Source organism: Myiozetetes cayanensis, unplaced genomic scaffold (genome assembly GCF_022539395.1).
Source record: "Myiozetetes cayanensis isolate MyiCay16 unplaced genomic scaffold, myiCay2020 scf1, whole genome shotgun sequence".
NCBI lineage: Eukaryota > Metazoa > Chordata > Aves > Passeriformes > Tyrannidae > Myiozetetes > Myiozetetes cayanensis.
This window is the reverse complement of record NW_026086604.1, coordinates 30833895-30955790: the sequence shown is the minus strand read 5'-3', so window position 1 is coordinate 30955790 and position 121896 is coordinate 30833895. Positions and strand designations below refer to the sequence as shown.

Sequence of the window (121896 nt, the reverse complement as noted above, 5' to 3'; positions counted from 1 at the left end):
ATGTCTGGAAGCTTTGTGACAAAATCAGTAGACAGAATCAATACCCTCTAGAAAAAATTCATGCTGTTTTCATGGAAAGAAAACACTGTTGTCCTGAAACGGGTTCTTTTACCCAATGTGCAAGAAGACGATTCACGATCAGAGTTGAGATTATGTCTGGTTTCAGTTAAGTACTGAAAGAAGTTTCTTTCTTCTGTTCTTTTTTCTATAGCTGCCTCAATTACTGAGATGTTATATATAATTTAACTATTTGGGAGCCATACACCAGCTTCAGAATATGTCAAGTAAAGTGCACTGAAGTCAAGTATCAGAGAGAACTTAAGGCGGCAATTTCTTTCTTCATTGCCTATTAAGAAAAAAAGACAAATTAGGAGTCAGCGTGAATGCAAGCTTGAGAACCCTCTATGCCTCTTCATCAAAATAATTAAGAATCTGTTCATACATACAATTGTTAGCAATATTTAGCCAATACATGTGCTACTGCCACCACAACATCTTTCTAGACCCACTAGCTTCAAACGCATCCTTAGGAACACAAAACAGAAGTAGGCTAGAGAGGCTGCAGGGCTTTGTATCATGGGACTATGGATCTTCATCAGTGGTGGCTTTAACAATGAGAAAAGGGGCAGTTCCTGAAGAATCACAAATAAAAGCTGGAACTGTTCTGTTCTGCACTCTGACTAAGGACTTGTTAAAGTCTCTCTTTTCATACAGTAGAGGTTGCTCCCAGCCACCTCATGCAGACACTCTGAACAGAGGATATTTTTTCATTAAAGCTAAATGTAGAAGTAGAAAACAAACAAAAAAATGAAGTCCAGTTACAAAAGTTCACATGCCCTGAGATAACATAAACAGGTTCCTTCTCATGATAAAACACATCACTATGCTCTGTGAGAGAAGGGTGCATATTTTAGGAGTGGTCTCCTTGAATCCCCAAAATCCTCAGTGATGCACAATCAGGACAGAGCATCTCTTCTAACTCTTTATCAGTTGTGGAAGAAAAGATCGAGATGACTAAGGCCAAAGAGAAGAGGCTTCCTCTTTTTTTTAAGGCAGAATGAGAGGCATAAAGATTTTTATCTATTCTCAGGCACAAGCATCTGAAAGACAAATGGATTCAATGATCTTGAAGCTAGACTGAATATCCAGCCTATCTGAATCAACTCAATACTGGAAATACCCAACTGGAACCACAGGTGTCTGTGGAAGATTTCTGCTCAGTTCTGACAATTCAGAAATCTTCTCTTAGAGGAAGAGATTAGAGAATTTGACCCATTAACATCAAACTGTCATAGGCAGAAAGCTCCCTAATTGTCAATTAAAGACACTTGGGCCATGCTGGTTAAAACCAAAGTCTGGTGAGACTAGAGAAAAGTCTCAAATTCTTGCTATGTTTCATACTTAATTTCTTTTCAAGAATGGACTGACTACTATACGATCATTACCACATGCTACTGCCTGCAAGGGAAGAAAGAGGAAGTGACAGATTGAGAAGAGTGCCCTCCTTTCGCAGCCCCCACCCCTGAAAATGTTCTGGAGAAAGGCTATTGACAGACTGAGGTTAACTGGTTTGAGAGGCCTGTGTGGGGGGACCCATTGTCTTCAAGCCTTTTCCTGCTGAATTGCCAAATACAACAACGGCTTTGCAATATGGATAAATGTCTTCCAGATTGAAATGAAAAAGCCTTGTGAAACAGGCAACTAGGCATCAAAGAATAGTGCTAAATAAGTGTAATGTTCACAGTGCGCACATACCTATATGTAACACATACACAAACACACACACAATAGTGTGTGACAGAAAGTGCTATAAGACAGAAAAACTTACCTTCACTAATTCAGTTTTGTCATTATCTTCCCTGTGTTGGTAAATGCACTGGCTGAGAACAGCATAAAGTCTTTCCATGCAAGACATACTGACATTCTCAGTTGCCACAATAAGAGAATCCAATACTTGCTGAAAAAAAATTGGAAACTCCAGTTCAGAATAGTGCAGGATACATCCTTCTTTATTTTAAATAAAAGTGGCACTTCAGAGAAGTCTGATTAAATATCTGACAAGATTTAACTAGAGAAAACAAAGTAATTTTTTATACTTCAGAGAAAAGGAAGGCTTACATTTCAGGCAATATTTTCTTACTTATCAGTGTATGACATCAATGATCATAATTGCCAACCAACTGCTTCTAGAACACCAGGGAATGACACAACCCATTCTGTCGTAGAGTAGCTGCCACAGTAAAGCCACAATTGCATTTCATTCGAAATGCAATACAAGGTTCTGGAAAATGCGTATTTGGAAACCAGCCTACAGATTTTTCAGATACAGCTGTAACAGCTGGAAGCAGAACCATCCTTTGTTGCTCCACTTTATCCATGAGCTGAATGTGTACTGTGCTAACATCAGTTAGCTCCTACCTTGCCACTCAAGAGTGTGACTGCCTGTAGCAAATTACCAACCTCTCATACAGTCCCTTCTTTTACCGAAGATGTGAACATGGTAATCTCTGGAAAAGCAACGCTAACACTCTAGTGGCAGCACTGCTGTGGCTGTTCAGTAGCTGTGCATTGTGTGAGGCTGTGAAGATGTAGCTTAAGAGAGCAGCCACACCAAACAGAAATATTACTGCCTGACAACTGGTTGCTATTGAACTCTGCCTCCCTCAGATCAGCTAGCACAAGATTTAAGCATCCCCCTCAGCTTCATCCTTTACAACGTCCAACGAAGATGCACAAAAATCGCACAGCGTGATTTCAGCTGCTGCAAACACAATAAGTAGGACACGACAGAGGTTCATGGCCAATATCCCATATGAAACTATTTCTAATTGCTGCCACATAGGTAACTGTACGCTCTTCTGTATGTTCATCAAGTTCTACACCTATTACCAAGCAAAAAAGCAAACACACACACACAGAAAACACCCAAAAAACAAACAAACAAACCAGAAAACAAAAGCACAAAAAACCCAAACAAAACCAACCAAACGAAAACCCCGTACAAAACCAAGTAGCCACAGTTTGGAGTGGCTCTCTGGTACAAGCAGCAAGTTCCAATGACACCAATGTTAGGGAAACAAGCTTTCTATAAGGCGTGCTTCAGGACTGTAGCTCTCTGTTTACAGCTCAAACATATATATGGGCTCTATTCTACCATTTCTTCAGTCAGTAGGCAATAACTTTGGATTACGTGCTGTTAGCACCCTGAATCTAGAAAAACCTTTGTGGCTTCTTGAATTACACAGGCACACATAAACAACAGAACTCCCTGAAATTTGCTTCCTTAGGAAGCCAGCTTGGAAAGTTAGTTTCACCTCTACAAATCAGCCCAACTCTTAAAAACATGACAGAAATTGTGTTGAAAAGCTATTTTACCAATGGAGATTTCTCTCTGGTCACATTCTCCCCACACAGGGGAAACATCCAGGTAAATACTCCTTTTCTCATCGTGGCAAGTAAAGAGCATCCTCTGCTCCTTTGGACAACCTCCAGGACTTCAACCTAGCAATTTCTCAAATTCTTCTCAAGGTTATATTCCCTGAGGGTCAGGTCCTTCTTCTACCCTCTCATGCAGAGGAATCTCTCATCCCAGTTCATGCAGAGGACTCTTTTGCTCTCTGCAGCTAGGCCAATTTTTTTATTTTTCCCCAGCTGTAGCTTAGGATAGCAACTTCTTTCCTACAGGGGACTGGACTTGTAACACTATAACTGTATGAAGGTAGAATTTTAACACTGGATTTTGAAAGCATTTGAGAAATAAAAAAAAAAAAAGCAGGTATTAGTATTTTATCCAGGTTGAGCTTCAGGTCAACCTGCTAATTTCAGGTTTCAAGTAATCACTGCTAAAAACCAAGGTCCTTTCCCAGTTCCTAATAAATGAAAACATGTGAATAGCAAACCCAAACAACACCTGCATCCCCAATTCATCATAAAAACTGCTAAGACATTAATAACCAACAGTAGTAGCAGGTTGTCAGTGGACTATTTTAAAATTTAACAAGCCCTTTTACATTGAAAATGAGGAAGAGAATCCAGTTTCCTAAAATTTAGTTCATAAAAGCAAGAGTAGCAGTCCACACCAGCTGAGGAAACACCACTCATAGTCCATCACAGGCTGAATTATTTCACAAGCTCTATATCCCTCTCATAAGTTGTTTGAATTGGCATTGGTTAACAACTGACTTAATTTACAACCATACAGGTACCAAGAAAATATCCTGCTTTGGTGTTAACAAAATTGAAGTTAGACTTACTTTGAGCTCAGAGTAATCCACAGACACTCCTTGTGTGTGAATTTTCATTGCTTTCCCATCACATACTTGCAGTTGCTCATCCACCTGAGAACATCCCACATAATTTGTATGATGTACTTGTGAATCTGGAATGACACAAATTTCTTAAGTCAGGATTGCTCTTTATCTGGACTACAGTATCAGTGAAGTATCCTGTACTTGGAAAAGAGTACCTCTCTGCAACAAAGACAGAACTGTTACCATGTTTTCACTGAGAAATGCTTGACTTCTCCTTTGTTTCTGGCACTGCTCCATAAAAATTAGAATTGGGCACACAAAAAAAAGGCACTAGAGAAAAAAGGCAGGGTAAAACTATGGAAAAAAATAGTCATGTTGCCACAAGAGCACTGCACAGTAAAACTCTGGTAAAAAAAAAAGAAAGGAACGGTAAAAAAAAAAAAAAAGTATTTTAGGTTAGGAAACACATCTTACATTTCAAACATTAGAACATAATTTTTCTATTCCACATGTGACTCTTCAATTCCTCACTGCTCAAAGTACAGGTTTTTAACTCAGGCTGCTTATTACTGAGAAGATACTTGTACAAAAGGTACGAATTTTTAAAATAGGTACCATTTGAAAAACAAACTGCAGAATCAGAAAAAAACAGCCCCTGCAGAAAACTGTGAGTTAGGCCAGCGTACCTAGAGGAGCAGCATCATTATGCAAGAAACACTGTGCTTATTTGAGAGACACACAATCGACATAACAGAATGGAATTAAAGAAGGCTAAAACTTAACAAATAGTTTCACCCTCTTCAAGAAGAGAAAGGAGATGAATGACCTCTTTGACCTTTCATTTACCATTTGAATGTCCATCTTCAGAAGTTCCAGCTTTTTGCGAATCTGGCATGCCACTCGCCTTTCTTACGTCTGAATGTTCAGAAAGTATGACACTCTTCCTTTCAGCAGAAGATTCAGCCACAAGGGTCACTTCCTCTCTTTCATTTTCTGTCCCAGTTTTCTGTTGTCCTTGAAGTACATTTTCATGTTCTTCCATAGGAGTATCCTGGGAAGGATTCTTCATCTGTGCTGCAATACTGGAAGAGTCTTCCTCCGTTTTGTGTTTTCTTTTAGACTTCTCTACAAAGACATATAAGAAAAAGTAATCCAAACCATTACCATTAGTTCTTTCTCCAAAATGCAGCAGTCATCTTACTTGCAAAGAAAACGACCACAGCTTAAGTACCATTGTCCATCTCCCTACATGTGTCTAGAGAAAAAAGCTGCAAGTTAATAAGACCAGTTTGCTATTAGATATATTATAGGCAGAGAAAGGGAAAACACTGCTCCATGTAACTAAGAACTAATTGAATATTCAGAAACAGCCGCATACAATGTTTTTGACTTCAAAATGTAGGTGCCATTAGATGTCAGTTGGGTTATCAAGGCCAGGCTCTTACAATGCCAAGCAGCCACTAGACTTGAACTTCATAACCACACTGAATGAATCACCTCAGGGTTTATCCCACATTGTGAAGCATAATAAAAAATATAATGCCTCAAGCGTGAAAAACCAGGCATCACAGGAACCTGCTGTTAGGCCACAGGAACAGCGAAGGTAGCAGTGACTTTAACAGCTTCTCCAAGGAAGACTGAATAAAACTCAACTTGCATTAGAGCAGGGGGTACTGGCATCCACAGGTGCTGCTGGCATCTTCATTTTTTCATTACACTTTGGGACTGTTTTCTTACACCCTGCAGAGCACTATGCAGAGTGTCTTGCATAGTTGGTTACAAAGAGTGAGACAAGTCTTAAAATCCTCAGCATCAAAAGACATACCTCTTTCCTTACGAGATTCTTTAATTTCTTGGCAGCGTTGTTCAAAATCTTTATCCAGTTCGTGCCTCACTATGGAATATACCGTATCACTCAAAGCATAAGCTTTGTGACTCAGGAGATCATCTGAAATTGTAGTTGGAACTGAGCATATTCTACTAGACAATTAAACCCTTTATTTTGTTTACTTAGAATGATTTTTCTCTTTTCATAGGTAGATTCTGAAATGTTATCTCAGATGGTATTTTCAGCATAACAACAGAAAAGTTAATTATTAAAGCAAAAGCACTAGTTACCAATCAACACATCTAGCACAATTTCATGAGCAAACAGTTTATTTACAACCTGGCAACTTTAAACAATCCCAGAGAGCATTTCTTATCTAATCCCACATCTACTGTCTGCAGATGACATTTATCAATTTACACCTTTAAAATTTTTACCAAACCAGGGATAAAAAGCACATCCCCACCTCCAAGACTTTTATAGGGGTTGTACTGTAAAGCATTGCTACAGATTAGATCGATGTCCTTCAGAAAATCTCCTGCAGTTAGATACTGGTGCATGTCAATCTTGAAGAGAACTGTTGAGAGGTCCATGGGCTGTTTAATAACAGCCTTGTAATTGGGTGCCTGCAAATGAAATATATGTGCTCAGAGATTTAACGTAGTAGCTACCAAAATTATTTATTATTATTATTAATTATATTTACACATTTATATAGTTATATTACTATAGATAATGACCAAAACAGCTACATATCTCCTTTCAATTTCAACCACATTGTTCTAAAATAAACCTTATACATATAAACACCAGTCATTCAGCGTTTTTTCACTCTAATCCACCCCAAGGGATTTATTAATAAGAACCTCAGTTACCCCACCTTCATGGGAGGGTTGTATCAGCATCTTTTTTCAAATGAGCTACCTGGACAATTTCTTTACTGAAACTATAAAAGGAGCCTACTGAATAGTTTAGATTAGGACATCTATGTTTGTTTAGATTATTCACATCTCAGAAAGTACAAGGAAAGGAAAAGACAAGTCAGTGGATGTATAGGGGAATGAGACTTCTCTGAAAGGCAAAGCTATCTTAAAACTAAAACTTACTTTGAAGTATGTGCCTCTGGCTTAGACTTATTCGATAAATAAAATGAGAGATGTATGGGAAAAAGGAAAAAACACACAGCCCTTATGTTTGATCTTATACTGAGGAAAGATACAGATAAAAGTGAGAATGGAGACTGAAAAGTTATTTGACAAACTGCTGCTTCTACTTTTGTTCTCACAGAAACTATTGACAGTCAATTAAAGAGCTTTTGGCTTTACTAAAACAACCCTATAGGTAATGTTTGTAATTGTAGAGAAAGAGATTTCTCTACTTTTCAGTACTGTAACATGCCTACATATCTAAGCCTTTTCACTGGCAAACTGTGTTGGCATTTGGTGTAACTGGCACTTAGATGATCCTTGTAGGTCCCTTCCAACTGAAATATTCTAATGTTTTAAAAACATTTTAGAAAGAACACAGGACTTTCAGTGAAGACTCAAATAACAGACTTTTGAGAGCCTCAAGGAGTCAACAAAAGTAAAATTCACTTCCTGCTCCTTGAAAAATCAGAATAGTATGGTCCTAAAAACAAAGATAAACTCCTAGAAACAGCAAACACTGAGAAACATACACACAAAGAAATCATGAATACATTATATAGAATTACAGATCAACACTAATTTACCTCCTCTGGGTCAACAGGCTTCATAAATGGTTTGAAACGTCTGTCAACAATAAGTCTACGAACCACATCCCTTAAGTAAATCCTAAGTTCACGCAACGTATCCTCTTCCTCCTCCTCCACCTGTCTTATTTCTTCCTCTGTCAGCTGTCGAGGCTTAGGTGGTGGTGCTATGGGCAAGACTTCCAGTGGCTGCCAAGCTTAAATTAATCAGGAAATTATAGTCAGTTGATGGTACTCAAATATCAGTGCATGAGAAATGATTGATAAAAAATTACCACCAAAGCAAATACTGTATTAGCCATTAACTTACAGTTAGCAAAGTTTTATACGTAGAATATCCTCCTCACCTGTGTTGTTTTTTGATGCAGGAGGTTGAGCAGCTTGCTTCATAATTAAGTCCTCAAAAAAATGTCTTCTTTCAGCAGAGGTAGGCCGCGGGATTTTGAAAACTTCTTCATATTCATTATTAAACAATGCTTTTACCTAATGTATGAGGAGAAAAGAAACTTTAAAGTAAGGTAAACAAGGCCACACAAATTTTTTATATTCTGTTCCAAAAGGATGAGTACCTCTCTAAATTAAACTGAATACTCATCTGGATAAGATAATCAATGAAAGGTTATCTTCTTGGCCTTAAAAGGCTAGATTTTTATAGCATGTCAAATTAAAACACCTTCTTTGAAGAATACCTTCTAGAGTTCAAGCTCCAGTAAGAAACTGCAAGATAAACCACTGAAAGAGGAGTGACATTCACCACCCCCCAGGCTGTTTATTTTGTATTTACCTGCCTTGCTGTCTTTTGGTTTGAATCTTTATGGCAGCCACAGAGGGAAACAGGCAAGGCTCAGCAGAAAAGTGAGGGCTTTTTAGTGAGATGTTTGGGGTTTCTTTAATTATATTTTAAATTAATTTAAATGAGGTGTCCCAAATTGCTTACTTCCAAGCTGTACTCCATTTTTTCCATCTCTAATATCAAAAGGTATGGAAGGAATTTCAATCCTTTAGAAGGCCTTTATTAACAGTATAAAAACTCCTGTTACTGAGACAAAATAATCAGAGCAGCATATTCAGATTTTGAACACCTTCATTTAATGAACACTCTCAGATATCTACAAAGCTCAGCATGTTCTCATAATGAATTTTGTTAAGGAACACAGCTAAAAATTTATTTCCAAGTTACTTAAACAGGAATTGGACCTTAGCTTTCTAATTTGTCAAGTTTTCACCCAGATGAAGACCGTAATTGAAATTTTTATAAAATAATTTAAATTTGAAATTATATTCCATCAGTTAACTGTGTGACCACCATATTTTTCCAGTATAAATATTTTCAGAAAAACAGTCTTTTTCATAGCTACCTTTCAAACACCATATATTCTTCACTAAGGACACACCTAACCATCTTGAAGCCACTGAAACAATTGTCTGAAGCAAGTCTATATATCTGTCTAATAAGCTTGAGTATGTGAGAAAGGAGAAGAAGTTGGGTCGAAGTCAATCCTTAGTGAGAAAACACTTTAGAGAAATGCTTTCAGCATTGTTTTGTCTAAGCAAGTTTTAAGAAACCTGGTTTGGGTGCCTGAGTATGAATTTGCTTAAGAGCAGCACAGCACTCCAGTGCTTCAGGGAGTTATAAATTAAGAAGAAATTGAATAACAAAGAAAGAAAAGTATCAACAGAAATACCTCTTCTGGGAGATCTCTGTGTTGCACATCAGATGTTGCAAGGAGCAAAACTGGAGTAAACCTTGGGATGTTCTGCAGTAGTGTTGTAAAAACAGATTTCAGTGTAGGTCCAACAGTTTCCCACCAGGAAGGGATTTGTGGGATATATATGATACTTGGTGCTGTTCTCTGAGCTTCTCGCATCAACTGGTAAAATGAATGCTTGGGTAAGAGAACTGAATCATGTAGAACAGGCTACTAAATAATTATGTATCGGTCAAACTATCTTATGAAACAGGAGTACCTGAAGCCAAAACATCAAGACAAACCAATAAATGAATGACTCCTAACAATAAGATAAAATTTTCACTTTTACTAAAATACAGACATTGATATGGAGACAGAAGCAGACCTGAATCTCTGTCAGATTTCAAAACTCACTTAGGTGTAACATAACTCCTTAAGAGCCTCAGAACTCAGCTGATGTGGTGGTGTGCCTGAAGAAACAAAGACTAACCCTTCAGCAAAATGTATTAGCCTGGAAAATTTGCTACACAGCTTCAACTATTCCATTTTCAGTTCCGAGTGGACACACACCCAAGTCAGACTGATGCACAGTCTGAACAAAGAAAGACCTATGTGAAAAGATGAGGACTAACACTGCACAAGAAGCCTGGTTATAGTTCATAACTTCAAGCACATTTTATAAGAGGTGACCAGTCCTTAGCCTGTCTGAAGAGCTAAATCACTCACAGCCTCTCATTACCAAAGGATCCACCAGACCAGATGATGTGCTTTGAAGACCACAAGCCACTGCCTCCAGATGGCACCTCAATCACAGAAGACAACGCGTACCTACTGCACGAGGGAAGCCTCAACAGTCCTTTCACACAACAAATTTCTCCATGCACTGTTTCAGATAAACAATCTGGAAAGGAGATGTTCCTCCTATGTGACAAATTAGTATCCAGTCACATAAGATGTCTGTCCTGACTTGTACAGCTCTCAAATGCTGCTACTAAAGATCCAGATGTTTTAATACAGTGATGCCAAGCAATGAAATGGATTTCCTGCTGAAAAGTAAAAAAGAAAAACAGCACTAATCTACTTATATTTCATTTTTCTAGTTAATGAAAACACACCACTGCACAAATCCAAGTGTTCCATGAATTTTAATGATTTTACTGCATGTACTGCAGCAGTATAAGCTGTATATCTATGTGTAAAAAAGGAAACTATTCTTTTCCTCAAAACCTTGACTGTCCAACAAATATAATTAAAAAACAAAACAAAACAAAAAACCAACCAAAAAAACCAAACAAACAAACAAAAAAAAAACCAGGCTACAAAATGTGCATACATGCCGTCAGGTTGATGCAGAGCCATCTACTGGTAGCACAGAATCTTAAGGAGCAACAAAAACAACTTTCTGGATCCCACTGAGACCAGCAGGATTTCCTGACACAAAGAGAGGTTTATCAGCAGCACCTCCCAGCTTCCCAGGCTGCTAGCAACATTATCCTTGCTTCATTTCAAATGAAAAACGTGACTACGTATAATGTCCTTACTTGGTATCATCCCATGTAGAAGAAAAGTGGATTTTAGGAGAGAAGTAAATGTAACAGAATGTTCAAATCAGGCCACCTCCATTATCAATCAATTTTGCCTACTTCACTAGTTTATATACAGTTCACCAATCCTATGAGATTAACAAGAAAAAAAAGCTACCTGTACACATGTTTCATCTGGTGATGTGCTAACAAACAAAGTTGGTAAGTCTAGTGTATAAATTGGAAAGGTTTCAAGGGTATGTATTACTGCAGCTGCCAAATCAGAAGCTTGCCCAGAATCTGGCTCTTCAACTAGTAAAAACCGTGGCCTGTAAGATGTTGGCTGGTCACAAGGATTTCTAAAGCAATAAGAAGAAAATAAGTTTAAAAATGAGTGATGAATAGGCACACAGATGTTAAACTTTTTCCTATGCACTTCTTTTTTTTTGTAAATACACTCCTTGTTCCACCAAATAATAAGTTGGTCTGTGACCAGGAAGACTGTTAAAGCCTACTTTCTCACAAACTGGTACTATACGTCCGCTAAGGAACCCTGCAAGTCCCCAGCATGGCTGCCATTCCTTTGGCTGGGTTAAGTAACAGCTCTTAAATCCAACATGGGGACTGTCCAGCCAAATCCACACACAACAACTGGTCAGTAACCTGATACAGGGCAGAATAACAACTCTTTCTCTCAGCATAAACCAATTTAGGTCTCTTTACTGCCCATACACAACCATTTTCATCATGTCTTGACTTTTGGTAAATGTGAGATGTCAAGTTTAGCTGAAATTTGGCCATAGTTCCTGGAGATGGTGGGAAGGAAGGAGCAAAACATATCCAGGAAAAAAATTAATGTGGGCACTGAAATACATCAGCAGTATCTGAAGAAACACATGACTGGACTGGTTAAATTACAGCAATACACTACACACATATAAAATTTATTTTATTCAGTCATTGTAATGGTTTCATCTTGAATAGTCTCCTAATCTTCTGGTAATCTTGCTTCACTTATGTGAAACATACTTGTGAAGAGGTCAGCAGAGCAATAGAAACAGAAAAATAACTGACCCAACAGTGACATGGATAATACATTTTTTTAACAGTTGGCTTACAGGACAACCACAATTAAAACGTCAAAAGATTAACATAAATTCAGTAGGTTAAAGATACAAAATACAGACATTGTTCAAGTTTTTCTCACAGTGTTTTAACAAACCATTTCTCAATTTTGTTTCTGCTGTGTAATTGGCTACAGGTTTAAAAATCTTGGAAAGTAAAAGGACAAAAGATGGCTACGCAGTCCATGGAGTTTTTTTAAGCTAAAAGGACAGAGAACACATTTTTTGAGGTCTTGAGTCTTCCAAGGAATACCATGGATTAAACCAAAATGTTCTAATAATCTGTGGTCCACTTTGACTTAGGAAAAGAGGGGTGGGACATTCAGTTTGATGGGTTAGGGCAGTGTACTCAGAACATTAATACACAGTTGTATCTTCACGCTTATTTCTTGCAAATACTGATCCCCCCACACACAACCCCTTAACTCCATCCTGCACCACTCACATCAAAACAGTTTACAGATCCAGCCATTTTAAAAATGTAACCTTTAAGAGGACAAACATACCTGCTAAAAGTGCAGAATTCTGCCTTTTTGTGATCAGACGTTTTATGAGTTGGCTTCTCTTCAGAGATTGATGGCGATTCCTCATCACTGTCAATCACATAATTTCCTACAATAGGATTTAAAGATAAGAGAAGTTTGTTAACTTTCCTGTATATTCCATATCTCTTGCACTAATACATCTTCAAAATCAGTGCTGGAAAACACTTCTCTTGTATTTCGTCATTTGAATGCGATTTTCTGAAGTGTTCATTCTACCACAGATCAAAGTAAATTGCAAAAAGCTGTCTTACATCCCACAATTTGCATTAGGCATTACCTCTCTATTGACAAAAACTTGGTTTTTTCCTTAGAATAATGATGACTAGGAACAACTTCAAAAGTTTCCAGACACCTGAAAAACCCTTCTCCCTCCATGTAAGCATTAATTTGGAAAGAGGTGCCTCATACTTTAAACCTTAGATCCATCTCTGAAATGATAAATGCAACTTTAGCTACTGTCAGAAAAAGGGTGCTCCAGCAAAGAATACATCGTTGTCTGCTGCATACTGTGAGCCACTCACAGCTCCATCCGGCACTGTGCACATGCAAAATATAAAATTGTGTTGTAATTACAGCTGACAGTTTTGTGTATGTTGACTGCACAAATCACAAGATTTTCTTTGTCAGATTTTTAAACAAGTGGATGTTATTATCATACCTTGCTGTTGGTCCTTCTTTAGTGCAAGCTCTGCATGGGGAAATACTCTCTGCAAGGTTTGTAAAATTCTTTCCAGTGTGTTTTTTAACAGTGGCTTTGAAATAGCTGATAGCGCTCGCCCAGGGGAAGGCACAGTCCTCTGTGAAGCTGGAACAGTCTTCTGCATGGCCGCAGAAAAATAATTTGCTTTTATTTTAATCAAATCCATGTTTATCTGCAGTCTTTCTCTACTTTTGTACAGCTGAGGATAGCGATCCCGCAAAGCACAGAGGCCAGTTTCGGCACATAAGGCTTTAATATCAGCACCACAGTATCCTAATAAACAAAACAAGAATCAAATGTTATCTCAGTCTCAGGCAAAACAGAATTCAAGGCCAAGATTTCTAAACTGCACCACTGAAAGACTTGGTACGCAGCTAGAAATCACCAGATTAAGAGACAATTGAAAGAGTTCCTGCAACGCAGAGAAGTTCTGTTACACGGCTCACAGCCTGCTTGTCAAAACTTTGCTCCTGGGAAAGATGTCCCAAACCCATTCAGTGTTCTGAGGGACAAAAAGAAAATTGAAAGCAGCATCTAACTTGGTTTGCTCCGAAGGCATGTCAGCTGCCTCACTGCCTTGCTCTGCAGCAAGGCACAAGAGCTTGAGTACTGCCTGGTACAAGCTGAGGTTCCCTAGGACTCAAGTTGAGTGCAGGAACCCACCCTGTTTTCAAACTCACCAACACATTCTTCAGCCAGCTCTTCAAGTAAATTGTCCGATGGCTTCGGGTTCCAGTCTCGTGTGTGAATTTTGAAAATCTCTTTTCTTGCCTGAAAACAAAACAGTTGCATTTTACTTTGCCCTAACTTTTAAAAAAACAACCACAATGCGAACCCACAAAATCTCTTACACTAATACAGATACTTTTCTTATCTGCTAAATTTTAAAGGTCAGTTATTAATATGCCCTTTGCATCTTCAAGAAGGAAATTTAATAATTCTCTGCTTGTTACAACATGGTTACTCTAAACTCTTGTTGGGGACTCCAGTGAAATAAAAGTCATTTATATCTTCCATAAAAAGTGAGTTTTCACCAGTGTGAGACCTAATGATCATGAAGTAAAAAAATGTAGTAAAAACCTTTCTCAAATGGAGATTTCTTTTGTCAAAGAAAATTCTCTCAAATTTAGCGAAATTTCACAGCGACAATCTCATTTCTTCATCAGATTTCCTTTTCTACCAGTTCATTCAAGTAAAACAGTCGTCATAACGGTATATATTCAGTACCAGGTTTGCCCTCCACAGTACAACACAGTCTCTCCAGACAGCCCTCTCTTGTCCGAGCTGTACACTACTGATGGAGACTTGCATAGCTCTGCAAAGCTGCCTTGTTACAGGGGTTTGTTATAAAGGTGGACTTTGCCACATAAGCATTAAGGTTGAGTTGAAGTTTTGACCTCTTTGTTTGGCAAGCTGAAGCGGAATTCTCGTTCAAAGCGTCCAGGTCTTCGTAAGGCAGGATCTATAGAATCCAGTCTGTTGGTAGCTCCAATTACCACAATCTCTCCTCTGCTGTCTAAGCCATCCATAAGTGTCAGAAGTGTCCCCACAATAGAGCTAACAGAAAAATACAATTTTTATACACTGGTTTAGGAAATTTTCTTCAGTTCCACATCACTCAAAAGGACAACTTTTTATTGATGAGATGCTGATTAGCAGAAGACTTGTTATAAGACATAACAAAATACAGATAAGGTATCACAGACCTTGTGCTGATATCAAGTTTAGGAATTGTTTTCAATTACTGTTTAAAAATCATCTGAAATTCATTGGCATCAAATTACTAGTTTTCAAGATAAATGAATATGTCACCTCAAGTTAAATAGGTTGTGGTCTTCTTTTCATAAAGATCAAACAGCTTCTATGTAGATACAAAACATGTCCTACCTATGAACTTGGTCTTGTTTACCAGACCGTACAGGAGCGAGAGCATCAATCTCATCAAAGAAAATAATTGAAGGTCGCATCTGGTAGGCCTACAATGAAAACATAGGAATACTGACATTAGTAAAACAGCATTATTTAAAAGATAAAATGGATGAAAAACATTATGGTTGGAAAGGCACAAACTAGATTTTTCAGACTAGTATCAGGGATCTCTACTAATCGAGCTAACAGAGAGAAGAGGCACAAATAACAAAAGACAGCAGCCTGTGTCAACCCACTGAGACTGGGTGACAAGAAACAAACCATACCAATAGTTTTTATGGCTATTTGGCAACCACCAAGAACAGAGACAGGACTTAACTCAGCTACAGGTTCTGGAAGCAGCCCTCTGTTACCAATTTAAATGACCACGCTTTCAGCCTCCATCTATTTCCCTCCGATGTAAAGTCACCACCTCCTGCTTCTTGAAACCTTTTTTTGTGACTGTTTGCGTGGCTGCTGGGTTTTTTGGGAGTTTTGCAGGAGTTTTTTTGGAGGGCAGGGGAGTGGAGGTGGTAGTGGTGGCACTTGGCAGGATTTTCTTGTCTGTTCTACTAGTCTTTCCCAATACATGTCAAGATTTCAAGCCCCTAAAACTCCACTGAAAAAGGAAACACTGACAGTCCCATTTCAATGGAAGGAGTTGACAAAACATGAAAAAGAATGATTTCTTCTCAACCATAGAAAACTAGTTAAAACTTGGTCAGAACGCAGTGCATGTTTCAACCTTACCTGCTCAAATAATAAACGAAGCTGTCGTTCAGATTCTCCTATCCATTTACTCAAGCATTCAGCACCTTTCCTCATAAAAAAGGTTACTCTCATGTCACCTTGACTACATTCATTAGCAAGTGCACGAGCAAGCAGTGTCTTTCCAGTCCCTGGTGGACCATAGAACAGACAGCCTCTACAATTTAAAAAAATTCATTTAAAAAAATGACATCAGAAAAGACATCGTGGAAAAGTACCTATTATAATCCTCTGTTCCTAAAACACACAACTCTGCTCTCCTAAACAAAACACTTCATGGATAAGATAGCGGTAACAGCTGAAGTGTCCGAAAAGTCAAAAGTGTTCCTACGCAATTCAGCAAGGCAGCAAACAAAGTTAATAAAGAGGATAATGCAGAAATACAAAACCTTGAGAAAAGATTGTAGTGTCTCAAAAAGACACTTTTAAAACTTCCGACAAACAGGGGTGATTGGAGCCAAACAAGAAAAAAATTCCAGTGCAGAATCTGAGACTGGGCTAGCTTTTCAATGATACACTATATATATATATTTCTGTTTTCACAAAAGGCAAGACTTTATAGTAAAACATTTAATTCTCCCTTGAAAAGTTGTAAGTTTTTGGAAGAGGAAGTAGTCTAAAGCTGGAAAGATATTCTGCATTTCTGCATTTCCATCAAGTAGAAAAGCCAACACACTGCTGCTTCAAAAAGAATTTCAATGAATAAAGAAACAAGACACATAAATATTTTCTTTTCATTGTTTGCAATACTTTTAAAGTTGCTGAAGGCAAAGGATTTAAAGTCCTAATATAACACAACTGGGTTTTGCTGGCCAAATATATAAAGCTTACAATTAAATCCCTAAGAATTTCATTTTGTAACACAGAAGTCACTTAGCTATGTAAAATGCAAACAGTTTCTTATTTTAGCTCCAGCACAACAAGCACTACAAGTTTTTAGTTGCATGTCCTATCAGTTGTAAAACTGATACTTTAGCATTTGAAAAAAAAAAAAATTGGTGGGAGAGACAACTGGACTTTCATAAAACAAACTACAGTTGACTATGAGTAGACAGTTCCTTCCTACTTACAAACTAGTCAAGTCCACTTGTATATGGGACTCTAAAGTAAACATTTCCAACTCCAGGTCTGACAGGTGAGACACTTCTAAATGATACTCTTACCACACAGTAATTCTTAGGACCTACATATATGATGGATTCTATCAATTTTTTTAAACATTACACTTTTCTACTGTTAAACAAACAAACAAAAAACAACACTGCTGCGAATTTTTAAGTATGGGAACATATTGATATCTCAGTTGAATATTCCCCTGAAAATAGGTGAATGAGAACTTATAGTTTTAAACAGTGTCTGTTACCTTGGAGGCTCAATTTTCAGTCTCTCAAAGATTTCTGGATAAAGCAAGGGAAAAATGACCATCTCCTTTAAAGATGAAATGTGGTCAGAAAGACCACCCACGCCATCAAATTGTACCTAAAGTTGAAGTCAACAGAACACATTTTATATGTTAAAGAAAAATGCAACCTCAATAAGGTTCCATCGGAACTCAGATGTCAGCACAAAGGAAATGTTCATGGCAATTTTCAGATTGCTTGAGAAAACTGTAAACTGAGGGAGCTGTAGGTGACAAACCTCTCACTGACACAATGAAGCAAAAATACTTACTGCATCTATTTGCATTTGCTCAACTCCAGCCAGACTGGTTCCAGGTTTTGTGGTATTCTTGTCAACTCCCTTTAAGTCACTTTTCTGAAAGCTGAGCAAAAGAGATCTGACTTGAATTAAGGAAGAAAAAAAGAGATGCTTTCTAACTTATGATGCAGATAGAAGATTTCTGGTTTTCTAATGATAGCAAGTGAATGCAGTATCAACTTCCTAAATAATCAAATATTCATTCCAACTTTTACACTTAATAGCCATGAGTAAATAAAGGAAAATGGTCACTCCAGACATTAAACCAAGTTAATTATTTTAACAACTCTTAGCACTTATTAATATCCATGCCAGTCAACACACCACATACAGGAATGCAAGCTTAGAACAAGTTATTCCATATGGGGAGACCATGGACTGACTTTGATTAGTATGATGGAAGAATCCCTCCCCTCCCCAAACACACTGATATCTTTCAAATAGTTTTACTTTCTACATTCAAAAAATTACAGCCCAAGAAAATACTTATTTCAGTGGGGATTAATATTATAAAGGCTGCCCACCACTCCTGGACCTTCCTGAGGATTTTGGAGCGTGTGTGCCAGAAGATCCGTCTGAAAGACGTCAGGCTGAAAACGTTTTTGTTAGATTGTTACTAAAATAGTTTTTCTAGAACATTTGCTAAGTAACAAAACCTATTTTCCCTATTTATAACATTTTCTGTTATGACGCTTTACTTTCTGAATAAACTTCAGTAAAGCACAGAAGCACTAAAATTTCACATTAAGAAATTATATCAAAGTGTGTGTCTCTACCCTTTTCCCCATTCCCACCTAGAAATCAAATTGCTTATTAAAAATCAATTCTAAAAATCCAGTTGGAGACAATTCAGTTACAGTTGTCAATACCAACAGATATGATTGAATATTGCCACAATTTAGAAGGGTACAAGATGGAGATGGCCACACTTCATGGTTAGGCATATGCAAAGTCCTCCCAAGTAGACTCCTCCCTCCCCTCTTCTGCAATTTCATTAACCTTCTTAAATTTCTCTTCTTCCTCTGTATCTCAAACTCCTTATCATCAGATGAGGAAGGGGAATCACTGTTTGGGACCACATGTCTCCGCCTGCAAACATTCAAACAAACACAAATTCAAACAATTAAAAGTAAAAAATTAAAATGCACACATACACAAATCAAATTTCACTTATGTAGCTACGGTCTGTGAACCACTGACCTTTTAAACTCATTTAAAATTTGGCTTCAAAAATCCTTCCTTCAATAACTGCCTGCTCTCAAGGTTGCTAAACAAAGTGTTCCTATCTAGCAAGGGATGGCACTCTCTCTGCTCTAACTGTTTACAGGATGTGATACCCCTTTGTCATTACTATTGCAATTTAAAATTTATAATTTCATTTAGTATTTTTCTTGTTTAAGGATACTTTCATCCAGAAACATGAACTAGTTCCAAAGAGACACCAGAATCAGTGTTTGAGAGATTAAAAAAAAATCCATTAGAACTGTCATACAGGTACTCCATCTAAATTTTCTTCAGTTTTAAGAAAATAATTTACATCCCTCAGTATTAAATAGTCTAAGATTTTCAGAGGGAGATTTTGCCTTCAGTTCCAGAACAAATGAATTTTAGTTACACAATCTCAGACACAACCCTCATCATCACCTTATCAATGACCACAAATACTGTAGTCTACATTTTCAAATAAAACCTAAAAGCTTGTAAAAAGGATGGCCTCCCCCAGCCAGTGTTTGTTTTCTTTATACCCTTAGACTACCATGGCAATAATCATACTACTGATCTATAATTGTCACCTGTCCAAAAACCCTTGAAAGCATTATTCAGTCATGTGACTGAAAAACTATCACCTAATCACACACAAACCTTTTACTCCCTTTGCATGAATCTCTCTCTCTGACAGGTGAAGATGGGGCTGAAGAATTTGTCTTATGTTTTCTTGGTTCTGTTGAAAGCAAAGAGCAAGTTTAAGAGAAAGCAGGATAGTCAAAGAGGCAGAAAACGAGACACGTATCACCCATCTCTAAGTTCATGGGAAGTTTCAAGTGGGGTGGGGGCTAATCAGTACACAGTGGAAGTGAAAAAACACACACCTGATTTTTAAGGAGAACTGAAAACCACATGAGTTAGATTATCAAGTCTCTTTAATTACTATTTTTTCAAGGATAGATAGGTCACTTTTTTTACTGAAAACAATAAGGATGCCAAATGGCAAAAAAATCAAATGTCCGCAGGTTACATGCATTTAATGAATGAAGGTAGGAAATTTGAAGTTGAATGTGGAGTGTGTGCACGCATTTCCACTAAAAAAAAAAAAAAATCTCTTCCATGCAAGAAATTATCTCTTAAGAGAAACTTATAACCCACTTTTCAATGGATCTTGATAACGCTTAATAAGGCAATGCTTTTCATTTGCCTCACCATCACTTTTGCTTCACTTCCTTCTGGTGAAATTACTGCACACAATGTTAAACTGCTTAAGTACTGCTGCAAAGGATGATATATTCAAAATGCATTACATGACGTGTTCCCACCTCTCCACAGCCTTTTATCACATAAGCATTTTGGAAAAACAGGGATTTGGAGTTTATTTCTCTGAATACCTGTGAGCTTACTACCAGAACAGCCCTAGAATCTGTGGCTGTGGCTTTTAATGTCAATAGCAACACAGATGTTTTTTAATAGATGAAAAATACTCAGTAGTTCAGTCCATTTCAATTGTTTAAGACGATTGGCTAGGTTTTTGGCTAGGGCATAGTCAAGGAAATGTAAAAGAGAACTAGCCTACAATGCTACCTGGATTGTCAGTTGTTTCTTCATCAGTCGTTTCCATATCTAGGCTTTCCTACTTTAAAGAAACAAGAAAGATCAGACATAAATATGCAGAAAACCCATGGGAATATCTGGTGCCTAAATAGTATCATTATCAAGGCATGCCATTACACAAAAGATTTAATTAAGGCATAGGAGGAGGGAACAGGAACATCACTCTGGCACCCAGGATTAGTAGCAAAGATTTCTACTCTAAAATAGGGTTTGGTAGATGTGAAAGTTATGCAAAACTGAGTGTATCAATTTAATGTTTTTCAATTATCAGGTTAATAATCCAAGAGTGGGGTAGAACCCAGGACAAAGCTATTCCAAGCAGATAAAAAAAATCACACTGGCATTTGAGAGATGATAAAGTACTATGGTCAGTTCTGGTTGAAACAAAACCACAAATTAATTCAGATCTAAACAAAAGCAACTATGAAAGCAACACCTGTCATTCAAGAGGACAATGGACTAACTTAATTTAATAGAGTGAAACCAAGAGAGAGGAAATGTGATTGACTGGAGTCTATCATTTTAACATGACTTCCTCTCAGGAGAGAGGACTGCTTAAGCTCACAGGCAAGACTAGCACAAGAGAAAATATAGTAAAAACTGAATTCACTGATACCTGCTTTATCTAAGATCTGAAGTGAAAATGCAAGACCTTAAACATCTGTTTGTAAACAGTGTCCATTCAAAAAGCATAAGACAATTCAGAAAGCATAGCATATCATTTCTTCTTGCTGAAGAAGATATTTCCTTCACCCTTACAATGTAGCTGTGGCATGACAGTAACCAAAAGATGTTAAACTGTAATTAGAAAGCAAGAATGAGATTTTCATTTAGACTACACTATGCTTTGGAAGAAGTCTTTTTCAGCTAAATTAAAATTATAACTAAATAATTTCTCTATGTGAAATGCCACTTACATAGAAAAACAGCAAATTAAATTAGTATCTACTTCTGTGTGGTGGAACACCCCATGATTTCCCATCCTTCACTGTCTAGACCTCTTCTTCATGTCATGCAGATAGGCAAATACAAAAAAAACCCCATTGAAAACAACACACATAATCAACATAATATTTTAATAAAAAAAATCTCAGGAGTAAAAAAATTATTCTGAAGATCATCAGGAGGATGACAGAAAGAAAATATGGCAGTTTTTCATAGTAATTAAGTTGTTCTGCATTATAGCATTAAGTAACTTTTAGTTTACAGCCTTCCTCAGACAACAGGTTACTTATTCTTCTCTTAACTAGAATTAAGGTCTCATGCAGATGTTGCAGCTTGAAAACAAAAAAGCTTCCCTGCTGTTACACTTTTCAAACCTTTCAGAAAACAATGTCAATTTGGCCTTCACAAAAAGAATTAAGTCATGGACACACAGATAGAAACACCAGGACTGCTTCACTTTACCTGTATCCAGCTTCTGCCATTTCGTAACTTAACATGACATTATAAAATTACTCATAAGCATGAAAGAAAAATTAATTAAACATGAAGGTGCTTCTGGTGCCAAGAAGACTGAATGAGAGGGCAAGTTAAATCTACTCAAAGTCACAACATAAAGTGATCGTTTCAGTTCACAAGAACCAGCCCACATATAAAAGATGCTCTGGTGTGAAGATCTCTCTGCAACTGGCAATCCCAAGATAAAGACAACAGTGGCCAATTTAAGCATTGGCCGTGCCCAAATTCTTTACAAATGAAGCACCTGCCAAATACATCCTCCCACACACACTCTCAGACCTGTAAGTTTTAAAACAAGCCACAAGCAGGAGACTATACCTGAGCAACTGCAATGGAACATTTATGGAATGTTTGTGAAGTTGCTTGGCAATGCCCCAAAAGTTCCAGACTTGACCATGCCCAACCCCCAGGTCCCTGGTGGGACTCTGCTATGGAGGGCACCTGCCACACAGCACTTAATGATCACAGAACCTTTGAATGGTTTGTGTTAGAAGGGACCTTTAAAGATCATCTAGTTCCAACACCCCTGCCATGGGTAGGGACACCTTCCACTAGACCAGATTGCTCCGAGCCTCATCCAGCCTGGCTCTTCCAGAGATGTGGCATCCACAGGTTCTCTGTACAGCCTGTTCCAGTACCTCATCACCCTCACAATAAAGATGTACCATATAAGTAGCAGCAGGTAGGGATTTCTCAGCCTAACCACTGAATACACTTACCTCTTGCTGCCAGGAACAACAGCACCTTTTTCTGTTGTCAAAAGAATGAGAAAGCCCCTAGCCAATACTATGCCATAGCACAAAGGTTTGCTAATAAGGCTCATTTTAGTAGCTTTGCAGGATTAAAAATCTACTTACTTTGTTCTAAGTTTGCCAAACAAAAAGATTGATTTGCAGTGGTGCAACAAGCTTGTCAAAGTCTTCAGCTTCATTGGATTTCCAAAGCCTCACTTTCTTCATCTTTTAATCAACCAATATTACAGAAAATATAACACAAAGATGGTTTGATAGGGTTATTTTCCATAAACACAAGTGAACTTGCATTAATTCTGCTACTCACTTTTATTTATTAATTCAGTTTTACATTTGCTTTTCCATTATTTTTACAAGGATTTACATGACACTGACAAGTCCATAACTACAGTGGTTATCTCTTTTATTCTTTTTATATATTGGCACGTTCACTTTCTTTTTCACTCTGGAAATTTTCCCTGTGTAGCAAGAATTACTGAAAATCAACATTAAGAGTCAAACTCCTCAACAGGATGATAGAAGCTACCCAAATCTGCTAATTTAAAATGGTTCCTTTCCTGTTTCAAAGCAGAACAGAAACAGCTTCAAAGTTCCTAAAGCGCATGTAGCTCATAGCCCTCCAACTCAAGCCAGTAAGAATTGGGAATGCTCAGGCTCCCCCATCATTTCAAATAAGGCATAAAAAGCAATAAATATAATAAACACAAAAATAATTTCTAACGGTGATCCAGAAGAGAAGGTCACAAATGAGTACTCTTTGACCTGTAAGTTGTTAAAACACAATTTTTCTGTTTCAGCAGATGTGGAGACTGAGATGTGGGGAACCTTAGCAAAACCCACAGTGTGGATCATCTATCAAAAGTAAAAGTCAGGAGGCCTAAGCCCATCCAAGCCTTACAGCTATAGGCAGTTCTGTTATGACCTGCCCCAGAAGGGGATGGTAACCCAGGTTCTTGTCAATAAATCCCTTGCAGTGGATTAGAGTGAAACAACACTGAATAATCGGTGTTTGTAAATATATATATGTAAGGTTTATTTTAGAACAGTGTTGTTGAAAAGGAAAACAGGTGTATAGCCATTTTGGTTATTATCATCTATAGTAATACAACAACATTAAAGCATAAAAATAACACTTATGGAAATGTATAAGGAAAGAAAGAAAGGATAAAAGTAGAAAGATATATATATATATAATCACCACCTACTGGATCCAGTGATGAAACTTGTTAGTTGCAGCTTCAATGTCTGTTGGTTGAAGTGATGGTCTTGATCTACTGGGGCTGGGGGAAGCCCAGCCCAGCCCCAAAACTCAAAGATTTTATGAGTTATATACACTTAACCTCAGGTGGAAATGCCTAGTACCTCCTCTAGGATGGGGAGTTTTAGAATGGATGATGTCCATCATCTGAGATGAATAGCCTAGGTGTGAAACGTCCCAGCATTTGCTTCTTATCAGCCTCTTCCCTTATCTCATTTGTAACCTTAAGAAATCTTAGTCTTGCCCAGAAAAAAATAAACTTCTCTTTCTCTATGAAATTCCGAGGCCATACTGGAATAATTTAAATAATTTTTTTAAAAAATATCATTAATTCTGTTTCCTTATTTTCTATGCACAATTTTAAATCCTCCCAGCTTGACTTGTGGAATTTTAAAATCTCATAGTTATAATTCAACATTTCATAGACTGCAGGTCTTAAAGGAATTGCAGCTACCCACAGTTCATCAGAAGTTGAGTTTTAGGATACCTGCTATTCATTTAACCAAAGTCACTGTGATAATTTGTGCTTTCCTCTTTTATTATTCTTGGAACTTAATTCCAGAGGGCTATAGGCAGTCTAAACTTATAAGTTACTATGAAAAATCAGGTCCACTTCATCTTAGGCATCCAAAGTCAGTGAACAATTTTGGCTATACTTTGATATTTTGGAGTTTTGATTTTTTTAATTTTTGTAGATCTTAGAAGTAGTTATGTAGTAAATGTAGATTTTAGAGTAGCAGCATATAATCCCTTTACCCTTTAACACACCAACCACACATAGCAAAACCTGTTACCCCTTCCCATATCATTCCCCTAAATTCCACTGGCCTGTTTAGTCTCATTTTCAAGGCAGAATTGTAGAGAACACCCTAAAATCTACGCAAGAAGATATAGCCATAGATGCAACAACCTTCAGGCCTAGGACTCTGGAAGGCCTCCAAGAACATTACATGCTCTGAGGAAGATGAAGATGAAGAAGAGGGGGTCCCAAAACACCCCCAGACCCAATTCCTGAGAGGCGTGGCGGGGACAGAACCTGGGTGGTGGCCAGATGGGGATTGGGTGAAAATCATTATAAAAACTGTGAACACCTGTATTGGAGAGCATGTGTTGAGGGTATTCCAGAAAGCCTGGGGGCTCATTAAAGCCTTTGTATCCTTATCTTATCTCCTACCTAATTTGGCTTGGAATCTTTTTTTCCCCACGGTCATTTAGGCAACACTTCATTTCCATCTAAAATATAGAATGAATGGAAACTGAAATCCACATATAGTGTCTGAATAGTCATAAAAAGGTGTATGTTGGCCAATATTCCAGTTCTTTGTCCCACTTCCTGAGATAATGAAACATCCATAGTTGAACCTGAATCTCCATCAGTAGTCCTCCATTCGAGGTGTTTGATGTGAATTGAAGAATTTCAAAGAACATCATAAAATGCACTTAATGTGCAACCTGAACATCAGTTTAACTCACTTCCAGCAATCAAAGGTGACACCACTGTCTCAGCTCATGAGGGTAAAGACAAAGTAGTGGTTGTTTCTGAAGTGCTCAGAGCAGAGTGTGATAAATAAAGTGCAAGGTTACATGTTGAAATGGGAAGAAAATAATAGTGAATTATTTGGGCACAATCTATTCTATCTAATAGATGAGGGAAGGGTATATTGAAAGAACAGTTTATGATCTGATATTGCAAGGCCATTAAAAGGTGTCTTCACAGAGGGGCATGTTAAGTTTGCATGGATATTTTTAATTCTGACCTGTTCTAAATGATGTCATCTTTGCTGATCCTTGGGCAATAACCATGTACATGTCTGTTTCTGTGCCATTTCATAGATTTTTATTAAAAGAAAAAGTATCTACTTCATATTACACAAAGATATATAGATGCCATTTATTTCTTATTACGTATCATTGTGACTTTCTAGTTCCCTAATTTGTTGAAAGTCTAAACATCTAAATTTGAATTATCCTTAACACATACATACTCCAATTAGCCAAACATACCTGACATATGTACTGCATACCCAACCCATTGTGGAATTAGTGCACAAACAAGCTCAAGTAGATATAAGAAATTAGGCATCCAACTGAGCAACTTCCCCTGATGCTTGCTTTTTCTAACCATCTGGTCTACAACACAATATTATTGTCACGTACGCTTTTTTTGCCTTATGACTTCCACTTTTATTTACAGATCAAAATATGGGTTTAAATAAATGACTTGATAAAGATCAGTTGAAAATCTGTGGCACTGCCAGGCACCACATCTGCATTTACAAATCCCTGGTCAGTGCTTTTGGTCACAGTAAAATCCTTCCTTCCATCTATTACTCAGTAGAATTCAGTTCTTACAATATTACTCCTATAAAATTTTGTTGAGTCTTGTGATTTTTTTTAAAATCTATATAGCAAGAGAAATGCTTATTTCCAATACCAATATTCAGTGAAATTAAACCTTGATTCCTGTCTTGCTTTCAGCAGGATCCAATCTCCAGCTCAGCTGTATTCACTTCAGTTATCACTTGCATGGACTTTACTTCCTACAGCATTTTAAATGGCCTAAATTTTACTTCAAATTTTCATTCTGTGTACATCACCACCTGTGAGAAAAGGAATGTTCTTTGTGTTCTTGTTTTTATTTGTGGGCTTGTTCCAGTGCAAAGCTAAGTCTTCTTAAACATTCAGTTGGGTAGCTATGAATAAAATCTTTATCCATCATTCTGATCACTAAATATTTCATATATCAGTTATAATATATATATATTATTCTAGCAAGAGTTTTTTCATTCTAAAAGTTGTTTCATTCATTCAAGAGTTTTTTCATTCATAGAATGCCCTCTAAAATTTTCACCAATACAACATCCAGCAAACCAGAGTATCACAGTGTAAGAGGTGTTAGGCTGGGGCCATCTACTGGCTGTGTGCTGAGCTTTTATTGACAGATTCGGGAATCCCTTTACACGTGTAATTCTACTGTAATTATAAAAATAACAGCATATATTAATACATGAATCACCTAAGTACATGATGTTTCTTGTGTAATATTTGTTTTTAAGTTTAAATATTCCAGGAATTTAATATGGCCAATTATAAAAAGAAAAAAGTAATTTACTTATTTTGCTTTCATAAACAAAATAAAAATAAAGGGGAGGGGGCCTAAAAAAGCTCTTACTTCCCAATATCAAAAAGAAAACAAGGAATAAATTAATATTAGTGCCAAGATTTAAACAGTTTAGTTTAGACAACTTTAGAATTATTGCTGTGATGAAGAGGGTAAATAATTCTTATTGCCTGATTTGATACTTTGTAAGATTTTACCCTGTATTTGTATATGTTGTTCTAAAATAGCTAAGATGAACTATCCAGTTTTCTTGGGATTAAAGAAGATCTGTCAATTTTATTATGTTCTTCATAGGTTTTTATTAAAAATAAATTCAGACAAAAAAAAGTAAGAGATTAACAGAAGGATAAAGCTTTTAAAACCACAAGTTCTATAAATAAGCTACTTGAAGTAAGAGTAATACAGACAAATTAGTTTGGAGACCAAAAGTATAGTTATATAATGATGCTGTTAAGTATGTATTTACTCATTTATTATATGATAATATTGATAATTATTTATGCTGTAATTTAGTCTTATTTCTTATTTTAACTGTCTTCAGGAACAGGAGAGAGCATTTTTTTAACACATTTTACAAGTTTAAGTGAGATCCTTTGTCATCATGGCTAGGCTTCGCGAACGAAGTTTTGAGAAGGGCTCTACCCACGCTTGCTACAAGCGCACTGAGAGATCCTTTGTACTTAATAAATTACTATACATATACATTTATGTATATGTATGTATACACACAAAGACACAAAAATATATACATATTATCTAATTATTCTAATGTATTCTAATTCTAATGTATTCTAATTCTAATGTATTCTTATTCTACACATATGCAATACATATATATATTCATCTATATCTGTATGTACATATGCACCCATGCATGCACATGCATGCACATCTATATATCACACCTAACATCAAATATGTACATTTTACACTCTTGGTTAAACAAAATCCTCTCCTGTATCATAGTAGTACTGGGATTAAACATTATTCACATTTGCTGTCAGCAGATCCATCAGCAGGAGAGACTTTCTAACAGGACCTGTAAGCGGCAAGTAATTTTTTCAAGAACTGCAAGTTGCAATTTAAAATGTTTAAAAGGCAGGCAAACAATAAGACTTCCCAGTATAAACAGGAAAGTGTTACATATTGCAGGTTTGGAGACCAAACTATGGGAGCTAAAACTAGGAAGACATTGCCATCACCACAAATGGAACTGCTAGAAACACCTGCATGAGAAAGAAAAAAACTGGTTTAGGAATTAATCCAACCAACTGTGATTTTACACCTCATTCATAAAAGTAATAATGTATTCTTTGCCACACTAGACTACCATTTGTTGCCCTGCTGCAAGTTCACCCAGGGCATCTGACTTCAAATTGCCTACAAGACAGGCATCTTTTCTAAAATGCTTATTCAGGTTTTTTCTGTCATCAAGTGGGGAGAGAGAGGTAGTGCATGAAAACCATTTGTCCACATATGACATTAAGGATTCCTAAAAGACACCCAGGGCTGGGTGCTGTGCTGGTTTTGGCTGGGGCAAAGTTAATTTTCTTCACAGTGGCTAGTATGGGGTTATATTTTGGATTTGTGCTGAACACAGTGATGATACTAGAGATGTTTGTGTAATTGCTGAGCAGTGCTTACACAAAGCCAGGGCCTCTTGCTTTTCATACTGCAACACTGGCAAGGAAGTTTGGGCTGCATGGGAGGTTGGGAGGAGACGCAGCTGGGAATGGTGACCCAAACTGACCAAAGCGATATTCCATTTCATATGATATCATGCTCAGTACATAAAGTTGGAGGAAGAAGAGATTATTATTTGTGACTATTTTTGTGACTATCCGCTTTTGATTCGCAGTTGTTCAGTTAACTTTTGCCTGCTACCCATGACTCAAAATAATCAGTAAAAATATTTTGTAACCTAGTTCCAGTGACTCCATATGGCTGATGTAGATGAGGTTCCCAGTACTGGAGTACAATCAGGCTTGCACAAGTCAATCATAAGCCAGCCAGGAAATTCAAAGTAATTTGTTAATGTAATAAGGTCAGAGGGGTGATAAAAATGGATGCAATGGTGGTTGGAAAAAATCATGACTGGTGCTGTGACACGATTTTGGTCGCTGGGAAAAGGAGCAGACCAGCTAGGGGTTCTTGGACAGCCTGTAGATGTACGTGATGGCTAGCTCTGAAGTAGCACGCTATGCTTGCCCAATAAAGGACACATGAGACAGCTATGTTAGCAAGAGAGCAGCCAGGAGCTAGTCCAAAGCTGATCTGCGTTTATTAAAGATGGAGGGCTATTTAAGGGGAAAGGTAGAGAGGGTACTGGAAGGTAGGTGGAGCATGCAAATCCACTAACACAGATTGGGTAGAGGTAAATACATACGCAACAAGGGGGTTGAACAGCCGATGACATAACTGGGGAATAACTGGATTGGTGGATACCTAACATCATATTAACCAATAAACAGTTGTCTCCATGCCATGAGGCATAGGTCTCAACTACAAGCAGGGTAAAACTGGAAGATAGAAAATCCTACAATCTTATCTCCTCATTTCAAACACAGTTCATTTCACATGTCAGTTGTTAGTTCAGGTAGCATCTCTTCTCCTGCCACAAAGCGCTCTTTCCAATCTTCATAAGATGTATCCTCTTCTTCCTGGCCATCCCCAACAGTGCTGGAGTGGACATTAAGGTGGATATTAGAACACGTAAATGTCCTGACTGACTTCCAGCATAGCTTAATTGACCTAGTGTGAACTTGCTGCTACTGAGAGCACCAAATATTGAGAGAGCAATGGAGGGATGATCCAGGCAACAGAGGGGATCAGCCCAAGTGACTGCCAAAGCAACTTGAAGCAAGCAAAGCATTAGTATAGTCCAGGTGCCATGTTATGAATCACTGATAGAAAAAGAAAAATTAAAATAGAAGAAACACTTATTATTTACCAGCAATGCCTGGGGTTTTTGTTTTTTTTTTTGTCACAGTAGTTAAACATTAATGTAATCCTAAGGGTGTTTCATTCAGGAGCCAAAAATTTCCCGGGGAGATGACAGCAAGAAGGAGTGCTGCCAGCCAGAGCAAGCCAGGTAAACCTGCTGGGGCCAATACCACAGTAGTGAACTGCCCAGCAGAAGAGAGCTGCATTTCACTGTCATGCATCACTAACACACATACATGGGCAAGGAAAGAAAATGAACACTTTAGTCTCCAGCGTGACCATGGTGGTGACACGTTCTACTGTCACAATGAAACTGCCAACACAGGTATGTGCAGAGATGGGGTCAGCAAATGTGCTCTTAACGAGATTTTGCTTTAGGTGGAACTGGGAGATGCAAAAGATTGTTTCTGAACAAGAGATACTTAATATTGCTTGTAAATTAGCTGTAGCCTATATTGTAGCTAGGACTAATATTTAGTGGTCTATAACCAAATGCTGTAAGGAACACAGGTCTTGCTGTGACCTGCTCAGCATAGGAAGTTATTAGAGATAGGGAAAACAGCCCTCCCCAAAAGGGTGGGAGGGGGCAGATAGGGTGTTTTTCCCTGGGAGTTTGCAGTCTGGGTTCCTGTCTGTAGTTGTGTCATGTACTCCTATGGGATTGTGGAGATGGACCTGTGATGGGCCCGGGAATATCCAGGGAATTTGGGGTCTCCCTCCCCCATCACTCGGTGCTCCCTTGTGGGTGTGCAAACAAGCTGTTAAACACAACTTAACACAGACCACCACAAAACAACAAAAGGGCACAGGCTGCAGGCAGAGGGCTGAAAATGACACTGAATTTGTACTTTCCTGTTAAAGTTAATCACATCAGAAGCATATTTACACATTGTTTTCAGACTGAGAGACAACTTAGTTTTTAAAACATTGTCCTCTGATGCTGCCCACAAGGCAGGCAGAAATGTTATAGTACTGCTGTAACATGCACAGATACCTCGGAGTTTCCAGGTCTTAGGGGTGAAGATAATCTAAATACATAAATTCACCCATAAATAAAGATGATAAAGGAAAATCAGACAACACTCAACTGTTTGTTATGGAATATAATGTAGTTATCGTGCATTGGTTGGGAGGTATTTGCTCAGGTCAGAGCCTACTTTGTCTTCCCAAAGCACATTTGCAAGAAAATATCTGTTCTCTATTTGAACCACTGAAGTCAGAATCCTCTGAAGGCGTTCAGAAGAAAACCAGAATATGACTGCTGCTGAAAAAGGTAACAGTTTGCAAGTTGGTGATACAATTATTTGATCAGGGTAATTTCAAGATTTGACATACCTTCCTGTCAGTTTCTACTACAAAACTCCCAAAATGCCTGCTCAGACAAACATTAATGCATAATGATCTCATTTTTATGTCTAAGTGGTTCATGTCAAACACTCTGAAAATTTTGATTTTCGAGATTATCAGCAGCCTAATGTAGCCTGTCACAGTTTCAGGCTTATCACTATCCTGAAGTACTACAAACAACATGCCAAGTAACAGGAATTTGTCCAGTTTGAAGAACTTATGTCCTTAAAGTTGTTACTGTAGGTACACATGTAAACACACATTTGAAAGCTCACTACAACATAAGCTTACAACTGTTGCCAAATATTGTCTCTTTCAAAGTGCAAATTTAAATCTTACATTCTATTAGTACAGCTGTCCAAACAGATTATTCTTTTTAGTTAAATTTTCTTGTCTCTTTGACCTCATTTTTTTATGCCACAGCAAGACTGCAGCAGGTGCATTTAATGCGACCACAGGAGTCAAAGCCAGCAAAGGCCTAAGCAGCTCATTTATTCTGCTCCTTGATACCACACTGTTCCTCCCTGGAGTGAAGTACAGCTCAGAAGGCCTTTCACCAGATCTACCAGAAGATTGTTCGACCCTCCATCAAGTCTCTGAAAGAAAAACCCTTCTTCCCCTTGGATTTTACATTTTAACACATACAGAGTGTTGCCTTTCCAGACAGATGCACTCCACACTCCAGCTAATTCTGTCTCTCTTCACAGTCCATCTGAGGCTTCATTGCCAAGTCCAGGCTTCCACTTTCCGGTCATTCCAGCCTCTGCAATGCTGGTCCTTCCTTCTTCCAGCAGCCTTATCTCTCCCGAATCCACATGAAGATGTGCTCAGAGAAGTCCTTCGTCTCACACATGCACAAAACGGCCACGTTCGCCTTTTATTCTTCCAGGAAGCGTAGGACGTGGCAACTCCCATTGAAAGACACTCACTCCTTCCACTCCCAGCCTCTGGCACCGGGAGGAGTTCGCCGGCCAAAGCGAGCGGCCGGGCCGCGCTGATTGGCTGTGACGGGCGAGTGGGGCGGAGCCGGGAGGGGCCACTGCGCTGATTGGCTGCAATGAGGCGAGCGGGGCGGAGCCGGGAGACGCCACGGCGCTGATTGGCTGCGGCGCGGCGGGCGGGTTGGGGTCGGCGGCCGTTGGCGCGCAGTTTGAAGATGGCGGCGGCGGCGGCGGCCGGCGATGGGTCCTGGGGTTGCTCGGCTCCGTTGGCTCCGCCGGAGGCCGTGGCCGCCGACTGGATGCTGGAGTTCGCCTGCTCCTGCCTGTGCCGGCACTTCGGGGACAGGATCGGGGCGGAGTTCTGGCGGTGGAGCGACGTGGCGCAGTGTGAGTGGCGGTAGGGGATCGGGGGGTTCCGCCGGCGCTCGGGGCTCTCGCAGCGCCGCCCCCGGGCCGCTGTGTCCTGCCTCCGGCAGCGCTGGGGACGGCGGTGTTCGGCTCTTTCGAGCGCTTCAGGAGATTCCCGCAGCACCGGGTAGCCTGCTGAGGCCGTTTGGTGGTGTGGGCAGCACTCGCACAGGCAGTGAAGCAGTGCAGGCAGAGTTTTTGTTTGCTTGTTTAATGCGCCGGTGTTCGAGCTCGATTGTTGGCGAGATAACCGCAGCTCCTGTGAGTTAATGTTTTGGTTGAATGAGACTGAACCTTTCCAAGGGGGGGAGTTTCAGACGTTGAGGTGAATAGTCATTGCTGTTAATCTGTAATGTAAACATTTAAAGGCTTCTTTTTCTTTGGAATAGCTCTAAAGGAATTAACTTTGTGTAATCAAGACTGTTCCATTGCACAAACCAAGTACAGGAGGTTTGCTTTGAAGTGACATCCCTGCTCTGAATTAAAGTGGTAATGTAGGTGCACCTTAAGAGAACAGAGAGAGCTGAAAATCTCAAGCTGCTTGCCAAGATGACCCTTTTGTTCTGTGGAATTGTTCACCTATGGTATTCTGCCTGCTTCCAAAATTTCAAAGTTCTGCCTTCATCTTCAGTGTATGGTGTCTATCATTAAGCTTGTCCAGACCCTTTCTGAAACTGGACTCTCTAGTCTGCTACGGAAGGTGCATAAGTGATCACAATGAGTGACGCTTTACTGCTGTTCTAAGTGATGTGCTCTTTTTACTTCATATTTTGGCTATAGGAATTAAAAGCTCCTATATAACCTGTCCTCACTGAAGCCAGTGGAAATGTTCTTCCTACTCCAAATGACAATATTCTGCTTGATGTTAGCTTAGGTAATCATTCAGGGCTGTTTACTTTGTAATTTCATGCTTATCTATTCTGTGTAGGAGATGATCATACTCTAATATTCAAGTAGGCTGAGTACTTCCAGGTGAAACAATGTGTTATGTGCTCTAGTTGTGTCATTGCAAAACTCAGGTGTTCTGTGCTCCAGGATCCTGGCTTTTTTGCTAGGATGACACTGAAGTGTGTACATAAACAATTCCTGGACTAGAGTGTTCAGTTTGCAACTTGGACAAGTAACATGACATGTTCTTCATAATTCTGTGATTTTGTTGGGCACAAATGGAAACACAGGAAGTTTCAGAGTACAAGGAAGAACTTTACTTTGAGGGTGACTGGAATAGGCTGCCTAGAGAGGTTGTGGAGTCTCCTTCTCTGGAGGTATTCAAAACCTGTATGGATGTGATCCTATGCAACCTGCTTCACCTGAACCTGCAGGGAGGTTGGACTACAAAATCACAGAATGGGTATGGTTAGAAGGGATCACAATGGGTATGGATGATATCCAGAGGCTCCTTCCAACCCCAACTATTCTGTGATTCACTTTTCATTTTGAATGTTACTGTATTTTGCTGTGAAGATGAATTACTATATCCAACCCAATAAAATAAGAAATTCACAGCAACCAGCATGATAGTTCCCATTCTAAAATATGTAAAAATTCTTGTGACCTTCCAACCTTGAAAGGAGGGTTTCCCTTGTAGATGTACATTTCTGACTGTGCTTTCCTTTTAGCTTTTACTGCTTTTTGTCTGTTAAATTGCTGTAGCAACATGTTAAGTGTTACCAGTCTGCCTGTGGCTCGTGGTTTGTGGGCATTCCATAGAAGTGTACTCTGGAGCAGACAGATGTCTTTTGTAGTAAGCTACTTGCCTAAACAAAATTTTATTTTGATGCCATGGTCTTTGAATCTGAATATAAGCCTGTGATACATTTTATTGCTTCTTTGGAGAAGGATATATTTTTCTGTTTAAGTTCTTAAATATTAAGTTTTTTTAACATGGGCAATTACTAATTAAATGTACTTCATTGGTTTCTTAATGAACAAAAAATTAGATTAGTAGATCATTTAAGTCTGATAACACAGTGTCTAGTATATGTCTAGCCACATTGTGGCAGTACGGAAGCAAGACTGACTTCTCACTTGTCTTATTTTCCAGCTCTTATCAACGGCTTTTTCAAAATACCAACACATCAGAAAAAAAGGGTTTATGTCTGTCAGCTTTTGATAAGAATTGCAAAAGGAAAAAACTTTGGTAAATACTCTGATTCTTTTTTTTTTTTTTTTTTGTCACTTGTCTAAAAATATTTGTGTGAACTTGCACAGAGGTGTGTTAGATATGCTTTCACAGAGCCTTTACTGTACATATTATAAATACGTATGTGGTTATATATTTACATGTAAATCGTACATCTCTGTAAACACATATACAGATAAGTATGTGTAAATAAATGCAATGAACTGCACATTTTAGACTATCTTTATTCCACATGTGACTGAGTTGTATGCAGGACCAGTGTTATTCTATGCTGACTGACTTAGCTGCTCTGAGTTAGAATTACTATATACTTCTTAAATTATCAGTCTATTTTTGTCAGGGTAGCATCAACAAAAGAAAAGACTGACTAGCTCTTAGTGAGAAGTACTTGCAAGTTTAAAGCTCGTGATGTACATTGCTTTCTGCACACATAACTAGAGGTTAAAGAAGGACTAACAGTAGGAATAAGAATATGGATGAAAAGGATGACTGCCCTTGTTTCCTACAGAAGGCTGTAAGACTTTCAGCTGGCAGCAGGTCCTTGGGGCTCTTTTTCACTACCATATCTCCTCTGGCTGTATTTACAACTAACTTGTTGATTCAGCCAAGATGATTTTGTTTCACAATGAAATTTTTGGAAGACTTAACTTTTTTTGCTGCAGATTTTTACTGTTTGATAAAATTCATTGTAAGACTTGAGAAGTAGACTTATTTTTATAAAATTAATTTCTTTATGTTTCTTGCCAGGTAATAACAGTTGTCTTGATTTATTTTAGCTTGAGAATCAAATTCTAATATTGAAAGTAGTTCGTTTTATACAAATCATGAAACTTTTCTGATAATGCTCTAAAACTATGTTATTGTATATAACACTTGGTAATACGACTTTGCTGTGCATTTTTTTTATCAGTATAGAGAATGACCTGTGTGGTCAGGAAGATTGCATATGCTCAGCAGGTATTACATCAAGTGTAGCTGCACAGTGTACATGGAAAGCTGCTCTATGGTAGCTTTCCTAATTTTTTTCTAATTATTAAACTATTTAATCTGTAATGAATCTTAAAACAGAGTAGGCTGTTTCAGATGCCAGCTCTTTTAAACACTTCGGTTTTACAGTATTAAAACAATCTTAATATGAAGTGTCATATTACTTGATTGAAACAATAATTAAAGAAACATAAAAGTGGGGTTTTTTAATTATGTGTATATATGCACATAACACTGAAGTTTTACTGACTGACTTATTGTAGCGAGTATAAAGTAATTTTTTTTTTTTTTAAGTATTGCTTAAATTGTTTACTCATTCCTTAATGAAAAAAAACACTTGTTCACCTGCCAGCTCCTCCTGCTTCTTTTACATTCGCTTGTGCAGGTGTGTAAGGACCAGAATGGGAAACTGTTTTGAGAGTGTTGAGAGGATGACTATTTGGCTAGGTCAGGTCTCTGTCAGAACTGAGCACTGATCCTTCTCACTGGGAGTTTACACAAACCTTGATGTTGGCAAAGCAGTACACTGACATGGGAAGTTGCTTCTGCTTATTCAGTGACACTCCTGTGAGTGTCAAGCAGTTTGAATTTCTCTCTTGGTTTAAGCACTTCAAATACAACAACTGAACAAGGACTTAAGAAATGGAAATATTGGGATAGATTCAGAAAAAAACCCCAACCTTAGGATGGTGGTTTACTACAAAAATTAACAGTATCAATACCAAATGTTTTGATATCTGATGCTAAACTTACTGTATTATTAATTCCAGCCCAAGTACCTAATGCTGAACTCAGCATTATTACAAGTGGCATTTTAAGTGAACAAGAATTAGCTGACATGTAATATCCCTTAAAAATCAACAGTAATGTCATTAGCAAGGGTAGGAAGAACTAGTCTGTCTGAAAAGAAGATAGTTACTTCAGGTTCTTAAACACACCTGGAGAGAAAGACTAAAAATTATTTCAGGAAGAAGGAATTCAACAGATTACTATTTTGCATTTAAGTACTGTAATATTTTTAGCTTTATCCTTTAAAGTACTTTTTTTTAAAAGTATTTTTTTTCCCTCTAAGAATTACAGTTTGAAAATGGTAAAAAAATTTCACCTTTGGAATCTGCTCTGTCTTTCTGGACTTTACTTGAAAAGGAAGAAACTAAACTGGAAAAGCTTCATGAAGATATTCGTCACTTGATTCAAATTCAGGTCTGTGTGACTTACTCAAAATGCTTCAGGATACTCCCTATTCATTGGGAATGAGTAGCTGGAAAGCTGCCCAGCAGAAAAGGAGCTGGGGTTGCTGGTCAATAGCCAGCTGACCACGAGCCAGCAGTTGCCCAGGTGGCCAAGATGGCCAATGGCATCCTGGCTTGGATCAGAAATAGTGTGGCCAGCAGGACCAGGGCAATCCTCATCTCCCTGTACTTGGGATACTTGGCACTGGTGAGGCTGCACCTCGAGTACTGTGTTCAGTTCTGGGCCCTCACTATAAGAAGGACACTGAGGTGCTGGAGCGTGTCCAGAGAAGGGCAACGAAGCTGTGAAGGAGTCTGGGGCACAAGTCTTATGAGAAGCAGCTGAGGGAGCTGGGGGTGTTCAGCCTGGAGAAAAGGAGGTTCAGGGCAGACCTTATCTCTCTCTACAACGTAAGGAGGCTGTAGCCAGGTGGGTGTGGGCCTTTTGTCCCAGGTAGTAAGCAACAGGATGAGAGATAATGGCATCAAGTTGCACCAGGGAAGGTTTAGATTGGATTTTATGAAAAACCTTTTCACACAAAGGGTTATAAAGCATTGAAACAGACTGTCCAGAGAAGTGGTAGAGTAACCATCCCTGGAAATGTTTAAAAAACCACGTGGATATGGTACTTGAGGATATACTCTAATGGTGAACATGGTAGTCCAAGACTGACTGTTGGACTTGATGGCCTCAACTCGAGTATTCTATGATTCTGTCTTAGTAAAACCGAGCCCCTTTTACAAAATGCCTGGGCTATTAGCAGACTGAACTGAATTTTCAAAGTTTTAATACAGAGTAAATAAATCTGTACAGGGGACCTTTTTCTATCCAAAGTGGTTCCTGTTCGTACCAGTTCAAATTTATATCAAAAGCTGCCAATCTGAAAAAAAAAAATATGTCACAATTGATATCAATTTCAAAACATTACTATCTTGAGTTATTCATATAATATGAACAACTTTTTTTTTTTACTTAAAAATATTTATTTGTATTAGAACACTTGATTTCAAAGAGGAACATATAAAAACACATTGTCAACTACTGGGAATGTGAAAGTCTTTCAGGAAGAGTCAGAAGCAATGCTTATTGGTAAATATGGGACACTGCCTCAGTGATGGTCCTTTTAAATGCCTGATGGAGAGGCTTTATACATGGTGTTTAATATTACTTCAGAACTAACTTTTATAACTAGGTAATTGTTGGTAACCCTTAAGAATTTTGGAAGTCTTAGAAAACTGTAGTATTGTGACTTTTCTTGGGTTTTTTTTTCTGATTCTCAGGTGAAAAGTGTTTCAGCATATCTTGTAATTATATTTGTTGCAGATTGTAGCAGGTCATATAGAGCATGGATATTTTAAGGAAGCTACCAATGTTCTTGAAAGGCTGTTTACAGACTCTGAATCAGATAAGGTAATAACTTTCTTAACTTGTATTAAACGCTTCTATTTTCAGTGGAGAAAGATGGGAGTGGGTTTCCAAAGCTAGCAAATGCTGCCTACATAGCTTTGACCTAATTGTTGTCTATGCGGTCACTTACACACCAGTGGCACGTTTAAATACAAAAGGAAATTTTTGGCTAGGGGATTGATGGAAATAACGGGTGATTTGGGGGAGTAAAATGCATCTAGCAGTTGTTTTTTTCCCATTTAATATAAGGAGTGAGGTGACACTGCAGATTCTGGGAATTTAATAGCACTGTTTTCTCAGAGCAAAGGCAGTATAAACATGCCAGTAGAGACATAACTCCCTAATAATAGTCTGATGACTTCTGTCGCAGTGGACTCTATTCGTCACCTCTGTTAATTAGTGTTCCATGTACAGAAGCATCACAGGGAAGGAATACTCATTAGCTTCTCTAGTGTGGACTGAATGTTGTTACGCCTCTACTTAGAAAAGAAAACATATGTGAGTCAGGACTCTTCCTGGTTTGAAGTTGACTGCATCATTCTGAAAGATGCAAGTTTGAGTGCGTATCTCTTTAAAATGATAACTGGTGCACACACCTGAATTTCCTGGGGTGGAGAAAAGAGCAAAAGAAAGACTGCAGGCAAAAAGAAAAAAAAGTTAAAAATACTGCCTGTATCTTCGTTTGGTATATTAGGACACGTGTTCTATGGAAGTAGTAGCATGTGCGTAACTTATTCTTCAGATATGCTCCTCATTCAGAGGATTCGGTCATTTGAAAAGTATAGACTGTGGTAATAGTATTCAAATTCATAATAAGAATGCAGCCTGTATACAGAAGTCAATTCTCTTGGCTGTACTGGTTTCTGTAAGATTCAGAGTGATTGGTAGACAAAATACAAATTTCTGATTATCAGTATTGATGTGTCCTTAAGGCTGATATACTAAGTAGTCCTTTTCCTGAACACTGTATACCCCTTTCAGTAGCAGTGTTTTTGAGGCAGCAAATGAGAAAAGAGAACTGAGTGGCTTTTACTGGGTGTTTTTTGCTCCATTGACAACCCTGCTTTCAATGTTATTCATAAAGAAAATGAGGATCTCTGAAAAGTTACACTTTACCATTTACGGAGCACATAAAGTAAATGCCTGTATTATGCGTATTTTACTTTAGAACCCTTTCAAACTATAGCGTGAAGTTATATAGACATATTCAGGAAGCTATATAATCATCATGTTTACTTTCTGTATGTCCTGTTTAGCATAGATACCAAGTTTACTGCAGAATTTATGTTTTTTAAAGCTGTGGTTTCCTTAGCCTTTAAGGGTGAAGCTGGCGACCGTAATTAAAAACAAGGATCCATATGTTCCTCTTCTCCAGAGCTTCAGTTACGGTCTTTTAATAAGTAAAATCAAGTCCTACATTGAACTTTTCAGGAAAGAAAATGAAACTAACTTCTTAATACAGGTATGTGACGAGCATTTTCAAAACTTTTCGAAAGAGTTACCTGATAAGATTAAATGAATTTATACTTTCAAGGGAGTTGTTTAGGCAATAGTCAGTTATTGTATTAGATGAAAAGGAAACTTTGTCTTCCTTTAGATTGTCTTATATTCAACCTTTTTGTTTTAATTAATAGGTCTTGGAGAACGTTATTAGGAATAAGTCTCCTCTAAAATATCTTCTATGAATGTTTTTTCCACTACTGTTTTGATTAGAAAAATAGGAAAAAAGCATAAGTAAAATAAGATCTGTCAGCAGTGTATGTTTAAGAGAAACAGTTCTGATCTGGAACTCCTTAAAAAATAAGGTAGCTATATATTTGCTACTTATTTTGTTTAGGTCTGTATGACTTATATGAAAAATAAAAGACCAAGACCTGTTAATTTCGCTAAAAGCTTTAGGAATGTCAGAGAAGTTAGGAGGTAGAAAACTATTATTGCTGTTTTCCTGTAAATAATAAAGGTCCTTACAAAGAATCTTGCTCAAAAGTGATTTAAAATGGACAAGAACAACATTCCTCTTGCAGTTCATCTTCAGGAGGATTGTAAAGAATTTCTCTTATGTTTACTTCCTATTAAAAAGTATTGAATTATTCAATTACAAAAGCACAGACATCTAAAGGTAATAAGAAGCAAATTTTAAATAAACAATCCTGAAGTTCCTCTGTGTTTTTCATTTTCTTACCTTAGAGACTAGACAACTTATTAAAGGCATTCAAAGTATAATACAAGGAATACCTTTTAATGGTTTCACTTGACTGTCAGTTTTCAAGTTTATTTTTCAAGGCTATTTCTTTGAGTCCAAGAGGAAATCAAGGTTTGGAGGTGTCAGAGAAGGCCCAGAACTCCACACTAGCATAGATAGGCCCTCTGTTGTTGCACCCGCACTACCCGCACGTCTGTCCTACTTTCTGCACCAACTCTGCAAATCTTATTTTGAACAGAGTTATTCTAGGACATGGAGGAGACATCTTTGTGATGAGTTCCCCCTTCTGTATAGTACATAATGGTTCCCCATCAGTGTTCTCTACAGAAGAGCACTCCAGCTTCAATTTTAATATCTCTTCCCTTTCTTCTAATGCCAAATGTAGAAGTATAACCATAGAATAGTTTGGATTGGAAGAAACCTTTAAGGATAATCTAGTCCAACCCCCTTGCAATAAGCACGGACATCTTCAATTAGATTAGATTGCTCAGAGCATATCCAACCTGGCCTCAGAAGTTTTCAGGCACAGGGCATCTTCCTCATCTCTGGGCAACCTGTTCCATGTTACGCCACTCTCATAATAAAAAAAACCCTGAACTTTCCTTACATCTAATCTAAATCTTCCCTCTTTTAGTTTAAAACCATTAACCCTTGTCCTGTTAAAACAGGCACTGTTAAAAAGTTTGTCCCATCTTTCTTTTAAGCACCCCTGAAAGTACTGGAAGGTGCTATAAGGTCTCCCCAGAGCCTTCTCTTCTCCAGGCTGAACAACTCCCGCTCTCTCAGCCTTTCCTCATAGGAGGAGATGCTCCAGCCCTGTGATCAACTTTGAATCATTTTGGTATTTCAATGCTACAAAGCAGATCACCTTTTGGGGTGTGTAGTGTTAGATGGAAGATGATTAGCTCTGCTTGCACAACTGGCAAGAATGAACTTGTGGACTAAGTTGGACTACGTGATTTTTTTTTTTTTTTTTTTTTTTTTTGAGAGTGTTTTTATTACATCAAGTAAGTGGGAAAAATACAGGGAAAAGTACAAACCTTGAGATTGTCTGGACATTCTATAAAGAGCAATGAACTACTACTTCCTTCTCTTGGCAATAGAGGAGAAGTAGTCTTAGTTTGTCACTAAAAGCTTGAGCATGATATTAGAAAAAAATTTTTTGCCAGTGTGAGAAAGGTTATATTATAAGCCTAAGGTCTGATTAGGAATGTCTTTTGAAAGTGTTATAGGCATTCTTGATCCTCACATGTGCTACAGAACTGGATAAACTTGTAAGACCTGTTAGTCTTCCATTTCTAACCTAGTTATAAAAAACAGACTTTGATGTAATTGGATAATATTTGCAGTCTTAGTTAATCTCCACGATATACTTCACACCTTCATAAGTTCACTCATTATGCAAGTATTAATTGTATTTCTTTGTGTCCATATAAGTGTCACTTGCAGCTATGACTAAAATTTCTCAAGTTATTGGTTGATAAAGATCTTTATGGGTTTCAATTTAGCAAGCTAGAGTTGTTTTGAAACTGCTTATTTTCATGGTAATACCTCCAAAGTGTCTGTGAAATAAGCACTGTGAGTCCTAATATGAAGTACACATATTAATCCTAGTGTGAACTACTATCTAGGTATTGGCTGGCTTTAATTTTAAGGTATCAATTCCATTTCTCACAGGAAGCCACAAAATATGCAGAGTCTAAAGGATTGGAAGCAACAGCATTGCAAAACCAATCTGTGAATGTCAGTGAAAATGACACAAGTAATTTGGACACAAAGCAAAGGTTTGTATTAAGGATTATATTACTGAGGGGTGTACTTGGACAGTAACTTGAAACTTGAAGAATTAAGAGTAGGGAGAAGGAAGAACGTTAAATTCCAAACTGCTGTCCAATAGAAAATTAGCTACAAGCATATTCCCTATTTTCTTAAAATTTGGGGTCTTCTATAGTTGTTATTTTCTGCATTTAGATCAAATAGCTTTGGTTAAGTTTAATTATTTGTAAATATACAAAATTTTCAGTTTAAACAGCTGTCAGTCTTGTATAACAATAAAAACATGAAAAGACTTTGCTTTTTTTAATGCTTGATTGCGCACTTTTTAGTCCAGCCCTCCTAATTTTAGGCTATAAGTCACCTCAAGAAAGAGAATAAGAAAATGGAATCAGTCTGTTACATTTTCCTTACACAAGATTCTGCTGTTGATGCTAATGTGAAGGGACGTAGTAATGTTACATCATGATTCTGGAAGTGTGAACCCTCAATACAATTACATGCTTATTTTAGAATATACTGATATTCTAGGTTTATTGCCTTGTTTTTCATGGAGAATATAACTGTAGTCTTTAGTTGGGATAGAGCTTCTATTTCTGCAGTGTTATACTTGGAATATTTGGCATCATTTCAGTTAAGGAAATTGACTCATGCAGACAGTATAGAGCAAGACATTTCGTAAGGTTTGGTTGGTTGGGTTGTTTGTTTGTTTTTGGTTTTTTTTAGAAAGACAGCTCATGAAACAATTACATCTGAGAGATACGATGAAAGACCTGTTAAAAAACCCTATGGAAGTAATTTGTGACGAAAAAATAGATGTGCAAAATGCCATCAACTTGAATGTGTGAGGCAAGATTAAGAGGGTTAATGGATTGATGGAGTTAAGTGTTTGTATGCCACTGTTTCTGTAGAGAGATCTTGGTATTTTTTTTTAATTTAAATATTGTTGAATAATATAAATGGCAAGTTGCTGCTTAGGAAATTTTTTTTTTTCTTTTTTTCAAGATCGGTGAAAGAGCAACAGTATATCACAAATCAGTCCCCTGGAAGGTAAAATTTGTTTTTGTTGCTTTTGGTCATAGACTTTTCATGAAACTCTGTGTATTTTTACTCCATTCTATGTTGCTTGCAGGCCTTATTCAGGGCAGAAACACACAGGGAGCAGAGTTCTTCAGAGTGAGTATTAGTTTATTTTTACACTTTCGAAACAGTCATGTCAAATACTTATTTCTAAATGTGATTGGATTAATAAAAAAATGGTTATGGGGGAAAAAACCCTCGTAATTTTTGTGTTTAGTTTCTATACAACTGCAGGTTTGGTGGTTGCTGTATTTAGGAAGCTGTGAAGTGGCTTCTCCGGCAACTCATTTTGTGAAATCATTCACTATTTTCTGGTTTGCTTGGGGTTTTTTTGTTTTACTGTGATTTACAGTATTCTGTGAAAAAGAAATTCTTTCTGAATTCTGTGCTAGATAACTTTGGTGGGAAGGAACTAAAGAGCTTGGCTGATTGTGCATTTTACACTACAACTTGTTTTTCCAAAGTTAGGATGTTTGTGCATTTTCCTGGTAACCCTAACTTAACAACATGGATAATGTAATATTTATTTATAAGTAGGTTCTGAAGACGATTAGCAACCTCTTACCACAGAGAGATGATGTTATAGTTTCTGCATGTGGCCACGTTGTACATGGAAGGACAAACTCTTAAGATGCCTTGAATGCTTGCCACAGTTAAAACCTGATACATGTACTCAGAAGTAATGGAATCTATACACAAAGAATCATAGCTCTGATTGCTTGTTACTTCCCATTCTCTCTGTGTAAAAAGAGAGCAGTATGTATAGTAAAACTGCTTTTACCAAAATGAAATGTTCCATTATTATGTACCAATTTTTACTTAATTTAACTAATTAATTTACTTAATTAAAATATAATTCTTCTGTGAACTCTATTGTATAGAAAATGTGGTGATTTTTTTTTTTTTAAGAGGCTATTTTTTGAGTCCTTGGACTATGGTCAATTAATGATTAATGTGTATTCATATAAAAAAGTGTATTTATATGTAATCAGACACTGAAATTTTCACAATCTGTCATAACATATCAAAATAGGGTACATTCTTGTCTCATGTACATGGTAGAACGCAAAACTGCTGCCTTAATGGTGACTCCTCATTGCACTGGATTTATATTAACTGTCTCCTAGGTCTGAACAACTTGCATAATGTGGAAAACCATGGAGTTTCAGCTGGTGGCCGAAGAAGACAGGTTTGTACCATTCTCTGTTCTAAACTGACATAAAATTAATCTGCACTGCACTGAATTTTTTCCCCAGCTTTATTTGACCTTCTCCAAAATTACTAGACTTAAGATTCTGTAGATTACTCAAGCTGTGTGTGTGCTACAGCTCCTGAAACTGTTAAATCAGGCTTTTTTTTAAAGACAGGCAATAAAACTTATTCTGTGCACTTTCAAATATTATTGTTGCTAATGCTTCTGAGCCTTTAATTTGTTGAAATACACTGTTTCTAAAGCTTAGTTGGATTCTTTTTTTTTAAATGTGAAAAAATAAAACATTTTGTTGGGATTACAGAATTCAGGATATCATTTGCCCATGAGAATTTTAGGCAAACATCAAAGACTACTTGTTTTCCAACTTAGAAGGCTAAATATTTAGCAATTTCATAATTCAATAATTTGCTTATGTTAGGTGAAAACATCTATTTACTTGGGAAAATATTTTAGTTTTTATAAACCAAATAATAGGGTCTTCCTACAATGCTACATTTCAAATCGTCCTTTGCATTCTCTTCATGGGTGAGCCTACTTCATTTAATTACTTAAAATAATGCTGTTATGTTCCCTAATGACAGAATTCCCTGTTGGTGGGAAGTACAGAAGTGTATGCCTTAATTTGATTTGGTGTTGGGGTAAACTGTTCCAAGCTAATTTTTGCACATAGCCAATTTTCATTCATAATTGTTCACCATCTTACCATGATAACTGGGGAAATTAATATTAAGTAAATGCATTGCCTTTGAATTCATTTTCATAATATCTCTTAGGAAGCAATTTAGAGTTTTTCTGTTTAGAGAACAGTACACGTTACCGTCATACATCCATTTTGGTGTGAGCTGTTCCATTTTTCTGGTGTTCATTTTGACATTTCGTTTTTTGTATAACAGGGAGGGCCAAACCTGCTCATGTTTTTTCTTTTCCATATTGTCATTAAGGAAAGTTGTACTTATTTCTAGTTCTTTAAACATTGTTACTGCAGTTGAAGTACTGGTTAAATCTTCAGTTACATGATGTCCTCAGATTGGTTGAGGTCTTAAATGAGAGCTCCTCTATCCTTGGAGGTTGAGTCCCTATAGACAGTTTTTCACTTTCCCACAAATCTCAGGAATAGTTAAATCACTGAGAGCCTCTTTAAAAGCTACAGATACAACCAGTGCCCTAAAAAGAAAAAAAATAGAAGCACTTACTGGATTTGTTCGTTGCCTTTAAAAATATAATTAGTTTACTCCAAAGTATACTTGGATAGGTACCTTGCTAGCTAATCGCTAGTAAGCATGAACGCTTCCATAAAGCTTGTTTTCAACATCACGATTTAAACTATTTGGACCACAATTGACAGCTAATTAAGAACTCTCTATTCACATATTTTCATGCTGAGGTAGTCTGTTACGAGGTCACCTCCAATCAGTGTATCTCGGTCTATGGCTTATACACACATTTTGTTAGAAAAAAATAGATGTTGTTTGCTTAGTTATGTTGTTGTATTTCAACCTTAATTGAAATGTAAAGACAAAATTTTTAGAAAAATGCATCTGATAGTAGCAAGGAACTCTTTGAAAATTTTGTAAAAACTTGAATGAAATTTAAGATTAAGAACTGTGTTTCTATAAACACTTAGAGAAGTTGTAGGCATTTGCTGCCTCTGTGACATTTATGCCATACTCACTGCTAATGAGACTGCTAAGAAATATTGTATAGAAAGCAATGATAATTGGCCTTTTACACAATAAATCTGCTCCTCTGCCTAATCATCTGGGTTATAAAATTGTCTGCATGCATGAAAGAATGCAATGAATGTCAGAGCTGTTGACTTCTAGAACTTCCTCTTCCATGTAGTCCCTCTTTCAATGTTGGCATTGTTTGCTCTTGTTTTGTAAATGGCATTTCATTGCAATGGTTCAGTGCCCATTTTCAGCCTTTCATTGCTGTGTTTTCAGTTAGCTGCAAATAACACTCTGCAGTGCCATTGAAAGCAAGCACACTTTATTTTCTCCTTCCTAAATTAGGGGATGCAAGTGTCACGGAATTTAGGGAACTGTTTGTACTCAATTTTATATCCTGTACTTGTATGGAAGTCCTTTGAGTTGTTTAAAATCTGACTGACAGTTTCTTTAAATTAAAAGATGTGTCTGAAAATCTGGATATTCAGAATTTAGTCAGACTTGAATGGGAAAAAAATCCATATATTTAAACCTGAAGGAAAAAAGTCAGAGCAGAGTCCCATAATGCATAAAGGAAGACAAAGTTACTAGAGGAGGACTGATTCTAAGGAGTAACAAGATTTTTAGATATGACAGGGTATGTCTCCACATTCTGCATGGCAAACTCAAGTTTGCTCTGCCTGCATTCTAAGCTGGCCAGATGTCACGTTGCTCTGGACTAGGTGCCGTGATGATGTGAGCTCAACTGTAGTGCTGCATTATGTCTAGGCTTTCAACCAGCCTTGGTAGCTTGTAACAGTGCAAAGCTGGAATCTCTAAAAGTGCTGTCCCAGAGGTGACAGGCAGTTTGTTGGTGAGCAGGGCGGGAGGCAAGTTACTGCTCTGTACAGCTCCTCAGTGAAGAGAAAAGATGGCAGTCCCTGATTTACCTGTAAGGCAGGCTCCTCATTTATATGTTAAACTGAAGAAAGTTATTTTATTAAAAAAAAGCTCTATATAAGCAATTTAAAATCAAAACCAGCTAAACCAGCCCTTTCAAGACCAAATGTAACTAATCATTGCAAGTAACAATGGTGGTGATTGTCTCTGATTGAAGTATTTGAATTATCTGGTGCTCTAGGTCAAGATTAACTCTGTTACTTGAATAAAGATTTTATTTAGGAAAGTTTTCTGGCATGCTCTGAAATGAGATGAACTACATGATTCCAATGGAATCTCTGGCCTTTTAATAAAGTAAAAAAAAAAACCAAAAGCCATTCACTGCTAATGTTGCAAAATATCTGTGGAACAGGAAGTATTGGGAAAAGGAAATATTCTTGATAAAGGGTAGACTATTTTAGAGAAGTTTTAGGTTCCTGTTTAGAAATACAGCTGAACTGCTATCACTTGTAATTCTTTCACTGCTTAGTGAGGTTTGTTAGTGATCACAGCTTACTGAAGAGGCACTGATAGTTGCATTAAGCTGGACTAAGTCCAATTTTGAGATGTGAGGTTTAGTCTTCACATACCTCAGCTTCTACTTTGTGTTAATAGCCACATTTTTCCTTGCTGTAGAATAACCAGGATACAGCTCTGATCAGGCTGAGTGTTATCTAAGCTTCTTCTCCCTCATACTCACACCCCTGCCTTTCATGTTTGAGTGCTTCTGACACTTCTAGCAACTTAAATTGAAGGGAAGTGGGGAACCATGCGGAATGACACTCAGTTGTCACCTGGCCCATTCCCAATGTCTGAATTGATTTTGCTTTTAAGAGCAGAATCTTTTAAGGATCCCAGAAGGGTTCCAGGCCTCTCATTCGGAGAGGAGGTGAATCCCATATCCATGGATGTGGGATTTAACACAAAAACCTCTTGTGCCATTGGCAATCATACCAGCTGATCCTGGGTTTTCCTGTCCATCCTCCCTTGTGCACCAGCAGGATGGTATGCATTTGCCTAATGACAGCAGCTATGAGATTTACATTTCCACTGGGTACGTTATGTGCAGAATTAAGTGATGTTTGTTCCCCTGTAATTCACGTATTTCCTCACACTTATCAGATCTACTAGTTGGCTTTATCAAGTTTAAATTTCTGTAAGTTGAGGCTGTTCCTTTGCACCCACATTTCCCTTTCTGCCCAGTTCTTTACAATTTTGAAAGTTTCAGTTGTCAAGGTGAGCCATAACATGATTTTCTAGTGTTCCCTTTTGCTTTACAGACAACACCATTTATCCATTTGATAGTTGGAAGTGCTCTGTTACTTATAGAAGGTTTTATACATACTCTGGTAAATCAACCTTTCTTTTAATCCACAAAGCTACAGATCTTAGGTCTTCAGATTCAGGCATTTACAATTCTTATGGCTCTTCTAATGTTCTACAAACATTTATTCCAATCAAGTTATTCCAATTAATCCAAGACTTTATTAGCACAGGCCCCCATCAGGCTCTACAGGCTCAGTTACAAATTTATCATTGTAGGTGCATTAGCAAAGGATTAGTCAGTCCCCTGACACATAAGGATTATATACATTTAATCTCAGGTATGCTCACAACTCAGCCAGGTTCTGCTGGCTACAAAGCTGTTAAGGCATGCTGGAAGAGGCCACCTCCTCCAGCAGGCCCAGCCCAGGACCCTCCTGTCTGGCTGCTGGAGCCCGGTGTGGAGCTCAGGGACCTGGGATCACTGCTCAGGCTGGGGGATGTGGCTCCTGCTTTCCCATCTGCAGGTTTGCCTAGAAACAAAGATGAACACAAATCCCAGACACACACACAGAAGACTGCCACAGAAAAGGTGCTGTCCTCAACACCCATGTGTGGTACCCGTGTAAGACATAAACACAGCTGAGTCCTCTTCCCTTGTCTGTCTGGTAGAGGTGTTAGTTCACTGGTGAAGGCACACACCCCCTTCTCTAGGTTCACAGGCATGTCAATGTTTGCACATGCCCAAGTATGGGAACAACCTTTCTGCCTGCCTGGTATCCTTGCCCACATCACAGCCGTCCCATTCCTTTCATAGGTCCTTAACCTCCTGACTGGTGCAGCTGGATGGACCAAATATGAGCACTCTTCTGGCTGTATTGCACTGTACTCTTGCAAATTGTATCCCTTTCAGGTAAAGGGAGAAATTGTCACTCATTCAAGGAGACAAAGAAAAGAGGGGACCTGTGCCTTCTGGGTGGCAGCTCGCAGTCACTGCTTCTGGGATGACCCTCCAACCCAGCAATAACCAGTAACTCAAAGGAAAACTGCAAGACACACAAGGGCTCCTCTTGGTCATAACATCTGTTGACACTCAGCTGAAGCCCTAGCAGAGATTTCAAAAGGTTCTGTACCTTCCAAGTAGTGGTAGGGATCAGCCCACGGTCTGCCTAAGTGAAGCAAGACATGTGAATCCCATTCACAGCAGCAGGTGCTGTTGTGGAAATAACCTGAATTGCAGTTTAGATCAGTTGGTGGCTGTGGGAACAGCAGTGACAGCCTTTGCTGATGAGAGTTCTGCCCAGCTGGGACAGCTACAGAGTTCTATAACTTTTACAAACAGCTTTTCACAAAAATTATGTCAGATAAGCAGATTATGGTACATAACAACAGCAAATTCAATTTCTCAGATGAGGAGGCTCGAGTTGGTACATTCTTTTACAAATAGTTCACTCCTTTGTCAATTTAAATCATTCTGACCAGCAAGACCATTAGCTGTAAATGCTTCTTAACTCCTTTGGCCCGCAAAGGCCTATTCAGAATTTTAATTTCACACACTGAACATAAGTAATTGCAGTGCTTTTGATCACTTGCCTGTATAAATTTCGTAGTAGTTTTATGAGCAAAAACACTGACTTTTTTGCGATTTCAGAGCAACTCCAAAATCAGTAAAGCACAGGTGATGGTTAAATGCAGAAATAAGGGAGTCTTTTGTTTGGATTTTCAGCAGTCATTTGCTCATGACATACACATAAACACATGCAGATTTTGTAAAAGTCTGGTAACTAATGGTTTTTAGATATGGAATCTGTTGGAGATCACAGAAATGCCAGCATGAGACCAGTGAAAATTGACCATTTGTCTCCTTTCATAACTTACTGTGGTCCATGAGACCATCAGGAGAAGCAGGGCCCCTCTTGTGCAAGAAGCAGAACTGAACACAAATACATTAAATGGAACAGCTGCACAATACAATTCTCTGTGCATCTCAATATCATAAACGTTTTTAAGTTTTTTAAGTTTAAGTTAAGTCTTTGCATTTCAGGTTTTGGGGGAATAAATTTAGAAAGAACATGTGGTCATATTGCAGTTTCAAGTAGAAATTGATACTTACTTTTTAGAAACAGTTTTTCTACGCAGTTTTTTCAACTGAGGATTCTGTCCTATGTTTGCATAGATAATGTGCAATTCAGTTTGCCTGAGGAGGTGTGCTGATCATACATCTGTATGATTAGTTGTGTATTAAGCAAGCAAGGATTTGAAGATATTTGTGGAGGATCAGATTCTAGCCAAATAAGTTGTTTTAAAATAATTTCATATTAAAGTTGTTAATTGCTATTTCAGAGTGAAAAAGCTGACTGCATCTAATACACCTTATACATAGACATATCAAAAAATGCAGTAAAAAAAAGACACAATAGGATATATAGAATTTGTAAAGTTTTGTTATATATATGTCTATTTTTATGAAGTTATGCTAAAGGAAAACTGATACTTGGTTCTCCCTCACACTTTTCTGTAAAGGTAAGATTTTTTAAATCAGGTATTTTGTTTTTAAAAATTCCGTTTTCTTTCACCCTACGTGTAGTCTTAAAATTGTTTGTATTGAGGTACTTGTACCAAGAAGCAACTAAGAAAGAACTGGAAGGGATTGCTTACAGATGTATAACTGCAAGTAATTTTCTCTTACTTTTATGAGAGAAAAGTCATCCCCTGAAGATTAAAAAGCTTGTAAGTCATGGCAGCCAGACTTAAGTACTGGGTTCAACAAATGGCCAAAAGCAAATGCATAACTGTTAGCTGAGAATATGGATGATGTCACTTTCAAATGCAATATATATAATTTTGCTTCTATGAGCATTTTAAATATAGACTTTTTTTTTTACTAAGCACATGGAAATTCTTTCGTTGTTGGTAAAAGGTGTCTTGATTCTCAGTCCCTAGCCTAATGTGTCACAGAATGCTTTCTCTTTTGCAGTGCATACTAGGATCAATCAAGGTTTGTCTTGGCTCAATTAGCTAATAAAGTACAATTTTGGAAAGCATGTTTTGAAGAAAGCAAAACTTTGCCCAATATCTTTTTTCTTTTCCTCCTGCAACTTGTGATCATAGAAGCATGCTGTTCTCATTCCAGGTGATATCTGCTACTGTGTTGTAAAACTTGACTTGATAACCTTTTTGTTGTATTTAGTTTCAAGATTTAGATTCAAGTTCAAAAAAAAAAACCTCTCTGACATCTGTACTCTGTAATAACTAGAGAGCAGTATGAAAACTTGCTTTTATGTTTGCAGTAAGGTTACATTTTACATTAATACCTTTCTCTGTTCATATATCCCATATTTTTCTCTGTTCTTCCTCTAGCGATGGACTTACAACGAAGACTTGGAACTGAAATCAGGAGTAAGGACATTTGGAGTGGGTAACTGGGCTAAAATTCTGGCCCATGGTGACTTCAACAACCGAACAAGTGTCATGTTAAAAGACCGGTGGAGAACATTGTGCAGGACTGACCTAGCCTAGCTTTCCAGAATAACAACTTATTTTAGTCTCACTGTCCAGCAGCGTTGCTGTCCAAAAACGTGTAACGTAAAGAACAGTAATAGGTATAAAACATTAATGTAAGCAAACTTGTTCAGGTGATGACCTTAATGTGAAGCCGAATACAGAGTGTGAACTTTGAGGCAACTGAACCTTGGCTAACATTAAAAAAGTTCCTTATTACTAGTTAAAAATCCTCATGTGTATTAGTGACATGACGTTCTGAGAAGTCTACTTCCTTAATACTGACTGTGGAGTCACCTATGAAGATGAGTGAACCTGAGAACTGCAGTGTACAGGAAGAATACTTATGCACTTGCAGTATAAACTATTGTCTAGATGATGCTGGGAAGGAATTGAGGATCTAAACTGAAATCTGGTTTTAACGCTCAAACTTTCATTTTTATTTACTCTTGCTATTTAATGATGACAGTAGTTATCCTCAGACTTGAGAATGTTTGGCTGGCTCACTACTGAGTAGGAGCAGTGATTGTAGACAGGGCTGTGGCCAGTAGAGAATGTGAACTTGAGGAAAAGCAACTACTATGATTAGAAACATTAGCTCTTATTTACCAAAAAGAAGCATGGAAAGATGCTTCTAGTGTTCTAATAGAAAATCAATCTTAGCGTTTTGTATTAAGGCAGGAAGTTTCCCGAAAGGCTTCTACTAAAGTTCTGAGTCCTTTAAAATTTGTTTAGGCTCCAGAAAATGCAGCATAAAAATGTAGATTTCTTGGCATTGTTGTTAATATTCTCGATCTTTTTGTTGTTGCTGTCTTAAAGGTCTTTTAAACTTTTATGTAAAAATAAAGCTATGCACCAGCGGACATGAACAGTGTTCCAGTTGTCGAATCTTCTTCCAGGTTCCTTGGCACTGAGAGTTGCCAATTGCTTCCCAGTGTAAGATTTTACCTCTGAAATGGGACAATAAATGAGGAATTAGAAGACTGAAAATTGTGTATTCATGTTAATGGGTTGTGTTGTATAACATGTCAGAAGAATAGATTTACCTTATTGTGTCGGACTCATCTAGCTCCTGAAATGGTTTATGAAGCAGGCACTATATTCTAAAGAATAGTATACAGGATGGTGGATTGAGTATGTGGTTGTCCAGGTATTGAGTTGTATGCATATGAATGAAATATGGATCAGGTAAAAATGTGTTATGAATAATAAATGTCTACTTTCACATTTAGTTTTCTATAAACCAGGTATATAGGTTTCAGGGGCATACTGATCCACCACTGTTAAACCTGGAATCAGATTTGTGTTATGGCAGGAAATACCATTTTTATGTAAAAGTGCCTGTAACTGTAAAATGTCTTCTTGCACTACAGAAGTTACATTATTCCTTTACAATTGTGAATAAAGCTTGCAAAGCATTGAACTCTTATATTGAAATTACTTCCCAATTCTGTGAGAACTGAAAGGGTAAACCTTCTGAGCTCTACATTTGGTATGAGCTGTTTCATTTTTTAGGTATAATAAATGCGACTTTTAATGAGACCTTGAGAAGTTTTAACTTCTGTGCTGGGTTTTGCTCCAGAAGAGAGAACAGAAGGAAATGCTTTCTTTACCCGTCCGCATTATGGCCATCCCCAGCACAGCGATGCGTGTCGGTGTTCATAGCTGGAGGCTGGCAGGCGACGCACACGGTGTGTCCTTCACGCAGGTACTGCATCCAGCGAGCATATGGACGATTCTCTAAAGCACAGTGGTGTGAAAGCGACTCTGTTCTAAACTCCACACAGTACCTGCTCAGCAGAAAAAGTACTAAATTAGTTATGACAGATAAAGCACAAGCTTTATCTTTACTTTGAATGTACTTACTCACCAAATGGGTGGTATTTGTGAAGTGCAAGTTAAGCATCATCATTGCTACCCAGTCTCTTTCTGACCTAACCTAATCAGTGGATTCTTAATTTCTGGAAACTCTTTCTCATTCTATGCTCCAATCCAGTGCTTTATGTATAATTCCACTTTCTGGTTGTGTTCTGTATTCTTAAATTATGTTGAAAAGCAGATCTTGGTAACCCATATTTTTGCTTCTATTCTGCTGAAGGAGAAAATGGAAAATAGACTAAGAATACCGATGGGATTTATTGTTTGGGGGGAAAACAGCACAAGACAAAGTGTTATGAGCCTACAGACCCAGTAATAGCCTAATTTAAACTTCATAGCCATCTCAACTGGTAACCAAACAAAATTTTTTACTGCTTGTGTCAATTAGTTAAAAAAAAAAAGGTCTCTTGAGACCAGTCACATTCAACCCACTTTGTGAGTTCAAAAGCCTAAGTCTAATTTCTTAGACTCACACTCAGGATACATTCAGCTTTGGTTTAGCATTATGTACTGTTGGCTTTCAAAAGCAGCTGTCATCACACTTGCCATGATCCCAGCAACTAATTCAGGACAATTAGCAAGTAATAAAGCACAACGTCTAGAACATGCAAATAAACTGCATGAAAGAAAACCAGTACAAGCTATAGCTTATTGTTTAATTGTTTCAAATTTCATTACACTTTTCCCTGTAGCCAGCTACTTTCTACCGAGCAAGATGACCCACATGCATATGATAAATAGATTACCCAGCTGCTTCTTTGTCTGAAGGCCAGAGAGAAGATACTGCTCGTTGTTTTCTTTCTTTACCGTATTCAGAGGTAGTTATGAAAGCAGGGACTGAGGAAGAAAACAGTTACGGTAAGGCAGCAAGACACGACTGAGCCATATTTCAATTACTGTAACAGAGGATGAATGAATCAGGAGCTTGCAGATGGTGATGTGATGTTGGCTGAATTTACTGAAAAAGTGGTAAAATGTTGGCAACATCAGATGTCAACCCCATTCTCTACAGATAAGCTCTCCTTATTCAGAAGAAAAATATCTAGAAATGCATGCCATCTAGCCTGAGGAAGTAGGATGTGCTGGAAGCTTGCAAGGAGTACTCTTTCCCGTTTCATGATGAATCATAGAATCATAGAATAGATTGGGTTGGAAAAGACCTCCAAGATCATCAAGTCCAACCCCTGATCCAACTCTAATTACTATATCATGGCACTAAGGGCCATGTCCAATCTCTTTTTAAAAACTTCCAGGGATGGTGAATCCACCACCTCTCTGGGCAGGCCGTTCCAATGCCTGATCACCCTCTCTGTAAAGAATTTCTTCCTAACATCTAACCTAAACTTCCCCTGGCAGAGCTTGAGCCCATGTCCCCTTGTCCTGTTGTTGGTTGCCTGGGAGAAGAGACCAACCCCCACCTGGCTATAACTTCCCTTCAGGTAGTTGAAGAGAGTGATGAGGTCACCTCTAAGCCTTCTCTTCTCTAGACTAAACAATCCCAGCACCCTCAGCCTCTCCTCATAGGACTTGTGCTCAAGTCCCTTCACCAGCCTGGTGAATTTGTGTTCTACCTTTGCACAGATATAATTTGATACTTACTGAGGGGCTTATGTCCAGAAACTGAAGGGAATGCATGCAGCTTAATTTAGTTGTTTACTTAACAGAAATTAGAAATGCCAGAGTGGGGAAAAAATAATAAAATTAAGAGAAATACGACAGTAAAAAGCAACATTTTCAATTGTATTTTTAACTACCTATCTTCAGATAGATGTTTGTTTGGTTTTTTCCTATTCATTAACAACAGTAAAATTTATGATGGCCTTGATGGACACAATGTACAGATAAATCAAAGAGAGAATACCATGTTCATGGCCGCATTCCTCTCCCTGGTAAGTCAGGTATTCCAGGCAGCCAGCCTTCTCCTCCAGAGCAGGACAAGGTTCCCCACCATTTTTAGGTTCCTGTTGTACATAGCGCCTACGTACTCTCAGACCGGGATGACACTGTTCTGCACAGCCGCTCCAATGACTCCACTCCCCCACAACACACGGAAGAGCTGCAAAGGAATTTTGAAACATTACTAGCAGTCAAGGTTTCTGCTTTATCCTAATTGCTCTCAAAACTTGAGGTATTAAGACTGTGTTGGGATTTTTTTGTTCTGTTGGGGGGGGGGGTGTTTTTTTTTTTTTTCCTTTTCTACCTTTATTTATACAGCTTTAAATGCTCTTCCAGGAGTTTGCATCCTCAGATTTAACATTCAAACCTGCCTGAAGTGCTTGGCTCCATATTCAATCCCTTGTGCATAAGCCAACAGCCCCTCACCAAAAGCTTTCACTACAGCTATGAGGTTCTTCTGCACCCTCTTCTGAAGCGTACAGCATTAGCCCCAAAGGAGACCAGTTTATGGGTTATCTAGACCAGAGTGGTCTGACCTTCCCTGGTAGTTCCTACACCACTAGATTTTGTTTAAAGGCTGGAACATTAAGAAGCAGAACTCAGGAAGCCTTTTAGCACTCTTGATTCCCCTCAGATTGATTTCTAACCCCTTTCTCCTCAACAATTAAGTAAGAAGCAGCGCCACAGCTTTGTTGCCCTGTTATACACAGGGTGTCGTACTCCATGGTCCTTGCTGCAAAGACAATTTTTGTGGAAAATTTTGCTTTTTTTTTTTTAGTCTCAGAACAATGCAGGCCCTGCTCATTCCCAACTATACAGCAGCCCACTGAACATTTGAATTTTAGTTCTTGTGGATAACAAACTTCCTCTGAACTTAACCAAAACATTATGGGGAAAGTGCTATTATTGTGAAAGTAAACTTTGAATCATAAGGAAATGCATTTCCCTCTAGCAGAACATCAACAGCACAGGTACCATATACTTATACCTTTAGTCTCTCCTAACCCAGTCTAATAGAGATACAAAGAAATTCTCTCTTTGCACATAACCTTTAACCCAGTTGATGGCCTTTGACACCTTTTTGATTAAATAACATCCAGGTTCTTTAGAAACAGACTAAATGACTGAGACTGAACACTTCTTTCACGTTTGTCACTTCTTTCTGTGAGAGCTGTACAGGGTAGACTTAGCATCTCTCATTTTCAGCACTGTCTTTAAACTCAAAAATTATCGGATCGGTTATCCAGTAGCCATTTCCTTCCTTATTTTATTCTCTGCAATGCATCTAATAATGATGGCATTCTCTGTGTAGTTCTCATTTATATTAAGTATGATATACACCTTTCTGAGCTGGAATGCTCCCTTCTCTTGCACTTCTCTTTTATATTCTGGCAAAATAGAAAGAATTCTCTGAGAACAAGCAATCATTCCCCTGCATGAGTTGTCCTCAACCTGTAGCCTACAAGGACATTTAATCTGACCAGCGGTCCATTTATAGTAGTTTCTTTTCCTGAAGGCCACCTGGTAGGTGCTTCAGGTTGGACAATGGTACAAAATACCCATTATCATCAATGGTCACGCTATCTTAAATTGGTTCTGAATTGTTTTGTGTCATGCTTCTCTAGTTATCTAGTTAAATAGAACTTTTTCCTTTCTCATGTATGCTGTTTCTCATTAGCTTATAATGGAACATATCACATGCTTTTGATTTTTTTTCCTTGTTTTCTGATTACAGTTTAAATCCCCAAGAAGCCTTACAGCTTAACCACTAATTACATACTTATATCAGTGTTGCAGAAAAGTGATGGGACCAAACTAGTCTTACAGGAAAATATTTTATGCCCTTTGGGATTCTACCAGTACAAGACATTGGGAAGAAAGAGTAGAATGTGATAATCTCCTTGGAGTTTGTGACTTTTCTCATAAAACATAGAAATGGCCATGTTTGCTCTGTCACTACATCTCTAATTTCTTGGAGCACTACCGATATCATAAAGCAGATAAAACCTCTCAAAGAGGCTACTTGGCAAATGTCCTTACCACACCACTATAATTCCCCTCCTCTGTTCTCACTGTGCACGGTTCTAACCAAACTTAGTGCCCTGACAGCACCAGGTGTATGAGTGGCTGAGGATGCTGCATCCCACACCCTAAGGAACTTTACTGAAACAAAACCACTGAGCTGCTCTGGAAACTGGGCTACCAGTTGTCCATTCTGCTCAACAACTAGCATTCTCTGGTGTTTTCTTCTACCTACTGATAAACCCCTTCCCAGACAGCCCTTAGGTATGATTTGTATAACAGCACTGAGAAATAATGGAAAAAAAGCTCCCTTTGCCACATGCAGATACCTGACACTGCACCACCAGGCGCTGCCCTCGGACACATCTGGGTACCCAAAGGTACATGACACAGTCTCTGTGGCTGTGAAGATATCAGGATGACATGTTGCAGCACAACCCTCAGACATTTGTTTCAACCATTGGGAACTAGAAAAGGAAACCAGTGATAGTAAAAATGCCTTAGACCCCACAATGGGATAGCCAGAACAAGTGCTAAATGTAGTATGGACCTGACAGTCTTCACCCATCTGCAGGGTCAGAAAACAGTCCTTAAGCCCATTTTTTTTAATAGTACAAGGATAGACTTCAATGCCTGATCACACATCTACAAATCATTACCACAGTACCCAAAGGACAGTAAGTGTCTCGCCTGTTTCCTTATCTGTTGACTCTCTTCCAAGCTGGTCTGCACACGTAAGAATTTCCACATAACTTTAATCCCATATTAGCACCTTGATATGCAGATAACATCTGCAGGTCTAACATAATCTTTTCCACACAGGAAACTCCCAAAAGAACTGAGTAACTGCATAACAAATAAAGCAATGACTTCATATCTTACTGGAATTAAACCAAACTGGTCATCTGTGGCAATACATGGCAATTTTATGGTCATCAAGATTTAGAACAAGAAGAATGAATTGCCTTAGTCATGTGGAAAAATATGAATATTGGGTTGCTAGAAAGGAATTCAGTCAGTGGGATAATAATGTCATTCTTGCAGTCAGTACCCAGCAACTATTAAGGGACAGTACATCAGTGTTGTGTCTCATTGGAAAGACGTCAAATTCCTCAGTATGACAGAGAATGGGTCCCTGAGATGATATACAAGGAATGGTGTCACCTTTTGAAATACAAAAAGAACTATCAGGGACCCATAGCTACATCTTTATGGTCTCTATATTGCTTTTGGTTCAGCTTAGTTAACACAACAATGGTAGATGATGACTTTTTGAAACAACAACGGAGATGCAAGTCAAAGGAACCTGAATTATAGGATTTGTGCTGAGAAACTTACTAAAATGTGGAAGCTAATGGAATTTCAAAAATACACAGAAAAATTACATTGCTACCTTATGAATCACAGATTGAGTAGTCAGAACCTTTTTCTTGTCTTCCATTTACAGCACTATGAATCATAGTTCTTTTTTTCTGAGTCAAATTCCATTTAATTTTGTCCCATGTCTGGAAAAAAAGGAGGATTACTGTATGTTCATTGCACAACACGCGTTGTAATGTATAAGGATCTGTGGATTTCCTCAGAGTAACCACTTCAGTTCAAGCGACAAGCTCATTCGTTTCTCAGCTTTCTCCTTGTACAGTAGTTCCTATTTAAAATGCCCTCTATGTACAAAAACATTCTTTCATCATTGTTAGAACTATAAGGGAATTTATTTAAAAACTCGTGGACTTAGGTTCAGAAGTCCATGGGCTTCTGCTGAGCTATCTACTTATAAAGTACCAGAGCTACTGCAATTTTTAGGCATGACAGAATTTAACTGTGCCATTGGCAGTTTTAGGAAGCCCCTCCTTTCAGAGGTTTCTATTATTTTGGAGCATTGTTTTTTATTATTCCTAACACATTTCTTGATTACCTATCCTTGAGGCACTTTACACTTTCCCTAAATACTTCATCCTGTTAAATATTTGCAAAAGGATGAAATGTCATTTCAGCAGGTGCTGAAATCAAGAGTGGTGAACAGGTTGACAAATGAGCGGTAGTACAAGAACCATTGATCACCTTTCTTCACATTTATGTTTTCAAGTTTTGAACTTTACATTCAAAACAGTGAACTATGCCAACAAACACTCTTGATGTCATTAAACACAGACAGAATTTAGAAAGACTCAATAGAGAGACCTCTACATCCAACAGGAACAAAAGCAACTTAAAAATTTCCAGCCATATTTGTGTCAGTTGATACCAACTCCCACTGGAACTATCTGGAATTTCTGTTTATATAAAATACAACCTAATGACTGCTTGCCATGGAAATTATATATAATCATTTGCCTTTAAAAGAATGACTTGTGAACTTTGTGAAACTTGGAAGTTTTGTAATTTTTGGATGCATGAGTTCTAGGATCACTTTCTCAGGCTGCCAAAATCCTGCCCTCCCAGGCTACATCCACCCCTGCCAAATGTGCTGTTAGCTCTGCTTGTGTTAGCATTGGAGCTCACAAAACCAGGCAGCAAGGCAGTGCAGGGAATCAAAGCAGTCAGAAATGGGCAACAGAGAAAACAGAAACAATTCCCTGTGGGTTTAGGTCCCTGAACTGGGTCATTGGAGACTGTCAAATTCTGACTCTGGTGTGGGAGAGGCAGAGAGACTTCAGAGAGACTCCATCTTCCCACTGCCCACACAGGGTACAAGAGAGAGGCAGCACAGACACATAATGCCTTCTGAGGAAACCACCACTGAGCATGAGACAAAAAATACTATCTTGATAACAGTGGGGCATCATCAGATGCCAGAAGTCATGGTAAGGAAAGTGTTTAAACTAGAACTTTTCAAGTACAAGTTTGAGCTTCTTCATGAAGAACACAGAAATTTTTATTGGATTAGAGTTCCATCTTAATGCTAATACTGAGCATGTTTATCAGCTCTCTCCTTTTATACTTGAATATTAAAAATCACATTATTTACTGAAAAGATGCGATATGCTCTGACTGTACGACAAGCAAGCATTTTGTCAGTTCTCTCCCTACTGATTTTCCTGAATTATAGAAAAATGCATTTTAAAAAATGCTAATTTTAAAAATGTTCCCTTCTGTTAAACCCTGTGGTGCATTTTTTTCCCCATGTTATTCTGATGAGATTAATTAGTGGTGAGAGAACTGACTGTTTTTCTTCCGGAGACCTGAGGTCAGAGTGCTGCTCTGCCGAGTTCTTCTGTGAAGCTTTATATCCCTTAGGATGTGTCTACAGCATCTGACAATCATACTCCCCCTTCCCAGTACAGGCAGACCTAAGCCAACTTGGGTCCCAAAGATATGTGGCTATGTCAGCACAGCACTGAGCCTGCTAAATACACCCTAATTAGCAGAACTGTGCAGCAGAGGCTCATGACTTTTCGGCTGTAGGCTGGCATCTGTCCAGCCAGCTGGGAGGAGACATTAGGCTGAGTGAGTACTAGTGCTGCACCTGCAAAGCAAGGGCTGTGACCTGCATCAAAGACAGAGGGAGGGAAGACAGATTGTGAAGACCCCAAAGAGTAGAAATACCACAGAAAGAGGCAGTGTGAGTATCTACAAGGTTGCAACTCAGTTTGGTAGAACTGGACCACTTTCCCTCCTTGCCACTGCTGCCCTCGGGGCCAGGCCTTTCCCCAGGGGCTGGCAGAGGACCCTTTTACAGAATCATAGAATATTCTGATTTGGAAGGGATCAGAAGAAGATCCACGAGGATCATCGAGTCCAACTCCTAAGTGAATGGCCCTTACAGACTCTGCCATTATTAGCACCACATTCTAACCCAATGAGCTTGCACTCATTCTCTTATGCTTATTTTAAAGCCCTTCCCTCTACAGTAAATCCTTGCTGATTCATACCCGTAGCAATTGGGCCAAAACCTCACGATGGGGATTTCCACAATCATTTCATTGATATTTGTTGGGCAGGATGTGAGGAATCAGCTGAAAGACACAGACTGGTGCTAAATGAACCTCCCTGCTGTCTCTGTAATTGGGCACACACCTCGCAATCAACGCGTGTTCGGGACTAGCAGGAGTGAAAAGTAAGTAACATAAAATTTTAGAGGTAAAATAACTTCAGACTGTCAGTGTACTACAGCTGATCTGGAAACCTTGCAAATGTCTAGTGCGAGAAAATTCTCTGTCCCCCTTCCTGTGCCTGCCGCTATCCTGGCGCTGCCCCAGCCTGGTCCCTCTTCATGCCCTCGCCCCGGGGCTGGGGACGGCGAGGAGGGAGGAATCTGCCCCTCCGCAGCCCTCAGCCCATGACCGCACGCCCCAGCTCCAAACCCCAGCGAAACCTCCATCCCGCGAAGCCCCGGCAGGCAGACGGCTCCCTGTCCCTGGAGAAAGGGCCGGGGATGGGGGGTCCCGCCCGGGCCGAGCCCCACCCGCGCCCCTGCCGCCGGACCCCCCAGGGCCTTGTGCGGACGCGCCTACCTGGACACGCCTGGCTGTGGTCGTGGCAGCAGTCCCCGGCTCGCCGGCAGCCCCCGTCGCAGTAGCAGGTCCCGTAGCCCCCTCCCTCCCTCCATCCCTCGCCGACGCAGGAGGCATCCCGGCCCTGGCAGCACTTTCCTGAGCAGCTGCCCCCGGCCCCGCTCCCGGCCCACAGCAGCCCCAGCCACAGCGCTCCCGACAGCGCCGCGCCGCCCATCACCGTGCTGCCCATCACCGTACAGCCCATCATCACCGTACAGCCCATCATCACCGTACAGCCCACCACCGAGCCGCCCCGACGTGAGGATCCCGCACCGCTGCGGCCGCCGCGGGCCCCCGGCGGAGCGGGGCGGGCTCGGCGGGCAGGCGGCGGGGGCGGGCGGGGGCGGCCGGCGCGGTCCTGCCCGGCCCTCCCTGTCCTGCCTGGCCGGGCAGCCGGGCCCGCTCACAGCCCCGAGGGGCACCGGGCAGCGGCAAAGCTTCGGGGTGCGGGGCGAGCGGGAGCCTGGGCAGGTACGGTGTCCTGCCAGGTGGTGGGTGTTTCCCGCGGGGTCCCCGTGGTAGAACCCACCTAGCGATGTCCCACACAGCGATGTTCTTTCTGTAACGGGATGTACTGGGACTTGCACAGCCATGTCCCACACAGTAGTATCCCGCTCTGCAGGGACTCACACAGATATGACCCTCGCGGTGATGTCCTGTGCAGGGATGTCCCGCCCAGCAGGACCCACACTGCCATGTCCCACACAGTGGTGACCTGCAACGCACCCCATGGCAGTCTCCCACATGGTGATAACCCTCACAGCAACATCCCACACAGCAACGTCCTAGGGCGTGGTGACTCTCACCAAGGTCCTACACAGCAGTATCCCACACTCCATTGACCCCCACAACAATGTTTGACACAGTGATGTCCCTTCCACAGAGAGATGTCCTGCACAGCAGGGTCCCATGTATTGGTGAGCCACAGAGCAATATCCTTCACAGCAGCGTCACACAGCCATGTCCTGCAAAGGACCGAACGTTCCACCTGGCAGTGTCCCACACAGCTGTGAACTGCCCAGCCATACCCTGTGCAGGGGTGATGCACATGACAGTGACCCACACAATGGTCCTGGAGCATTTCTATCCATCTCCACACAGCCCAGTGGGTGCAAACAGCCTGGGACCACAAGACAAGATTTATTGGTACAGGCACTTTCTCATTTCAGGGCACATCCCACACAGCCAAGAGCATTTGCTGTATTATGTTTTTCATTTTCTTTTTTTTTTTTTTTCCCTTTTTATTTTAAAGTGTTTCCAGAACAAACAAAAGAAGCTGTACTTGCAGGTGTATAAGAAAAGCAAGGTGGATTCCCAAGTAACTTCCTAAAATACAAAGATTTGGATTCTGGTTTTCAGCTCACTTCAGTGCTAAGAGGTTTTCAGGATTAATGGAACCTGACGATTTTAGCCAAAAGTCAAATCCCAAAAGTAAGTGGTGAGGTGACTGCAAAAATATGTTAGCTTTGCACACTTCAATTTGCAGATAGCTACTAAAGAAAGAGACATCTGGTCTCCCAAATCTGCCTACAGATGGGAGGTAACAGTCTATTATATTATCTACTACATGTGGGTACTTAAACCCCCAAGACAGCTTGGGCCAGGAAGAGTTCAATTTCTTATAGCCATCAAACATTGCTGTTAAAATGTTGTCTAAATCCCTGAGGATTGGGTCTGCACTGTTATCCAGCGTGCCATTAATGAACTCACTGGCATATTGCCAGCCTAAAACTTGAACCAGTGAATAGCAAATGTTGGGGGAGTTCCTGCAAGTGGGTGGGAGGAGAATAAGACTTGCAGCCTGCCTTGGTAAAGGCAGTGTCAGAGAAGGAATGACTCCATATTTTCCTTTCCTTTAATATATTCCTGTGCATCACCTGAAAGGCAAAATATTAGCAAATAGTAGTAGAAACTACCTTTGTAAGTAGATAAATCATGTGCAAACGACTTATGCTAAAAGGATAAGTCAGTAAAACTTGGACAAATTCAGAACAGATTAAAGAGGGGCTTTGACGTAGTGGATATGTTTACAGAAAAAACAAGAAAAATATGTCTGCAATGGTCCAGTAAAAAAAAAAAATACACACACACACACAAAAAAAAAAACCAAAAAAAACAAACAAAAAACCAGAATGCAAATGAAAAATGCTATAATTTCTACTAGATGTAGTAAAGCAGATGTTTCAGAGCAAACAAAAAAAAGAATCTTAATTAGGGGAGAGAACAAGCTCACCCAATTTGTTCCGGTAAATACTTTTTGTTTTTTTCTTTTAGTGTAGTTTCTCTATTAGCAGTAGCACTAGGTAACTAGGTAACTAGGACAAAGAAACACAGTGATGTGTTCTCAGGCAGTGAGGCAGCATTGAACCCTTCAGACAATTCCAACAAAATAGGTAGGGATTTCTTTCTAGTCTGACATGAGATGATCCTCAGAAAGTTGGTGATGCTCATGCCCTTCTGTTGTTTATCTTTTTGTCATGCAGAAAACTTTACAAGGAAAAGCAGTTTGGGACAAGGGTGATTTAAAATGCTTGTGTAGGTAAGCTTAGGGAATGTGCAGAGCCCTTGCTCTGTCTTCTTTGTAAGCCTCAGAGGAGCATTGCATGTAGCAGAGGTCATCAGGCATCTGTTCCACATGTGCACTTTGTGCCAAAATATTTCTTAATCCCAGAGGTGAGGAGAAATCTAAGGACTGTATTGTAGTCATCTCAAAAACAGGTGTTGCTGTTGGCTCTGAGATTTTGAAAACCATGGTCTAGATCAATTTGTCAGCCATTTTTGTACTTCTTTCCATTTCTGCCCTATTTTAGCTTTGGAAACTCTAAACTCAAATTTCCAAACTAAAACCTAACTGCAGTATTATATGGTAGGAGGGGAAAAGAAAACAAGGCTGTGAAAAAAATTTTCAACTAATTTTTCAAACATATATATGTTTTCAATGAGTCTTGTTCCATCATTTTATTTCCAACCAAACTATCCCCATTGCCTTACATGGAGTTCTCCTTGGCTTCAAATACCACAAAGATAAAATTGAGACAAATGCATCCCAACAGTAAATTAGAATGAGAACTAGTCTTTATTATTTAGCATAGTTGTTTATGCTTTCTATGTATACAGCATGTAAAGCAGGGCCAAACTCTTACTCTCTGTCCATTCCTGGGGTGCACAACTACCCATAATATTAGGCAGAAGGCTGAAAGCACCTGCAAGTGGGAACAAAATATATGTTTGATAGTAAAATACCTCTCTTATTTTTCAAGTTTAACTTACAGCCGCAGTGACTTTGAGTACCTGATGTAAGGACTATTCAACTCAACTTCAAAGTCTTTTTCAAATACATTATCTGTCAGGCAGCAGCATTCCACATGCCCACACCTCCTCATGAGCAAACTCTCTGGAAGGTCCTAACTTGCAAAAATAGAGCTAATTTTACTTTGCTTCTAGGAGGTTAATCCAATGGCATCAAAATGAGAAGACTTCAAAGATCCTGCAGGGCATTTCTTTTTCTTTCAGACTCATGTTTGCACACAACTCTATTTATTTGAGAGAAATACCCTTCCAAAAGCAAACCGCTTACATTTTATATTGAGGCAACAGGGTGACTGATGTGACTACAAAGGTTACAGGCTGCCTCTATCCTGCTATGCAGGGCCATGCTTCCTGAGAGCACCACAGTCAGCTGCAGCTTGAGTTTGTCATGAGGCCCTTGTTCCCATTGTTCTGATAAAGTAGACTTTCTCCTGATAAGAAATAATCCCTCCTAAGGTGAATAACCAAATCATGGTGTTTGCTAGTGCAGCTGACAGCTTAAAACAATAGCAACATTTTGTATGTAAGAAAAATGAGGAGTAATTTGTCTTTGCTGACAATCAGCCCATATAAAAGCACAGTAGATGGTACATAAAGGAAGGTTTCTATAGTTTTGTAGCCTGTGCAGTTATACAGAAGGCATGATGCTGTTTCAATGACTAGCTTGTCTACATCAAATCACTCATAAGAGAGCAGGCTGAATACCTGCCTATATTTGAGGGAGGTCATTTGCTGTGCAAAGAGACTTTCCCTTCCACCCTCTTAGCCTTGGCAGTCCTGTCAGGCACAACCCTGTCATGGGAGATATGTTGGCTCACTGCATCTCAGTTACAGCTATTGATTTTGGTCGGGGTTGGTAATGATGCATAAAATTGCTTGAATTTCAGAGTTTAATGGAATTATAGCAGAGCTATCTATCAGGGTATTTTTAGCTTATTTTTAAAGGCCTTCATCCTCCCTGTTAGCTATTGAAGAAATGTTCAAGTAGTGAGATGAATACAAAGCTGCTGTCAAGCTTCCACATAGAAAAAGTCAGGCAAACTTGTATGTCCAGTCTAAGCATATCAGGGCTGGAAAACATCCTTTTCCTGTCTTTTCCCCTGAATGTCTCTTTTTTTCAGTTCAGGGAGCTGAAATGAAATGGAGCAGCTGAGCCAGCATGAGAAAGGGGAGGTAACCCAGGGCAGAACGGACAGAGAGGGCAGCAGGACTGCCTCCACCAGCAGCAATTAATGATGAGACTGGCTCAGCTAGTGCACTCATAAGCCAATGTGCTGAGTACCTGGCTATATTTGAAGAAGAGCATTTGCAGCATAACCAGTGATGCACAAAGTGCTGAGTTTTTTAGCTCCTGGTCCTGGAAAGTCAGACTGTTATTCAGACAATCTGTCCTGGTTCTTCAGGCCAAATAGGACACTTGTGCTTTCAAAGGCTTTGCTCAGATGTGAAGGCATCTATTCATTATGTGTGAGGAATACAGCCCACCTGACTCCTGTTTGTTAGTTATCTTCCCAGGTAGTTTTACATTTTAAAGGCACACAATCATTCAGAGTAAGAGAAGGTGGCAGTTTAACATAACCACTTTCCAAAACAGAACTCCCTCTTATAAAATTGTGGGTCCCTTCCAAGCCATCTTATTCTCTGATTCTGTGAAAATAAGTATCCCAGGATGTTATTCCACATACTTTCCTGTTTCCCCTGCTTTGAGGTTATTTTCTTTAGTATTTAGAGACCCCCTCTTTTCTGCAATCATGACTAAATCAATTACTTCCCTTCCCAATGTAGGAATCACTATTACCATTTTAAAGATAGAATAAAACAATACTGAGAGATTAGGGCACCTATCCAGCAAAACACTTAAGCACTTGCATAACCCAGGGCACACAACAACCCCACCGTAGGACCGTTCTCTTGTTCCAAGTTGTGCAATCTTGGAGGATTTACCGAAGTGGGGCCTCCTGCTGTGCCCCAGGGCTCCCTGAGACTCAGCTCCCTCACCCTCAGCTGCAGCCACCAGCCCCTCCACGCACAACCTCCGAGCAGCCACACTACTCTGCCAGATCTAAAGCAAACATCAGCCCCCATTTAGGCCCAGCTCCTTTCTCGTCAGCATATAAAGCCAAAGAGGTGAATACGTTATCCTCAAATTCGTTATTTAAATTTATGCAAAAAAGTGGCTTAGACTGTTTATTTCTCGTAACTCCAGATCAGATTAGCCCTGCTGCTTTAAACTATAACCAGTATTAGCACAGTCCAAAACTCGGTCTGTTTATTTCTTTCTCAGTTATCACATCAATAGCAAAGATTCTACATCTTGGAGCTGTTAGGTGATATTGATGATGGTGCATTTTGCAGAGAAGAATGCTGCTCGCCCTCCTGCAGCTGACAAGCATGCTCTGCTGCAGGAATAAACACATTTCTGTCAATGAAGAAAGCAGGAATAACTATAGTTTATAAAATTAGGGCACTGAACCGTTGAGAGAAAGAGTATTTTTTTCTGAGCATAATCCCACTTTTAAAAACATCTGCCAGTCTTTCCACTGGTCTGATGAAAAAGTGGATTTTGCTGACTTGAATCGTTTGAAAGTAAATGATGATTCTGGAGTACACTGGCTGGCAGAGGGAACTGTTTATATAATTCTGGGCTTGCTAATAACCCTCTTCATAGCTAGAAATGGTGCCAGGGAAGCTGCTGGCTATGTAAAAACTTTCTCCCATTTCCTTGCCTTTATTGTTTTCTGTCACAGCTTGTTTTTTTTTAATTAGTACATGAACTATTTTTAGTGCCTGTAGACAAAAATGTATTGTTCAGTCTAAAATGAGGCCAGGTACCATGAAAAAGTTTTCAGAGAAAAATATTTGGAGCCAGAGTTTGTCTTTGGCTGTGTGCAATGAAAGTTTGCCTGCTTAGTCCAATTAGTTACAGCCATGTCACTTCACGAAAGCGAATGTAGCTGTGTCAGTGTACAGGGCAGATTTTGGCTCTCGTGCTGCAGAGGAATATTCTAAACCACACACATCTAGCATCTGCAGCATCTAGAATATTCTGAATTAATTTTTTTTCCATCCAAATTCCATGCACATCTTGTTGTTTAAGAGCAGAAGAGCAAACAAAACTTTTCAGTCAGATGATGGACTTTATGCAAATGTGGTTTTTGATAGGGCACCTCTTTGTATCTCACCTAATCAGCTCTAAGAGGCCTTAGAGGCCTTGCATTGTAAACAGACTGGATGCTACACTGAGTTCTACTCATGTGTGTACACAGACCTGAGTGCACCATGCAGGTAAAGGTGCAGCAAGATTTTGTGACCCCCTAATTCAGCCTAAAGAAATAGAAAAAAACTCTTCCATATCTAGCAGTCTCAGCTGAGAGGCAAGATGTGAAGCCTTGTCATATCAGTTCCGTGTAGACTTTCAAGTCAAAGCCTGTGTTGACTGTTTTCTTCATCATTGCTCTAAGCCCAGACCCCACTATGCCTCCACTCTAATCAACCATTAAATTCCTCTAATGTGATGAGGGCTCCATTACAAGGGGAGAGCTTATCTGTGTGGAAATAGTATCCATAATGGGAACCCAAGGAGAAATACAACAGAAATTAGGAGCTCTCCCAAACAAACAAGTGCCTCCTGTACTCTGGATATTACTGCATTCTTTGATTTTGCCTAATTAAAAAGAAGCATATATGTTTACGAAAAAAGACCCCCAAAATAAGTCACTCCAAAGTACACACTTGCCCTTTTAAAAAAGACAAATATTACTCATGTTGCTAAACATGCCTGTGAAAGTTTAGCCAATACTGTGGTGACCAGAAAAGCAAGAGATGTTAAGTGTAGGATCAGTCCTAGCTGCATATATGAAATGGGTTCTGATAGTATTTTCACTAAAAGAAACCAAGTATTTCAGAAAGAGAGAAAAAAATATGATCTCCAGTCATCTGTCATCTGTGCAATGCAGGCTTTTAACACTTCACTGGATAATTCTAATGCAGAGGCAGGTGACTTAAAGTAGCTCTACTTTAGAGTAGTAGGCATTTTCAACTTCTTTCAGGTTATGGGTCCCTAAAATATTCCAAATGCTCTGACCTCTGCAGAAAGAGCACTGCTTTAGAGACTGGAAATAATGGAGAAGTCATCAGATCCTACAGTAATCCAAATAGTTGTGTTTTCACATGTGTTCAGCTGTGTTTTCAACCTCCCATCCCTGGATCCTCCCAGCAGAATAACTACCAAACCCACTGTAGTATATTAGTGACCTTCAGACAGAATGGGACAGGGCTGGATGATGAAGAGAACTTATGGGATGAGCCTCAGAGCTTGGCTTGGCTGTTGGGTCTGCTTTAGATTTGCCATAGCCCGCTCTGGTTCTTCAACACCACAGGATTTGAGTATCCTTTTCTGCCTGCAAATACAAGGGTGAGGACCTGAAGGACGTCAGGGGATGTGTAGGTGCCTCTGCAGGGGAGGGAAGCTCAGAAGCATGCTCAGGAGCTAGTCCAGTTGTTACCACTTTTTTGTTCTGTTCAAATCTGCCTTGACAGCATTAGCCTTTGACTAAGCTGCCATAAAACAACAATATGGTCCAAAATGAGCCTCATCAGCCAAGAAATAAATCAACCTTGCAAAGTTGCATGAAGTGGAGGATCTAGTCTAGGAAGATACCTCCTCTGCCACCAAATCTTCGAGGCTTCTTTCAGGAGATTCTCTTCAGGTCTCCTCAGGACTGCATCACCTACCAAATATGACTTGCTTCTCCCTCCTACCACCTTCTCCACTTGGCTGCTTCTGCCTGCCACATGTTCAGGTGCTTCCCCAGTGGTCCTTGGCACTCACTGCCCTTGCAGCACCTGATGGGTTTCTGACATATGTCCAATTCAGCTGCAGACAGGCAGCTGGATTGGGAGAAATTTTCTGCAGAGACCCTGAATGACCTTTCACCTGGAATACCCCCATCTCTGTCTTTGAAGGATGTCCTCACAGAGGTAAGTGGCCTCTTCTGGACTCACAGAAGAGTGCATGTCAAGGCTTGGGAGTGGGTTGATGTTTTTTTAGCACTTACCCCTCTGAGAGGACTATTACGTGCTTCCTTCTTTTGGACTACCAGTAACAAATATGTCCTTATTTATAGAAATGCTAACTAGGAGTGCAGGCAGGGGCAGTGATCACAGAATGAAAAGTCCCTGCTGCTGCAGTGTAAATATTCTTGAGTGCTTTGCAGTTCCACTTACAAAACCTTTGCACTGTTTTAAAGACAAATAATATAAAATTTAAATAAGAGACCAATCCCCAGTTTCAGCTGGAATCACTCCACGTGACTTACATGGAAGTGTGTTGTTTTAGATGGAGATGTACCTTTCTGTGTTTCTCTGTTTTGCCTGGTTCATGACATGCTCAGAAATTTTTGGAGTGCTCTGCCCTTCATAAAATGGCCCTAAATCAGTTTGAATGTCTTCCTGATGTGTAATACCTGCATGTTCTCTCCCCTTTTCTAAAGGTTTTTTCAAATAATTTTAAAGATATTTGGAGGAGCCTTCTTCCCAAATGACAGCTAGAAGAGGTGAGGGAGTGAGAGCAACAGCTGGGGACAAACAGTGAGAAATAATATTTTTCTACTGAGATGTTGAATTTGCAACCAGTTCAAACTCTGAACTCAGGACAGGTGCATCTCTTTTTGCTGTTACTTCAGTTGAAACAGTACCAAGTCTGACCTGGTGTACATTCATCCTGGGCACATCTTTGTCACCTAAAATGGAGATTACCCAGAATTTACAGGAGGTTCATAAAATGTTGAAGAGTGCTAAAAAGCACAAACAACTGAAGCAGCCTGAGCCAAATTCTCCCCAGGACAAATTTACTATTGTGCCATTTTTTAAGCTTTTTGGTATTTATTTCACACAGCAACATACTGTAATTTGGATGCAAATGGGTCACACTTCATTTCCTTCAAGGATATTTTAGATGGGTTCAAAGATGGTAGTAACTAACTCCTGGACTCTCCCTGCTTACTAGGAGACTCTATGAGTTAGTTACTACTGCTGCATACTTGGAAGAAGAGCCAATAAATGTGGCTAGGCTTTACATCCTGTTAGGATGGGTGTGTGGTAAGGGCAGATATAGCACTGAACTCAGCAGGAGTCAGCTCAGCTTTGCCCGTGGCAGGTGAAACAGAACAGTGCCTGCAAGTGCAAGGGCTTTTCCCACCCACTTATCCATGGCCCTGAATTTATCCCAGTATTTCTGTGTTTAAATATATGTATTATATGTGTAACTGCATAATATATAAAAATATAATTAATTTTAGGGCTATATTGTGTCTTGATTTTTTTTTATCTTTCTCTTAAATGCCTTATTTTGCTGTCTAGCTTGAATGTGGGAGTACTTCAGCAGTGTTTCTGTCTCTCCCTGGATTTCTATATTGGCTTAGTTACAAAGCAGAAGTCTCCAGGGTAGAGGATACTCACAGTTAGGCCTCTGTCTGAAACATGTTTATCAATTCTCTGTGAAGTTTTCTGCATCTTAATTTGATTGTAGACCATCACAGCATGTCTACAAATTTGATATTGAAGTTTTTTACATAATTTTTTTGTTCAGCTAGAGATATATCCATGGGAAGCAAAACTAGATATACTGCACTTAGTGCATGGAGTAAGCTTATATCTCAGAAAGGAAAGCAACACTTTTCTCATGGGATTACATTCTGGTTTTATCCAGCATTCATGAAACTCATAGAACTGTCCTCCTGCTGCACTGAATATATATCAGTGCAGAATGGACCATCAGCAATTTGTAAGCTTTTATACACTTTAACTTCATTAGCTTCAACAGTAATATACTGTAGAGACTCTTTGGTGTGACTTTAAAAGATCCTTGACACCTACACTAACCAGGCCGCCTGTTCAAAACTATTCCTTCTGGCAGACAACATCAGTCTCAGAGAGATCTCTTTGTTCATCCAAAGCAATCAAAACCACTGCAATCACTCATATGGAAAAAAAGAGAAAGCCCTACACCCATTTTGAAGGCCTTCAGATTTACAACATTAGGAAAATGTTTGACAGCACGAAGTGCTTAATCTACAAAGGGATTATAGTTGTCTTCACAACATGCACACATCATTAATGTTAATGGGAACTGCACCTCCAAGACTCACCCTAAAATGCTAACTGTAAATTGCATCCCAGTAGGATAATTAAAAGTCTGGTAGAAATAGAGCAAGTTCCAACAAACATTTTCTCCCAGGGGAAGTGATCAGAGAATTTGGAATTGAAAAATATAATCAGCCATTTGCCTGAGATGGGTAGTGCATCAGTTTTACAAACAAGCTCATACAAAAAGGCTTTTTCCAATGGATATATTTTTAGTTGGTCTATTTTATTCTATGTTTCTTAGGCTACTTGTTTTTTCCTTATTTTTTGTAATCCTACTGGACCTGAAGTTCAACCATGGGATATGTTTGTAATCATTATTGTATCAGCATTACCAATTTTCATTTTTATTTCTCCCATGTTAACTACTGTGAAAAATTATCAAAACTGTTAGCAGAATTACATCTTTTTTTCCCTCTTATTTAATTCTGATTAGGCTTAGCAGAAAACCATTTCATCACTGGATGTAATTTTTGGAAATAAATATGTCTTATGCCAAAATTAACTATCTTCTAAAATTTTAGGAGCGTCAACAACTAAACTGATCTGTCTCATTTTCTTATTTTGCTAAGGTTGGTGATAAAGGTAAAGCTAGGAATGAAATCAAAATAATCATCTAACACCCCATGAGGACCAAATTGCACTGTTAGAAGAAAATAGCCTAGAGCTTCTAGACTACTTGTAATGTCCCATACGTTATCCAATTTTGAGATAAAAGTGTTTGCCCATAGGGCAAAGTAAGTCATGGGAATCGTTTTCCTAATCCGCAGGGGTTTTAAAGTTTCTAGGAAACATTATAGGCCTTGACACATTCTCAGTTGATCTAAAGTGTTCACACAGAGGCTCAGAGTTTATCCAGTAACCTCTGAATCTCCATCACTGACAGCAAGAAACTTCAGACTTGGTCTCCACCATTGCCTTTTCATGGCTTCGGAGAAAAAAAATCTCCCAGCGTATTCGTGTATGTGCATGTTCAAATGTGTGCATGAGGTGAGTGCCTCAGCACAGGATATAAAATACTTCAAACAAAATGGACTTGGTTGTTTATGAGGAAAAGAAAACTGGTTTGGAAATTTGGAGGTTATGCCTCAGGCAGCAGCTGATTGTGCTGCAGAACACAAGGCCTTAAGCAGATGTTGTTGGAGTTTTGTTGAAGAAAAATAAAGTATCTCTTAAAGTTGAGGTTTTCAGCACGCATTTCTGCAGACTTTTAAGGGGAAAAAAAAGAATGTTTCTTTGTTTTGTTACTTGGTTTCTTGACCTCCTTACAAATCAATTCACATCGTCTTTGGAACTATCTTAGTAAAACAAGTGGTGAGCACTTCCCTTAAATGAGTGTTCATTTGTCTACAGAAGAAGACTTACTGTGTACAAAAGCAGATTAATCACTTGTACCACTCTGCTGAAATCAATAGGCACTCTCAGTGAGAACTTGGATCCAAAAAATTACAAAAATTGAGCTCTATTTCCTTATACATCATTCGGTTTAAAAATATAAGTCCAATACAGCCCTGCACAGCTCATTTAAAGCAGTGGGGATGTATAACATATGGCTCTGTGGAGGACACAGAGAAAACAGCACAAGGCAGTTCCACCTTCTGGTTGCGCCCTAAGGCAAAGAGATAGCCCGTTTGTTAATAGGATTGAATTATATAATCAGTGGTAAAAACAAAGCTGCCAACCAGCAGAGAACCTCAGGCCCATAACACTGCTGCTGCAGCACAGTGTTAGGAATGGATCTCTGCAACAGCTGGTGCTCTGTTGGAGAGTCTGAAGTCTGACCACAAAGCAGGCGATACAGCTCCCTGGAGCAATTTGGGCAGCCACTTCACACTTTGGGTGGCTCTACAGCATTTTCAGGCTAGGGAAGATACTGTAAATGGCCTTTTTCTGTCGGTCAGCCCAAGTTTACAAGGGTTTTTATAAAGGTTGCAACTGGCTATGCAAACTCTTTACATAACCTTCCTGACAGCGTGAGGTACAGAAGTGCTAAATACCATCTTGACCTCAAAAATGAAGTGACCTCAAGTAGAAGATCTTCACCTTCAAAATAATAGAAGCCAAAACTATCAGCATTACTCTGCTACTCTTGGACCTAGATGTCATCCACCAGTCCTGCACAGCACTAGCATTCCCACTGCTACTACCCAGCAAGTGGCCTAAATGACCTCACAGCTCTGGAGCCATCTTCTCATCCCTGGTGCCAGTGCCACCTGTCCCTCCAGCATCCTACCTAGCACATGTACTGCCCCTCTTCTTCAACTCTAGTGACTTGGTGCAATCCCCTCTTTTTCTGGACTGAATCTCTGGGGAAGAGCAGACGTCTTCTTCACAGTTAGAGTGGTCAAGCACTGGAAGTTAATGTCCAAAGAGCTGTAGTATCACCACCATTTTTAGAGACATATAAAATTAGATTGGAGAAGACCTCAGGCAACCTGACGTAACTTTTAAAGTTGGCCCTGGTTTGGGCTAGGTGACCTCTAAATGTCCTCTTGGACTAGTATTACTTTATAGTTTTAGATACAGCTCTCCTTAAATCCATGTTTGGAGTGATAGGAATTGAGGTATCCCTTTTGCAGCTTGGCTGCAGCATCTAGCGACCTTGGCTGTATTCTCTGTGTCAGAGCCGTCAGAACTCAGTCAAAGCAATAGTGTTTATGTGTTGCTTCGCTTTGCACAGTACACACTTAGGATTTACAGAGAGTAAATGGAGATACTTAGACTTTACCCACATTGCTCCTTTGGACTGCCCACTGTATGAAGAGAAACAGGCAAAACAGAGAGGCAGAGTCCTGCTATACAGTGAAAAGGGTCAGAAACTACAGATACCTACTGACCATGGGAAGCAAATATGGTGTAAGGATTAGGTTAGCAAAGGATTTGTCTTCAACGGGATTTTTATTGCTCAGTTAGTTATCAAGTGTATAACTGCTTTCTGATGACAAAAAACCCTGTAGTTGTTTTCCCCTCTAGTAATTCTGAAATGCTGTGTTGACTGCTCACATCAAACAGTCATACATCTGGACTTGACAAGTCCCTTACAGTATACAGTTAATTTTGACTCCACTGTTCCCCTTTTGTTCCTTTACAGTGGCAAAATAAAAGACACAGCACTACTCATTAGGCATTTGCTTGCACTAATAGATTAATGCCCTTGTCTGTTCCATGATAATTTCAAGCTATAATGTAGAATTTAGAATTTTCTTCATCCTTAATTTTTCAAGCATTGACTTTTTTTTTTTTTGCTTGCTTGCTATCAAGCAAGGTAGTGGGGTAATTTTTTATTATGATTGCATTAATTTTTACTACAAAGGTGTAAAATAGTCTTAAGGAAGAAAAATTAATCCACCCCTTGGTTTTATGCTTAGCACATGGTGGATTGATTTGCACCTGCATAAATCAGAACATATTGCCAGTGGTCAAATATCAGTTCATCTGCCCTGTTTTTGAAGCCCAGTTTGCACAGGTCGGAAAGGTTTCCTTTCCACCTACCACAAGATTGTGGAAAGGCAGCACAGTTAGTGCGAGACAGACCTTGTTACCTCAAGGTACAGTTTAATGAATAGCTTAAGGGTTTTTAGGATCATGTTTCTGTGGAAAGGATGGTCCTGCCTCTCCACTGCCACTGCTGCCCCCCATGTCTGATATTTGGGATGAACAGAGAGCCAAGTCAGCTTAGTGATTCAGCTAAATGTTAACTTTTTTTTTTTACATGGGCTGTGTTCAGGCAGCTGTGCAAGCAGATTCAACAGCTTGCATAATTGCCAGTGCTAATGAGAAAGATGTGCTGGGAACACACAACTGGAGCACAGATGATTGCAGAGGCATTTTTGATGGCAACATGGCCTTGCACTGGATTAAGAAACCATCTTTAGAAAGCATGTTGTGATGCTGGCTATGATTTGGCACTAGCATTGCCATCAAGTTTTATAGATAATGAGTATACAGCTTTATATGCTATTCATCATGGTGGCGAATTTACCCTTAAACGTAAACTGTTATGCTGCTTACCCAATAAACTCAGTTCAACTTCTTTAAACATTTAGTTTAGCTTGATAAATGCAGCTTCTCTTAAACATAAACAGAAACACAGTATTCAGTATAACTTTTCAATATCTCACAGCAAAGCCAGTAGCAGAAACTCATATTGGTAAGGAGAAAATAAGAAAAATATTTGTCTGTGCCTGCCAGCTTCAAGAGAGCTACAAGTTTATCAAGTCCAGGAATAGCCAAATTTCAATTTGGTAGCAGAGTACCCTGTCTTCCCTTGAACAATCCCATAAGCGAGTGAACTATTTTAACACTGGAGTCAGTGAGAGCTGATTTTGCAATTTGACTTCATTGGAACTCTGAGTAGACCTTTTACAAGATGCTCGTCTTTCATTTTGGTGAAAAAGCTGACTGGGCAAGACTGTTTTCTGCTAGTTTATTACTTTTTGCACCAGAAGTATGGTTTGGGCATTTTTTCTTTCAGCTTCAATGGAAATGCAGAGCAAGCTTGATTGAGGTGTTGCCAGCTCTCACAATTTCATCACAAGTCTCAACTACTTATGTTTTTTCTTAAAGCCTCAAGATTATGGCTGAGGGAAAGCTCAAACTTTTCTATTTCATAGCACTCTTCCCTTGCATTAAAAGCAAAATTTCTGTCTTTTTACTTGCAGACAAAGTATGAAGAATGTGAGACAATTATAGTTTCAGGGATAAAGAGTCCCGAGCCAGCTATGAATAACCCACTTTTGTCTTCTTCTTCATGACTTTTTTTCATCACCATTTCAAGGCTATGGGGATCATATTCTTGTTTTCTTTCAGTTTAGAGTTGGCAGCACTGCAAATGTAACAGGAAAAACATCTCTTACCAGTTTTCAGTGTGACCTATCAAATTGAAAAAAAGTAGGACTGGGACTTACAGAGCTGACTCCAAGATTTGGACAGCTAATAAAAATGAAAGGAAACGGTGCAGATGACTGAAATTGCTTTTGTGTCAAGGGAAAACATGATGTTTGAGTAATACCCAAGTTGCTGATATTTTTAGTTTATTTCAGTTCAATATTGTTTTTAACCCTAGGTCATCAAGGTCGCTAATCTGTAAATACTACAAAGGAATTTTTGGAAACTACAAGCTTTCCAAAAGTTAAATGTTGCTGTTTGTTCTGTCAAAGATACTTCATATGATAGTCAATTTTCCATATTCTGTGAATCATCTGGGAATATTATATGTAACAATGTAGATAAACAAAAGAGAATCATATCCTACTTGTGGCAAACGTAGCCATTGAAATACTAATATTGGAAAAAAGATCCTCAGAAATTATTTTATCATTTATGATGTTGTTGGAGACAATGTGCAGTTCACATTCTCTTTAGCATTAAGGTAAAAACTGAAGCATGCACAAAATAGGCATAAGCATAAGGCAGAATGGAAAAAAATGGTATTTTGAACATTCTTCACTGTTATTTCCTTCATCAATCTAACCTGCTTATAGGTAGACTCACAGCCTGGAAAGGAACAAAGGTTTATTTATTTCCTGGTTTTAGGTATTCCTTGTAAGTTGTGCAGCACAAAAATCCAAGGAGCAAGTTGGTTATCCAGTAAATGGAGAAATTCTTGTTGGAGCTTTTTACATGGCTGTCATGAGACATAATTTTTCACTGCCACCTAATTTATACTAAGTGAACACAAAGAAAAGTCAATGACACAGTTATGCAACCAAGCTAAGACTTATTAACAAAATCCAAATTATTTTTAAAATATTTCTACAAAGTAAAAGTGGCTACAAAAGTAGTACATGTTCGTGGTTTTGTGTTATTTAATTCAGGGTTTGTAATTTAGTCATAAATACGAAGCTTGACACACATACCATCAGTCTAAAAGCAAATTGGGTTATGAAACTGAAGCTGTCCATTTAAATTAAAATCTGACAAATGTGATTCTATTGTTTCAGATTTTTAGCCTTTAAAAATCAAGAACTGAAAATGTGCGTCCTGTTGTGGGCTTGATTCCACCTGCTTTGTTGTGCCATGGTTTGGAGCTATAAAAAAGTGATTTTTGGGGGGACATGAAATAGCTTTGTTCTCTCAAGCAGAGAATGGCACAGTCCAGCCCTGAGGGAGGCAGTTCTGCCCTCTCCATGGCCCCAGCATCTGCTTTCACTTCCTGCATTCTCCCCACCTCTACGCCACCTCAAAATGTCTTGAAATCACAGTAGCAAGGTCTGATCCCACTTCCCAAGCCCACGGATAACAACCCACAGCATGCATAGGTGATCCACTGTGATGAAAGGACCATTTCCACTTGAAGTCAGGGGTTACAGAAACTCTGGTGCAGAACTTTTGCGGAATTTGTTCATTTATATATAAAACAATAGTGGGACTTACAGTCAACCACAAACGAAGTCTAGAGCATTAGGAGTGGAGTGGAGCAGTGATAAGAAAGATGGCTCCAGCCAGCTTTGTGTTCATCCCACTGGGGGCTTTTTCAGGCCCCAAGCAGAAGTTCTGGAAAGACTCTCAAACAGCGAGGCTGGCCATTGCTCCCTGATTGCAGAGGCAACACTCTCCCCCCGAACCCCAACCAGCCCATCCTTGGCTGGCAACAAGCCTCCTCCTCTGACTCTCCCTCTTCCAGCTGCTTTTGCCCTCTGCAGCAGTACAGGAGTGCAGCAAGCACATCCACCAGGGGCTCTCCTGATGGATCACTAAATGAGATGTGTTTCTGTCCCTCTCTTGATGAGGGGAAATGGTTCTTGGCCCTATCTTTTTTCCTTTTCTGTCTTCTTCCTTCATCCAGACATGACACACAAGTGGAAAGGTACAGGAGGGTGTCTAGGCATTTTGAGTGAGGGAGAGACTTCTTGGGAAGTTGGGAGATGAAGAAAGAAACCTTGTTCTTATATTTTCTCAATAAATATTTCCCTATTTACAGCACCTGAAACCTCTTCTTGTCCCTATCCCCTCTAAGCTCCATTAGGTTCACCAGCTCCAGAAACATCATGGACCTGCTTCAACATTCCAACTCCACCTTCCCCCCTCAACACAACATTTCAGAGCATGTTCCATTCCCTTTGGGTTTTTATAGATTTCTTAGAGGCAATAAACTGAATTGAATTCTCCTCTGCAGGAGGATCAATCTGATCTTAATTTTTAAGCACTCTGGAGCCTGTAAAACTCAAACATGTAGAACATTTTTCTTGCTTTTGTAGGAGGACAGTATCTCTCATTTCCACAATCTAGGCATCTCTCTTAGATGAACAGGATTTGTGCCTGTCCTGCTGGGTGTGCAATACCATCCTGTCCAACAAAGCCTGTACTTTATTTCTAGTTGAAGATCAGAATGGGATTCATGTAAATAAACTATATCTCGTTTAGCCTTCTTGGAGCAGGTGCTCATGAAAGAGTAGAGATTTTCATAACATTTACTAAAAATATTTATTTAAACTTTGGATGCCTTCAGCACATACAGTTTTACTGCTAACGTCTCACAGACATTATCTCTAGATCACCTACACTAATTTTATCAGTTTACACCATATGTATTATGATATAGGGGCTTTTCCAGGCTGTTGCCCATTTTTATGTATTTTCCTCACCGGTAAAGTAAAGTAATTTTAGTTGTATGGTTAGCTACACTGTAAGGTTTGGTTTTTTTATTAATTGTTTTATCCATACAAGGAACTGCTGAAGACTTTAACTCTGAGACCAAAAATAGAGGGAAGGAAAAAGGATGCCAAACTTGTGATCCACTTTATCCTTCACTCCATTTATATTGCTATCTTCTGAGAAGAGCTTTGCAGCTCTTTTGATTAAGCTCTATAAACCAGATTCAGAAGGCTGTGGAGTTAACTCTAGACTTCCATTATTGTAAAGGAATTTGGAGTGAAGAGTTCATGTTGTATTTAGCACATGCCCTTCATATGAACAAAAAATCCAACATCATCCCTGCTCAAATAGGCTGCAAATGTGATTCCAGACCACCTCTTGAAATGCATTTTCCTGTGCCAATAATGTTGCTATTTCCCTGCTGCCTAGCAATTAACATCTTTTTTCCAACCTTATTCTGGCATATTTTTTGGTGCCAAAGTGTCCTTGACCTGGTTGATATGCATGAATGCTCTTAGCCCAGAGGCAAATACCTTCCAGCAACATGAATGGTTCCTGCAAAGATTAGAAATGGGCAAAACATCCCCGCTGTGTTTGATTCTAGTGGTGCAGCAGTCCTTTGGAAAGAAGTACTCAGTCCAGCTAAGAGTGGACCAAGCAATAGCCCATTTTCTTCTCAGTAGGTTTCTGGCATGTTTTCCATAGCCCTGCTCCTTCCTATAGCAGCATAGGGGACCAGTGTCTGCTTTTTCCTCAAAAGACATCAATTTCTGCATTGCTCTGTCAACAGCAGAAGGCTCCCCCTAATATCTGGAAAATCAGTTTGGAAAGTCTAATAGAAAAGTGTCAAAACACACTTCTTAATGTTTGAAAATGAGAAGGAGTCACTGAGGGTTTTCCGGCTGCAGTTCTGGACTCACTTTTATGGGGCAGTCCTGTGCGACTTCAGCTGGGCTAAAGCTGACATAATCACAAAACTGTGGCCAAAGAATTAGTCATTTCATTGTCACAATTTCTTGCCCATCTTGCATTGACACGACTTAATTTTAATTACGTTTTTACACTGAATAGTAGGAATATATTTGTGCCACGTTTGATTTGAAAATAAAAAGTAGGCAGAAGTGTCCCAAATGTTTCAGACAGAGGGGCTAAAGATTGAAATGTGTTTCACCAGTATTACACACTAACACAAATAACTGAGGAGAACATTTCTGACAACTTCAAGGTATATTTTGCTAAGACAATTTAAACATGTGGCATGAAAACTTAGGAGAAATATTCATAAAGTCTCTGATAAGAGTAGATATTTTTTGTCAGGCTTTGCAAGGAAATAAGACTTGCAAATCCTGCTTCTCTGCCTCTGTCTCTTTTTTTCTTTTCTTTTTTTTTTTTTTTTCCCCCGTTGGTTTGACATTAAGGTGGAGATTTTACACATATTTGAAAAACTAAAAGTATGTTTGACACAGAAAGAGAAACCTTCAACACATTTAGTACCTGTAAACTTTGGGAAAATCAGAAGATATACAGAAAGACCACAGTAATTTCCCTGCCAAGGAAAGGCAGTTTTAACACAGTTGTGTTTCTACTCTGTAGTGCAGCTTCCGTTTGACCAATGCACCCTACTACTTGTTCATTTAAAGAAGATAGCAAAGGATCTTGATCCAAGACACTCCTTGGAAACTTGACTTCCAGAGAAGTAAGAAAACAAGGGTGTTCATCATAAAACACCTGTTTGTTGTTAATTTAGTAAGGACTTTTGGGTCACAGCTTGTTATAATTCTGTCTTTCTGGTTCTCCTTAAACACTCCAGTAAATAATGTAGCTAAAAGTAATTTTTCAGGTCCCTTTCATCTCACCATTTTGAATATAGCTCTGATGCAAAACTAAGCCTTCCATTCTGAGATTTTTGTCAGGTGGGACATAAGACAGACACTAGGCCTTCAAGTCTTTAACTGACTGGTCCATATATAAAGGAGAGTCCTTGGGAAAATTTTTCTAATGCATAGTAAAAAAACCTGAGTGTCCCCATCACTTAATTTCCTTTCTTCATTTTCCTTTGACAAATAATAAATTCTTGAAATATTTTCATTGCCTGATACAGCTTGCATGCACAAGTAACTCACAGACTGAGGTCTGAGTATCAGTTTGAATTCAGTGTCAACTTGAAATTGATGAGGAATGAACTTTCCTCTCAGGCATGACAGAAATACAGTCTCAGTATTTGTGAGACTAACTGCTCCACAGTAGCATCATATGCAATTTGGTTATCTGCTCTTCCTCTCCTGTCATTCATTTGGATCACATTCAGAGAACATTACCTATTTGTGTTCTGTACCATGCAGTTATGCCAGAAGTGACATCACCTGTCATCAGATATGTTTCATATTCCCTTTGTAAGCATTAGTATTGTTATAGTTTTCAGAATCCAATGCAATAACATTCAAAAATGTTGCTGGTTCAAAGTGCTTACTTACTGTATTCCCTGCTGCAATAAAACACCTTTAATAAATGTATTTAGAGAGGACTGAAATGTTGACCACCAAATACTTTCTGTGGGTTTTTTGTTGGTTGGTTGGTTTTGGGGTTTTTTTGCATTTGGAATACAGGAATGCAGTCAAAATTATTTCTTTCCAGAAAATAGTGCAACGAGAAATTTCACATCCATGATTTTTGGAGTTCCTACTCAAGGCTGAGCCAATTCAAAGATCTAAGTGGACAGAAACTTTCTAAAGACTAGGTCTAAAGAGATTATTTTGAGTGGAATAATTTATTCCACAAATTTAATCTCTTCTTTCTAAATGTCGAATCTTATAAGTAGCTGCCTCTTCTTATTCATTTATGTCTGTAAATTGCTATAGAAATTATGACAATTGAACTGTGTCCTTTAGATTTCACAAGTGAGATATATGCCCAAATACTGCCCAGACTTCTCAACTTGTGAGGTTTTAATGCTACTTCAGTCCATGTTCACGGAAAGTGGGTTTACTTCTTGGGAGAGTCTAAATCAGTAAAATGCTACAGGTAGAGGAAAAGGCCAGACAATGCTGTAATGGCTTCTGATTGCCCTGTGGTTCTTCCACAAATTGTAGCTGAATTAACCACCAAAGGAAAGATGGAAAAAATTATTCTTATGTGGAGTGAACTCTCCTAGAAGAGGGAGCCATTCTTTTTTTATTTGGTTACTGCATGAACGTTTGCTCTGAAAATTCCTAGGGGGGAAAAAATCCTAATTAAATTCAACATTTCTTCTTTCTAAAGCAGCCATTAAGAAATACTGTTCCCAAAAGGAAAAAACTTGTATTCCCTTTTATTACATCACACTGAGTATGAAAAAGTTCAGACTGTTGGAAGAAAATGAGCATCATCAGAGGTATTCATGCAAGCCATACTAGGGTGCCTAAAAGGAGAGTTGAATCTTTAAGTTCTAGCTGAGTCAGGAAGAGGTAAAGACCCTGTGGAGAGCCATCCTGCCCAAGGGTCTGGCTTAAACAATCTGAAACCTTGCAAGTTCTGTCTTCCTCCACAGGTCAAAAAAAGAGTGTATTGAAATTAGCTACCTAAAGGTTGGTAGGCTTCTTGTTCATTACAGAGTGATGGTCTTTTCTCTGAATTGGACCTTGGTCCATAAAAGCCTGTATTGTGATAGCACACAATTTCCACAACTGGTCTAGTCCTCACTACAATTCATGTTACTGTTCCGTACCGCAGATGTCTGTTTTGGTGGAGTGGACAAGTGTGATCCTGGGCAGGTTTTTCAGACTCCACCTCCAGCTTCTGCATCCTGTGATAGAGAAACATAATATTATTTTTGTAAATGCTGCTGTCATTGCATTATCTGTCACTATTCCAAAATGCACTATAAAGGAGGATTCACAATAGGGTCAGTATTACACAAATTGTATCAGATAATGACATTGTCTGTACAGAGACTTCTCTTCTTTATATATGCAAAGAGGGCTGTTCACTGTGGTAGGACCTTACAAATTCCAAAAAGCGTGAAAATGAAAGTGATGTTAAATAAATTTAGAAAGTTTAAATTTTGTCCCAGGCAACAAGTGGATTCCAGTTACTACCCTGTCCTGTGATGATAAGTGTTCATAATACTGTACTTCAGAGGCCCAGCGTGCAAGGAAAACATTCCCCAGCCAAGGACATATAATGAACTGCAGTCCTAGTTCATCACAAAGGTAAAAAATCTAAACACAAGGTAAACAATAAGGTATTTAAGACTCATTCTGAAGAGACAGGCATTATCAGTGATACTTTTAATGGTGTTCTGGTTCACCAGGAAGGTTCTGAAGACACATACCACTGGATTACCTCCTCTTGTGACAGAATGGCACATGTTTAGCTGTACTGTATCACATTTGGATCAGCTATGGGTCGAAATAGCACCCAAAAGTCAAATGCCAAATGCCTAGAGGAGAGGTTGGACTCATACCTGAGTACTGAAACTTCACTCCAGACTTTTGAGTTTGTGCCAAGCATAAACTACAAAAAATGTATTTGCCAGATTTTTTCCAGATCCAGCCCAAGGAAAGAGTAACTGCACAAGACCTGAAAAACAAGCAGATTGTTCACCATTTGAATGTAGAAAGTTCATCCCTCAATTAATTCTGGATGCACCATGGATTTGAACTTCGAGAGATTCTCAAACACAGCTGGATTTTACGTTTGTTTCTTCACTTTCCACATTTCAACATGCAGTAAGTTCCATTTCAATATCCAAAAATTTGAGTCGATTGCTCTTCATTGTGCCAGTATCTGAATTTTGCATCTAAACCACTGAGTGAACTTAACCTTAGCTACCAGTCTGCCTGGGCTGACATAAAAGCCCACTAAAGCACATCTGGTTACTCACAGTTAGAGCTCCCTTCTATCTCCACTGAAACTGAGGTGAAGCTTCATCAAGCAGTGGCTGAGCCCTGGTCCGGGCTGGAAAACATCGGCTGCAAGTTTTTCACCTGACAATGATTCAAGTTCGTGTTGGATGGGGCTTTGAGCAACCTCGTCTAGTGACAGCGGCGTAGGAACCAGACGATCTTTAAGGTCCCTTCCAACCTAAACCCTTCTGCCATTCTACTGTTCTATGATTTGTTTCCTTGCACCATCTGGTGGTTCTTTACACTAAATGCAACAGCAGTGCCCAGTGTTCCAGCAGCGATCCCACAGCAGCTCCCAGTTGACCATGCAAATGATCTCGGGATAATGCAGGAGACAGCACCTGTCACCAGACTAGTTAATAATCAAAAACGACACAAATCCCCCTGGTATGACAGAAATTCTGCTTTTTGCTTCAGGTTGCTACTCCATCATCCTGATCACGAGCCTCTTCACAACAGCACATACAGAGTAAAAAATGAAATCTGACAAAACTGTATTTATAAACAGTAAAAATGATTCAGTCAAGGTTTAACAAGTGCTTTAATCAGGGTATTCTCTAAAGCCTGCCAGATGTATGTGCCAGCTAACAGCAACTTTTGACCCTGATTTTTGGCTTTGTTGACTCTTGGCACTCAAACAACGCGCTGGCTCAGCACTCCAACGAAGCCGACCAGTTGGACCAAATTGTATTTAAGTGGTTTTGGAGGAGGACAGCCATCATCATTAGATGATTAGAAAATCTCGAGCTCAGGAGTGGCGTAACAAATGCATGTTGAACTGTTTGACTATAGAGCACAGGTCATAGGATAGCTTAAGGAATTGAGGAAAAAAAAACAGAAATATATATATTTCCCCAAGGGAATGCATGACATTATAGAACAAGCGATGTCTTCACTTCCCACTTATGGAACCTGGAGCTTGTGACTGTGGGGAAATGGTTTAAGGTCTCAGCTGTTGAAAACAGCAAATCCAAACAGATATGATTAGACAAGTTCTGCAAACCCTGCCAGATGCTGAACATTGCTCAGTTAAAACCTGGACTAACTCCACCAAAGCCAGTAGAGAAATGAGGAACTAACAGATTTCCTTCAGCACACAGTCATGTTCTTTCTTTTACTTTATGTTATATTCAAAGAGCAAGAATCCATGTCTCCTGTCTTTGGATAACTTTCTTTTTATGGCTCGTATAATTTCTGCACATTCTGGTAGTCTCTGGAGATGTGAAAGTGGGCCATAACACCAGTGGGACCTGTCCTTGGAGAGTATTCCTTGCACAAAGGGAAGAGCTCTCAGAATGATGGTCTATGGCTAGTACCCCTGATACAAGAGCTGTCTCAGGGAAGGGGACCAGCAAGACTGGCAAAGATGTTGGACTGCTCTGACTGTGATGGGAATAAACAATACCCTCCCCACCCCTCACACACACACAGAGCCCAAAGCTGCAGGAAATTTCAGAACAGGCTGAGTCCTCCACTTCTTCTTGTCCTGCCTCTTCTCCACACCCACATCCACACAACCACAGTAAGTGAAGTCTTGTTCTCTTTCCCTCCCAGATCAACTAAATTTTGACTAGAGGGAAAACAATATTTAAACTTTCCACTGTGGAAGGAAAATCTCTATCTCCCTGTTTTGGTGGGTCCTATTATTCCGGTACTCACTGCCAAGCCTATTCCCCACCTAGATATCTGTGAGAAGGACCTCACACCATCAGGTTTTTCTCTCAAAGACTTTCCGGTCAGACACACCCTTTTTGAACTACATGGGATACAGTAAAAGTTCTTCAGAAAGCATTTCCTCTTCCCCTGCTTCTGACTTGGATAGTTGTGATTTCATTGACTTTCCAGACACTGAGCCCTGTTCTAAGGAAAATGCTGCACCGATATAGCCTGTGGGAAGAAATAATTGAGTTGTTAAAAAAACCAACAATACACAGACTGAAAAACAGGTTTGGTTTTGACCTCAGTGGTAACGATAGTTTCTCTCTGATCTGTCAGATATCTCTCTCTATTCAGTACTGGTATTCTTCCCAAAGGAAAACTCCCATGAACCCACTTTCATGAAAAATGCAGAATAATCCTCTATTCCTGAAATAGTCTTTCTGAGGTTTTGAACATTATATAGACCTGTATCTTTTTAGCCTTATTTTCTTAAGTTGATCCAACACACAGATGTGGGACATTATATGCCATGAATCCATCTTTGAAACACCTTTGCTCACATTTATATTTGTGAGTAGTCAGCTTTAAAAACAGATTCATTTATCAAGCTTGCATCTACATCTGAATTCAGGATAAGGATTTGGCTCTGATAAGAGCACAGTTTTTGCTGTAACAGTCCTGCCTACACTGGGAAGGGCTTTCTTTGATCTGTTATAAACTGACCAAGACTTAACAGTCATCTGAGAAAGTCTTGGTTCATAACTCATTTTTACAACTATCTGTTTTCTTTTCATTTGTTTGGGGTTTATCTTGATTACGAGGCCCCTGAAACAAATTTAAACCTCCCCACAAAACTATGAATGTAAAATCTCCCGTGAAGCAATCCAATTTATCTGTTATCATGATTAGTCAGATTGAGATTCTACAGCAAGGCTGTCCCAAGGCCAGAGCAATTAAGAAACTTGCATCCTTTTGTGGTTCCTGTTTTTTTTTATTTTTATATACTCTCAGTAACTACCTAGTCATTTCAGTTTAATTGCTGTAGTTCTGTAGTACCCTTCCCTCCACCTCCAAAAAGGAGTTCTTCATGAACCTTTTGTCCCCATGCACTAATCTGTTTCGTGACCTGAACAGCATTTATCCCCTGGTCATAAACGAAATCTGTATTTCATCACATTCATCGCTCTGTTCTGTGCTACAGCCAAATAGCTGCACTCCTACAGCTTCAAATGATGGCACAGAAGAGAATTGTTAGATATGCACATTCCAGCTATCCCACATCTGCCAGGTCTGTTGTGGGCAAAAATGAGGAAGCCAGAGCCAAAAAAACAACCCTGCTTTGTGTGTATGTTTTATTTTAAACCATTCTGAAGCCAAGAATGTGAAGATCAACCAAATGCTGACATGCTAGTAATATTTTGTTTTACACAGAACTATAAATATACTTATCACTGTTTAAAGTACGACTGAATATACTGTAGTCATAAGAAACACACATGTTCTAGAGGACAGATAGAAATAATTATAGGAAACAAAGACTGGAAACACTTTCCTTTTCTGGGTGTGGTTAAACTTCCTATAAAACTTCATTGGGAATAATCTTCCATTCCTTGTGCAGGTGAGGTTAATGGGAGTTTTCCAGAGGATTGGGCTCAAACACAAAGGTTTTTTTGTACCTTGTTTTCAAGGTTTTTGTCAAATTCTTTCATTCTGGGTTTGCTTTTAAGCCATCTATGGCTATAAATAGCAAAACTATTATCAGTAAGTCCAAATTCACTATATAGGAGATCCTTCACTGGAAAAAAATGTAGGTTCCCATAAATTTAAAAAAAAAAAATGTTCAAAAGAAACACAGAATTGCCTCAGCCAGGCATGAGCCATGATTAATGTAGTTCACCCTGCTGTCTCTGACAAAGACCAGCACCAGACATGGGGCTAGAAAACTGGTAGGAAAGGATATAGCAGGATCAGGAAGAAAAGGATGAAAAAACATAGTAAGATACCTGTTGTATGGGAAGAATGCACATACTGACATTCTGAACTTTCCTAATACTGAAGCTCAAGGAGAAGGAGGAGGCAGACTACACAGACCATCTTTGGTGAAAAAGGGGAAAAAATAAAAATTATAGTGATAATAACAGGTTGTAAGCAGGGAGGGGAGAAACTTCTGGTTCTTGTGGCATAGAATGGACAGGGCAGGATGAAGTGGAGGTCATCTCATGTAACAGGAAGTGTAGGATCTCTGAGTAAGTTGTACTGGATCTACTCATACCCAGGAAAGGAAATGCACACACTTGAGTGCCGCTGGGGAAGGCAATAGAGTAAGTCTTTGGCAGACTGACAGATAAGTACAACCTCACTGGTAAAGTAAAAGATGTTAGAAGGCAACCCGATCTTGAATAAGAGGAATGAAAGGTATCAGATGAGATTTGTCAAAATTAAGAGGGCTGCCTGTCTATATAACATTGTCTGGGAAGCATTTCTGTTTCAGAAAAAGAAAACACAATTTCCCGAGTCAGTGCCTGAGCTGGTAGAGCATTTCTAGATTGAGGGGGTCTGAATTCAATGTTTCCTCTCACCAAGTATTGTACCTCCCCCTGGGTGCAGGGACACCTTTGTGAGTCACTCTGGAGTACCATGAGTAACTCCTGGCCCTCAAGCCAGACCTGCATTCACATGCATCAGGAGATGCACGTCAAAGCCCATTCCCTTCTTCATTCATGTAGCACAACACATACACAAAAAAAACCACTCACAAGCCCAACAAGAGGCAGCTTGAGAGACAACCAAAAGGCTCTCCTTTCTTGCTCTTGAGAGGAGGCAGGGGACCAGAGGGAAGCTTCCAGTTACCCACATCTGACTTGTGTGCTGGCAGTCAGACCACACTGGTTTTCCATATGGTATATAAAATGAGTAAACATAAAAATGGGTATTGATGAAGTGTGATTCCACCCTTAAAATACATCTGAATTCAGTGTATCTGTCCAGGCAAGTGCCAAAGAAATGAGGGAGATGCAACATCACATAATCTATGAAATGAATAAACTCAGAATTAAATGGACCTCACAGTATGAATGCAAGACTGCTCATCTAGTGTGAGGAAGTCTCACAGTATAAATAAAACTCAGAGATAAATCCTGAAGAAACTGCAACAAATGGGATACTTAAAAAAATTTCAGGCCTGTTCAAAAACTATCGTCACAACCGTTTAATGGCAGTAGCAGAGGCATATTGAGTTCAGCAGTTTGTAGATATCCATGGGTAAGCCAATGACCAATGTATGTGCTTATTTTCTGCTCATTTAAACTGTTCAATCTTTGGAAATTTGTCATCTTTGTATGGTTCTATTAACTCACTTGGCTCTAGGAAAAGAGTTGGTTAGGAGGGAATGAGTAACTTTTTTTTCACCTTGTTGTTTTTTCCCCCTGGTTTTTTCCCCCAGGAAAGGAGCAGAATATTCTCTTTTTTTGTTTTCCTTGTTCTCTGCCAGCATGCTGAAAGATAGGCATATTATCAGACTGATAAATTTTCCGAAGAATTCTGATGGGTTGATCTAAACCAAATGTAAATACTAAGCAATGCAACTCTTGTCTTTTTTTTTTTTTTTTTTTTTTGTTCAGTGTGGTTACAGGAATCATTAAGTTGAGTAGGGCTTGGACTGAGATCTGTAGTGCTTTTTTTCCATGTCCATCAAAGATCTCCAAGTAACTTGAAAAATGTGCTTTTGTATCTTAGTAAACAAAAACAAAAATTTAGACGAAGTTTTCCCTCTATATCATTCCAAAGTGAAACATTTTAGCTTTCTTTGAGGTTTGTTCTTCCCTTGAAAGATATATTAGAGTTTAAAAAGTACCATCAGAATGACAGACTGGCATGCTGAAACTGGTTGGGTTGTTACTGATGTTTTATGCTCTCCGGAGCATGACTACTACAGTTATTTGGTTCTCAGTTAAATATTCCCGTGGGTAATTCCACTGCCGTCTTCCAAGGAGAAGTTCAAATACATCAGCAGGATTTACGCTACTTATTGAATTCTTGAACCGAAATCTGTGGACATTGTTTGTAAAACACCTGAAGTTTATTAAGTGCTTGGCACTCATGGGCATCTTATCTTTTTCACCTAACAGCATCTACCTTCTATTTATCAAAATCTATGTAAATCTATACAGATTAAACCTGGAAATGTATCATCACGACAGACAGCCATAGAGGAGTTAACTAAAAAGTGCAAGCTAAGTCTCAATTTATAATTAATAATTAACCTTTATAAGATTGCAAAACTTTTACTCCCTCTGTCAGGCTGCTACTTATCAAAACATTTTCAGTGCAGTCAATGAAAGCGTGTAACTGCTGACAAACGTGAAAATGAGTCTGCAAGTCTTCAGTGCTTGGTGTACACTGCTGAGCCTTAAATAAAATCTTGATGTCATTTATTCAGGACAAACTAGATCCGTTATATAGCTGCTGCTACTTTGAAAACTTGTTGGTTGGTTGGTTGGCTTTGTTTGGTTTGGGTTGTTTTGGGTTGGGTTTTTTTTGCATTCTGGCAGGTTTTTAGGAAGATTCCTAAAAGGTTTGGAGTCACTCAGGCATGTCTACAACATATGTGGCTAATAATTGGGCAGCATATGTCAGTAAGTCAGGCCAGTGTGGAACTGGCAGGGTAAACTGCCCTATTTTGTGTGGAAATAAATCTACTGAAACTCCCTTTGATGTCTCAAATCACTAGTGCACAAAAATTGTGCCAGAAATCTGACCTAATGTGTAACAATGTACGTATCCTGACACTGAATAATGTTGGCTACATTCTTAGTTACCATAAGAGTTTGAATTTCTTCCACAGCTTGCTTCACTGTGTATGTCTGTCCCTTCACTTGATAATTTGCATTAACTGACTTACTGAAAGCTAAAAGAAAACTGTAAAGGAATGTGTGAGCACCTCCTTCTCTTGAAAGTCACAGCAAGAGAAACACTGTGATTGTTCTCCCTCTTACCAGACTTGCAATGAGAAGGAGAAGAAGGGCTGGCCTGTGACAATTACTTTGTTTACACCTGTTGCTTACAAATTTGTTATACTATACCATCTACTTTGACTTCAGTAGTATCTTTCATAGCCCACAGGTGTGAATGGTTTTCACCCATAACTGATTCCCCACACCCAACCAGCCCTCAATGCTGTTCTGGGAAACAGTACTATAAGAAAACACTGGTATTGGCTGTGACTCAGTTTAACCTTGCACATGATATATCCTTTGGGAAAAACTGAAAATAAACTATACACTAGAACAGAAACATCAGAGTAGCCACCTGGTTACATTTTCATCATTCTTCAATCTGAAAAATTATTGTGATTTCTAGAACTCTGTGTTTAACTTTCTCATACATGTAAGAGTCCCCATTTTTTCCATGTGTACCCTATTTCTCCCTACTGGTCTCAGTAATAAGAAGGTACTGAAATCTTATCTGCTGTATGTTGATAGATTGTCATGGAGAACACTAAGTTAACATTAAGTTGTGAACTCAGGCACAGATACTTTATTAACATTGAAATGGACAGTAGCTATTCACAGGAATAGCTAGAATCATATTCTTAGTGTGACACTGGCATTAGAACCCTTGTGGCACTGAAGGCATCAATGTTCATTAGAAATTTCGAACTTCCCAAGCATCTCGAAATGCCCCTTATCCTGCCAAGTACTGAACATTTGTCTTTTGTAAAAAGCTCTTCAGTGCATTTCCCAAAGTTGAAAAAAGGCATTCTACCTCCACCCTTCAGCCATTGGGAGAGATAGCAAGTTGTCAGTGTGTTATATTTCAGATGAATGAAGGTTTAACTCTGGTTTCTTACAGGTTTTGTAACAAAGACATCTATCTTTACTAATGAAGTTGTTGTTCTTCACCTCCCACGTGCTATTGCTGCTGTTTCTTATAAATAAAACTGTTGGGCTTGATTGTAAACTACATTAAGCAGCTGAGGCTCGTGCTGACTTCATGGAGGACTCTTTAAGTTCTCATTATATCAGGTCCTCACTCATTATTTCCCTACTTCATTCTCCCATTAACACTGTGTTTATTTTCCATTAGATTTTTATGCCCTTTAGTGTCTCACACTGAAGACTCTTTTTTCCTTCAGCTGAATACTAATAACATACAGCTTTTGAAGACGTTCTTTATTTCAGCCGTTAGATGTTAGTTATTAGCAGTTCACTGAAAAGTAGATGATAGTTATTATTATCCCCAGTTTTAACAAAGAAAGCTTGTGACCTTGCGGGCAACTGGTAAAAGATTTCTCCTTCCTCTTATAAATCTTTCCATGAAATGTCATTCTACCTACTGAGGACTATGTAAGGTTCCTCTTAAAACTGGAACTAGTTCTTTATAACCGAAATTAGTTGCTAGATGAAGAAGCTGTAGAAAGATTATAGGTGATGTTGATGGGAAGACTACTGGAACTGGCTAGAGAACCTAGTAATTAATGAAAATCTTAACAATTACAGGGGAAGAACTAAATATAAGAATCTTGCAGGGTTAAGGCACATTGCAAACTGTAAACTGACACTAAAATTCTCTAAATCTTTTATTTTCTTGCCTTTAAACACATTTCCTGAGCAATTTTTAGAGTATCTTTGGAAAGAAACTATTTTCCTGCAATTTTTGTGACTAATGCTTTTCCCAACATTCTTGAAAAGCCTGACTTACAAAACCAAGGGGCTCCACCCAAATTTGTTAAGTGCCTAAAGGAACTGATACTTCTTATGTAGTACTGTTTGTACAACGAGACTGCAACTGGTGAGAAGAATGGTATAAAGGCTGCTGAATGCCCTTCTTATTTATGGGGAAAAAAATTCTTAGAAGAATTTTTTTAGTAGGAATAAAAACACCTTTTTTCAGACTTTTGTACAACACCTATTTCTTAATGTGTTCAGCATTTCTCTTATACACTAATATTTTGGATAGTTGTCCTGTTTGAATGCATAGGCCTCCCAGGGATAGCTTTGGATGACTGAATCTGAGTATCTGGGCAGTATCTCCAACAATTTTGCTTCTCTGTTTCATGAGAGAGAATCCAGCTTTATTAGATTTTTTTTTCCTATTTAATGTACTGGGTATGTGCATGGTTTGATGTACAGCATAACGCTTGTTTGGTTTTATTTCCCCTCTGTGACATATAAAATCTAATAAGCAAGTCTTTTTCTTTTGTTGCTATGGCAGAAAGATTCTTGAAACACTTAATGATAGAAAATAATTTTAAAAAAACCAAACAAAACAGAGTGGCATCTCACTTCTATTTTTGGCAAGTCTGTTCATATATGTTTACAAAGCCAGAACTCTGAAATGCTCTAAGCTAAGATTTCTCCAGTGAAACCAAGCCAACCTCATAAAGCTTAGTAACTCCAGAGTCTAAATTCTTATGCTAAATGTATTATTGTTCAAAAAGAACTTGTAAGGATCATTTACTCAGAAGGCATGCCTTCCTAATAATTTCCAAATAAAACATTGCATGATTGCCACAGCGAGGCAACACATAGGGACTGTGCTTTACAGGCCATGATTTCAACCACACAGTTACTCAGTACTCAGAACCCCATTTATAAACTTTTCAAGAGATTTGCTTGCCCAGCTCCATCTGAAGTTTGGGTGTTTTTCCAAGTGTAACTGTTACAGAAATTTTTAGAAACATTTACAGTGTTTACTGGTTTTAGGTTTCAGGAGGTGCAATATTGGACTGTGGTATAAAATGAATAGGACAGAGAAATACAAGGTGATGTTTCTGTAAAAATGTAGTAAGAAATCATACCACTTCAATGGGATCTCCTAGTTGTGTGGTGTTTTATTTTGGAGGATTAATTTTAATTTTGCAACCACATTTGATAACTAAGTGGAAGAGGAAGGGAAAGCTTAATACTTACCAAGCCTTTAATGTTTCTATCTCTTCCCCTACATATACAATCTTTGCCTTCCATCTTCCTGCTTATTTATCTCATTTCCCATCTTGTCCAGTACTCCCAGAAACTCTCCTGCATCATCTGTTCTACCATGACCAAGTTTTATTCAGCCTAACCTCACAGAAAGTTATATCCACTCTTTCATGCTACCCCCATAATGCACCCACAAACCACCCAGACTCCTTTCGGTCTGAAAATGTTAGGAGAGAGCAGATGTGCAAGGGAATGTACTGGAGGTGCAGAGAAAAACTGTAGGAAGAGCAATTTCTATTGCAGTGGGGCCTTTCTGCTCTCTTCTGTACTTGCTGGTACTCTTGCTTCCTTCAGGGCACTTCTTGAGCTCTCCAGTTAAATATAATAAAAGTAAATATAAAATAAAGGTAAATAAACAATAAAGCATCACAGTCACATTATGCTAATGTTACCTTTACGTGGAAGAAAAGTGTTCACCCTGTTTAACTGGAGGTACCAAATTTACGCTTGCCCTGCAGGCTCAGTGGCTTCCACAAGTCAGATAATTCAATGAATGTTGTAAGCAGCACCAAGGTAGCCACATCAGTTTCACTTGCTTTCACATCCATACTTTTGTAATGCGTTTTCCTGTTTAAGGAAATTGTCAGAGCAATTACTAAGTGGCTGAATAACTCATCCTTGATAAATGTGGTATCAACAGAATTTAACAGCCTCTCAGGCAAATCAAAATTGTGTGGCAGAAATTTGCTTAATAAGTGTCCACCTTAAGTCAGTAAAGTGTCTCTACCTGGGACAAAAAGCATAGCTGAGAGCCAAGGGGTTTTTTTTACTGACTCAATTTTGATGAAACAAAGTGAGTCTACAATTCTGCTGTTGCTTAAAAGACAGCGGAGGAAAACACTCTAGGCCAGTTTAGTGTGTAAGATAAGATAAAGAGAGTAGGTCCTTTAATCTCAGGCCTAAGGCCCAGGGAAAACATACCCTGTGTGCGTGCCAAGACAGTGGCTCTATGATTTTATAATAAGGTCCATCCAATCCCAATTGTGTCCACCCCTGGTTCTGCCCCCCAACACACCCCTTTGGGAATTGGGTCTGGGGGCATTTGGGACCCCTTCTTCCTCATCTTCATCTTCGCAGCACAAACAGTCCTTAAAGTTCCTCCAAGGTTCTGGGCTTGAAGGTTGCTGTGTCTCTGTGATATCTTCTGGTCCAGGCCTTAAGGTGTTTTTCTACAATTCTGCCTTGAAAAGAAGACTAAACAAGCTAATGGAATTTTAGAGGGATTGCTATGAAATGGGGTAGCAGGGCTGGGTATGTGTAAACATTATGCTACAGCATAAGGTGTATAATACAGCTGCATTAACATCTACATTCACTACACATCTACTTCTAAAATCTATAAAAATTTAAAAATCAAAAAAAGTTCTGAGGCATCACTGTTAAGAGCAATTTTTAACCTATTACTTTTTTCATGGTGGTGTTAGAAGTAACCAAATATGGTAATACACTATATACGTAGTACATGTTTGTTGTTTTCTTGCAGTCCTAGCTCCTAATGGAGTCATATAAGAACTTTCTTACAAGGACAAGATCTTGCAGCAGACAAGGGACTGCAGACAAGGTCTTGGGGACCCAAGAAGGGGACAAGCAAAACCTGGTACCTCTTCCAAAGGGTGCTAGGATTTGCTGGTGCCAGGGAAAATTAACATCCTGTTTGACATAAATATAATTTTTATGGATCAGAGGCATAACATTGCTTTAATACAAAAAAAATATTTATGAGAAAACAAGGAATTTACAGTATTTTGTAGAAATATAATCTGAGGAAATGATGTAATTACATCTTATAATGAGAACCTACTTTCAATTATTTCTCTCAAATTTTTCTCCATGTCCCAAATGCAAATAAAGTTGTTGCTACAGCATACACAGCAAGTTAAAAAGTAAGACAAGAACAGGTAAACAAACTCCACTGTGTTTCATTTGGTTTTGAATTAAGAGATAGCAGTAGAAATTTCAGATCTCATTCTGCAATACTTTATGACATTGGGCATGACACTTTGTCTATAAGTAAGATGCTACAAATCTCTTTGATATTTGTACATGGGGAAGATAATAGGAAAAAAAAATCAGATTATGAGCCTGTTAAAAATTTATAAACTCTTCTCTAATAATTTCTTTCAGATCAACAGCACTCATCAACCTCTGACTACACTCAACCTTCACTTAGATACCATTACTCCAGACCTAGTTTCATCCCAGCATGCCTCAAGAGCTCTTGATCTTGCCTTGAAGTTTTCAAAAACAGACAGCAAGAAAGCCCCATCAAGATCAAACTCTTCATGGACTGTCCCCAAGACAAGCTCAAGTCCAAAGTGGAAATTCATGAGGGCCATCAGGTGAGTGTAATGGCTAACAGAAGACCAAGCTTTGGGGTGGCACGGGGGAGGATGATGGATGTAGGAGGAATTCTAGGTTAAACTTGAAAGTCAGACAGATAGTTCAAAACAAATAAGCAAAACAAAAGAAGGTTTAGGAAATTCAGTGATGGTCTTTCTTAAGGTGAGAGGTACCAGAGCTGCCTGGCAGCCTCTTGCAGCTTAGAACACAACCCAGAACACTGTAATTGGAGGGCAAAGTAAGAGTAACCAGAAATCCAGCCCATTATGGGATTGTGAGGCTTGGCACACCTCACAACAAACTAGAAGGTCAAGTTGAGCAAGGAATATCATCTGTGCAACTGGAAACACATGGTATTTGGGAAAGAAATAAGCATGTATTCATAGGAAGCAGGATCTTGGAAAACAAACCCTAAGGTTGTTTACTGAACGTAGGAAAAGCTGCTGGTAAGTTCACTTTAAAAACTAACTGATGTTTAAATTGTTTGAAATATTATTAAAGCTAATGTCCTAATCTTATATTTAAAGGTAGTTTTCTAAATTTGGTCTTTATAACGTTTCACATTTCTGAATCATATGCAAACCAAATTAGCACCCAGGGTGCTTAATTTCTTTCTGAAAGGTAAGCCTTCTATTACAGTGTGTAACGTACAGCACGATACTTCCCCACAAAATAAGTGGATTTAAAAGAAGCCAAAGAGCATCTTCTTTTTTTATTATTTTCCACTTGTGTCAGACTGGCCCTCATTGCAGTGCTGTAGGTTTGAGTGCAGGGATGAAGGCTCTGCTGTGCTATCGCCAGATACCACTGGTTTTTGAGTTTATCAGGCTACTTGCTCTGCTACACAGCACTGCAGAGAGGGAGACAGCCCTGTATTGAAGAAGAGGGGAGGGCTGAGTCAGCGCTGTTGCTGTTCCGTGCTGTGTTCAGCATTACTGCCCTTTCCTACTTCATGCGTGGACTGGAGGATTGTCCCAGCTTCACGCTGTCTGTGGTCTCCAGTTCAGGGGAATACAGAAGTGGTTTATTTGCCTCTTACTCTTTACAGGTTCTCTCTTCTTCCTGCAATCTCCTCTTCAAAAAGCAGTCATAAAATTCTAGAAGTTTAAAGAGACTTTTATTGCACTACAATACCATTTTTGCACTGTGTCCTTCAGGCTAAGGTCTCATGTTACAATCAAATGATGTGGTAGTGAGCTGTTGCCAAAAGGAGCAGGCCCACTATTTGCCCCCCACCTACAGATACTTGCTCTGGCTGCAGCAGCAGCTTCACCCTATTACATTTCCATCCACCGTAGTGACTGAGTGGTTTTAGGATTAGTCTGTTTATGTGGCCCATGACATAGGAAACTATTCTGTTTCTTTTGGATCAATTCATTCATGGTTGCACCTTTTCTAGTTTTAAAACATAGTAATACTGAGTATTTTGTTGTTCTTTTTTTCTTATTTCTTTTAAATATGATTATAAAGTTCAGTTGGTAAGGAGGAAAAACCTTTGTTTTTTCCACACATACAGTGTGTGCAGGTGCCCATTTCCAGTGCCATTCTCACATACTAAAGTAAATCCAAAATGATATTTGTCATTTACACAAATGGCATTTTTCAAAATTAAACAAGGGGGGAACATGATTCATAGTAAAACACTGAGGAAGGTGCTGTCTATGCTGCTGTCACCACTCTTGTCTACTCTGTGATGATTTCAAGCCTCAAGAAAGTAATGAGAGAACTTTTCAAAGACTGTGGTGAAATATATGTCTCATTACAAGAACTGAGAACTGTTCACTGATTTTTGTATACCTCAGAAATCTGCAGTCTTCCTTGCTTTCCTTTCCTTTGTGGATCCTTGGTGTTGCAATCAGTTCAAGCAGACTTGGAATTCATAATGAGAGAAGGTCCGACCCTAATTGATGTGACTCATCTCTGGCTGCAAGTGCTCTGTGTTACCATGCATGTGGGTCAGAGACAATCATCCTGGGCAGCATGATTAAAAATGCAAGACTAATTTCTATCAAAAGCTGCAGTGAACACTGCAGAGAGATAGAGGTGATCCAGGTGGTACCTGCAGTTCAAGCAGGCACAAGCTGTTGACAAAGACACCTGACTTCTTCAAGAGTCCACCTCACAAATACAAGATGTCATGACAGCCTTGGTAATAGAGAACAGATCTCTTTATAGCTGACAGAACATTTGTTTGCATTCCACTGGATGATTCTGTTTCCCATCACTAAGAGCTTAAAGAATTTCTTGACATTATGAGTTTTTTTAATAGCTTTCCTTCTTAGTAACTTAAACAATTTTCCATTAACATGCCAGTGTTCTAACTATTTGTTTAATGTCTGAGGGTGATGTAAAATCACCTTCATGGCTGCTATATCACCATTTTCTGTGCTGGTCTATTATTTCCCCAATATGTAACTTGAGCCATCCTGTCTTTAAGAATCCTATGTTCTTGCTGGAACAGTATGTTGTCATTATAGCAAAAACAATATAAAGCACAGTCAGCCTCAGAGAGTTCTTACTCATAAAGAATACAAAACTGATATCCAGAAGACTTCAGTATGTGTGGCAGTGTAAGAAACTGCTTTTGAAGAAAAAAATAGGGGGGGTTATATTATTTTAGCTAGTTTTGAAAGTGTTTTTAGTATTCTTTGCTGAAACCCCCAAGACCACTCTTTGCAAACTCGCATTTTATTCTTGATTATTGCACCAGTGTCCCGCCATTCTTAACCATTTCTTGAATGTTTTAATGACAATTTATACTGACAGAAGAGAACACTTCATCATTACAGGGAAGGATTATTGTGGTTCTGAATTAATGGAAATCATTCATAGTTATGGTGTATTCATAGTAATCATATACTCAATCACGCTTCATTTCTGAATTTGTAGCATATAAATGATTTATCCAGAGTACAGAGGTGACAGAAAAGCAGTGAGTTGTAGAAGAAAAACTGTATTGATAAGTTCAGTTTTCTTTTCATTTAAAATATGTCCAATACGCCTTGCCTAAGCAGTCAATACACATCATTAAATCGATTTTTATGTTTAAAAATAAAAAAATCGTGTCACCCATTAATGTCAGTCTTGTGTAATTGTGATCTACAAATCATTTGACTTTTGAGAAAATTTATTCCATTAACCATTGGGAAAAAAAATTAGCTGGATGGCTAGCAAAGCAAACAAACATGAGGGTCTGGAAGAACCTGTTTGGGTGCCTGTTAGACAATGACAATACCAGGACGTGTTGTGAAACATCTTATGTCTGTCTACTACGTTTATCAGCACTATCATATATCATCTTCGGAGTAGATACACACGTCCACTCTTTTATTTCCAGGGCTTAGGAAGCAAGTAAACAAAGATTTTCTAGGTGTGGATTTGAGAATGAACGATTGATCCTTTGCACACTGTCCACACCTTTTCTTTCCCTTTAGATTTTACTCATATACATGGGTGGTACAAAAAAATATCAAGACACTTAAAAGTAATCTGAGTAGGACTGGATTTTGAGAAGCCCTAGTCCAACATGTCTGCACATATGGGCAATATGATATGTCCTTCTGGGGGACAAAAAAGCCAATAAATTGAAGTATTTATGCACATCTACTCTATATTTTTTAAAATTTCATATTTGAAACAGATCATTTTCATTCAGAACGCACCATCAGGCTCTATTTCTGGTCATAGATATCTGACTGAAAAGACTGCCTCAGGAAGATCATTTGTGTGCTTTTCCTTTGAAAGTAGCTGGAGGAGTGATTTGTTAAAGACACAAAAGATGAAACAAAGTAAATGGCTAAACCTGTCATTTTTTGAACTGCAATGTGGTTCAATTTTAACAAAATCTACCTCACTGCAGTCTGCAGCTTCCTCAAGGTAGGCAGTGAAGAACGGGTTCTGATCTCTCTCTGGTGACGTGTGGAGTTGGAATGAAGCTGCATCAGGGGAAGTTCAGATTAAACACCAGTAAAATGTTCTTCTCTAAACCAGTTGGTCACTGGAACAGGCACCCCAGGGAAGTGGTCATGGCATCAAGCCTGTCAGAGCTGAAGGAGTGTCTGGTCAATGCTTTTAGTCATATTGTTTACTTTCAAGTTGTTCTGCAAGGAGTAGGGAGTCGAACTCGATCCTTATGGGTCCCTTCCAACTTCAGATATTCTGTGATTTCTCATGAGAATCTGGTGACGAGAATCAAGTGCTCTGTTTTTCTGAGTCTATTTCTCCATATTAAGTTACTTCTCCTTAGAAAGTCATCAGGCTCTGTGTGGGCTGGCTAATTATCTACCTTGAATTGCAATGTCACTGCCACCTCTGCTGAAGGCAGCCATATTCTGCCACCCAGCTCATTTGAGCACTCCCTGATCACTCCCTGAGTGATCAAAACAAGTCAGTTTAACAGAAACTTTATGCTTTTTATTAATTTAGCTCTTTTTTTAAATGAAATTAAGATAGGAACTCATCACACAGCAACTCTGGTCAGTGGGACAGTGTGCTTGGCATGAAATTCATGGCAAAGGTACAGAAGTTTCCTGTGCATTCTAGAACTTCAGCAACTGAATTCACAGGAGTGCTATTTTAAATTACTAATACATCTTACATTTTCTACTATTTTTAAAGGTTTCATGTAACTACGGTAATATTGTCAGAACATTACATGAATAATTTCTTCTCAAAAAAAAAGCAAAACCAAAACCAAAACACCTCTGATTTTAAATTCATAAAAGGAGTTTAATAAGAATTAGTTGGTTAATGTTCTTTATTATATCAAATGTTTGAGTTATGATCAGATGCTAAGGTTCTATATGTGTCTATGAGTATTCATTTTAAGTAGAATATAGGTCAGTCTTTCAGAAGAGACAGAATGAAGACGCTGTTCCAACACCTAATTTTGCACAGGGACTCCAGACCTGTCAAGTCATCCTGTCTCTTGTACTTCAGATGAAAAAAAGATTTGGTGCTCTGCAACAATTTCCAACATGGCATACTATATATATGCGTGTGCTTGTGTGTGTGTGTGTGTGTGTGTGTGTGTGTATCTCTACAAAACAATTTTTTACAGATAAAATGCAGTCTGAATGATACTACTTTTCTATTTGTCACAACTCTTTGTAGGTGTTTATTGCTGCATTCTCAGTTATTTTTATGTCCTGAGGATACCGAGGTGAATGTGTAGGTTATATTATTTTATTATTCTTGAGTGACATTTACAGAAGAATAGCACTTACAGTGTACACATAATTCTGAAAATACCTTTCCATGAAGTTAGTAAAGAGATCAAAAAAGATTGCCTTTCCCTTCCAAAACAGAACAAGTTTCACAGTATGTTCTATGCTCTAAACTATATTGTAAATTAATATTCAGTGTCATAAGGTCCAGTCATGGAACAGCACTGTTACATTAATTGAAAGTACTGGTAGAACCACAGATATAGTGTCAAACCTGCACTGACTTTCTGTTTGTGTCATTTTTGCTAGTATAATAGAACTTTTTCCTGTTATTGCTGTGGGCAGTTTACGTAAGGAAGTGTTTCACTGAAATAGCTTAGACTACATGGTATATCCTTGTAGAGTAATCCTGGCAAAAGAGCAAAGGACCCAGCCTTGGAATAAGTGGTAGAAGATGCTTAGTAATAGTTTCATTCTTTCTTCAGAACATTACAGAACAAAGGCCTTCTCTTAAAAAGCCATAGATAACTATGAATGGTAGTCATGCTGAATGAATGACTTGTGTGAAAAAATAAAGTTCCTGCTTTAACAAGAACAGAACACCTATATCTGTGGACATTTCCACCTTTTAGTTTCAGAGTGTTTTCTCATTTTATTTCAGACCAGATCCCTGTCCCAATTCACAGCACATTCTTCTGTGAAAACAGCATGGAGGAGAGGGGATAAACAGCAGGTGTGAGGGTTGGAGAGCAGAAAATATTTAGGCAGCTTTACTCCTTTCTTATTTCAACCTTACTATACTTTACATTAAATTATTTATGCAAGCATCACTCAGTTCATGAAAATGTCAATGAGGTTCACATGAAGGACATGAGTAACTTAGCCTTCTTGTACAACACTTTCCCATAGTCTTAACAACCATACAAAAATGAGTTCTGTCCTGAAATCTAATGCACTAATAAGCAATCTGGAGTTGCCCTCATCACCATTTCTTAGAATGTTGACTAGATTGGATCCTACTATAAAGAGAGATTTTGGTTTTTAATATGTTGTCCTCTCTGCCACTTGGCAGAAATACTCCTAGCTTTTTTAAAAACAGATCAGACATATTTGTGCAGCCTCACATGTTCCAAGTAGCAGCGAAATAATTTCCCCAGTACCATCTGTACCAACTTCACTATCCAAAGAGATTCAGTTCCTTTCTTTACATGCCCACAGTAACAAGACTCCACTGTTGTGCTCATATTTACCCAACAAAATTCAAATAGTTGAGCTCAGCCCTTCTCACCCTTTGTGTTGCTTCTACCAGGAGTGTTCAGGGTTTAGATAACTTACTGGCAAACTGTTCAGTCGTCTATTCATTAACTTTCTTTCAAGGCTGAGTTAGTTCACTATTACCCACTTCTTTGAAACAGGACACATGGGCTTGCCATCCCTTTATACATTTCCTCACCTGTGCGTCTTTCAGGTCCGAGGCAAATGTCAGGTTTTCTTACTGTCTTCAAGAAACCTCTTCTCTTTGCATGCTTGTTTTACGCATTATGTAATTTAGTATTGACTTCATCTTGGTTTCCACCCACTGAAACAATGGAGCAGTTTACACTTCAAAGCTCTTCTTTGTAATAACTGACAAATGTATGCCTGTACAAGTCATCCATTCTGGTTTTGGCGGAAAGCAAATAATGGTGAAAATGAGAATGGCCACATGTTTTCTTCACAATAGCAATCAAAATAAAAATCTGGTCCCTTCATACCACTTTTTCAGAAGGACTACTTCTCTCTGTGGGGGAGCTGTGCCTGTGATAGATCTGCAGGTGGGGGAGAAAGAATCCTTGAAGCTGGGCATTAGAAGGACTGCAGGTATGTATGGTGGAAGGGAGAGATGGAAAACTGGAGATATGAAATTTGTTATACAGCGTATGGGGGAAGAAAAATTTTATTATATAGAAAGAGAATACTAGTAGTTATCAGGCCACTGCAGGAAACTTGGGACCAGTTGCTGGAGAGAAATAAGAAACAGCTTGTGTTTAATTCTCTAGACAGGCTCACTGAGGTTAGAGGAGTGCCTGTCTACTTCCCTGTTGCTGTGCTGTGTATCTGCATCCTAAGAACTGGAAAAACTTTGGGAAGGGTAAGGTGAGAAAAGAATCTGTATAAAACACAATAGAATAGTTGTAAGAAAAGATGAGTTCCTATGAATTTTGTTGTTGTTGTTGTTATTGCCATGGGGGTGCATTTTTTTCTAATACAAAACATAGTATAGAAAATCCTTTCATCTTTGGTTTGGCTTTAACATTCACTGCAGTTTGCTGTAGTGTAATTTCCCAGCCTTGAAAATCCTTCATCCTACATACTCCACCAGAAACATAAAGAAAATTAAGATGAGCACAACTGAGAAAATTGAAGCAGTTTTTTCTCCCTTATGGCATGAGCATACAATGTATATGAAAGGTCCAAAAATGCTAGGGAAGTTATTCGAATGATGGCAATTTATTTGGCACCAAGCTTGAGACTAGCTAACGGATTCAGCACGTATCTGGGAGACACAGGAGTATAGGACTGAAATCCCTTCACCAAACAGGAAAGAAACAGGAACTTCTTACTTTGACATGGGCACTGGAGGAAGCAGTGTAGCTGTACCCAAGGAGGAAGGCATCTCTGTTTGTATTTTATGTTTAAGTATGATGCTATTACACAGTACATTTATTTTAGGACTTTTGAATATAATTATTGATACAAGAAAAAAAAATCCACAAAATTTCTAGATTGTACACACTTTCAGAAGAATCCTACCACAAACTTGATAAGAAAGGATATATAATGGTTTCAGCAGTCTTTCTTACTTTAATCAACTCCTTAATTGGAATTCTGTAAGAATTGCGATGACCATCAATTTGTGGTACAAGATTTTTCATGCTCTCTCTTCCTTTTTTCTAATAGTTTCCCTGGTTTTAATAACTGTGTGTTTTCATTCAAGGGATACTTTAATATAAAATGAACATACACATTTTTATGGGACTTTAAACAAATTACAGTCAATACTGTGAAATTCACTTTGAATGCAATTTAATATGTAGAAGACTCAGATATATAAAGGCAAATATCTTTTTAAAAGTGGGGTTTTCATATTATCATTGATTTTTTCTGCTTTTTTGCTCATATGATTGTGTATATCAATAATTAAAATGGTAGTCTGTATTAAAAATTATACCAAAATAGATAGTGGGTTTTGTGATTGTGATGGAAAGAAACGAAATGCCAGGTATGATAACTGTAATACAGGACTTTAGCACTCAGTGTGCCTCCTAGTTATATGCATCATTTATTTTTCCACATTTTGCATGTAGGGTATTCAACATTTGGAATATTGTGTAAGTACTTGTAATAAAATACAAAATTATTGGTTACTCCCTGAGATAGATACTTTAATAAGTATCCCACTACACCAAGCGGGGCATGATAGGATTAGAGGAATACATGTATTTCTGAATATGAGGAAAAAAATAAAAATTAGGAAGAGCCTGAAATGCCAGGTATGATAACTGTAATACAGGACTTTAGCACTCGTGCCTCTAGTTATATGCATCATTGTTTTCCACATTTTGCATGTAGGGTATTCAACATTTGGAATATTGTGTAAGTACTTGTAATAAAATACAAAGTACAGTGGTTGCTCCTGAGATGCTTTAATAATCACTACACCAAGCGGGGCATGATAGGATTAGAGGAATATATGTATTTCTGAATATGAGGAAAAAAATAAAAATTAGGAAGAGCCTGAAATTGTGCTTTTTTGTGTGTTGTGTTATTCCAACTAGCACTTTTTGTTAACTGTTTGGGTAACAAGTAGCACCGACAGAAATGCCTTATAGGTTAGTTGTGACTGTGGTGGGTTGACCTTGGCTGCATGCCAACTGCCCTCTAAGCCAGTCCATCATTCCCCTCCTCAGCAGGACAAGGCAGAAGAAAACTGGATGGAAAAAAAATTGTGGATCAAGAAAAAGGCAGTTTAATAAAGCAACAGTAAGGGCTGTGTGCCAAAACAAAGGAAAACAAAAGATTTATTCTCCACTTCCTACCAACGGGTAATGTTTGGCTACTTCCCAGGACAAATGCTTCAGTACATGTAGCAGTTGCTCCAGAGGACAAATGTCTTTAATGACAATGGCTCCCCCACTGCCCACCCCATCTTCACCCCACTTCCTTGACATTTTTTACTGAGCACATGTGACACGGTATGGAACACCCCTTTGGTCAGTTTGGGTCAACTGTCCTGGCTGTGTCCTCTCCCAAGATCTTGCTGACTGGTGAGAAGGGAATGCTGCAGAGATGGCCTTGATGCTGTGTGAGCAGCAGCCAGCACAGTGGTGTGTTATCAACACCTTTCCAGCTACCAGACTAGTATAGCATTGTGAGGGCTGCTATGGAACAAATTAACATCACCTCAGGCAGACCCGATACAGCAACATATGAATGAAAGAAAAATATCTCCAAACAAAATGGAAACTCTTCAGGACTTTTAAAATCCTCTGGCTAAACAAGCTTTCTCAATGTGATCGTAAATGACTGCAAGGCAGTAGAGATAGGACAAAATGAGATACAGAGGCTTCAAACCTAACACTATTTTGTCTGAAGAAGTTATTTTAACTACATTTTCATGCTTTTTCCAAAGCACTTGTTTGTCCTCTGTCTTTACTTCAAGGTTCCAGGGAGTTACTCTGTTGAGATGATCAGTTAGATAGGCTGCCTCTTTCACTCCATCATTTTTTCTGTAATTTATTTTCCTTGGAAGAGAAACTCCAAGGTAATAGATGCTGCACCATATTCCAACAAGTCTGCTCATGGCATACAGAACTACCACCAAAGATCTAGTTAGATGCTTTTGGGAAGTTCTAAATAACATGAAGATTTTTTTTTTTTTTGTCTGGTATTAGTAAAATCAGCTATGAGTATCAGAGTTGTTTCATCATGTAATTTTTTTATCTTTTGATGGTAAATTGCTTTTTCATGGATTTCATATCTTTATTTGAAATATCAGGGAAATCTTTTCCCCCTTTTCTCCCTCAGCACTTTTCCTTCTATGATTTTAAACTTCCACTGGGTGGCATAGTCTCTCCCATGTAAAATCCAATCCATGTGATTCTGCAGTAACTTGGAACTTTGAGCTTCTCTACCTTAACTACGGCTAAGACACTGATGGCATAGATGGTAAGAGAATGCACCCTCTGAAGTACGTTCCTTCTACCTATTCATGGCAGTCTGCAGGTGGTCTCTGCTTTGAGTTTCTTAAGAATGTGTTGAGAAGAATTGCTAGGCAGGTTTCTTTGGTTTTCTCCTTTTATACCCCAGATATCTAGGGAAACAAGCACAACTCGATTTATTTGTATATGCCAGACTGTATTTATGAAGCTTTCTCTGGAGATGACAGTATTAGTGAATTTGGAAACAAAGAAAAAATGTAAGATTTGTGCTGCTCAAGGACCAAACAATAGATACTTGACACTCTTTCTAATAGATTTACAGATACAGCTGGTTGCAAAATGCAATAAAAAAACCTTGCAGCCATACTGGAAGAATTCTTAGAATCTCAAATGGGAAGTAAAATCTTCAATCATCACAAAAGAGTATTCACAAAAAAAAAAAAATTAAATTGAACTAAGGGGGTAGCAAGGGTCTTCTGCCTTGAATTGTCTGTAGAAATTGAAATTAAATTGCAAAAATATGTCTGTCTTTTCATTAATTAGAGTAAGCAACCTTCTGTGCCTGAATCTAGTTTTTGTTAATATTCATATGCTAAGTATTAAGAATTGACCCTAAATAGATTCTTAATTTTCCACAAAGTAACTGGGCAATCCTTTTGACATGAAATTCCTACCTGATGAGAGGGAACCAACATTTTTAAGTGGCATCTGCCAGCTCGGCATGCTGTCTGCCATGAGACATGTACTGTCCTAGACCTCTTCCAAAGCCACCAATTGTCTAAAAGTTATTTGAGTGTCAAATGTTCCTTTAAATTCATCAGTGAAAACTAGTGGAGTGATCCTTGACACTGTGCACAGCTAGGAATCCAGTATTCCCTGGTTTGCTTCCAGGCCTTTGGATGTCTCACCAAGCTCTTTGAACGCACAGAAAGACAATTCCTGGCCTGTAGTTTTTGAATGGCATCCAACATCTCATTTCTAATTACTAATGATAATTTCTTTCTCCATACTTTCTGATTAGTAGTTGCATGCTCTGTCCCTGCTCCCCATTTTCCTCACCATTTCCAGTGTTTTATCTAAATCTATTTTAAGAGCAACAGTCCGGTTTTCCAAATCAAGAGTTGCAAATGTTCAGACAATTTAAACCAAAACAAACAAACAAACAAAATTTCTAGTGAATTTTCTTAATCACATATAACAGCACCATTCCATCCGAAAATCAAGAGAAACTGAGTTTTAATTTGAAATATGCTTCTCAATTGATACACCCTTTAGATTGTAGTGGTTTGTGGCTCAAGAGGGTGTTTCAGATGAGATGCCTAGAAAAGCAGTGAATGAATACCTTTGTTGAATTTCCTATCTGTAGATAGCTTCTTGGAAACTATATTAGTCTTTAAGTGTTGCACACTAATGTCAAACAACCATTCTATTGCCAGAAAATTGAGTTGTGTCTTTGATCTGAAAACTTCATAAGAAACATTCTCTATAGTGACTAACTTCTTTATCTCCTTCAATTAGCAAAAGATTTTGCAGGATTTGCAGAAAAATGCCAGGATATGCAAACCAACTCGGAAACTTGACAAAATACGATGAGTTGCCTTGAAATCCACTCAGACCTTTTAAGATCTGTCAAAGATTTCATCCTAAATTTAGGAAGATAATGCTAGTAACTCCTTTGATATGCAGGGCTAAATTGTGGGAAAAAAAGTATACAAAGTTTCACTGTGTGGATGTCAGTCTTTGGAGGAAAAAAATGAAGGATCACTCCACAAAATGCCTAGATTGTTTTGAACACAGTAGTAAGTGAAATGCCTAATTTGTGGAATGGCGATCTGAAAGACATTCCAAATTTAGGCACAGGTTGAATTTTTAAAGTGAATAGATAATGTGGAGTCTAAAAAGGCCTGTAGTTAGGTAAGTTATTGTTGGGGAGATAAATTTTTGCTTCTCCATGAAATACTAGATGTCAACTACTATTAAAGGAAGAAATTGTGATGAATAAATCATTAGATCTTGTCCAGCACGGAAGTTGCATTTTGCTTACTAAGTAGTTGCTCTATTGTAAAGTCAAAAAGTACGTTTATTCCATTTCAGGTCAGCATCTACGGGTCACAGAAGTGAATGAAACAGATAAAACTTTGTAAAGTGAGCTGATTGTACATAAATGGTGCTGTGATACCGATACCTTGGCAACTGTTATATAATTGTCTGTACTTTCTTTGTATCTCATTATTGCAAAGAAACATATTCAGGAATCAGGCTATAAACCTTCATCCTTCTCTGAGAGAGTATCCTCATGACTAAGTTCTTAATAAACCTGTGGGGTTTTGTTTTGGTGTGGTTTTTTTCTTTCTATGTATTTTTCTTTCCTCTTGCAATGCAGCTAAATGGAATACTTATGGATGGTTTTCAAAACTAGCCTTAGGACATTTTGCCAGTAAAGGGAACTGACTGTCTAACCAGGCCTGGGCTTTATAATTTGAAAAACCTGTTCTGTATTGTTTTAATTTTTTATCAGCTGCCTCATGTATCTCAAGGTTGTCATGTACTTTCATCTGTCTTTTTTTCAAAGAGGGCAAATCTTCCAAGTGGATATGATCATTCTCTAACGTTGAATTTTACTTGTATCAGTCTTTGACAAGATTTTTTTCTACTTGCCTAGATTGCTACAAGTTTTCATGACATTTTAGTTTTGATGTCTTGCCAATATGTTGTGTACTTAATGAACTTTATTTTGTTTTCCTAGAGTATTTCCTCTATAACTAATTTTTCTATCTAGTTAAGATTAGATGAGAAAACCACTTGTTTTGTCACAGTTCATCATGACTTTATCTGGTCAGGACTCTCTTTTCAGAGGCTTAACCAAAAAATGTTTTAGCTTGTACAGTTGTAGTTGAAGAATATGTCTGTCTGGATCCGAGTACTTGAATAGAATTGCTTAATACTCAAATACTCAATACTTTTGGTACTCAAAACTGGTACTTAAAACTGACATATTCTTCACTCTTTCTTGCATTTAATTGAATTTATCTAAGTCTCTCTGGCAGCCAAAATTCAAAACACCAATTGAAATGTAGATAGTTGTATTAGGCTATGCTCCAGTCCAAGTCAAATATATTTTCTTTAATGTTTTCCATTAATTTTTGGAGGATTTGGATGTACAACTTTGCAGAATGAACCTTTGCAAGTTCAGAAAACTCTTGAATATGTAATCAGTATTTGAACATATGGTCCATGATATCATTCTGTTGCTGCAACAGAAGTTTGTTCCTTTGCATATATTTCATTTAGAGAGTCAGAACTATTGTTTCCTGAAGCTGAATTATTTATCATTTTTCTCTTGATTTTCCGAATTTTAGGTATTTGTCTAGTCATCCTCACCCTTCACTTGCTGTTCAATTGTAGTATCCTGCAGCCTTCCAAGAAATTTGAACCACAATCAGGTCATTTTATGGATACTAAGGACAGTCTCCTTCCTGAAAAACTTTCTTGGCGTTTGACCTGACCATCTTTATCAAACAGAGTTCGTAAATCATTTATCCTTAATGCTGCTCCTGATCCTATGTGCTTAAGGCCAAATCTGAATTTAAGCAATCAGTCAGGATGTCAGTGCTCTCTCCTTTCTGCACTCTCTTCAGCCCATTAGACTGTTTTCTGTACTCACATGTCTTCACTTTGTTTGACAATATCAGTCCAGCAGTTCTGATGCCTGTGGCAGAGCTCCCTGAACCAGGCAATGCAGCTGGTTGCACTTAATGTTCTGCCCTGGGTTGGGCCCTTCAGCTGTTGCCCTGTGACAAAGAACTTTTTTCTAGAAATCCTTCCTACATTTTCTAGGATACAAATATCGTAGTACTATTGTATAACTATCCATAAACTATCTTAAAATTCTGAATACCCAGGAACTAAGGCAAGATATGTCTTTAGTTTGTTTGCTGAGATAAGGTGGAAAGCTTTTCCATGGTCCCATAGCTAAAAGATCCAAAGCCTTTACCAAGATCTTTTTCTTGGTATTTTCTGCACAAACAATTTAGTTTTATTATCATAAAGGCCTATTCCATAATTATTTGGAATTATTTAGATCTTTGTAGAGTTTGGTTTCTATTTATAGATTGAATCTGATTCATAAAATGATGTTTTTAATGCTGTCGATTGGGTGGTTTGGCATTAAAAAAAAAATCTGGTGGCTTTTTAAATTATATTACATTCTGTAATCATAATAAACAGTACAGAAAACCAAACCAAAACAACATAATTTTGTTCCTACCTTTCTTGCTGGAATATGGAAAATTGCGCAGTCTAATTCTTAACAGCTGGTTCTGAATATGTCGAGTTTTGGTTGATTGAATTACCATTATTGAAATAAATGGCTTATCTCAAAGAAACTAAGCAATTTGATGCCTTATTTGGTAAACAGTCTTGCATCTCTGAAGGCTAGAATTAGATTCAGCCTAAAATAAATATTTAAGACCCCAAAAGTATTTTACTTTTAGAATATGCTTGGAGCTCTCATGCTGATTCTTTTGTTTAAAGAGCACTAGCTCTAGCTTCATGCATAAGTGCTGTGGCATGTCTCTTCTGGTTTTTGCTAAACAAGGATAATCAAGAATTGATAGACAATACATTAATATCCAAAAATAACTTTTTCCTGTCATTACGCGGGCTTTTCCATTGACCTTTACTAGGCAATATTTTCCAAATGTTTAAAAAAGCTTAATACATTTTAACTGATAAAAATCTGATCAAGTTCAGCCTATCAGTTTTCCTGAATCTGTGCCAGTTGAGCTGAATCATTCTGGTTTGAGTTATTCCCAAATAAATAACTGGCAACAGCATTTAGATTTGGTTGGATAACTAAGACAGTGAAAGTACTTTAGAAAAACACCAATACATTGTTCTTTAAAACTCTGTTTAAGACTTGTGAATTATGTCACTAAGGAGAGAGAAGCATATGTGAAAGGAAGAAATGTAGGAAAAGATGTCAAAAAAAGAAATTTCAGATTTTTCCCTCCTAAGTTTAGAATGGGAGTAAGGAAATACTCAAGATGGAAGATCTTTAGGGAAAGTGTATTTATTTAGATGATGATCTCACAACAAACCACGCCAAACTGCTTTGGTTTGGTCTTTGTGACTGTGGGGAAGGACATCATTTTGTGTGTCCCTAATATGGGTGTTCTAATAAAGATTAGAGCTTCTCATTTTTCTTTAAATTAAAATTATTTAATTAGAAAAAAAAGAGTTTAATTTTATTTTTTGAAGGATTTTTTGCCTTCCATTTGTATCAAACATTACTTGAAATATTTTTGAATCCTGTAAGGAATAAGCCCTAAAAATATATTAGGTTTCTGTCTCATTGCTTCACAGTTTATTCTTTCCCATTTAAAAAAAAAAAAAAAAAAGGAAGCAAAATAAAACACCTCTACCTTGTAATACTGTTGCCTGTCTTTCTTCTATCATAACTGTTTTCTTTCAGGGTAATTTTTTTCCTCCCACTCTACTGATATGTGTTGTTCGTAAAAATTAGCTAGGTAAAGTCTGTTTTTGTAAGCTCTTGTTAAACCAATCTGACTTGTCTATGGTATACTTAATCTACAGAGCAGAGCTACTGCTCAGCAGGATTTCTGTACAACATATACTTCCAATTAGCAGTGTTAAACCAGAAGTAACACCAAAAAGTTCAGTTCAGCTTAAACCACTCCATAAGAGTGACTCAGAGGCATCCATAACATGCTATCCATAACCTCTGTTTTAGAAACCATGTTTTCAAAGTTTTCTCTTTATAATTTGAGTAATGAAGCCCTTATTACTCTAAATACTTAGAGGTCCTTGCATGTCTCACAAAAAAAAAATATAATGTTTACCATTTTTAGAAGTATTTTGTAAAGCTGAACATTTCCTGTGTAAAGTAATGCAGTTTTTAAAAGAAAATATTGAACAAACAAAAAGAGTTAACCTGATTCCACTGAGGGAGAATCTGCCTGTGAGAAATCTCTACAGCAGACTGAAATTTAGCTGCTGTTAGTTTATTTGCTGGAAGAAAACCAGACCATCATTTTGCCCACTTCCCAGAAGAAAGTGTCTGTGGGTGTTCTCTTTTTCTTCTCACCAGTAATAGATGAAATCTTGCAATAAGACCTGACTGCTGGAGAGACTACCTCAAGAAAACTATTGTCATGTAAAACAATTACATCAGCCCAAGATCCCTGATGTTGCCCTTGCACTCTTCCTGTGGTGCAACATCAGTAAAAAATAGTTTTTGTTTCTTGGAACAAGAAATACAGCAAGAATTACTAAAGCTAGCTCTAATGTTTTGCTGTATTGTTTTGCTTGCTTACAGCCTTCTTTATCCTAACCTCTAATTAGATTTCTCCTGTGTAAATATGGATAGGAGAAAAAAATTATTTCCCATATTGAAGTCTCCAGGAACATGTGATGATGGGAAGTAGCTTCTCCTACTTGTACTTGTGTGTCCCAAAATAATGTATTCCTTTGTTTCGGAAAGAAATATTTACAATTTATATTAATCCTTTATCCCACAGGACAAGGAACCAGCACTGTGATCTCGAGTGCTAAAGGAAACCTGGATGCAGGAGTCTTTGTAACCCTCATTATAGTAGCTGGATATCTGACATAAGCAGGTAAATTCATTCAGTTCCTGTCTTGGGACTGTTATGAATCCATTAAGAAAAAGCACACAGTCTGAGCTGGGTTTCTTTTCCTGATATAGTTTATTCTGCTTCCTACTGGTAGAAAAGGCTGATTTCAATGGATCATTGTTATTAATCCTAAAGAAGTTGTCCACTTTCAGCTCTAGTGGTACTGCCCTTAGTTGGTTATCACTGCCCACTACCTGGAGGGCACAACCTCTGCAGGTTTGTGCAAAAGTATGTGTAAGGGAGCTCCCTACTCCCTTGGCAGTCAGGTATGTTAGCTGAAACCACCTTCACTGACGGACTAAATTGAACTGAACCACTTTGCCAGAACTGATAAAGGATAACTTACTTTGTTGTATCAGAAGACTTAGGAGGTTGGTGACAAATATTAGTGTAACATTATCTTCATCCACCCCAATATCACAAAGTAGTTATGCTTCTGTCTGTGAAGCTAGTGTTCCTTAAAAAATGCAGTGATTAGCGAGTCAGCAGACAGCAAAGCAATTTTTACCTTAAGAATTAATGTAATAGAATGAAAAGGAATACAGGAACTTAAGTACAATTTAAATACAAAAGGACAGCGTATGGTGTGGAAGGTGAAGAGTCAGAAGCAGGATTGTCAACTGGAGGAGATGCTGGCTTTTTGGTAGCTGTTTCAGTACAATCTGTCACAGTTTGCTAACTGTCATCATTACCTCCTTTCCCCATCCTTCATCCTTGAGAGATAACTCAAATTCACTCAAGTTATAGAAAGATGATGACTATGATGGAAATGTAACCATTCAGAAATAGGCAGCAAGAAGGCAGAAAATATTAAGGTCAGGATTTCAGCCTCGTAAAAGTGACCAAGTTTGATATTCACGAAGTCACAAATGCTAGTCCACAGAAAACCAGCATCTCCTCCAGCTGACAAGCCTAATGATATTACTGCCTCCTTTTCAATAGTTATGCTTTCATCACTGTAATAATCTTCATCAGATAAATTAAGGTCATTAATGCATGACGGATGGAAAATGAATGGGGAAATCGTGGTGGGCAGGGAAGGATGTTAAACAATTGGTGATGTAACTCTAAAAAAGCTACAGTGCAGGGTGTTGCTGTGCTATATATTGAGTAAGGGGTATAAGACATTCTGGACTTAGTCTGCATTCAGTAAAAAGGCAAACACTTCCCTGATGATAACTATGGATGTAATGTTACGTCTAGCATAAGCTCTCCATAAATTACTAGTACTAGAGTTTGTATCATGGAAGTCATCTTCTTCCTTCAATGGCCCTTACAATAAAATGCAATGTCATTATATAGTCACAGGCTTTTTATTCAGCAGGACTCCTGTTTCCTTTGGTGCATCAGATGAACGATGCTCACTTAATGAACAATAATCCAGTACTGTTTTCTCTTTGATACTCAGTGTGTGGCCCTCAAAATGATTTAATACATATTGTTCTGAGGACAGAGCTATGAATTCTCTTAGGAGGTTTTCTTACTTCAGTGCGTGCATGTGTCTCACAAAGTAATTTATTTTACCGTTGTGGTAGAGGAGGGGCTGTTCCACACACAAAGGGTACATTTCAAAATACCTGCTGATTTTGCTTGCCTAATCTGAGGCATTCTGGATCTGGTTTGTTCAAGGCACTTGCAATGAATAGCCCTTCATATGCAAAAATGCAGATCCCATTACTCTTACTGTGAGTTCTCAAGGGTTTTGCAAGTAATGTCCTGAGATATCTGGGCAGGTACACAGAAAATTAGGAAACATTCAGTTGCAGCTGTTAAAAGCAGTGGAAATCAATTCTTCACAGTAGTGCGAACTGAGGCCTCTTTTCTCTTCCAGCATCCCTGTATCTTTCATACTGTCATTAGATCTCAGCTGTAAAACATGGGGATTTTGAAAACAGAAGTGTCCTTGGCTACACAAGTTCTGTTCGTGCCTAGAGGCAAGGACTAGAGGGATGAAAAGAGAAGACATGGGTAAAAGGGGCAGGAGGTCACACCACAAAAATCTGAGGTGCCTTTGATACACAATAGCAAGCCACTGTATGTAGTCATGCAGTAAAGACCAATACAATTCAAAAGGGGAGGCAATTAGGCTATGTTTGTGAGGTGACTGTCCATAGTCATGTACTCTTAACATGTGATCTGTTTCCCTAGTATGGGAAGTTGAAGCTATGAGATGCATTTGTGAGAGGTTCACCTTTGGACAGAACTTGGAAGGAGGATGAAACCATACAGGTCTCAGCCTGCAAAGAGTGTTGGGTGCCACTCCCTGAGAACACTTCTGGGACTGTAGCAGTGTCACCTGCTGGAGATGGGCCCTGGTTAAGTCATTAGGTGAGCAACCAGTTGAAGGAACAGCAGAGGAGCTGAGCATACAGCAGCATCAGAGAGGATGAACAGAAGACCTTTGTAAAGAGATACAAGAGCCCGAGTCCCACACTGTGTGGAGAGAGGAATAGTAGGACCAGTTGTTCTTGGCATAATCAGTCCTTCGAGCTGGAAGAGAGGGACAGAGAGCAGAATGATGCCTCCATAATCCAAGGAAAGATGAGCTGCACCTTGCAATGGTGAAGGCTAACTCTATGTTGACCAATGCTAGCTAGAGCATGGCAAGTAGACTGAAGAAAGGGATTATTTCCCTTTACCTGGCACTGATGAAGCTACATCTGGAGTACTGTGCCAAATTTTGAGCCTCCCAGTAAATATGTCAAAAAACAGGAAATCTAGAGGGTTACTAAGGTATTCAGGGAGATGGCATGTAGAATCATAGAAACGTAGAATCACAGAACCGTAGAATCACAGAACCGTAGAATCACAGAATTGTTTGGGTTGGAAAGGACCTTAAAGATTATCTAATTCCAATCCCCCTGCCATGGGAATACATTACAAGAGAGTGAAGGAACTGGGTTTGTTTAGCCTGTAGAAAAGAAAGCTGAGGGGGAAGAGAGAGGGAATTCTAATTGCAGTCTTGAAATATCTAAATAGAGTTTAGAGAGAATGGACCCAAACTTTATCATCATAGAAGTGCACAGCAAATGAGGCGAAAAAAGAGGCAACTGCCATATAGTGCAAGAGGGAAAATGAATTACGAGAATAATTGGGTATCATGGATAAATACTGTATAATTTCCATCCCTGAAGAATTTAAAAACTCAAGGGACAAGGCTCTGAGCAACCTGACCTAACTTTGAAGTTACTGTACTTTGAGCAGAGTATTGACTTAAAGAGCTTCCTGCCAAACTATTTTTTTCATTATTCATCTCTATTAGTCATCAAAGTTCTCATTTACTTTAAAGTTAGCTCCTTGTCACTACAGAGCACACTTTTCTGTTCATATAAATCACATATCATTGCTGCTCTGAGGCTAGAGATAAAGTTCTACTATTTGACATTTCACTGTGAATGTTAAATTGGCTCTTGGTGCTTTGCCAGAGATCATAGAGGAATACCATGGTAGAAATAGAGCTGCCATATCACCTAGTACTGTTATCCATATTCGACAGCAGAAAATGACAAAGCCATTCTCTGCCTACATTAACCAGATCTACCTCATTCTCCCTTTGCAGGTCACTATGATAGGAATAAATCACTGGAACAGACTGTGGTTTGGTTACCTTGAGAAAGTGCCAATAATTGCTTTCACATTTTGTGTCTAATGGACACCTTTCATCAGCGACAGATTGAGCAACTGAGTCTGCTGAGAGATGGACACACTTGCAGTTCTTCTGTCAATCCCACAGTAGGAGTAAGGATCCTCTACTAACTGGGGCAAAAAGTTCTAGGTCACTCAGCATGTGAGTATTGCTTTCTGAAAAGAGGAGTTATCTCATGCAATGAAGTCAGAAATAAAATGAGGTGATGTGGGACTTTTGACTGAGCAACTAAGGGTTACTTAGTTGGATCTCTACAAGAATTAGTGCCAGATGGGTTCCATGCAAGGCAAAGCTCATGATTCTCGGCTTGCTTCAATGGGTATTCTGCAGCACCTGTGAGCACGGTAACTGCTGGGATCTTATCTTTTTGCCAAGGAAGAGAGCAACCATGAGGCTGCAACTGTTTCATGATCATGCAGTCTAAAGCAGTTTTTCATGGACAGTGCAGAAAGCTGTATTTTTGAGAGTTGTGGTTTTCTCTTAGTCTAATGTGGCACAAAGTCCCTGTGTTTTGTTACAGGATTGGCTGGAAAGGTGCTGTCCCATAGTGCAGCTACCTTCAGCTCCAGTGAGACAGCAGGAAAGAGGAGGTTCTGAGCAAAAAAGGACTTTGAGAGCTCATAAAGTTGGTTTTAATTTGGTCAGTTTTAACACAGATGCTTTCCTACTTTTCCAGATACATCCGTTACCATTGTGAGTCTTTGAAACCACACATTTTTATGAAGTTGTGTGATGGAAAAATGAAAGCAAACACAACTCTAAACAGACTCTTTAAACAATCTGACATGGTATACATTACAAAAATAATCAAGAATAACATATAAAAGCAATTAAGGGGTATTTTTCCTTAACGTTATCTTTGCACCCTGCCATTTCTTTTCTCAAGGAAAAGAGGGGTTTTAAGCATTGGTCCATCTTTATCAATAGGTACCTCAGGTAACAACAGTGTTGAGATTCTTAAGTCTGCACATACAACATAGCTGGTAAATACTTTCCTAAATCAGTGGGCTAGTAAATGGCAAACCAGATATCATACCATAAACACAGCACCAAAAGGGAACAGGTATGACCAACACTTATCAGTGTTCACAATTCAGAAAATTTTAATGTGCAGTCAGATATTGGAGGAATCAGTATGAGATTTTCATACTGATTTTGTGTATGTAATGGATGGACAGGTGCAGATTGACAGTGAGATAAGGGATTCTAGCATTACATTAGCCATTAATATGTAGTAAAATGTCCTGATATGCAATTGTTTAGACTACTAGCACTGCAATTTTTTAGTCTTTAAGCCCTAAAAAAACCAGTAAGGAACCTCAGTAATTTCCAGGTGGATATAAAGATCTGGTGTGGGTTTGGATGTTTTCTCATAGCTGTAGGCCTTCAGAAGAAAAAAATCTTGAGTTCATTTTATTGTCTACAAAACTCATGCATTTTTGGCTCCATCTAGAGATTCATTTACAAACTGACTGTGGTACAGTCACCTGCCATGTCCCTACAGACTTTGTGTAAGCGACTAAAAGGTACATGGGGTTGAGTACCTACAACTATTTTTAATGCTTAGATTATTACTGCTTCTAAATCATGTGCCCCTGCCTTTCCCAGACATTCCTAGGAAGCAGACCCCATGAAACATGCATGTTTAAAAGGGCCTGGTTTTGTCTAGGTGAACTTTCAAAAAGTGACCAAAACTTTGTCAGAGGTTATAGCTTGAGACGTACCCTGATACATCCTACTTCACAGGTATGTCTCAGCATCCAAAACCATAAATCCATTACAGGAACTGTACCTCACTTGCTCCACATGGATAATGGGCAACTCTGGAACTGGGGGCTATTTTCTGGTCCCAACCAAAGCCTGCTCTGGATGCAATTTTAATGAAATTTCATGTAACAAATAGTAGTATTGTTGGATCTCAGTCTCACAATTGCTTGAAATAAAATGGTTTCAACACACTAGAGCTATTGCCTTTAGCTATGTGTAGCTTTGTACAAGGGTGTTACCAGGAGGAACATTTCCACAACATGTTACTGCAGAAGGAGCCTTTCTGTCTGATAGAACTGTCCTCACCATTAACTTCCGCATCTCAGTAGGATCCTGAAGGTCTTAAAGATCCCAAAGATACTCACAGTGCTTCTGTACTATGAATAAAAAGGTTTAAGTTCAGCACTTTAAGAGGGGACATTGCAGATGGCTAAGTAACAGGAGTCCTTGGGAAAAATAATCTGTGGAGGGAGAATTTCATTATCCTGATTCCTAGCTGGAGAAAAGACCTGCTTTTCTTCAGAGATACACAGACTTTCCCAACAGAATTCTGGCCAATTCCCCTGTTACACACATATCTTTATCTATACTGTTAAAACACATCATATTAAAAAAATAGGAAGAAAAAATGAATATATTTATTATTTTTTTCAGAAGTGACAGCTTACCACTGGAAAAATTATATTCACTTCAGTAGTTCAGCTTCTGAGCAAAAATTAAGAGATGTTTATTCCTATTGCAAAATCTTGGTTCAGGAAGACTCAGATTGAAAACACAGAAAGAAACTAAACACTAGAAACAAAATTTGCATTCTGGAAAGTATAATTGAGGTAGAAATAGCCCCTTTTGCTCAAGCATGCACATTTTGTGAAAGAAGTAAAGAAAGCAACAAGGGAGTGAACAAAACCAGAAATAATCTAGGCATTTAGCAAAAAGTGGATTTAAATCTAACTACGCATCAATGTTTTTAATGTAACAGGATTCACTAAGATTATATTTCAAAGATCACATGTATGTGCCCTCACTTGATGTACAAGCTCCATTTCTTAGTTTATAGTTTCTTCAGTACAATAACGGTCTTTCAGAAAGTGCTAGTACAGCATTCAGAACAAAAACTCTGCAAATTTATCTCAGGTCTTGGCTTGCTACTCAAAACACAACCGATTGTTAATCTAGATTACTTGTATAGTGGAGAATCAGCAGGTTTGGTGAAAAGAAGCATGTTAAGGGAAGGGATTGAAATTAAATTGTTATATCATTCTAATTTCCTGCTTTTTCACAGCCTAAATTTTCACAGAACCCAGGGGTAAAAACTCTAGGAAAAGAAGCCAATTTAATTTAAAAAAAGCAAGGTTGTGACTGATGTTTAAAAGCAGGTTTTGCTTATTTGAATATATGAAATAGAGCAGGGCTAAGAGGGAGTAGTCCAAGGATATTGCCCCTCAGCTGTTCCAGACCAACCCTCACTCCAACTGAAAACTGCTGGCTCAGAACTGGCTCTGGACCCAGTTCCCTTTGCAGATAGGTACCCAAACTGGTATTTAAAGTGTACCTAACAGCTCCAGTCCTGTAGGACTACAGCAGCCAAAATTGTCTCCTAAAATTCTCCTACTGTGCCTGTCCAGAGTAAAGCACATTTTGGCAGGGCAAAGAATCTCTGTATTTATGTTAAGTCTAAATTTATTTAACATCCACGATAGATGTCTACAGACCAAAAGATACTTGAGCCAGTAGGATAACTCAGACCATATGCAATGCTGAGTTCAAAAGAAAGCATAGCCATTACTCAGAAAAACTCAATTTCTAAGAAGTGCAGGTAATTTTTGCTGCAGAATTATATATGTGAATTTGAACCCATCTTGGTCACAGAAAATGATTGAATACACACAGACAATCTCTTTCCAGGTGCCTCTGAAAACCTGAGTCACAGATTCATGTTCGAGAAGACTAAATCCAGGACAGGATTTTGAGTGGTGAGTCCCAGTCCTGCTTCCAAAGATAACTCTTCCCTTGTTTGTGATCATAGACATCTGGCCTCAGAGCCCTTTCTG

At 38.7% G+C, this 121896-nt stretch overlaps 3 protein-coding genes across 3 annotated transcripts; 1 reads left to right on the top strand and 2 right to left on the bottom strand.

Annotated features, from left to right (window-relative positions):
* Positions 1-307: 307 nt before the first annotated feature.
* Positions 308-21272, bottom strand: LOC126639768 (ATPase family AAA domain-containing protein 2-like). The gene is made up of 23 exons (XM_050314951.1): positions 21243-21272; positions 20561-20609; positions 19631-19709; positions 18767-18856; positions 17741-17831; positions 17433-17548; positions 16052-16226; positions 15281-15369; positions 14791-14950; positions 14074-14164; positions 13352-13666; positions 12655-12760; positions 11203-11383; positions 9496-9681; positions 8158-8293; positions 7811-8007; positions 6545-6704; positions 6076-6198; positions 5904-5990; positions 5097-5375; positions 4254-4378; positions 1829-1957; positions 308-346 (listed from the first exon to the last, which is right to left on the bottom strand). Exons 1-23 carry the CDS (start codon positions 21270-21272, stop codon positions 308-310), a joined length of 3033 nt encoding a protein of 1010 aa, XP_050170908.1.
* Positions 21273-32613: 11341 nt separating this feature from the next.
* On the top strand, positions 32614-52227 carry TERF1 (telomeric repeat binding factor 1). The gene is made up of 10 exons (XM_050315068.1): positions 32614-32800; positions 34866-34961; positions 37024-37154; positions 38508-38594; positions 39904-40053; positions 42472-42578; positions 43573-43617; positions 43700-43743; positions 44775-44836; positions 52069-52227. Exons 1-10 carry the CDS (start codon positions 32629-32631, stop codon positions 52225-52227), a joined length of 1053 nt encoding a protein of 350 aa, XP_050171025.1. The 5' UTR covers positions 32614-32628.
* Positions 47063-62706, bottom strand: SBSPON (somatomedin B and thrombospondin type 1 domain containing). Its single transcript, XM_050315017.1, has 5 exons — positions 62460-62706; positions 55949-56143; positions 54834-54924; positions 53823-53999; positions 47063-53159 (listed from the first exon to the last, which is right to left on the bottom strand). The coding sequence occupies exons 1-5, from the start codon at positions 62704-62706 to the stop codon at positions 53042-53044; spliced, it is 828 nt and encodes a 275-aa protein (XP_050170974.1). The 3' UTR covers positions 47063-53041.
* Between the last annotated feature and the right edge of the window lie 59190 nt (positions 62707-121896).

Coding starts and splice junctions, on each gene's coding strand:
- LOC126639768 (XM_050314951.1), bottom strand. CDS start 21,272: ATGGACACTGTTTACAAACAGATGTTTAAG. Junction 18,857..19,630: donor TCATGCAAAGGGAGTAAAAG/GTTTGTGTGTGA, acceptor GAATGTTTGCAG/GCGGAGACATGTGGTCCCAA. Junction 8,294..9,495: donor ACAGAGATCTCCCAGAAGAG/GTATTTCTGTTG, acceptor CTCATACATTAG/GTAAAAGCATTGTTTAATAA.
- TERF1 (XM_050315068.1), top strand. CDS start 32,629: ATGGCGGCGGCGGCGGCGGCCGGCGATGGGTCCTGGGGTTGCTCGGCT. Junction 32,801..34,865: donor GTGGAGCGACGTGGCGCAGT/GTGAGTGGCGGT, acceptor CTTATTTTCCAG/CTCTTATCAACGGCTTTTTC. Junction 43,744..44,774: donor AGGGAGCAGAGTTCTTCAGA/GTGAGTATTAGT, acceptor ACTGTCTCCTAG/GTCTGAACAACTTGCATAAT.
- SBSPON (XM_050315017.1), bottom strand. CDS start 62,706: ATGGGCTGTACGGTGATGGGCAGCACGGTGATGGGCGGCGCGGCGCTG. Junction 54,925..55,948: donor GGAATGCGGCCATGAACATG/GTATTCTCTCTT, acceptor TTTCTTCCTCAG/TCCCTGCTTTCATAACTACC. Junction 53,160..53,822: donor GATGGCCATAATGCGGACGG/GTAAAGAAAGCA, acceptor GTCCCATTTCAG/AGGTAAAATCTTACACTGGG.